The sequence below is a fragment of the Centroberyx gerrardi genome, chromosome 18 (genome assembly GCF_048128805.1).
Source record: "Centroberyx gerrardi isolate f3 chromosome 18, fCenGer3.hap1.cur.20231027, whole genome shotgun sequence".
NCBI classification, from domain to species: domain Eukaryota; kingdom Metazoa; phylum Chordata; class Actinopteri; order Beryciformes; family Berycidae; genus Centroberyx; species Centroberyx gerrardi.
In genome coordinates, this window is record NC_136014.1 from 19584796 (window position 1) to 19728974 (window position 144179).

The 144179-nt window shown below is 41.2% G+C and overlaps 8 protein-coding genes and 1 non-coding gene across 12 annotated transcripts; 3 read left to right on the forward strand and 6 right to left on the reverse strand.

Annotated features, from left to right (window-relative positions):
* Positions 1-205: 205 nt before the first annotated feature.
* Positions 206-6197, reverse strand: clmnb (calmin b). 2 transcript variants are annotated; one of them, XM_071920052.2, is made up of 10 exons: positions 6000-6197; positions 5422-5483; positions 5205-5300; positions 4820-4903; positions 4590-4682; positions 4225-4451; positions 3728-3921; positions 3272-3354; positions 1437-3100; positions 206-1049 (listed from the first exon to the last, which is right to left on the reverse strand). In XM_071920052.2, the coding sequence occupies exons 1-10, from the start codon at positions 6082-6084 to the stop codon at positions 923-925; spliced, it is 2715 nt and encodes a 904-aa protein (XP_071776153.2). In that variant the 5' UTR covers positions 6085-6197; the 3' UTR covers positions 206-922. The 2 variants fall into 2 exon arrangements, with proteins under 2 accessions (XP_071776153.2, XP_071776152.2); XM_071920051.2 differs by having other exon boundaries at positions 1428-3100.
* Positions 6198-7171: 974 nt separating this feature from the next.
* prkrip1 (PRKR interacting protein 1) lies at positions 7172-9762 on the reverse strand. Its single transcript, XM_071920038.2, has one exon. It carries the CDS (start codon positions 9739-9741, stop codon positions 9184-9186), a length of 558 nt encoding a protein of 185 aa, XP_071776139.1. The 5' UTR covers positions 9742-9762; the 3' UTR covers positions 7172-9183.
* Positions 8087-8359, reverse strand: LOC139927776 (small Cajal body-specific RNA 13). Its single transcript, XR_011785358.1, has one exon.
* Positions 9763-10079: 317 nt separating the features above from the next.
* glrx5 (glutaredoxin 5 homolog (S. cerevisiae)) lies at positions 10080-13236 on the forward strand. The gene is made up of 2 exons (XM_071920029.2): positions 10080-10495; positions 11717-13236. Exons 1-2 carry the CDS (start codon positions 10198-10200, stop codon positions 11887-11889), a joined length of 471 nt encoding a protein of 156 aa, XP_071776130.1. The 5' UTR covers positions 10080-10197; the 3' UTR covers positions 11890-13236.
* A 1491-nt stretch (positions 13237-14727) lies between these two features.
* Positions 14728-26196, reverse strand: ints9 (integrator complex subunit 9). 2 transcript variants are annotated; one of them, XR_013507441.1, is made up of 18 exons: positions 26103-26196; positions 25573-25700; positions 25290-25350; positions 25103-25165; positions 24623-24762; positions 23879-23965; positions 23400-23520; positions 22584-22718; positions 22163-22274; positions 21380-21560; positions 20649-20709; positions 19910-20081; positions 18784-18908; positions 17104-17271; positions 16708-16806; positions 16360-16497; positions 15349-15596; positions 14728-15318 (listed from the first exon to the last, which is right to left on the reverse strand). XR_013507441.1 is itself a non-coding variant. In XM_078289891.1 (17 exons), the coding sequence occupies exons 1-17, from the start codon at positions 26109-26111 to the stop codon at positions 15420-15422; spliced, it is 1977 nt and encodes a 658-aa protein (XP_078146017.1). In that variant the 5' UTR covers positions 26112-26196; the 3' UTR covers positions 14728-15419. The 2 variants fall into 2 exon arrangements, 1 of the variants encoding a protein (XP_078146017.1); XM_078289891.1 differs by having other exon boundaries at positions 14728-15596.
* A 306-nt stretch (positions 26197-26502) lies between these two features.
* Positions 26503-36133, forward strand: pla2g7 (phospholipase A2, group VII (platelet-activating factor acetylhydrolase, plasma)). 2 transcript variants are annotated; one of them, XM_071920030.2, is made up of 11 exons: positions 26503-26803; positions 27752-27879; positions 28771-28921; positions 29034-29127; positions 29590-29658; positions 31082-31253; positions 32124-32237; positions 32983-33074; positions 33655-33825; positions 34673-34821; positions 35028-36133. In XM_071920030.2, the coding sequence occupies exons 1-11, from the start codon at positions 26740-26742 to the stop codon at positions 35126-35128; spliced, it is 1305 nt and encodes a 434-aa protein (XP_071776131.2). In that variant the 5' UTR covers positions 26503-26739; the 3' UTR covers positions 35129-36133. The 2 variants fall into 2 exon arrangements, with proteins under 2 accessions (XP_071776131.2, XP_071776132.2); XM_071920031.2 differs by having other exon boundaries at positions 26503-26646; positions 35028-36127.
* Positions 36134-36626: 493 nt separating this feature from the next.
* On the reverse strand, positions 36627-48408 carry tdrd6a (tudor domain containing 6a). Its single transcript, XM_078290095.1, has 16 exons — positions 44065-48408; positions 43222-44004; positions 42489-42654; positions 41952-42073; positions 41373-41453; positions 41217-41277; positions 40636-40715; positions 40298-40378; positions 40026-40080; positions 39482-39561; positions 39263-39317; positions 38916-38983; positions 38760-38823; positions 38335-38480; positions 37815-37869; positions 36627-37348 (listed from the first exon to the last, which is right to left on the reverse strand). The coding sequence occupies exons 1-16, from the start codon at positions 48406-48408 to the stop codon at positions 37251-37253; spliced, it is 6339 nt and encodes a 2112-aa protein (XP_078146221.1). The 3' UTR covers positions 36627-37250.
* An 8469-nt stretch (positions 48409-56877) lies between these two features.
* Positions 56878-59870, forward strand: sf3b6 (splicing factor 3b, subunit 6). Its single transcript, XM_071920039.2, has 4 exons — positions 56878-56990; positions 57762-57880; positions 58597-58735; positions 59159-59870. Exons 1-4 carry the CDS (start codon positions 56961-56963, stop codon positions 59246-59248), a joined length of 378 nt encoding a protein of 125 aa, XP_071776140.1. The 5' UTR covers positions 56878-56960; the 3' UTR covers positions 59249-59870.
* Positions 59871-63305: 3435 nt separating this feature from the next.
* On the reverse strand, positions 63306-96118 carry vsnl1a (visinin-like 1a). Its single transcript, XM_071920015.2, has 4 exons — positions 96014-96118; positions 88271-88437; positions 65563-65778; positions 63306-63623 (listed from the first exon to the last, which is right to left on the reverse strand). The coding sequence occupies exons 2-4, from the start codon at positions 88430-88432 to the stop codon at positions 63426-63428; spliced, it is 576 nt and encodes a 191-aa protein (XP_071776116.1). The 5' UTR covers positions 88433-88437; positions 96014-96118; the 3' UTR covers positions 63306-63425.
* Between the last annotated feature and the right edge of the window lie 48061 nt (positions 96119-144179).

Below are 144179 nucleotides of genomic sequence, written 5' to 3' on the forward strand. Positions count from 1 at the left end.
CAACATGAATTCTGAACGCTTATGTAACTGATGCATTCTTAAATAGCGCTCTAGTTTCACTGTGCACATTTTGGTATATTCTATCCTATTTGCAATTCTAACATTTTAAAACTGGTCTAATCTTACAAAGACAATATGCACATGCCTGCCTACAAATACAGAATTCACATGCCTGATGCTATTTTGTGGAAAGGATATTGTGTCTTTATTATTCATATTTCACAGTCATAAAAAAGATGTCATGGGGGAAAAAAGCTTAACCTTTATCTACCTGAGATGAAAACAATGAAATAGTATAGTTTCTGAGCCACAAGTGATGGCATGATAGCGGTGTGAAATGTCAAAGTGTTCATTAAACATTATCAGTTTAATCTCACCATGCCAATACAGCTTAATTAAACAGCAGGTCATGTGGGATTCTCAACAGTCAGCAGAACGCCATATAGACAGCCAGCAGCCTGTACTGCATGTAAAACAGTTGCTGCAGTGATGCTGTGATGCCACCATGTGGTTAATATGTTAAGTCACGTTTGAAAAGTTGTAAAGTGGTAATTTTGCCTGACCCACATCAAAAAGAATACGAATAAGCAGAGCATTTTGCACATGCATTCAGCAAAAACTCCAGTCAGACGCTATGTGAAACTGTAAGAGCAATCACTTTTCCGCAGCAGAGCCCAATACCAACTCAAAATGTGTTTAACATGGGAATAATAGCATTATGTGTTTATCTGAAACTATAGCCCAACTGACAAATCATTTCCGCCGGCAGCTAGAAGCAAACATAATCATTAATTGTTGCCTTGGGGGAAATTTAGTGACATAGATAAAGAGTGAGTCAAGCCCGAGGTATCCCTGTTTGGCTCATTAGTGGAAACTGGGCTAATGAGCATATCTTATTAAGAAGGGAGCAGCGGAGGGAGACTCAAAGGTTCATTTGAGGTAAGATGAAGTAGCAGTAGAGCAGGATCCACAGGAGCAGCAGCAACTCCAGCTCTAATGGGGTTACTTCACAAGAGGCTGCCGAAGTTTGAAGAACCGCACCTCCCTCGCTGTTGGAAAATAGATAAAACACAAGAGTATTGGATTAAGACTAAAATGGGCCACATTACACACATATGAAGAAACATAAATTACACAAATAGGATGAAACCACACACAGACGAATTACAAATCTACAGATACCTATTATAAGTTCAACACAGATATATAAAGGATTTTAACTAAAATACGACACATTACATAAATATAATGAAACCAAACCCTGACAGAACAAAAGGCTAGATTTGCGTATGATAAATTCAGCATATATGAGTTTTTTACATGGCAAACTATTATCTCTAGAATCTCTGTGGATGAATTAAAGGCTTATTTCTTTAAGACAGGTATTATTTGTATTTACAGTCCAGAAAGAGATGATGATAGCCTACCTGAATGACTGAGAGGTGGCAGAGGTCCGATGTGGATTATTTTTGCCATCATTATGGAGATTAACACCTGTCTCAGTGTCATTTTCCAGGGTAATTTCAGTGGGATGTCCTATTCTTGTTGCCTTCTCCTCAGTCAGAGTGTTGTGTTTCTTATCCTCCTGTTCCCCGTCCTCCTCCTCTGCTGTGATAACTTCCTCAAAATCCTTTACATTCATAACTTCATTATTGTCATCTTTGTTACCCTCCTTTTCCTCCACCATGGACACATCTTCCTCTTTGGCAACACTGTCTTTCCTGTCCTCTTCCTCTTCTGTGTTAACTCTAACTGTCCTTCTGACTTCACACACCGCCTCATCTTCCACCTTAAAACTTTCAAAATTCACAACCCTGCGCTCTTCTGCCTCCTCTTCCTTCTTTACATCATCTTCTAACTTCTCTTCTTGTTCCCCTGCCCTTCTCTCCTCCCCTTTCTCTACCTTCAACAAATGTTCTTCCTCTCCTTCTTCCTCTACTAACCTCTTGTCCCTCACTTGTCCAAATTTTTCAAAAGACTCAGCATCAGTCTCTTCCTCGACCTCTCTCTCCCACCCCGCAATTTCAAAAAGCTTTGCATTCTCTGCTTCATCTACCGGTGTCTCTCTTTCACCATAAACCTGCCTCACAAATCTAACATTTTCTCTCTTGTCCTTCTCCTTCTCTTCCTCTTCATCATCCCCATCATCCTGTTCCCTCACGACTCTTTCTCTCTCCTCCTCAAGCTCTTCTTTGCCTCTGCCTTCGTCCTCTGCCTCCTCTTCCATATCAAGCACCTCTCCGTTGTTTACCGTCTCTCTGAATCTATTGCCGCCTCTAATGTCCCGCTGCTCATCCCCAACACTGCTTCCACTTTCCTCCACGTCAATGCTCCCCTGATCCATTGACTGCTCTCTGTCCTCAGATTCCCTCCCAAAGTCACCATTCTGTGTGAGTAAACTTTCCTCATGTTGGGAGTAACATTCAGATCCATTGTCAAGTGACACCTCTGATAGTTTCAGACGTTTTGACTCCGCCGTCAGCTCTCCGTTTGAGATAATTTCTTCTGCTGTTTCCTCTTCAACCATCGGCGCTTGTCCATTGAGCGGATTATAAGATTGGAAAACGTCTTTGTTCAGATCCAGGATGTAGCTGTAGGCGTCTTCCTCATCCGAGTCCAGCGCTGACAAGTTGTAGATCCCTTCCTCGGAGCTCAGGGAAAAATTACCCTCACCCACTCTCCCTTTGCTGTGGTGCTGATCCATGGCGGCTTTCTCCATCCACGACCGGATCTTCTGGTCAACGTTGCCTGCGTCCAACGGACTGATCGGCTGAAAGACACCAGGAGACTTCCCTTTGTTGAGCTGTGAGGTGGTGGCATCGCCCACAGTTTCTTCAATGCTGCTTTGGGGACTGTAGAATGAAAAGATGTTGTTGGTAACCGGCCTGTTCAGGTGGCGCGAGGCGGCATGGCGCTCTGCTGAGGATCTTCTGGACCATCGTTTCCACAGAAGCTGCTCGTCGGTCTTCTCCTGGCTCTTCAGCAAGGCTTGGGCTTCTGGGTCAGGAGCAAGCGGCTCTCCAAAGCTGATCGACTCAAGCGATGCAAACCTCGGGATCTCGGGAATGTTTACTCTCATTCCACAGTCTGTTGTATGATCCTGTAATTTAGGGTATATTAGTATATGGAGTCAAGTTTTTTGTGTGCTTGTTTGTGTTTTTTGCAGGTAAACGGAATACTGGCCAGAAACAAAATGAAGGTCCTTTGGATAGTAGTATTTATAAATGCAATTGTCTCTGCTGTTAAGATGCATAGGAAGAAGCCTACTGACCTCATCCAAGCCTGAATAATGCTCCAGGAACATAGACACGTAGGTAATGACGGACCGCTCATCTGGTGAAGTGCATGTTACGTCTGCAGAAAGAAGGATACACACTTTTTACACAGCAGCAGGCTGGGTAGGGAACAGAGAGACCGTCCTTCAAGCGGAGGACCTGGGTTCCCCCGTGTATTATTTAAGACATAGAGAGATTAGCGCTATTACTTACTTACTTATCTCATTTAAAGGGAGATCAAGTTCTAAATTGATCTGCAATGGGATCAGTGCTTCTGATTCACTCCTAATCTTTTGAGAGGTGGCATCATTACGGCGTGCTGCTGGTTAGTACAGACACAATCGCAGCACTATCTGGCTGAAGGCGACTGATTTCTTGCAGAAAGACACGTTTGTCTTTGTGAAGGAAAACAGATCAATGTGCAGCACTTTTTTATTGAGTAACCTTCTCACCTTCAGGCTCCAGCAGAGGCGGTATGCCCAGGCTGTGCTGGGCGATCATGAAGGCCTCCTGAATGTTCTCCCTGGGCGCTCTGGACAGGCTGTCCCTCAGGTCCACCAAGCCAGGGTCGATGGACTTTATCATGGCTAGGAAGGCCAGTCCGCTCCTCCAGCTCTTCCCAAAGTCATGCACCTCCACCCCAAACCTGCGGATTTGAAGATAATCCAATAGATAATCAAAACAAAAGCAAAAAATAAGAAATCAGTGCGGGCCTAGAGTTCAAATTGACTCCCTTGTCCAGATCCTATGAGGTTTTAGACTCTTTTCAAGATATCAAATCCAACCTGTGCTATCTATGCATTCACCTGATCAATGAACTAAATCTTATGTTTTTGTTTTACTTACCACTCATGTTCTACCCTGGCTAACATGAATTTGCTGACAAAGACCATAGGGAAATGTTTAAACCAAGGTATTTTTCTCCTAATTTCTACTATTTCAAACTCACTTTGATGTGCACCTTTGGACCCAGTGCAGGAGTGTCTTGATCGTTTTCCCATGGTACTTTGGTGTCCTGGCGGCCCTCCTGCCTTTGGATGGCAAAGTGCTGCTGGAGCAGCTGCTGATGCTACTGGCCGGGGGTGAGAGGTCACTGGAGGAGGGATAACTGCTCATAGATAAGGAGGAGAGGCTGGAAGAAATTCGCCTCTGGAGGCCTGCCGTCACCTCCCTTATCTGCGGGGGAGAGAGAGAGAGAGAGAGGTACTTATGTAAGGTCTGTCATTATGAGAGAGACATGGGCAAGGAGAGATAGATGAGGAAGAAATGACAGAGAGAGGATGTGAGAGTTATAGATGGTGAGAAACTCCCTACCTGGAAATATAGGATAATGCTCCAGACAAGGTTCAGAACAACAGAAGGGTTGCCATCTGCAATACCAGAGGCATCAATGCCAAGCAGCTTCACCTGAGAGACAACAGGGAGGAGGCATCATCTGAAATTACTAGTTTTTCTGGATCTAAATGCACCGAGAGCTAAATGCAAAACACGAATTATCAAGCGTCACTGGAACTACTATTAAAGCTTTAGGCTACCACACTCACATGGCGATCATCCAGGAATGCCAGGGCTTTGGCGATGTTGTTCAGCCTGAAAATGCGGTGAGAAGACGGCCTAAACCTGTAAACCTGCGATGAGAAATTACTGAAGAAACACTGCTAATCGATGCCAGATCAAAACCTGATATCTCCAAAACGTTTTCAGGATTTAAGAAAAGGATTCTTATTTACTCATTGATAGTAATCTACTTTTGAAACAACAATGTCTTTTGAATGGATTTTATAGCTCTTGGGGTAATAAACAAAGCTGCAAAGTTGATAAACTGAACTGAACTGGGCCTGAGTTAATTAAGGAATAAAATAGATATTATATTACATTATATTCTCTGTTTCTGGATTCCATTAAATAGCCGTATAGCTTGACTCTTACTAGTTTGCACCCGGACAGTTCCTCCAGCAAGGCCATCAACACCCTGCCATCCTGGATGTCTGTGAACAAGTCGTGCATCTCAACCGGAGGCTCACACTGGAAAATAACAAAACATAAACCTTACCGGTGATTGCATTTGTGAGGTGAAGTGTGGAGAAAATGAGATCCGTTATTCCGTTAAGTATCACAGTATAATACCAGACTGGTTGTGCCTTACTCTCTGCAGGAAGACATTCATCCACCTGGTGAAAGTTCTCTTCTGTGCAGCTTCCCTTTCACCTGGGGAACAGAAGACAAGGCCTGGTGAAATACACAGGTAACAGTGCAACTTTCCAGCAGAATACTCCATCAGTGTTTTCAAAAGGCTGCTTTAGATGTAATATAGCAGACAGGTGGTGAATATTGCAAGCAGGTAAGAACAGGACTGTCAGAGCCTGGGGTAACAAATGTGCTTCCCCCCCAGAAGAATGCAAAATTGTATGACATGTGACTTTGAGTCCCACTAAAAAGTGTTTTAGAAGATATCATGTGTGGTTCCACAAGCACAATATCAACAAGTTAAAATATAGTTAATGATTGGGCAATCAGATGCCACAATTACCTGGAAAATGAAAGTATGGAAGGCTAAGGAGGAGCAGGGAAACAGAATAGATATTCTGTTTTCAAAAGTACAATCTGCACACTTGAAATCATTCTGTCTCATCTGTATCTTATTCACACAGTAGGCCATGGCAGTAGTAATAATCACCTGCATCAGAATACAGATCCTCAGCATTGATCTTGATATTACTATACCTTGAGGCCACAGTGCTTCTTGTTCACTGATCTCTCCCAATGATTTCCCCTGTCCATCCCAGCTGGCCTTGTCCTGCGTTGCCATGGAATCACCGGAAAGAGCGTGACTGTTTCACACTTCTTCTCAACACTTCTGCTTATATTCCATTGTGGGCATAGGAAGGGAAAACGGTTCAAAGTGTAATGCAGTTGTAGTAATTTAAGGTTCATTACAGACGTGAGATGAGGAAATGGCAGCGGGAGGCTGAGAGTGTTGTGCCCGAACACGCTGAGTCCTCCCTCTGAGGTGTTGATCAACTCTCGCACCACTCCCCCATGGCCTGGAACCAACTCAGCCTGAATCCTAACGGCAGGCTGTGATTGGTAATATTCTCACCATGTAATGTGCTGGCAGTGTTGGATTTCACAACACGTTTGAATGAAGAAATCAGCTGGGATCATAGCGGTAGGTTGCAGGTTGTTTCATGGAGAAGACTCCCACTCTGGGCCACATGTGGTGAATTTCCTTTGACTTTTCATTACGACAGAGCGAATCAGTGAACTAAAAATCTGAATTCCTTCTGAGTATGTTTGTGCACCTTTTAAGCTTGGAAGGGTTAGCTCTAAAAGGATAAATAGTTTGGCTTTCACAACAGGGTCAAGCAGGGGGAGTCGGGGCTGATATATTAAGTTACGCAACTGTAATCCCTCCAAAAAAAACACAACAAAATATGAGTTATCTGCAGAAATGGTTTATGAGCAGAGCTTTATTTCAAGTGTTTTCAACCCTGTGTTTTGAGTTAAACCTGGCACTGATAAACTCAACTTGGCCTTACAGTACATCTACGCCTTATCACAGATGATAACACCATCCAATGCAATGAATGTGTGTGAAACAAACTGTAAAATGCACTCCATGATTTGTGGAAAGTACCCTATTTTTTTTTTTTTATAATTCTCTGGTATTCCTGACATCACTTCACCAGGGAACTTAAACTCCCCAACTTAATCACTTAATAAACGTACATTAGTGCATAATATATACGTATATCGACAACTTTGTTCATGTGTAGGGATCTACTTGAATCAATCTAGAAAATAGTTCCATTTTGATCATAGTTGTTGGCTACAGTTTGTAACATGGGGCGGTTCATTCATAAATCACAACAGAATAAACAAAGCTACAATACACCCAAGTAATAAAACTACTTTATTTTTCCAACAGAGCAGAAATTTGTAGTTGCAGATTCCACATTACTGTTAAATAAAATGGATGATTCTACTAATCTGAAACATCAGCACATAACTAAAGACTGTGAAAGAGTGTTGAAACAAAAATAACTGGACAAAAGTCTCAGCCGGTCTGCAAACAGACCTCCAAGTAGCATCCGTACTGTTCAGTGTTCACCAGCTGAGTTTCAGGACATTTGCGACAGGATACTCTGAGCTACATCTGTGAAAGACGAGATAAATGAGCAGAAAGTGACAAATGCATTGCCTATTAGTTCTGATCATACCCTTGAACTGGTCCTCCGCCCATTCATTTCCATAAGCTACTTCTCCATCGAGCCTTTCAATGTTAAAAAGAAACAGAGAATGGCACAAATTGATCAGAGGTGTGTAATCAGTCAGAAGCATTATTTTCCCTCCTTTGGTTAAAAACACAAGTTACTGAATGAAAACAAAAGGAGAGTTTAGCTAGTAAAAATATTAAAGACAGGAACAAAAAAGAAAAGAAGATATTCATAGGGCCTGAGGTGTAGCTTATAACCATGAGTTAGCTGTTAGGGATCGCTGCCAAGCTGCCTGTACAGCAGGATGGGTGGGTTTGAACTTGAGGGAAAATCCAATACACTTACTGTAGCAAGTTAATCAATGACAGAAAATCATGAAAGGTTCTCAAAGCTGGCAGCCTCCTGGATTGATGTTGCTTGGTCCTCCCAGTGCAACACACACCGAGTGTTTCTGACATGAGCAATGTTAGGATGCTTTGCCTGAGGGGAGTAACTGTGTCAAACCAGGAGGTCGCCATCTTTATTCACCTGCTTCACTGAGTGGATTTTAACTGGTGATTCAAGGCAGGAGTTTGTGGGAAAAATCACAGAATGGAGTGTGACAGTGGAAAGTGTTTGGCAGGAAAAGCTCCCCCTGATCCAAACAATATCTGGCTGCCAGTATTGCTCTACCTGCCTCAAGAAAGGTGATGGTTACAGAGCGAGACCATCACCACCGTGGAAAGCAGGCTTGTCCAAGGAACATCGCACGTGAAACTCCTGAGCCTCCAGAAGTCACGCCTTTTCATTCTTTGTGTTGTTCTCTGCAACCTTGTTGGGCCACACAAGCAATCCTCCATGCAAGGGGCAGCTTCACAAGGCTGCAATGAATGACAACAGCACAGTGATGGGAAACTGGATGATAGAGAAAAGTACTCACTTGCATTTGTAATCTAAGACCTGATAATATCTCTTATCAAACACTGACTGGAACAGAATAGGGAAATTTAAATGTAATGAACTTGCATAACTCTTGCATGTCCACGTGTTTTCACATTTTTATTAAAACATTTACAATATTACATTAAAAAATAGAAAATGCCAAGTTTAACAATCCAAAAAAATCCAGGATTGTGGTTTTTCAAGCTCAAATTCAGAAAAGTTTATCATAAATTTTAGCTAATTCAAGACGCCCCTGGAGACTGAATACCTGGCCTGCTAGCTGAAACAGAATAACAAATACTTAACAAAGAGTGTTGATCTGTATTAACTATTAAAGTACAACAAAGAACCAGTGTTGCTGAAGATGTCTCGACTTGCCTAATTACAGACTGGGACATAGACCAATATTTCCCTGTAATCATGCGGTCAGGGTTTTCCCTGCCTATTAAACTAGGCAGTCCATCCAAGTTTTTCTGGCTGTTAAAAACAAAAATACAAAAAAAAAACCCACCCAAATGCATTTTTCATCTTTGCAGTCCTAAGGACTAACGAATGAGTTCTACTAATGTCTTTTCCTTGCACAGGACTCTTGAACCAGGTCCAAATGTTTAATTACTCCTTCTGGATGGCTTTATGTGAATGTTTATGTGGTTTTGGTGTCTTCAATCTTCCGAGCCCTGCGTGAAACATCATCCAAATCACAACTTCACCACCACCAAAGCCAGAAAACAGTCCAGAAAACAGTCCTGGCAGTCCGTATCCATCATGCGTCATTTCTTCCCCATGATGAAGCTGGGCACCTCGGCATCATCATCAGCTTCTCTCTCCTGCTCCTCATCCTCACTGCTGGACGAGCTCTCGTCGGAGTCTTCTTTCTTGTTGGCGTCTTGTTTTGCTTTCTTGGCCATTAGCTTCTTCTGTTTTAGCTTGTCCCTCTTCTTTCTGCGCTTTGCCGTCCTGTCCTCGGCCGCCTGTTTGTTGTCCTCGATCTTGTCCAGATAATCCAGGTCCTTCTTTTGCTTCTCTGACATCTTGTCCAAGAAGTCCTGCCTCTGGTACTCTCTGCGGCGAAGGTGCCTGTAAACATGGAACTCCCCGCTGCCGGCGCCGGCACTGGAGCCCATCACATCCCGCACAAACTCCGGGGGAGCCCGCGGGTTCCACTCTTTCGGTCGGTCGGGGATGGGAGCGGGTTTATCCGGGTTACGCATCAGCCTCTCCAACTTTAGACGTTGCTCCTCTGCCGGAGTTTTGGCGATTATCAACGGTTGAGCCTCCTTTCCTCCGGGTTTCCCTGCTTTCCCATTTTTCTCCGTGGGCGCCGCCATCTTTCAAAGCGTCTTCTTCTTCTTCCCTTTCGCGCAAGTCACACCGGAAGCTATTAAAAGCTGCTGCGACCCGGAAAGGATTGCGTAACTTGTAAGTATTTGTTGCTTCAAAACATATTATGATTGAGTGATTAAGTATGTAACATATCGGCTGTCGTAGTACTTACTTAATCCAGTATAACTTCATTAAAATGTCTCTTTTGAATTATATTCCTTGTGTAACCGACGTGATTGACGTGGTGCTTAGCCAATGGCAAATGAAGTAAGATTTTCGTTGGGCACAGCTGTCCAATCAGCGTTCTAGTTCCGCCCATCTAGCTAGTCATCCTAAATGTATATTGTCATCGTGAGTGTGTGAAGTGTTGTGACTTAACTCTCAGGCTTGCGTAGAAGCAAAGCAGTCCATTTCTACGACATTTCTTCGCCGACTACTAACGATATAACCGACCGAAGACCATGAACAGTCTAATTAGGTCAACGGCGAGGTGTCTACGGGCCGGCGCCGCGGTCTATCTGCCCAGGCAAGCCGACGGACATGTGTCGCTGGCCTCGGCCCGGCACCTGTGCGCCGCGGCGGACGTACTGAAAGACCTTGGTGAGATGGTGAAGAAGGACAAAGTGGTCGTGTTTATCAAGGGGACGCCGGCTCAGCCTATGTGTGGCTTCAGCAACGCCGTGGTTCAGATCCTCAGGATGCACGGAGTGGACGAATATGCTGCGTACAACGTGTTGGACGATCAGGACCTCAGACAAGGTCAGTCAGTCAGTGAGATAACAAACCTGGATGACAGCAACAAGTAGCTCTCAGTTTAACTAGAGCCTAGATGTCACTGCTGTCTTTGGCTGGATCTCTCCATAACGGACCAGTAGACTTGTCACATAAAATGAAATGCTCTTAATTGCTCTAACTAATGTTTAGGTCTTCATTGCCTCATTTCAACACCATTCTTTATTATTTGCCCTATTGGCACATTCAAGCCAAGCATATCAACTGTTTTTATGAACAAAAAGTTCTAGCTACCTAGTTTTCTCAAATGTACCACAGCAGATGAAGTTTTTATCAGCACTGTGCAGCAGGACTGAAGGGTGTGGTGCTCCAAGTCAAACGTTAGACGATGAATGTTGATATGCTGTTTAGGCTGTTTTACACCTATTCTAGGCAACCGTATTATATTTTGCCACGACCATAACCTTTTCTAAATGTCAGCAGGTAACGTTATGTATGTATGAGGAAGAAGGAAATGTTTTTCTAGTTGCATCACAGCTGCACATTAATGGGACTTGGGTCAATTGAGGCTTATCTTGCAACAGCAGTGCAACACCAACTCGTCACACACAGATGAGACAAACTCTGACTCACTCTGAAACACTTAATCCTGATTAGGAAATTGTTCCCAAACTCCATTTGAGTGATTTGGGATTTAAATTAGGGTAAAACATGATGTTTAATATGTTGTGAAAGAACACTATTTTGCAAAGGCTGCAATATAGTCATTGTATTATAATTTAATTTTTAGATTAAATGTAGGCCTAATCAGTGACAGAAGTAGTTAGAAACTGAGAATGAAATTAGTCTGGCAGGAATTCTTCTCCCAAGCCCAGAAACACTAAATAATCTGAGATTGATCATCGATGGGAAGTCCAGTGGGTGATTTTCCCACGATATGCTAGTGAAAAGTGCAACTGAAAGTGCTTGGTAGACTTAAAACCATAAAGCTAGACTGAGAAACGTGTGTGTTGCAGACTTGATCTGTAACTTCCCAAATGATACAACATCAGGAGCCATTTGGATCTCATCGGACCCCCTTTATTTCACAGGAAAACTGGGAACTAGGAACATTTATTTATATGAAAATGTCACAGATTATTACTTTTAAGTACTTGGGGAAATTCTCTCCTGATTCTCCCGGCCTGACATTTGGTACCGCATCAGTTTCAGTGCATCTCTAATTCCAACCTTATCTGGCCTCCACAGGAGTGAAGGACTTCTCCAACTGGCCCACAATCCCTCAGGTTTACTTCAACGGTGAGTTTGTTGGAGGCTGCGACATCCTGCTGCAGATGCACCAGAACGGAGATCTGGTGGAGGAGCTGAAGAAGCTGGGCATCCACTCTGCGCTGATGGACGCCGAGAAGGAGTCCAAGTAGAGGAAGGGGATGAACCTCAGGCAGTTGACGAGAGGTTAAATTTAAAAGTTTGAATCCCCCCCCCCCCACGGCTGGCCGCAGACAAATTGACTTTCCTGCCAGCCACTCACAAAATTGACTCACCCTTCTGACCTACGAGGCACACCGAGAGCGCAGATCTGAGTGGAGCTGATAGGTATAAGCAGTTTTGGTGAAAGCCCTGTGTCCCGTGTCATGAGCTTTCGTGCCCTACAGTGTTTACAGTACACATATTAACAGCTGGGGGAGAGATATGGAGCTCTTACTGCACTGCTTACACTTAAGTCCTACCAGATTTGCACAAATTAAGTGCCTGGGAGATGAGAACTTGAGATTTGTGGCATAGGAACTGTTGGCTAGGTATCTCTTTTACAACATAGCACCTTTTTAATAAGGTATGCACCAGCACCTAGAAGGAAAAATAAGAGGAGTGGACAGTGTCATCACAGGGATCCAGGATTGGGAGTTGCAAAGGTTTTACCCAAACTTTTATCCCCCTTTTCTATCTACTAGTCAATTTTTTCAAATTTAATAAAAGGGAGGATGGTGGGAATGTGAAGCTGTTTACTGCTGTTTACCTATAGCCCTTTAATACCCCATTTTAAAGTCATAGTTAACAAAGGGGAGGCAAGTTGTAATTTATCTACACAAGGACGCTGGCATCTCCTCTCATCCTGCCCTCAAAAAACGCCCTGCTACCTCTACTGTCCACTTCTCTTTTCTTTTTCTTTCTAAGCCACAACCTGTTCCAAGACCAAATCACCCTCCGGTGGCACCAGGAAGCGATGTCATCATCATCACCAGAAACCCTCCAAATGCACTGCCTGTATCTCTACCAGGAGCAAGAACGAGGAGGGGACAATACTGTCACGGCTAGTAAGAGTTGAGGGTACAATGCAATTACCTGGTCATCACAGATTTACCCCATATTAAGGTAGAAGGAGTGTGCACAAATCAAGGATAAATAATGCTGATATGGACACATATTAACAAAGAGGTTTAATTTCAAGTTTTATATGTGTGTCCAGGTCTGTGGTATTTGTAACTTTGTCCAGGAAGGGAAGGGAGGACATTTTTTGCCTTTTGTAGAAGTGATTCGTAACCAAAGATGTAGATCACACTTTGGGTGCAGGCAAGATGTCACATTTTTGCCCTACATGGATGTTTTACCCCGATTCCAACTGGCTGTGACAGTACTGTCTCCCATTTGTTCTTCCTCCTAGTAGCCATGGTGTCGTCTACTGTTGAAGTTCACGTACAAAAACACTGACCCTCACTTTTAATGTATACACCCGCTCAAACGCAACAATACACTGTCCTGCTACCTTCTCTCCTTTTTGTTCCTGAAGATGACAGATTTACAATATATTTGGATAGATGAGAGCAGTTAACTTTCAGGTTTGAAGTGTCTGTCCAGGTCTGTGGTATTTGTGAATTTGTCAACGAAGGAAAGGGAGCTTTTTTTTTTCTTTCCCTTTGCTTGTTTTTGTTTTGAGTTTTCTGAGCCAAATCCCTGACACTTATCAATCATCGTAGTTCCTTCTGCTGCACACAGTCGTATTATCTAAGCAATGCTCACGTAGTACACTGTAAGATATTGTACATTGAAAGCATATTATTAAATGTATTTTAGCTGCATGTAAACTATGTACCAATTAAATATTTTGCAACACAAATAACCAGTGACCTGGAATCTTTTTTTATATGAAATCTAACTTAAGTGATCATACTTTACCTTGTCAAAATCCAAAAAAAGTAATGAAATGACAACATAAAGAAGAAGAACATTAAGAAGACAGAATACAGAAGCTGTGCTCTTATTCAAAGCTGGTTTGTTGGCACGCTGAAGTTGGTCTGCATTAACTGTTGGGACTTTAATCTCCACCTTATCTGTTCTCATTGAATGGAGGCCAAACTAGCACCTTAGGCACACTTACATATTTAGTGCCATTTTCTATCACACAAGCTCTAATGTAACTATCGGACTGGGGTGAGAAGCAGGATGTCCTCGGGTTACTGTGGGCTTTACCAACCACAAATGTTTTGAATTAGAATTAAGGCCATTTTAGCTCCAGAAGGCTTAAATAGGAAAGAGATACTCAAAGAGGCTTAAAAGAAATTCCTGCATCGCAAAACCACTCAGCATCCATCAGACCTGATAATCTACACTATGCTGACACCGCTCCAACACTCAGGCTTACATATAGCCCACATCTTATCCCATAATTTACAGGCTCAACATTAGTCTTGCTCAGTAGTTCAGAAGCCACACTATTAGCAAGCTATAGACGACTACAATTAGGACTGCAGATGTTGTGTGATTATCTACTTTTCTCTCTACTGTCATCTGCCCTCATTGGAGAACCGCCAAGCTGGCACCATATGCACACTTAGGGTATTAGTGGGGTACAGCAGAAGAATTACTTGTTAAACAGGTAACTCTAGAAATTCAAATTACATTGAAATAAAGTGTTGATCATAAGTTCATCAGCTGGTATGGCAGACAGTATGGAATGAAACATTTGTCAAATTTGACAAATCTGTTTCATTCCAAAACCAAAATAAACACCATTAGAAAAATGTGACTACTCTTATAAAATGATCAACAACACAATGATGTTACCTTCTAAAAGATAGTAAATAACTTAAATCCTTAGTTGATAAAAGTATAACGCTTGACAGACTGGATCACCTGTATTTTAGAAATATTGAATGATAAACCCGTTAATGATTCTTTTTCTTACCCAAAATGGACATGACGCATTTAGAATATCACTATTCAATAATAATCACAACATACAAATAGAAATGTAGTGTTCTATTTGTGATGCATATAGGCCTGTTGAGTAGGTAATGTAGTGGTAGTTGAGTTTTTTTTTCAATTTAGAGCACAGTGCTTATTCTCAAGCATTACATCTGAAAACCTCTAACATCTTGAGTTGTAATGAAAACCACTTCACAAATGCAAATTGACGTGTGGATTAAACTTGCAAATGTCATTAGCATACACTCATTTAAACTTGCAAACTTGTAATTAATCGATAACCCAAAGGACCTCAAAACTTTGAGATGTCTCTCTGTTGAAGTAAAGGGACCTTTCTTCTTTACTTCCTCCTTTGGGAAACCAAGCAGCTCATGATTGACGGTCTGTCTGCCAACAGACATTTCACTCCTTAATGAGGACTCGTCGTTAGTGATGCATTCACTGTGACATGTTCTTAAAAAGCATTTTCTCAATTGTGTTTTAATACAAAATACTATTTTACAAAATATAATCTGACTTTACAGTAACACTACTGTAAACATGACAGAGTTTTAAAAAATATGACTCAGGTGGGGGCACTCCCACATTTCACTTGAGACATTTTGAGTTTTGACTCCAGTCCACAAATCTTTTCTGTCATGCCCTTCCTCGCGCCCATCTTTTCTGTCACCATCCACAGTCCGATGAAGTAGAAACACCGTTAGAAAAGTAACAATAATCAAAGAGGACACATGAAGAGGATTCAAGTTCAGAGTTTCTGCAGGAAGCGGAGCACCAGGTCTCGCAGGGTGGTGCGCAGCGGCTCGTTGTTGTCACAGACGATGTGTGTCCCATCCTCCTCCAGCTGGATCAGTGTGTCCTCCGCCTGCAGGTGCAGGATGTGTCCGTCCGCCGTCTCCTCCACCTTCACCTCTGTAATACCATGCTGCAGGGGGGGGAAGGACATAAATGCACAATCAACTTTCCATATCAGATGTGTTTTACTGTATGTTCTTTCTGACCATCATTTAGGAATGCTGGATTTTTAAGTATACCAGCACCAGGGAGAGAAGTTACCACCAGCTAAATCCTGGGAATTTCTGATTTGAATGTATAATAGTTAGATACTTTATTGATCCATATATCATCCATTTATTGATGCCAACACAGGGGCTTGAACCTCAACCCATCACTGAAGGACAGCCTCTCTAACCCCTAGGCAGCCCTTTATGTTTGTGTTAAACAGTAACTTCAGGTAAGCATTCATCAATTTGAGGTTATTTTCTATTCTAAGAAGTAAATGAGCTGGTAAAACGGTGAAGGTGGTGGGGAATTTTGAAATCCTTGATCCTTGGTGATTCCTTGAAGGTCTGATGTTCATAGTAATTACTAGAGCATGCCCCATGCATTTAATCCCATCTAAAATGGCCGTGTCAGTGTTTTTACTGCTGGTGCGGTAAAGATTCTGTCATAAAGTCACTTGTACTTTCCAACAATCTTATGCATTAGGAGATTGTCATTCCAGATGGGATAAAAGGGATAAAACTCGAGGCTTAGTTTCCGATCTGCAATCACCAGACATTGCTTTGGAATACTAATGCCACAGAAAGTGACTGACGCTCAATAGAAAGAACAGGGGGGATGAATGCAAGTGAATTCAAACTACTGGCTGTTCTGAACACGATATTCAGGTTCAGCAGATCTCTGACCTTGTGCAATGTGGCCAGGAAAGCTTCCAGGGGCACAGCTCCGCTCAGCAGGGGTTTGGGGGCCAGCACCTCTGGGGGCTCCTCAATCACACGCTTCCTCTTCTTACTGGGTGGGGCTGGAGGGGGTTTAGGCACCGACTGGCAACACACAAGAGAAAACTGTCAGTTGGCTGTGTACAGATAATACAACTTGAATCTATCTTTGTTTATGTTGGTGACTTTTCTTATGTTTGAAGTTATGTATGGATGCCCACATTCACACATTCATAAACCTACATTGTCACACAAATTCATGAGACAGACACCAGAAACACCAACAGACACACACACACACACACACATACACACCTGTAGCGTGTGCTTGTTATCCTTGGACTGCATCACTGCAGACACAGTCGCCACAGAGACGCCCGGTTTAACCTCGGAGGGAACCAGAGAGTTGGCCAGCTGTGAACAGGAGAATCACACATGATGTTTTTTAGACATTTAGACAAATTAACCACCTGTTGTTTGACAGGAGTTGAATATTTTCATCATTTATTTCCATCTTTATTTCAGAAAGCTTTACTAGCACCAAAATGCACCAAATGCCATTGTCTCCCAGCAACATATTCAGTTAATAAACACATTAGATGAGTGCATTCACTGTCTGCTTTCCACAAGGATTGAGCAAGAAGTTTAGCAAGAACATATTCTTGCCCACAGGAATGAAGGTGCACCGGTTGCAGCTCTGTTGCGTCTCACCTCGGGCAGCAGGTGGATGCGTTCGTAGCGGCGTCTGAAGGGCAGGCTGAGGACAGAGCAGCGGCGGTACGGCATGGGAGGAGGCTGCAGCTCCAGCATCAGATCGGAGCGGTGGGACTGGGACGCCGGAGGCTGGGTGTACTGCTCCGGACACACCACATGGACGGGCTGCAGGAGGGAGAGCCAGGGACAAACATGAACTCCTGTAGGCTAAACTAAAATGGCCTTTTAAGATGGACTGGATGGAAATCAAGCAGCTTTTACAGATATTTTGTGAGCTTTGAATTATAAAGGTTCTGTCTGGGTGGAGTTCTGAAATATTTGGCATCAAAGATTTGACATACCAGCTGGCAAAACAATTACATACTTTCTATCGTTTAAATATTTAACTTTTTAATTATTAAATAACACCACCCAAGCATAAAGTAACATTCAAAGATCAGGACATTCAAAGATCTGACATTTTTGAAAAAAGTCAGACAGAACTTTAGGCTACACTTTATACAAGACTTGTTAAAATAGTCCTAGATTGAGCATATTCTGACTTTGATTAAATTGCACAGGCAATCATAAGAGATACACCAGGACTAAATTAAGTTTTAAATTGTTTTCCTTGACACATTCAAAATGTACACTTTGACCAGGTTTGGCATAGAGGCATCTAATTTGTTTCAACGTCCATATTTGTATTACTTTCATATCATGTTTGATAAGCCCCCCCCCCCCCCCCCCCCCAACTCCATTTCCACTGAAACAACACAAAACAAGCATGTCTGATGCCACTTCAGAGTTTAGAGGAAACTATTATTATATGCCTATTATTAGTCCTTGATTATCCAATCAGATTGCAGAGTCCAGAAGTGGCTAAGCCATATTTGATCCATGTTTATGAAAGCCAAAAAAGCATTCTTAGTTAATCCAAATGTAGATTTCTGGTTTAATCTAAGCATCTAAGAAAAGGTGTATAAGACTGGTAAAGGAATGAGCAGCGACAGTTTTTTAAATAATCAACAGAACAACTATTATTATCATCAAGTGTTTTTGTGTTCACTTGCACACACACTTATTAGATCCATCCATTTGCTGCTACAGTGGACTGATGATTTGCATTCTGATGCTTTTCTGCTCTGCACCGAATGCTGTTCTACCATGGTACTGTTATTCTGTTTGTGGTCTGCCTGTTAGTTTGCAAAATTGTTTCCGTTCTTCAACCTCTGTCATTAATGAGCCGGTTTCACCCACAGGACTGCTGCTGACTGAATGATTTCTGTTTGTAGCACAATGCTCCTCTTGCCAGTAATGTGCAGAGAAACCCATGAGGGCAGCCATTTCTGAGATAAACAATCAAGGCATCTTTCAAACCGCTTAGGTTCACTCTTTTCGGTAACTGAATTCGGTAACTGAATCACTATATGACTGTCCATCTATTAGCTCCAGTCCCTGTGTGTAAGAAAGATTCATTTTCTAGCTTTTATAAGCTGTGGTCATTAATGGAGTCAGCACTGTAAGGTTTCACTCTATTACAGTGGATTGCTGCTACAGTTGCTGCTTGTTTTGTTCCTTTTATCTTAATTCGGTCTAGGAAAGTGCTGTACAAACAATACATTTATTATTTTTCTGTACTCAAACTGGCTGCTGAGTGTTTCCTATCAGTTACATGTAAGTGTGGACACATCATACCTGGACCTCCTTGAGCAGCTTGGACACCTGGTGGAAGTTGAGCCGTGTGTCTATGGGACAGTAGACACACTTCATGGCCAGCGGCTGGTAGGGAGCCAGGGCATCCAGGTAGGAGAAGTCCGGCTCTGGGGGGGGGAGAGGGGAAAATCAGAGGCTTTTATAAACATAGTACCCATTTCATAATTACAGCATCACGTCTTTTGTTGAAATCTCTATGTAAATAAAGCCAGTAGTAGGGCCAATAGTGGCTGTTTACATAGAGATTTATTGGACTACAGATATTTTTTTTAAATCTTAAATTTACTGTGTAAGGCTCTGATACAGGCACTGGCAGTATGTGATAACTTAATATTTTTACATATTTTGAGGGTGTGAAAGTTTTATTTTAACATTTTAAATGTCCCTGGACACTGGAGCAAAGCGGACCTGTATTTTGAGTTATGCGAGGCTAACAAAGTTAAAATCCTCAAGAACATATGCAAAGATACCCAAAATTTAGAAGGCCATATAAATTCCAGGTTATATCCATTTATTTGCATAAATAAATAAAAAAAATCACAATCACTTTTAAGTCTTTATTGGATTGGGGCCAATTCGTTTACTCTTTATTTATTTTCTATTGCCATAAAAGACAGATGCAGCCATTTTTTTGTTTGTTTTTAATAAAAATGTAGATTAAAAACAAGAGGCGACGAGGTTTTTGCTTACAGAGCTCCTAGACTTTGGAAAAACCTGCCTGAGGATCTCAGGCTGGCTTAACCCTAACCATCTTTTAAATCACTTGTTAAAAAACATTTTTCTAGACTTGCTTTTATATGATGACCTTTTATTATTGTTTTTGACCTCCCTTTTATGACTCTTGTCTTGTTTTTATAACTTTTTCTGTTGATTTTATGTTTTTTTTTTATCCTTTGTATCTGTGTTTTGACCACAAACACTTCCAGTAGTAGCTAATCACAAATGGCAATTTGTCATTAAACAGCTAATCAAGGGCCAATTTCAAATGGCCACTATAAGAATAAGCATATATGGGAAGATCAAAAAGCTTTTCCATGAGAACAGACCCATGCACAACGCAAGACATAGAGGCGACTGGAAAACGGTTCTAGTGTGCTTCACTCCTCACCAGTGAAGATGATGGTGTTGAGGCTGGACTTGCCCCACAGCTCCATGAAGTGAACCACGTCCCCGAAGCGCAGAGAGGGATGACCGGTGAACACCACACACGGCTGGCGGAACTCACTGCTGAAGTCTCCGTGAATACTGGGGTAGTGCTTCAGCTTGTTGGTTTGGATCAGCTGAAGCAAGAAGACACAGGAGGTGTAAGAAACAAGCCTACATCAGTGTTTCCTCTGTATTCACTCAACCAAATACAAACAAGAAGACCAGCGTTTAGAATAGACATTTGTTGTGTAGAAAGTATCCAAATGAACCATTTTAACACTAAGGCAAAGTTATGAGAATGATGTTTGGCAATATTAGCCATCTAGTTAGCATGGAATATTGGCAACTTTAAGTGCAATTTTACATTTCAAATTTATATGCTTAACAATGTTTTGTGATGGATTTAAGGTCACGTAATGCTGGAAATGGAATTTAAGTATATTTAGAAGATTATAAACATGTTTAAAGTAATGGTGTGTAGTGTTTACAGTGTAGGCTGCCATGTTGATGTGACGTCAGATAACTGCATCTCAGACAACTCAGGGTTGAGAAATCTTAACCCAAGTTTCTTACTTGGAATTCCAGCTTTAAGGGTTTCCATTGCATGTTTCCTAGTAGGAAGTCAGAATTTCCGACTATCTGACATGTCTGGAACGCAGCATTAGTTTATCCCTGGTAAACAACACAGCAAAAGCACTTACCTCTGCGTGGGGGAATGGAGGCTCTGGAAGGTAGACCTTTGACTGCTTGTTGTGGCAAAGCCTGGAGGAATGACAAAAAAAATCATCATAAATCTATTCATAGTAAGATGATCACATCACTAACCTGTAAGGAAAAGAACAGATGATTGTGATCAAATATCAGCTGACTGTAATCAACAGTCAACAACAGCCAATGAGCATTGTTTATAGCAGTGTTTCCTCCTGGTTTTTTCTTGGCTGTGTGGAAATGCCTATGAAACAACATTAAGATCATGTGAAAACTCAGCTATTCCACAGTAGCGACATTGTTGTCACACCATATTGGCAGAAAACGCAGACAACATCCTAAGAATGCACTGATTACCAAAAGTTACCATCACTTATTGATTCTAAAATCAATGCCATGGTGCAAAAAAAAAAGGACAGCAAATATTATGTGAAGTACTGTGAAAGAGACCGTTCTGCAGAATGTTTCTGAAATTAAGGTACCAAGATACTATCCCAGTACACTATGAAACAGGAATATAAATATGGACACATATGTTTTACCCGGGTCTAGCAAGAAAACAAAATCCTACCGGTGTTATATGTCGATGTTTGATTTTGTCTTATTCCATCATTGTATTTGTACCATTTATTTTCTTTCATTACTTCTTTCTTTCCAATCCACCATCCCGGCCCATGTAAATGTAGTGGGAGATATAATGAAAATCTGATCAGCAGCTCCTCACCACTCAGCGAAAATCTGTGAGAACTCCAGCGAGCTGTTGGCGACAGGAGAGATGAAGTAGAAGGGCGTGGTCCCCAGGTTGGCGCTCTCGATGAACTGGTACAGACACTCCAGCAGGTCGTATATCACTCCTGAGGAGTAGCACGGCACCAGCACGTTGCCTCCCGCACGAATCGTCATGGCTACAGGCACAAATGAATGGTAACAGTTTGACATTAACACTCAAAATCAACTACGACAACACAGACAATATCATTCCTCATAAATTGTAATGCCTGTTTTATCTTAACAGGCATTAATGGCCGACTAAACGCATGCATCTAGGGCTGCATAATTATGGCTAAAATGATAATCTAGATTATTTTGCTATATTCTGTTATCAGGATTTTTAACTGTAATTATTAATTTTGATAATCTCAGGAACAAAATTGTTTTACTGCAGTTTTCGGACTGTTTTCAATTACAGTAAATACTAATTAAATGTGTCAACATTGCTGATACTGCCGATACTATACAGTGATTAATAGTGGAAACTAATATTGCAATATATGATTAATGCTGAAGCCCTACATGCATCCTTGTGCAACCTAGGGGCATAAAGGGACGTGACTAAGCACTAGAGTTGAAGTAAATTTTCTTTCACTACAAAATGTAAGTTGAACTGAATTGCCCAATAACTACTGATAAAGCATTCAACCTTAATAATAACTCGAGGGTTATCTTTTTAATGAATTGGCTGAATTTGCCCAATTCAACCTGGCACCCTGGTACATCCAACACCTACCCAGGTTGCTGCAGAATTCTCCCAGCATGCCGTCTGGGTTGGCGGTGGGCATCTGGGTGAGGCCTGTCAAAATCAGAACGTCACTGTTCTTCAGGGAGCTTTGGTCCATCGGCTGGGAAACAGAGGAGGAAGAAAATTAATTAATTAACACCAGACCTATGAAAAAGTAGCCTCGCAAGCCACACTTATCTAGTGAGTCGATCATAGCACGAGACACATCTGGTCCCTTCCAGTTCTCCCTCAGAAAAGCACGTCCAAAGATCAGCCTCCGAAATCAAGTGTACTTTACATAGATCTAACATTTGACTGAAACCATTTTCAACTAGGACCGATTAAAACATTAGCATTACATTCTGGTGGATTACAGTTTTTCCACTAGCCCCATGTATATTTTCATCCATTGTTAGGCCTCCTGTCCCACCTGTGGATGTGTGGTGAGGAGGGACGAGCCAGACACATAGGCGACTTTCTCATGATGAGACTGGATGATCCAGTTGGAGCTGCCCAACGAGTAGCCAGAGCTTAGGGGGGAGACCTGTACAGCTCCAAACAACTCCTGGAGAACAAGATATGAGGAAACAGAAAGACATTTAACAAAGACAGGATGGATACAAAGATTTAAGCAATCTACACAAAGACATAATTAAACCTGTGTTCGTAGCCTGACAAAAGGTCCCGCGTGTTTTTTCCAGTGTCCAATAAAATGAATACTGAGCATAGTGCTATACTCTTCCCCCTTTGTTTTTTTTTGATGATTTGATTTAGAGTTTGTCTTAGAAGAGCAGCACCGACACAATTTATTAGTGGTGGTACAGAGTGACTCTTATTTTGGAAAATGTGATACTGATTCCAACTAGTCAGATTCCAACTCAGGCATTTACCTGAGGCTCTTATCCAGACCAACTTACATTGAGTACAACTTCAGTTCCTATTTCACCAACATTACAAGAAACCAGTAGTAAAGAGTGCAAGGCTCAGAGGCAAATTGTGCATATCAAACTTCAGTTAGTTTTACAAAACAGCAAACACAGAGACGCCTACTTTGGTGGCCTTGAGCAAAAGAAATTGATCTAAAATCAATTTTTCTCCACTAGAGATAACAACATTAACAACATTGTATGTGTGAAATAGCTCTTGGTGTTTGATTTCACTGATATGATACTTTATTTTAGCCTGGCGTCTGCCTCAGTATCAATATATCCCTATTCAGAGCATAGGGGGGGAAAAAAGTTCTTACCACTTTCTGTGAATAGCCCACAAGCTGCACTTTGCTGAGGGCAGAGTTGACCTCTTGCATACTGTAGGACCGCTTCCACGTCCAAACCTCCACTGCATCCTTCAGTGGGCCGGGGAGCAGCCTAATATAATGAAATAATAATAAACTTAATTTTTATAGCACTTACAAAAAACTGTTTACAAAGTGTTCAACAATCAAATAAAAGCAAACAGCATTATCATAAAATAAGGTAAAACAAGTAAAAGCAAGGCACCACAAGATAAAAGGTAAGAACACAAAATAATGATAGGGTAGAAAAGCAAGTATTTTATCATAAATATAAAACACACAGGTCTATTTAGAAATACAAGCATCATGCAGTTATACAACTGCAATATCATTTGTCAAATTTAATGGATATTTTAAACTTAAAAGACATCCAAGAACCACCCACAGATTATTTTGTACTTAAGTCTTCTTTTCAACACATCAGTTCCTACCTTTGTATTTCCTTGTTCTTCCAGCAGGTGGCAGACTGGGCTTTGGGTACTCGCTCCATGAAGTTGACGAGCTCTTCCATCAGCAGCCTGAGGAAACAGCAGCACAAACCGTTTTATTACATATGGCACCCCAGACTCTTTCTTTTGGATCACTACATGACATGAGTGAGAGTTTGTTTTCCTGAGCGTGGGTCCCCGAGCAAAACATTATTCCTCAAACTGAAGAACCAGCACAGAATTAAATAATAACTAAATCGTTTGGGACCCTGGCTGAATTTTTTTTAAAACCCCTGGTGCAACCAATATGCTTTAACAATACATAACAAATTGATTTTAATCTCCCTTTACTAAACCATAATGAAAACAGTGTTTCAATGTCATACACTTTTCTCTCTAAATGAATACTTTTGCATTCCTATAAATTGCAAGAATTTATAACATTATGTAATCACATAATTCACACAGCAATCCACTGTTTAAAAATCCACCAGGGTGTAATATAAGGTTTTAGGTTTAATAAGGACATGTTTTATATGTTTTAAAAGGTGCATGGACGGTCCACTCATTTTATAGTTCTATTCTTTGTTTAGACAGTGGGAAAGTAGCAGGAGAGACAGAGAAGAGGAGGTACAGTCGAGAAGCTCTGGTGGGATTCAACCAGGCCAGCGGGGGCACATATGTGGTTCCAGAGGCAGAGGGAGTGTAATCACTCGACTTCTAGAAAGACACCATCAGACTCCCTACCTGCCTATCTGCAGAGTGGGCTCTGTGGCGTACACCGTCCCAGTGAAGCCTGTGTGCTCAGTGATGTAGGGCAGTGCCATCATACAGTGGTAGTTGGAGATCAGGATGACATCAATGGTAGACAGATCCAGCAGTTCTCTCTGTGGCAGATATGAAAGGGAAGGATAGTTTGTATAAATCAAAGATGTATTATTATTTCCTGCAGTGGATTTATTGTAATTCTCATTATTATTATTAGTAGTACAATTGATATTCATAGTAGCAGTAGCAATAGTACTTCATTGACCATAGTAATGGAAGGAGTCAACAGTGGAAAACTATCAAGAGCCATTAGCCAAATTCTGGAAAATTTGAGCTGGTAAGTTTGTCTAATCTTGCATTTCCTGCAATAGAATCATTGATTGCCATGCATTTGATTGATTGCCTAAGCAAGAGAGATGTACTTTAGCTAAATATATGTAGTGTAGTTTGGTTTATTACCTCAGGGAGACAGAATTCTGGCTGTGAATCCACAAACACTCTTCCTGCACACTCCTTCAGCTCCTGGAAAGATGGGAATGAAGAAAATTAGATATGACATAATACAGGTTAAGGGTGTAGCAAGTCCAGAAATAGTCCACAGATAAAAGCTCCACAAATCAGATTGGCCACAAATGGCTTCTCATACCTTCTCCAAGTTTATTGTTCCATCCTTAGAGACCCAACTAGGTAGCTTGGAGAGTCTTGGACTGGAAAAAGGACAAAAACAAAACTCTTCATGATGCAGAACAGTAAGAAGTCTACTAAAGTCTATCATTCTGATTTATATCATTAAAATTTGAGAAATCCAGTTGTTGAAGACATGACAACACATGTGTATGCTGCTTTGAGCAAGTTGACAGTTTTTATGTATGCATGCTATTTAGAAGGTAATAGCTTTGAGGCACTGCCACTGATTGCCACTGACTCACCTGTGCACCAGAGGCAGGGGCAAGAAGTTGAGGACAGAGGTGGTGTCCAGTCCACAGTCCAGCATAATGGTGGTGGATTTGAATTTGAGCACATTGCAAGGCAATGTAGGGTGACCGGACAGACAGTACTGTAAGACATGGATGGTAAGTCATTATAAGACACACACAACACTGAGGGAAAAGTATGACTGTGCACACAATACAGTACAGGACTGACACACTAGGTGCAGGACCTCACATGCAGTGCAGACAAGACATGCTGTCTGTCAGTCTGTTTGAAGGCTGGTGCATACGGACGCACGCACACACAGAGCAGTAATCTGATTACAAGAGAGAGCCTCCATTGATCAACATCAGTCAGTTTGCATTGTTTTGGCTCAGTAACAATGACTGCCTAGCTTTGCTAGGTTGTTAGCTGCTAAACTAGCAGACACTGACATATAAAGGTGGCTTGCACGATTTGCTAACCAAATATTGCAGCCAACTGGAGTTACTTTAACAATACTTCTCCAAACGACTTGTTTACTCACCAGTTTCATTTTTGACACCAAGTAATAATGGATAAATCTGGTTTAGCTAGTTGCCTTTGCTAGCATTGCATCCTTCTGAAGTGTTTCCCCACCGGTCTCCACTCGCTGTTTCTGACTTTTGTCATTTACTGCCCCCTACAGTGGTGGAGTGTAACGTTACTGATATGGAATATATTACGCCGAATACTGAACAAAACACCAACTGTTTGCCTGTCTATAAGTACACAGAGAAGAGCAGGTCACATCACAGCAAAACGTCGGTCAAAGCGTTGATGATTTTTGTCAACAAATGCCAGTCAGAGCTAGCTCGGCTGCTACAGACAGTTGCAGTGACCAAACTCTCTCTATCATTGGCTCTGGTTTTGCCCATGTTTATGCTACTAGCTAGCTGACGGTAATGGGTTAGCGACCTGTCAAACCACTCCCGAGTGACTCATACCGGTACATTTATCACTAACGTTAGATAGATAAATCACCTGGTAATGTTACGAAACTGATAACAAGTTAACGTTAACGTTAGCACCAACACGCTTCTCTTCCTCCGGTAGGCCTTGGTTTTCTATTTTTATTAGATTTTTTAGCTAACAGCTAGAAGATATCTAACTAGGTTAGCTTGCTGGTCAAGCTGTCGAGGTCGATGTTTTCTAATGGAGGATTCGTACAGTTGTTAGCCAAGAAGATTTACGCGTGGTCAAGGACAGGTATGGGTTGAATTGTAACTACCGTCACCTACCTGAAAATGTCATACATTTACAGCCAAATAAACTCACTTCTTATTTTCAGTCATTGTAGGAGATAACAACAACAGCTGTAAGTTGTTAAGTTGAATCAAGAATTGTCAGTCAGTTATCCATGACATTACTATAGATGATTTAGTCTGGCTAGTTATTGCCTGTGTTGTAATAACTGACAGTATTTTGGTTTTAAAGTTTGAATAACACAGCATGTTGTATAAATCTAAAATTGAAGATGCTGTGTTGTTAACACAACTATCTAGCACAGAGGGAAGGATTAAACTTTCAGGAAGCATCTATGGAAATAGGTAAAAAAAAAAAAAAGCAGCAGTCTTCACCCAAGTTACACCATTTAATTTGTGGCCATCCAGAGAAAAAAGATAATACAGACTGACAAACAACTAACAGACAAGAAAGTATAGACTGGACAAGGATCTCTGTTACTGCTAATGAATATTGGGTCAAAACCAGGCTAAAATAGGTAAATTGGTAAATCCAGTATCAAGAGCAACCTAAACATCAGAAACGTCAGAAATCAAGTAACTTTATTTTCTGCCTTTTCATATGTAGAATTAATTTAGATATCACTTATGGTATGGAAATGTAAAAAAAATGGATTTTTTTCTAATGATCCCCAACTAATGATCTATGTCATATTGTTCAATTTAAAAAATGGATAAAATCAGTATTCAGTATCAGCTGACATTTAAAATGCACTACCTGGAGTCAGTGTTAGTAGGGCAAAAGTTATATCAGTGTTATCTCTGTCATAAAAGTTGTGTTGTCTCTGTCATAAAAGTCGTGTTGTCTCTGTCATAACTGTCACCCTTGTCCTCCCTGCCAAGTTGCAGTGGTGTGAACACTGTCTTCACCCTCTACATGTCACATACTGTAAGTGTCTTCTTCACTGGACAGATCAGTGGAGGTGCCAGCTCAGTTTCTTCACCATGGGGAACACCTGCAGTAATAACCTGGGGATCCCTCCAGCCAAAGGCCCCAACGCTGTGGGATGCACTGACTTCATGATGGATCACACCGCACAGGTATATCCATTCAAAGAGGACATTGCTGCTTCCCCCTTTTTAGTGTTAGATCTCAAGATCTCTGTGATTTAACTGGAATACCCCTGAATTTCAGCATGGGGTTAAAGCCTAAAGCCGCTGTACACACAATAGGATTTAAATAGAAAGAGAGGGCAAGGCTGAGTGTAACATTGCAATCTCCTTGGTCACAGCAAAAATGGCTACCATAGAATTTGCTTAGTCACTTGATTGTCTACAGCAACTAAAAAAACAATACTCATTTCCTTTACAGCATCATCTGTTCACTCTGGCAGCAAGGCCCAACAAAGACAATTTAATAGTACGGTTATCTTGGCCAAAATGATCTCGATATACAATATTATCTTGATAATTATTAAAAGATGAGAACTTTAAAAACAGTACTGTAATATGCTTCAAATACTTAAAAAAATGTATCATATCAATCACAAGACATTTGACTTTTTTAAATAGCTTTTCAACTTTTAAATAACAGCATCTACACTAAATAAAGTCAAATAAAGTGCTACTTTAACTCAGTCAGTAACATGAATATAACAATTTATTAGAGGGCTTCCCATTTTGGGGAAAATAAAGCATCATGGTTATCACTGTGGTCACGGTAATAAAAAATTGTTGGAGGTGTTGTAACCATTATAGTTTTTACCGCAATATACTGTATAGGAATACTGGTTATTGTCCCATGCCTAGACAAGAGTTTCAAAGTTCAGCATGAGCTGAGACAGGATCCGTACCCAAAAACTGCATTCACAACTTTTTATTTCACCAGCCTATTTGGGCTATACCACTGCTAGTCATATCACAGTGAACAGTACATGTACATGAACACCATGTGCTTGACTGTGTCAACTCCCTTATCTGTCGTATCTACAGGGCAGCTTCTTCCGGCTTTACTATCCTTGCCAAGAGTCAGAGAAAGCAGAAAAACCAGACTGGATCCCGTGCAAAGAGTATTTCAACGGTCTGGCGGACTTCATGAAAATAAACAGAACCCTCAGTGAAAAGATTTTCAACTACCTCTTTGGTGAATATCTAACACATCTAACATCATAGAACATCTAACACATTTTTTAGGCAAGTGTCTGTTGTTGAAACTGGTCTTTAACAAGCTCTTTGTTTGTTTGTGTTTGTTTAAGGATCCTTTAAGATCCCAGCCTACTTGGACGCTCCATTCAAACAGAGTGGAAAATGCCCTGTAGTGATCTTCTCGCACGGCCTGGGAGCCTTCAGGTACACACAACACACTTATATTACAATAACAATAATAATAATGATAATTATAAACTTTATTTATATAGCACCTTTCAAAACAATTGTTACAAAGTGCTTAACAACAAACAAAAACATAGAGTAAAAATATAAAGAAAGTAGTACCAATAAAAACACAACTACAGGAACAATGAAGTAAAATATAGAACTGCAAAACAAGGAATAGAAAACAAGGAACAGAAAACAAGGAATAGAAAAATTCCTATTAAAAAAAGCCTCTACAAGACCTTGATAAAAACCTTGATAAAAACACAACTACAGCAACAGGCAACAATGAAGTAAAAATACAACAACAACTATAAATACAACAACTAGGAAACGAGGACCATTATGACGCTGCTATGGCACTTATTCATTGTGACAAGTTGAGCTCAGTTATTGTCTTTCCAGAATGCTCTCATTGAAATCTCCTTGGTTTTCCAGGACTTTGTATTCAGCTATATGTGCAGAACTGGCGTCTCATGGATTCATTGTGGCATCGGTGGAACACAGGTATTTATACATCCATTACATTAAATGTATGTTGAGGTAAAATGTGGCTTCATGTCGGTGTAATGATTCATTGGGGTGTTTTTCAGTGTAAAAATCAAAGTGGATTCTTGTTGGTACACAAATGAAGATGGGATCAGTCTGTGTCGTAATAATAATAAATATGTGAGACAGCTGTAAAAGTGCCAAGGTAATAGTTTACAGTATAAGCAGATGCAATATAATGACTATATATATAATATATAATATATATATATAATGTATAGGATATAGTTAAAACATTATCTGTGCCAAAATCTTTAACTACTTGAGCTATATTGAAACTACAGGCGTATATACACTCAAACTTTCAAACTAGCACTCGGTGTCAGTCGGAGGAAGCTCTAGTTGGATGTGACCCAAGCGAACAATAACAGAGGACTCTCTCCATACACATGCGTTAGTCGCCCCCCTCTATTAGCGGCTATCTGTTTATCTGTTGAGTAGGAGTGGAAAGGGTGTGCAGACAATAGTACGAACCAGGTCATCACATTTCTTTTCAGTAAAGGGTGCAGGGGACAGTATGGAGATGAACATAATGGCCTGCCCACAGCTAGTCAGTTGATTGAGGTGGAATACCTCTGTACTGCAGCAGCAGGTTAAAGCCCAAAGCCATAGAATATGAATGTATAGAAAGGAAATGCCCTAGTTTATCGTGGTAATCTCCTTGGTTACAGCTAGAATGGCTGCCCTAGTGTTTTAACAATGTTGTCATGGAAACAGCCATTGTTCCACATGCTTCACATAATTCCAGTGGTGCCCTTGTCACGCTGCCAAATTAGCTTGCTTAGTCTCTAGTAGAAAAAAAAAGAAAAGAAAAAGAAAAAAGGCAAGAAAAAAACAAAGGCTAATTTCCAATTCAACATCACGTTTACTGTGAACTACTGCAACCCCTGTTCACTCTGGCAACAAGTCCCAACAAGGACAAGAGTTTCAAAGTTCAGCATCTGTTCAGACAAACTGAACTGTGTGTGTGTGTGTGTGTGAGAGAGAGAGAGAGAGAGAGAGAGAGAGAGTGTAAGACTAATGATTAATGCACAGATCATACACTCATTTATCAGATTCTTGAAGTAGGACTTTGAAACTTTGCAATTTTCTTATTCACTTGTAACTCAAGATACAGGTCTATCTTAGTCCAGTATTTACAAATAACATAAAGGACAGAATGTTAAGTTTCATCTTACCTTTTCCTTTTATATCTTTAGACTCAGTTTTGTAGAAAGGGAAAAAATAAGACAGCATCAACATTCAAAATCTGATAAGCTGTTGCATGCTTTTGGTTCAAGGTATGCTAAATAAATCTGAAAAAAAAAACAAAAAAAACAACTATCATTTTTGCATATTTGGACATTCATAATTGTCTTTTTCTTTTTTTTTTTTTATGCAGAGATCAGTCTGCCTCAGCTACGTATTATTACCGTGAAAAGCCCGAGTCCGAGAAGAGAGATGAGGCTTTGCCTAAAACACCAGCTTTGACCCCAGACGGCCTGGAGGAGGTGTGGATGTACTACAGAGCTCTGCAGCATGGAGAGAGCGAGTTCACCCTCAGAAACAAACAAGTAAAACAAAACAAAAAAGAAATAAACAAGTATAGATAAAGTGTTTCATAACAAAACATCTATCCACTTTGGGAGGAAAACTACTTTCCCAGTTTTCATGAATCAGTAATTCAAAAATATCTTCAAGTCCCTCCTGAACAAAATGTTGCTATGTTGCAAGCAAAAGTAAAGATAGCGAGTTACTTTTAATAATATTCCATAATGTATTTTACTTTCCGCTTTTAGATTACATCTTTAGGTTTACGTAGGCATTCAGCTCTTATGCAGAGCAACATGCCATGAGTGCAACAGTAGAATAAGCTTCAATTCCCACATCATCATAGATATTTAACTTCATTTTAGAGGGAGAGGAAGTGGATGATATGGGAGAGGTGATATCATTCATTGGGGAGAGGATGATGTGACGCGCCTACTCCTTGAAGAGATGAGTTTTCAACCTGTGACGCTAGCAGCCATTGTGTAAGAGTACAGGTGGGGAAATGACTCCTGACTCCGTCACAGAAAGAGAGTTTAGAATCACTGCCAGCTGGATTGCACAACATCTGAACCTTATTCATACTAAGCAGTGGAAAATGTGCAGCAGTGCATTGTGATGTTATTAAATTCAAACCACATCCTCCTTTCTTTGGTATTTTATCTGATCTGTCTGCTGCCTCTTTCATTAAAAATACAACCTAGCATTTAATTTACTTTTCAGCTTTTTCATTTCCTTTCGTTATGGACATTCATTCTTGCCATTTTGTAGTATTTTGAAATATTTCTCTATGTTGAGTTTGTCAAAACTGAGGAAATTAGTGAGAATGTGATAATATTTGTTGTTTTTTTCCCCCTTCCCCTGTGACCTATGCTGTGTTTTCTTGTCATTTACAGGTGAAACAGAGAGCAGACGAATGCATTCATGCCTTGGATAAACTCATTGAAATCAACTCAGGGATTTCAGTGCAAAACGTGTTGCGAACACAGTTCGACTGGACGACATTGGAGGTAACAGATTTTCATGGTTACTATTATATTTTAATGTAATGTTTATTTGTTAAGTCTAGTCTTGGAGAGGTCAATAATCTGATTTTTGCAATGGAAAACTGGCCAAGACAGAAGCAGCATATTTAGTTACAAACAAAACCACAATAAAAATATATAAGTACATTTTTGCACTCTTATGACACGTTTAGTTTAATTTAGTATAGCTTAACTTGTAATTCATCCATGAAAAGGGACGTATCAGCAGGCACCCTTAGGAGAAGACTGCAGGCAAAAGGCAAATTGAAAAAAGCAGGGGAAAAAAAATCAATATTAGCACTGGTAAACAAAATTACAGGAACAATTTAAAAATTCTAATTCATTTACATTGCTGCTTTTTCCTCAGTGGATGGGCCTAAAGGGACATTCTCCTTCTTGATTAGATGAGATTTGATAAGGAAACTTAAATGCCATCAATGAATCAGTTTGCATTAAAGAAAAACACTTACAACAGTCAGTTTCCATTCTAGTAACCGACCCACATCACATAAGCAAAGCATCAGTAAGATAAAGTACCAGACTGTACGATACAGCATCAGAAGTAAACTTCATAGTATTATAGTAATGTGTGATGGTCATACATCTTTTGATCAGCTAAGTGACCAGATAGCAGAAACTCAAACTGATCAAGTTAGTCAATTCCAAGTAATAATAACTTTCCATCATGCTGTTACTCATTATCCCTTTCTCCTTGTCCCCTGGCCGACAGAACTCCATGGACCTGTGTAGGATAGCTGCAATGGGCCATTCCTTCGGGGGAGCAACAGTGATCGAAGCGCTGTGCAAAGAGGTTAAATTCAAGTATGTGCATTTGAAACATCATCCTTTTCAGTAGCTGAGGTCTCTTTGATCCATCATGTCTCCTTGTCATGGAGAAGATGCAGTTCAGGGGAAGAACATCAAATCACATCAGGAACTTCAAAAAGTCACTGAAAACAGTGATAAAACGTAGTGATTAAACAGTGATAGAGATGCAGTCAATCGGTGCAGGAGATTAAAAAAAAAAAAAACAAGGGGCAAATAAAAACTGCATCACACTGCATCTCGAATTGCATGCATTAATAAATGTCATAGTGATAGATATTTGGGCTAGGCGAAAAAAGAAAATGTATAACAGGACATAGACTTAATATTAATCTATGTATTTGTTAAGTCTATGGAAAACATGCTTAAAAACAAACTTCAATCAGCACGATCAGGACTAGCCCACTACAGACTATTGTATTCTAGGGTACAACATAGCTCTACATACTGATTGGTCTTGTCTGTATCACTGAAAAGAGTTACAAGTGCTTTGGTAAAAAAAAAAAAATATATATTGACAAATGATGTCTACACTGTAGCTTTTTTCAGGATTTAAACTGTCATGCTCTGTGACTAGGTGCGGCGTAGCCCTGGATGCTTGGATGTTCCCTCTGGATGAAGAGATCTTCCCCCGGGTGAAGCAGCCCATCTTCTTCATCAACTCGGAGAAGTTCCAGTGGGCAGGAAACATCAGCCGCATGAGGAAGCTGGACTCGGCCCTCATACAGAGGAAAATGATCACTATCAGGTACGACAGGCACAACAATAACAGGTTTAGACGTAATAGAGCTTGATGTCAAACTGTGTTGGGAATTTTAATAGTTTGCAATTTCACAGCTGGTACTTCTCAGCTCGGGCTAATGCCGCTTCTGTCCTCATTCAGAATTTGACTGTGTTATAGTGTTGGGGAGTAGTTTCACTACATGTAATTAATCTAGTAGTTTAAGTACATTTTGTGGTAGCTTGGTGGTAAATTCAAATTTGGATAGTGTTTTTAGCAGTTTAGTTATTTTGAGGCGTAGCTAACTACTGCAACTACCAACTATTTTTGGCTATAAAAATGAACAAGTCAGATGTTACAAAGACCCTGTTATTTATCTTAAGTTTACATCCAACAGAAAGTTAACATTGTGATGAAGGATTATTTGGTTTTGACAGTAGCAGCTGTTAGAAATAGTCCTTCACTAGTCCTTCATTTCAAATAAAAGTTCTTAAAATCTAATCAGTGGTATTTATTATTTATTAGTCATGTGCTTTTGTATTATGTTACATTGCAGATGTAGATATGATTTTTTTTTTTTTTACAAAATAGTTTGAACTAAATTTCCTGAGTAACTTAAGTTAACCAAACTATATTTCTCTTGAGGGTAGCTTTACTGTAGTTCAGTTTCTTTCAGTGTGAATTAATTGGTAGCTTGTAAAGTTATGCTTTCAGAGTAACTTCCCCAACACTGGTATTCTAATGGAAATAGTATGGGGTTGTCAACCAAGTAATCTCTGATCTCTAGATGTAATAAGTGTCGTCTCATGGTAAAATCATAGTATTTTCACTGACTATGTGGTAATGTTTGCGTTCCTCTGTGTTCCTTCATCAGAGGAACAGTCCACCAGAGTTTCCCAGACTTCACCTTCCTCACCGGCAACTGGATCGGAAAGCTGATGAAGCTGAAGGGAGAGATCGACCCAGAGATCGCCATAGACCTCTCCAACAAAGCAACACTAGCCTTTCTGCAACGCCACCTCGGTAAGGAAAATGGATCAGTTAACATTCAACCTCACGTCTCAGCAGGCAGGGACACATTCCAGATGCACCATGCCACTCTACGTCCCACCTTTCTTGTCACTCAGCGTCGCTTATTTTAAAGCAGAAGTGCTATAACAAATTGATTTTAAAATTCTGCATAACGTTGACATTAAGAATTGTGTTGAAAACCTCCTTGAATTTTGCAGGTCTGGAGAAGGACTTCAATCGATGGGACCCTCTGATTGACGGGAAGGATGAAAACCTCATTTCAGGAACCAATGTTACTGTGCTCCAGTCTTCCATCTGAACCACCGTTCTGCCTCACACACGCTGCTGAAATACCAGTGACTGCCTGGCCTGTGGTCGAACGATCTTGCCTTGCGCATGGGAGTCAATGGAATGGTCCTACAATGTCCAGCCTGGCATTTCAAGCAGACAAATATATTTCAAAGAAGGAAAGCTTCGGGCTAGGAAAGCTGATCCCGGCCTGGTCAGCAGTAAAGAGTGACTTCACCTTCGGAGTATTTGTTTTTTCCTGTGAGAATCCGTTAACTGCAGAAAATACCACCTCACTCAATGTACCAATATTTGTTTCACCGGGCCTTGAATGAATGTTGCGCAGGAACAGAAGCGCAAATGTGAACTATGTTGAATCATTACCAGTAATTTCTCAGACAAATGTTTCCGAACATGATACAAGTTTTAGTCTCCTAGAATGTATATAAAAAGCCAACCTTGAAATACTTAGGCTTATCAATCATTATTTTACCAGAATATGAATGACTCTTTTGACATGATACCAGTTCCATCAGAGACAAGCTACACTATGGTTGCAGTGTGGTTGTGATACACCCCCTTAAAGAAATACTAACCCAACCAATGTGTTACGGTTGGGTATGGTTTAAAAAAAAAACTTTATTTTATATATGATCTTAGACTAGTAATTTGATTATATACTCAATATTTACCTAGTCATAGTAATAAAAATTTATTTATCCATCATGTTTCCACAGAATACAACTATACAATTATATCATCAAGCTGATCAAAATGATACCAACACTAAAATTCAGGAAAAAGTATAGAGCGAGATGTTTCCTGAGCCTAACAGATACATGATGATACCATGTGCCTTAACTCACAGTACTGTTCATCCTGGGTTATTGAAATGTAACAGCCTCTCTACTTTTATACACTGTCTGAAATATCTGCATTTGTACACTACTGAAATCCAATAAATTTGGTTTGTATACAAATATGAAATACAGTGCTTTGTTCCATGTTAAATCCTAATAGTGTCATCATACTGAAATGGTTTCAGGGTTCAAATCAGACTGAAATCAGCACATTCTGTCACTCAAGTTTATTAGCCAACTCCTTAACCAATATCTTCACTGCCATAAGGGAGCAATGGGATTTAAGGGTAAAAAAAAAAACCATTCATTTACTTGCCCAGTATCTCGCTTGTTGAATTTATATTAAGTGACTGAAGTGCCTGCATGTATGAAAAAAAATGTCCAAAAATCACTTTTTCAGAAAAAGAGGAGCGTAATCAATTGTGAATGGGCTTTCTCATCTTTAAAGTCATTAAAAACTGCTCAGAACACAAACCATCAACACAAGCGAACACATGGAAATAACCAAAATTGGAGTTACAGGTTTTCACGCAACGGCAGCCACATCCACACTCATACTTTTGCAATACAGTCTGTACGGTGGTTTAGTGTCCAGCCATTCCAAAGAAATGGGAAGGGGGTGAAAGGAAACCATGACTCATATGTATGGAACTGCAATTATATTTATTGTGCCAACATAAATTTCTCTTAAACATCTGCACATTTCCACACCTAATGCAGGATCAGCTTCTTCTGGCATTCTTGAAAATTAAATTCTGTAGAATTTCACCTGGCTCAACAATTCAGATCAGTCATTAGTATTCAACACAACATTCAATACTCAAAATTATTTTTCAAAGACTTATTTGGCAATATACCAAACAGAGCAACTCTATCAAACACTCAACAGATTGATATTACAATGCTCCGATTAGCATATTGGGCAAGCACAAAAATACTGAGGATGAATTCAATGCTTCACAAAACTAAGGTTTTCACAACCATTGCAATGCGTTTTACCAAAACATTTTTACCAAGTGGTCACAGTATTTCAATAGGAACAATGAATTAGCCCAAAGACCAGAGGACACGCTAAGTCAACCAATGTATTTAAGACTTTGGCATGAAGCATTGTATGAGTACAAACAAAACAAGGTAAACTGAACTTGAACCTGAACATATTTTGAACTTAACAGAACATAAGCAGTTGATAAACTTCCATCTGATGTGTCTGGTAAGGACGTGTGGAGGGAATGTGGTTCTGACCACAAGACCGCCTCCTAATTCCAGTATTGCCAGTCACAAGTCTTCTTGCTACTGAGGCGGCTCAGTCTCCCTCACGAATATGACGCTGTCATCAGAACTGTCCTCGATTACCAGAGAAAGATGAGTCACCATTGACAACTGGGCCTCTTCAAGGGGAAAAATTGAAGGGATTACTTGGTATTTTTGACACCAGAACTCAACACACTTCAAAGCCTAAAAGTTGGTGGTGGTCAAAGTTGATGTAATTCCTGCCATGGAAATGTATTATTGAATTGGGAACTGAGGACGTGATGAAAACAAATAGAATGGACAAGATGAGACAAATGAGCAATGGTGTGGTGTGTGAGTCTGAGCAGATGTGTTATGGAAAAAGGCGTTCACTGAACATCACAGTGGCAGTTGTGTTGAATTATTAAGCTTTTTGAGTCTCACAGCCTTGTGGATGAGCTGAAATTCTTATTTATATCCTGTTCTTCTTTGATGGATCCCATTACTACTTGCTGCTGCAACAGCCCAATTTCCTCATGGGGACTCATTAAAGTTTCATCTAATCCAAAGCATTCTAAAATCAGATGTAAAAAAAAAACATCATGGTACCATGCGATCACTTACCAAGACTGTCGACGGCAGAACAGGACATTTCTTCCACAAACACATCCTTTAAATCCTGGAAAACCATTAGAAAAAATTCAGACCACAAAGCTGTTCTATGGACAGCAGTGTGAATCCTTGTTCCTAAACATTTTCCATTTCAACATTCAATACTCACGCAGACTTTAATGACTAGATTTGTACAGATTTGTTTGGATGGTAATTATGATGAATGGCGATAATGGCTTGGCAATATGATATATCACTGTATAGCTGATGCTAATTAAAAAAAAAAAAAACTCACAATGTGAAATGACAGTGAGTCTACAACCACATAAAACCCATGATACACATACTGTACAACCAAGGCCTTTTGTCCAATTGGCAAACTGTGTAAGACCTGGAAAATATAAACTGAATTTTCCTTACTTATTCAGACCTAGTGTAAGAACCCTGTGTCCTTTGGCAGTTTGTATTAGAAAGGAACAGTATTAAAATGTTAGCACTATGTCCTAGAACAGTTTGGTCTCTCTTCTCATTTGTATGTGGCTCTGAATAAAAGCATCAAACAGCATCTTATATTTTTTGCCATGACAGTGAATTCTGTTACCGTATTTTGTGTGGGGGTTGTGTGCGCAGGGAGCTCACTGGACACTGTTTCAGCTTCACGTGCCACATCTGGAAGCACTAGGGGATATCAGAGGAAGATCAGGCTTACAAAACAGCAGGACAATATCTGCATTCAAATAATGAAGATATGCTTGCTGTCAAAGAACTAGGTCTTTTCGAAAAATCAAGATCAATGTCACAAAAAGCAAACAAGATGAGATGTGGATTTCTTGTTTGGACATTAATAGTAGAGTTCAATGGACAATAACTGAATCAAAGAGATAAAAACAGTAATCACAAGGTGTGTCTGACGCATTGTTTTTGTTCATTCTGTAAGCACAAAATATGGTCCCATACCAATGCAGACATCTGCAGAACAGGCCTCTTCAATAAGGCAGGTCACCTCTCCAACCAGATTATCCTAAACAAACAGCAACAGGGAGAACACACACTTGTCAGAAGTAAGTACTTTTGCAGTTTTGTTTTAGGATTTTGTTGATTGAATTCCATTACCGTATTCTGAGAGGGAACTGTGTCCGTGTGAGGCTCACTAGCTGCTGGTTCAGTGTCAGCTAGCAGGGCTGCAGAGACAAAGGCAGATAAGTAGATACAGAAGTACAATGATGTCTATGTTTTCGTTTCCATTAAGTATAACTGTCACAATAGTCACTTTTTTACAACAAGATCAAGTAGGCATGCCAGAGCCAACTGAAAATGTTAAAATCAATTATCTCTGTTGGCAAAAAAAAAACATGTCAGTGTGTACATGCACATAGATGCGGTGGAGGAATGGAAAAGGGCCGGAAATGTGTTCAGCGATTGTATTTGGCATACTAAGAATCAAGATGATCACAACAAACCAGAATCTTTATCCTCATGATGAGCCGGTGTCTCTTCTTCAATCATCAAGTTGTTCTAAAATGGAACAGATCATTGATCACTGTGTGTAATACAGACCATGTCAATGGTCACTTTCAATATTAGTAAGGTACTTTCATAAATTCAAAAATGGTTCTCATATACAGTCAACAAAGTGTACAGGTACACTTCTACAAACCACTGCAGTTCCGTTCCATTACCTTGTTATGCGTGGGAGCACATGGTGCCTCCTCCTGTAGGGCATTGTCTCCAGTTTCAACTTCCTGTTCTGTACAAACATCTGTGAAGACAGTCACAATCACACACAAATATTCACAATCAATCTGTGAACACAAACAGTACTTTACTTTTTGCCTCAGCGAACCACATTTGCAAAATGCTTCTAGACCCAAACTGATGTTGTAGGCTAATGTGAAAGCTTGCCTCACAAACTGTACCCTAAGCCTACAGTATATACAATTCCAATTTCCCATTTGGCAGACGCTTTTATCCAAAGCGACATACACATTTTAATACAACACAAGCAAGGATCTAGTCAGGAGAGAACGAGTGTAAGTGCCATAAAGCTAAATTCTAGTCCGACAGGACATAGGTGCCACAAGGCAGTGCATAGAGCGCATAGAGGCAGATAAAGAATTATAAAGATCTGAGATTATATATATATATATATATATATATATATATATATATATATATATATATATATAAGAAATATAGATCTGATAGAGCTTGTGATTCACACACCAATAAATTGTTGCACAGGAAGCACACAGGAAGACAGCAGTGATGCATTCTGCACCTACAATGTAAGAGAACACACCAAACAAAATCACAGTCACAGTCAAAATCAACAGAAAAAGGAGTACTATATTTGTCCTTGCAAGTATTTCCATTCAGTATTACAATTCATGTAAATGTAACAAAAATTACCATACACACAACATTAAAATGGAAATTAAAAGTTGTTATGGCAAGGGTTATGTTAGTGTGTATGGTGATACAAATAACTTTTATACCTGCTTTGATTCTTCAGAGATCAGATCAAATGTTTTGTGCAGGTCAACATATGCCTTGGGACCAACCTCCTCCTGGGGAGCCTTTAGAAAAAAATATGAAGTAACCACAACTCTAATTATAACGCAGACAATGTGTAATTACATCCAAATGACGCCAATGTCCATTTACCCCTATGTACTGTACATTAAACACATTCAACTCTTATGAGCATCACACGTTTCATGTACAGGCTTTTCCACTGCTGTGTCTAACCCACCCTGAACTTCAACTACGTCACTCAACTTAAAATCCAATGGAAAATAGTTGGAAATTGAAATGTCATTGTCATACAAATTACCATTTCCTCTGTTGCCATAGTGTTAACAGGATCATCACTTGCAATGATGTCCTCACTGTCATCTCCTTGCTCATGTGGGTCTGCAAATAAAAAGGAAAAAAGCAACACATTAATATGGAGCAGTGCCATAAACACAGCTCATTGACTATAGCTGTTGTTTGATGACCGTCATCTGTTGCTTGCCTACCAAGATGGCTGTGTGGTAAAACAACACAAATGCTTTAGATAGCCCAAGTAAAAGAAATATCAGTATGGTAACGGTTAAAAGATTTGCATTAAAAATTCTAATAAAGTTAACATATTTAAGGATTTGCCATTATATGTATGCAAGCATCAGAAGTTCAAGTAATTCAAAGAAACTAGCATCTGCAAGGGTTACATATATGCAGTAGAGTAAAAAGAAGCGTTTTTCGTTTTGAAAAGAAGTGGATTCTAGTATAAAGTAGCAAGAAAGTATAAAGAAATATGAGGAGTATAAAGCCTCCTAGTTTCCATCTCTGGGAATACAATCAGTGCTGTCAGTTGTTGTCCCGAAAATGTCACAAGAATCCAGTCGTAGTCCAAGCATGCAGCCAACTTACCAGCCTGAGACTCTGTATGAGATAAGGCCCTATCGTGGTCAGTACTGTCATCATTATCACACTGAAAACAAGCAGACAGACAAGAAGACAGTGGTTAAATGAAGTAAATGAGAAGGAACGCTGCAGATAACATGCTGGTTGCATTATTTCACTGACCTGCTCAGGCTCTGGTAACACTATCTCAAAGACACTGTCATGGTTAACTATCATCTCAGTGTCACAATCAACCAGCAGAACCTAGAAATGAGGGGACAACATACAAGCAGGTCAAGGTTGAAAAACAAAACAGATGTAGTTAATATCTTCATCTTGACACAACACAATATAGACAAAGGATTCAAAGCTAAAGTGAAAAACTCCACATAATATATGTTGCTGTAACTGCACACTCAAGGCCCAAGACTATGGATTGAACACCAAAAAACAGGATCTTTACTGAAGACCACCAAGACAAAGCGATGTTGACTATATAGAGTGATTTTAAACTTTTTTAAAAATATTTCTTCCTTGCAGCATAACCAATATTTGCTAATTTGTGCAGGCTTATAAAAAAATATATAGCCTACCCATACCCCTTATGCTACAAACCTTTCAGCTGACTTTGAAAGGACACACAAGGGCTTTTACAAAATAACATGGCAAATAACTCAATATTAAATCTCATCTTAATGACCTTTGTGTGCCAACCCAGACTTTAAAAATGACTAAACATTAATGAATACTTGAGGTCCTTACCAGTGTGCAGTCCCTTAAATTCTTCAAGACCCTTGCTTTGCACCATGACTTGACAGCAGGTGACCAGACCACACAGGTAGAACCAATGGGGAGAAATTCAGCAGCTCTCAGTTGACCAAACTCTATAAACACATAAAATATGAGGGAAAGGGGGAACATGCTAAATTAAATCCTGTTTTATATGAAAAGTTGCTGTGTTAAAAGTCTGTTTATGTACAGTACACCTAACAGTTACCACTACTGATACCAACCATACTGTACTGCATATAGCACGTGAAAAATAAACAACATGCTACGAGACAATTTCAAGATGCTGCATTATGTTGTTAATTTCAAAATCACTCATGCCATACAGCATTATGGGTTTGAATTTTCTTTAACTCTGCTGCTTTCGAGTTTAACATCATTTCGATATACTGATTCATTCACACCTGTTTAATCAATTTCAAATTCAATATTATGAAATAGCCTACTGATATACATATTGTGTAGAATTCAGAGACAAGGACCATTGGACAAATGAATTGTGCAACTTACCAGAATCTTTCATGATGTCAGAGTTGTCTTCCACATCATCGGTAACCAGCGCTTGAGGCAGAGACTCCAGCTCAGCAACCACAGTCTCAGACTCTTCCTCATCCATGTGACAGTACTCCTCCTGGGTTATCAACTTGTCTGTAGTGGCGGGAGCAGACTCTGTACTCTGAGGAACAGCCTCAGTGCAAATCTTATTGCATATTTTCTGAATTTCCTTGGCATCTTGAGCCATAGCCTCCCCGAGGTTCTCATATAAGGATGGAGAAGAATTTAAGTCATCTGGGCCAACAGCTTGGTCCATCACTGATGCAGCCTCCTTTTCAAAGTCTTTGTCAGTTTCCACCACATTCGTGTCAGAGCTCAAGGTCAAAGTATCATGTTCATGTTCACCATCTTCATCAGGCAGAGGTAACATGGTTTGATCTTTGCCGATACAATATGACAAAAGCTCATCGTTGGGTTCTGCTTCAGATATCACAATAGTAGGGACTGTCGTCACCACTTGGTTGGAAACCATTTCACTCAGGCTCTCTCTCTTTGTCACTGGAGAAGATTCGACAGTCGCATTGTATTCTGAAGAAATCTGATCCATCTCTTCCTTTTGGGCATCAGTATAAGACTCAGATCGAACAGAACCCTCAGAGCAATCACTGTTCTTGAGACTACTTGCTAGCTCTGAGGCCTCACTTGTTACACAAGGGATAACAAGCTCTGTGTGCTGCCCAAAACAAACATTAGTGCATTGCTCCTCTTTGTGGTCTCCCTGAGCGTCAGACATTGCTGTCTCTTTCATAGCTGAATCACATGGTAGTTGTGGTGTTTTGTATGAAGTGGACAGTCCAATGGCATCAGGTTTGTTTTCTGTTGGGGAGCTCTTCCAGTGAGCTTTCATTGTCTCATTTATCTCCTTGCCCTCACATTCTATCTTGACAGAGCATCTGATCTGGCCTTGTTCTCCTCTTGTTACTTTAAGAACAGTCAGCTGTAATAACTTGTCTGTTATGAGCTCTGTTAACTCATCTATTGCCCCATCGTCCCAGGAGCCATGTGAAGGATCAAAGCCTTCAAGCTCACAGAGAAACGCCTGTGCCGGAGTTTCAACCAGTTCAGGTGGCATTTCCCTCACGTTCCTCACATTGACTTGGGACTTATTTCCATAGTCCACAAAGAGAACTGACAGCGTGTCTTCATCTTTGCTGATGACCTCTGCACGATACCACAGATCATCATCTACATAAAGGGCAATGCATGGTCTGCCAGGGTAGAGAGAGTTTGTATCAACAGGCTTGTGATGTGCTGCATTCCCTACTTCTGAGACACTTAGTGTCATCTCATCAAGTTCTTCTGAGTCAGCAGACTGACACCAAAAGGACTGAGCACCATTTATAGTTGTGACGTAAGCCTCCAACTTCTGTCCCTCAACGAAGTCATGTTTGAGGTAGCACAGAGGACAGGAGTTCAATCTAGATTTCTCAGGTGCCATCTCTCTGCTGGCAGAGCTCTGGACAGACTTTTCCTCCACTTGTCCATGTTTCTCAGTTGGACCTTTACTAGGTAAATTACACATGACATTCACACCACTTTCCTCAAGGCTGACTTCCCACACAGATCCTGACTGCCTGATAAACCGGCACTTCAGCTCCTTGTCTCCGTTACCCCCAATGTCTTTTTTGAAAGTTGACACAACTTCTGGATCCAGCACTACCTCTTTTCCAAGAGCTGCAGCTTCACTCAGCATACAGTGTGTGCTGTATGTAGGAAGTTGCAAGAAGGGTTTGTGTAGCCTGTACATCTTGGAAATTGGCATCACTGCTGTATTTCCATAGTCAACGAACTCAACAAGAGCCATTGTGTTTCCATGGATTTCTCTTACAACTGCACGATACCATGAAGAATCATCTGGGAACTCTGCCTGAACAAGGTCACCTGGATGCACATCTTTAATGTCGATGGCTTTGGTGGTTGACTGACAATCATTGAGTTTTTCCACAATTGAGAATATGTCATCCTCCTCTTTGACAAATTGTACATAGAAACTCAGTGGGTTGTTGCAGTGTGAGACAAAGACATCTGCTTCCATACCTGACGTTATGGATTTTGAGGGCAGGTCTGTGAGTTTAGGGAGGGCTTCAATCTCGAGTTCTGGGGCCACATAGTTTTTCATGTAAGATTCTGTGCCAGGTAATGTGGACTTGATGAACTGTTCGGGAGCTGTAGGAAGACTTTGTTTTATTGGTTTGGTATGGGCCTCCGCTGGGTCAGAGCCATTTCCCATACTGCTTGGTGTCCTGCCAGATAACCGCCTTTGGTGTGGAGGTCTGTACAGCTCTAATGACCGAGCTCTGGCTTTCTGACTGTTTTCTCCAATACGGTGTAAAGGCTTTGGAGCATTGACTTTGGAAGATTTTGTCTCATCTTCCATTTGATGTACTGGTTTTGGGGCAGACCCCTGGTTTGTCTTTGGGATTTGTGTATCATCTTCCATTTTTGTAGCTTGTTTTAGGACAGCTTTAGGAGTCTTTTGTGCATGATCTGCAGAGACCTCAAGTGCTCTCCTACCCTGGTAGACAATCTTCTCTTCTCTGTGCATCTCAATCTGAAACTGCTTCTTGATCTTGGAATTGACTTGAGTGCTTCCATAATACAGCTCAACCAGCAGTTTACCATCAGGTTCTTTGGCCACCACTAGCGCTCTGAATGTCCGTTCTGTCGCATGACTCTCAAACCAGCTATTCACCTCACTTGGAACATTGGCAGGGATATCGGAGAGACTACACTCAACAGCTTGCACAGGCACAGACATGATGTCACTAGCCTCCCTGGGAACTGGAAGCAAGTCAGATTTGTCCACCTCAAGGGTGTCACCATAATCCACAAAGTGAACCAGGATTGATGGCTGTGTGGCCTTGATCCGTCCCCTATACCACTGCCCATCAGTGTATTTCGCAAAGCACACAGTTCCAAAGACTGTTGGGAGCTTTGCGTTCTTAAGATGGCGACACAGATTGCTTAATTTCACCATGAGATCTTCCACCACATCAGCATTCCTCTGGAGCTGGCAGTAGAACTGATTGACACCATTCACACATGTCACTGTGACCATTTCTTCTGTCCCTGTTTTAATGTTGTGTGCTGAATAGTAGTATGTGTTCAGACGGACAGAGGACCCAGAGGCTTTCTTGGGAGGTGTGCTGTTGACAAGATTGACCATATGGGTGCAGACACTTTCAAAGGGAGTTTCTAGATCCACAATGTTGAAAACAACTTTCTGCTCATTGTACATGACGGCATATATGGTGCACTTTAAAATCACATGGTTGGACGTAGCAGCATCCACAAATTCCTGGAAAAGAGCCATTGCTTCCTCACCCCAGTCATTCATGGTTGATGTGGGGTCAACAGGGTTGTACAGGCTGCATCGAAAAGCTTGACCTTTCAAATTCAGGAATGCTGGGCATATTCTCCTTAGGTCATAGAGGGAGACTGTCTTCATCTGGCCATAGTCAACGAACAGCACATCTGCATGGGGCGTCACATGTTTGTGAATTATAAGGGCTCTGTACCACATTCCATTATCTGGATGGCGAGCAACACAATCCGTTTCCACAAAAGGCTGAAACTGACTACTTGCGTAGTGAGTCTGCATGTCTTGCATAAGCAATTTCAAGTGCCCTGCATTTTGTACTAGTTGGCACCAGAAGTCATTTGGGCTTTCAGTGTAAGACACAATGACGTCAAGGGCACTTCCTATGGGAAACATGTGCTCCTTAAAGGTAGTATTTCTGCTTTCATTGCTGGTGGGGCCAACAGTGTTTTGGATTTGGAAAGAAATCCCACTGTTCCTGCATATTTCAGAAGGTTTGGCACCTGGATTCAGTGCTGCAGGGAGAATAGCAGGTCGCATGGTCATCTTGGCTTTGGGTTGTTTCTGTGCCTCATCCTTCTCAGCAAAGCCAGAACTGCACATCATCTTACTGACATTTCGCTCTCCATGTGCTGCAGAATCTGTCATATGAACAACATAAGCACCATCATATTTTGCTGTCACATGTACATTTAGGACTTTATCTGTGACTGCTTTGGTGAAAAAGTCAGTGGCACTCTGGCTCCATCTCTCATCTTTTGGCTTGACAGCAGCCAGCCTACATTTCAGTGCCAGGTGGGGCAGCTTTTTGAGCTTGTCGGGAAGGGTCCTGATGCTACTCCTATCAATCACTTCAGTGTTTCCATAATCAACAAAGAACATCTTGATTTGTGTCTCACCCACTTCAGACACAGTTGCTCTGTAGAAATCACCGTCTTCTGCCTTGGCAGCACAGTAGAGGCCAACTGTTGGATTTCTCACCACATCTTCATTGACTGAATCCCTGTACAGATCAGAGATGCTACCCATCAGTTTATCAAACTCATTTGCATACTTCTGTGTTTGAATCCAAAACTCTGATGGACTGGACACATGCTGTACAACTGCCATGTGGGAGGAGTTAAGAGGGAGGTCTTCAACTGGCAACTTTTTGCCCTCTGTTCCCTTCACAGCCTGCGCAGAAGTTAATATACTTCCTTGACTTTCTTGTCGAACCTGATGCTGCCCTCTGTATTTAGTGCTGTGGACGGCATAATCGCCAAGTGATTTTTCACACTCCAGCAAACACCTATCCTTAGAGCCAAACAAGTTGTTAATATTTGTGTTTTCATCTCCATAGAGCGTAACATAGTGAACCCCCTCTGAGAGGCTTTGGTACTCAAATTTGGCGATCACCGTCTTGTACAGGAGTAGGGTCTTGAGATAGTCAATATGGGTCGCTGTCCATCCCACACCTTTGTCAGTGATTCCGTGGAGGGAACAGATGTAAGTCACAACAGGCATCCTGAAGAACTCTGCAGCCAGTGGTCTTACATGCTCCACTTGAACAAATTGTTTTGTTCCATAGTCAACATTTAGTACTTCCACCACCTTGTTTGTCGGGAATACCTGCTGTAAAACAGACCGGTACCACCTACCATCACTTCCTCTTGCAGCACATGGGGACCCAAGCATATCAACACTTACAATGCAAGTGGCCAGTCTGCCCTCATAGTGCTGGGTGATCTGCTCTGTGAGTTTCTTCAGCTCTTGTGAGAAAACCTTCAACTGGCAGAAAACCCGCTGTGGATTTGTCACTTCTGTGATGATTACAGTCTCTACAGTTCCTGTCGGCAGCTCTGGGTACATGAAAAGCTGTTGCTTGTGCATTCGCTCACCTGATCCCACAGGTTCATTTCTCATGGAGTTCTGCTGAGTCTCTGGGGACACTGCAGCTCCACTGTGGGACTGCAGTGACCCAAATACAAAGTCCTTGAAGCTTTCTGCAGACAACTTCTTGGCAAATCCCATCTCATACATTTGTTTAGATATGCAGGGGATGTGCAGGATGAATGTTCTGTGGGGCACCAGTACATCTTGGACACATGCCTTCATAGATTTCCCACAGAGAGATTTCAGAAACTCCAAAGCCACTGGAGACCAGTAGTTCTCAGGTGACAGTGGTAACACATTAGCCAGCACGCAGAATTCCACTTCAGGTGGCAGGTAGAAGTACTCTTTCTTACCCCACGCCAGCATGCTTGTGGTGGCGCTATGCGTCCACCCTTTGTCAATAAGGAACACACTGTAATTCGAGCCATTTCTTGAGACTATGTGGGACCTGTACCAAGTATAATCCACCTGAACCAAGCACTGGTCACCAGGATTTCCTTCAAACTCATGAAATACTTTTCCAGGAGACTGAATATCTTTTGCTAAGTACTGGTAGTCTGCTTTCTTTTCCTGGCTAAAGTTGCCCCAGAGCTCCACAAGCACACAATGAGGACTCAAGTTGACCCTGGTTATGAGAATTGTTACATCTGATCCTGGTGTAGGGAGTCCAGGGATTGAAGACATTTTGGTGCTTTCAAGAATTCCAGTTTTCCATCAGTTGTTGGCCTCATCAACACAGCTTACATGTCAGCACTGAGTGTATCTGGAAAACATGCATGCACACCCCACACACAGACACACAGTATGGAATAGACATGGTTAATTTCTGTGCTGTCTTTGACTAGGAACTCATTTCACCACTGATACACCTGATCAATTTTGTGTTTCCATAATGTTGGCTTTTTAGATAGCTCACCACAGTATTTTGTAAGATAAGTATCACTCTCTTGTTAACACATCTGATTTGCTCAGTAGCTAATGTTACATAGCTAGAAGCTAGCATTAGTAGTGGCCACTTGTTGTGGCGTGTTAACCACAGAACTTGAATGGATAGAACAGTCCTGCCACTGTTTGTCATGGTAATTCGGCTAGTACAGCATAAAATGAGATTATGGAATTGTAAGGGAGTTGCTATGGTGACAACGCAAGTCTGGGCATTAAAGCTGTTAAGTGTGTCACACTTACTTGAGAGCTGTACAGATGTGTCTGTTGCACAACTAGCAAACTGTCTAAACTCAACTGAAAGCATTATCAAAGATAGTTCTTCTCTCGTTACTTCTCGTCAAAATCAGCATATTAGCATCATCAAACATGTACCTGTAACTTAATATAGCCCCTTAAATGCTATGAAGTAACGTAGCTTAGCCTGCCTTTAGTGGAGAAAAAAAGTTAGCATTCGCTAACTTCAAAAGGACATCGGCTGAAACATTAACTCAACTATTACCACTTTAACTATGTGCACAGATGTCAAAACCTTTGAGCTTCTTAAAAAGACAGCAGCAACTGGTAAAATACTATCACCTAGTGGTGGCATGAGTGACAACTTAATTTAGCTGCAATGGCAGTTTTACACTGCTTTGGTCCTTGCTGCAAAATCTCTCCTCTCAGCGACTTGCCATAAGTCAGTTTATGTGGAAGCTAGGTAAAAACAAAATTTGTAGGCTATAGTATGCATTACAGACATTTTTTTAATTTAATAGGTCAACAAAAGTTGTCAGCCATACAGATAACACATCAGATGTATTGAGTGTTAAAAACATAACACTCAGAGATAAAGATAATCGATTTTTATTGGGGTTTTTTTAATGTATCTATCAATTAACCAATAATAATTAACCATTGAATGAGTCTGTACTAGTTTTAGTGTAATAGAACTAGTACAGACTAGTTCTAGAACTAGACTGTAATAAAGTGGCACATTAAGAGCTTTATAGAAAACATAAGCAGACCTGAACTTGTGTTATGGAATTGGCAATGAGGAACTGCATTTGGGTCATTCCGTGTCAACTCAACCAGAGCTCCCCGGCTCAAACTTTTGATTTTGATCATTTTTTTCCTGGTGGAAGATATACATAAATGATAAAGAAAGCCCAAATATTAAAGCTCACAGACCATTATTTACCGAGTTTTCCCCAATTTTGTAGCAGGGGGATCAAAATGACAATTTTCGCCTAGGATTTGGACCAAGTTTAGGGGTCTAAAAGCGACACTGAGAAAGTTATCAGCTCCACTGTTTTTCTTCCACAGAAAGGCTTGTAGGTAGACTACAAGATTCTGGCAGTTTCAGCACTTGATTTTGTGATGTATGCCTATGGCAGTAGCCAAAAAACAGAAAAATCACCAGTGATATTTTTTAAAGTTTAAATATTAATCATTCCAAAAGTATCAAAGATACCTCAATATCCTTTTACTTCCTGGTTTAAAATAAAAATATCTTGGTGTCTGTCTATGCATTTGCAAGACCCTGGGGGGTTTATTCTCTGAGATAATAGCCTGTGAATATGACTTCAGAATGAAATTGTCAAATCTGACATGTTTTCAAAGGCCAAAAACCAACTGTGTGACACATGGTAGGAAGCTAGTCTTTTGTGTCCATAAAGAAGAGGTTCTTAAGTAAAAATAATATAAAATTTGGAAATGTACAAGGTTTCCCATTAATGTATTAAACTGTGGCGCACTGCCACAGTTCAATTTCTGCCGCCACAGTTTCACGTCGCTGAGAAAGAAATGTTGCCATTATTATTATTAGTTTTATTATCGTTTTTGTGGTCTTTGCCTTCATAAAACTCAGTCTCCTCTCAAAGGGCTGTCCCTCCTCCCTGCTTTGGCAGGTGCTAAACACACCCCCATCCCAATATGTGTGAGATGAGACACAAACACACTACGTGATACTGCGGACGTCTCTCATTGAGGAACGAAGCACAAGCCACGACCTGGAACGCATTTGTAGCAGGCCCATTCACACAGAGCGACAACTATAAAGATAACTATAAACTATAATTATATGCTGTTGCTCAAGCGTTCACACTACAACGATATTGGCGCCAAATATTTAGAGAAAACAATTGAGCTTTATCAACGTGCTTTTATTTTACACGCTCTCTAAAGTAAATAACGACAGAGCCGATGGATTTGGGTTCATGAATTGCCGCAAGAGAGAGGAGCTAACAAAATATAATGCTCTTTTACGGTGCTTTCATTACATTATTGTGCTTTGTTTATATGAGAGCTAATTGTACTAATGGCCACCAAGTGAAGCTATTCATTTTTTTACCAGTAGGAGACTCTACACACCACATCTACTGTGAATGAAAGAGTCAAGTCCCCTGTGGCCCATGTTGAGAGAAACACCTGTAACTTCACCGTGGCTAGACGGGTTTCAACAGGCTACTGGAGGGACACATGTTGTTACCTCCCGGCCATATTAAAAACATAGGATAATAGCGCATTTGCGGTCAGGTTGGCCAAGACATGGTGCTATTTTGTTAGTTAGCTAGCAAAAGTTAGCGAGTTAACTAGCTTCCAGGTCAGTAAACAGCCTTACCGCTAATCCCAAGAGCTCTTCCGATCCCGACCGGTATGTCACATTTCTTTTCAACATTTTTAGAGGCGATGGTCTTTGTCAAATAGCGCCGGGTTCCTCTGGACTTCTGTCATCAGTTCCTCAGCAGCAGCGAACTAATGAATTCTTCCAACCTGTCCTTCGTAGAACTCTACTTTGATTGGTTGAAAAAGTTTTAAGTGTTGTATCACCTAAGGCAGGGGCTGGAGAGGATATCGCTGTAGCAGAGGGTATGCAACCTCAGGTAGGAACGGCATGCAATAGCAGTTCATCAGTGCAAAGCAGCAGACTAGCCACAGCCCCCACTGACAGAGGGACAGCTTCATTTATTTATTTAGGCAAGTGTGTCTTAAATGTATAGTTTTGCTAAAACCAAATCGCAGTATGAGTGAAAAGTCAACATGTCTGTATCCCAACGTTAATTCAATTCAACCATTATTTTTAGCTGCATGCTTACACCCTATTTTTTGCTGTATCTTTACACCCTTTACTTAAACAAAACAGGAGATGATGAGAAACAACCAATATCAGAGGTAGCATGGTAATAATAGAACAAGAGCTCATTTTTAGGAAAAATATAACTCCACAACATAAATATATGCATTAATCAATAACATAGGCTTGTTTGTATGTATAATATGCAGTCATGACTGCATTGCTTACAAAAGCACAAAATTACTAAAAACAGTGGAGCTGCTATCTTTCTCAGTGTCGCTTTTAGACCCCGAAACTTGGTCCAAATCCTAGGCGAAAATTGTCATTTTTATCCCCTTGCTACAAAATTGGGGGAAACAGTAAATAATGATCAAATGATTACCCATTTTACAGTTGAACACACTAGGTTCACATCCTGAGACTTGCTTAGTAAACAAATTTAATAATATTGGCAAACTTGTACACAAAATTCACGTCCAATTTGCAATTTTTCACCTACCTGAATTGATTTGCCTTCATACACCTCCAGCCAAACTCACCGGTCCTGGGAGGCAAGTCACTCTGTAAGCAAAATGGACGAGATTTTGATTCGAATCAATCGGGATGACGGACAATGGTGCGAAAATGGGGCCATTGACTAAAACAACCGGTATTATCCTTTAAGTGAAGTTGTGAGTCAGCGCAGGATAGCTGCTTTCCTACTACTCCCAGATAGCTAAGTTAGCTAAGTTACCTTAGCTAGTTAACGAAGTTACCTTCGTTTTATTTTAGCTAACGTTAGGCCACAAACGTTTTGTCTCATTTGTAACATAATGCGGGTTTTACTATTTTACTAATAACATAGAGGTGGATTTTTACAGCAAAATAATCCCAAAATACAGCGTTTACATCACGATTTGTGACAATATTAATGTGGGTTTTTGAACGGCAATTAACGTTATCGTCAGGTGCTAGCTAACTAACGTTAGCGTTTCCTCGACACTTCAGTCGGTTGGGTCAAATGATGAAAGCGTTGCGCCGAGTGGCAGCAACAGATGCCAAGCCAACTGTGGGCAGATAAGGCTGTTTGTCTTAACGTTAATTATTTACATAAAGTACACAGTAACTCACCCGTTTTATTCCCGCGGTCTTGTCCAGTCTTTTTGAATATGGTGGTGGATGTATGGTGGTCGGCTCGATGATGGTGGTTGAAACTCGATAGACACACTTGGCGAAATTAACCCAACAAATCCACACAGCCGTGGCGGCGCCAGGCCGCCGAAATTTTCCAGATTTAGTTAAATTCCAGTCACCTTTTGTTCTGTACTAGACGGATAAATCAAAATCAATCGTTTGATGTGCTTCCGAAAATATTTTTAGTGCAAATATCGGCAAACTCCACTGCAAACTGACGTTAACGGTTAGCAAAGTGTTTGAAGTTAACTAAGGTTACCCAAAGAGCACGCGGCGTGCTGTGTTTTGAACATGACGGTGGGGTTTTTTTTTCCGACCCGGAACTGTGGCCTTTCTTTTCCTACCTGTCAGAAATAAAGTTTCACAGTTTGCTGAATGCATTGCTTATAATTAACACCAACAACTTTGATATTTCATTTTATTTTTCGAATATGGACTCTGATTATCAATTGTTAGTGGGTGAAATTTTTCGTCCACAAAACAAAGGCAAAAACAAAACAAAAAAAATAATAATATAAAATGTCATCACATTATAATGTGATGTGTATGGATAAAAAAAAGAATAGTTTCACAATTTGATAGTCACCCTGGATTTTTAATTGCTTTTACACATTACTATTTTATCTTATGGCCTGTTCATTGATTCGGCTTCCCAGTGAAGTTGCTTGGCAGAAATGACACAACAGCTCAGCTCAGTAGTTTGAACATGTTGTTGCCTACTTACGACATTTAAGTCCCAATCCAGATTCAGCTAAATTTCACTCTATGGAATGAAAGATGTTTAACCAGGCTACTCCAGCAGTGGCTTCTACTTTTTCTACCCACCAACCTCCTCTGCAAACAGTGACAGTTACACTCTTTAGTGTGACTTGGAGGATTGTTTTTCCCATGGAAGATTTGGCAGAGTACCTAAATGGCTTGGTGGACTTGAAGGGGAATACCACTGCATTTTAGTACAGTTAAGCCTGTGATACTGGTCTGTAACACCCAGTCCACAACAACAACACGAGTCCTTTCACACTGCAGCTAATGGAGACTTCTGTCAAGATAAACTGAGGTATATCGACTGTCCTCTTTTGATTTTTAGAGGCCAACAAGCCCAAGAAGAAGGGTGGCCGATGCCTCCTCTGTACGCTGGTGTGGTGTGTCAAAATAATAAATTCAGTGTAAAATAGTACAAATAGTAGCCCTACATTGTATTTACATTAAAAATAAATTCCATTTAAACCAAGTAAGAAATAAAATGTTGCAGAGGACACAAATTGAGGCAATATAAAATGTATAAATCAAAAGATATGAGTTACACATTGCTGACATATAGAAATAGTCTTTCTAACTCACCCTCTCTCTCTCTCTCTCTCTCTCGCTCTCGCTCTGTCTCACACACACACACACACACTCTCTCACAGAACATAGTTACTGGCAGGATTGACATAGACGCATACCTCCCAACATGAGAACATTTCTCTTTTCCCCTGCACTAGATTTTACACCAGATACTGTGTATTGGAAATATCTATCAAGAGTATAATGTAAGATGGTATCGTAAATATTCTTGTGTCCACATAGACACAAACAGTGTCTTTTTGGTGCAGACCCACACTTATGCCATGCATCCAAATAGTGATCACCTCATAAGTTTGATGATAAATCAGATAGATAGAAAACATTAGCATGCATACAATGTGAGTGTGAACAGATAAGTGTTATTATCTATGAATATAAACTTGCAGGCAAACAGGCATGTGATAAGAGGATGAATGTCTACAAAGTTTTGTATAAACAGGAAATTAGACACAGATCAGAAGATTTAGTTGAGTTGGGGGTTGGGTGAATAGGATCAGTTTAAGCGTCAAAAGGGATTGTATCTAAATAGGAAGTCACTCTTTAAGCTCTGAATATAGATGAATGCCCAGTGTGTTGCTCAAGTTGTATATGTTTTGGTTTGAAGAAACGGTTTAGAAGTGGTTATGAGGAAAGTGTTGCCTCAGAATTATGTCACCCGTGCCTTCCTCTACATAGACACAGAAAAAAACATCACTTTCTGCAGTCACTTACTGGAGTTTACATGAGCATGACTCTGTATCATGGGCATAATACATAATACTAATACTACTAGAATATTTTGTGCAGTTAAAGTTGATTTTGAATCCATCATGGCCCCTGTAATCACGGTTGAACAATACACAAGTTGCCTTTTTAAGGTTATTCCATCATTGCTGTGCATAACCGCTTCACCAACTCTTTTGACAGAAGTAGTGCTATCATTGGTCATCTGTGTACTTGCGACCTGACACACGCTCACATTTGTTCTGCTTTTTAATGATTGTTCCCAGCCAAAAGAATGAACATCCCTTTTCTTATTTATTAGTCGATATGCTCACATTTAAAGCCTAACAGCAACATGTGATGTGATGCCTACCTATGATGCAAAGGCCCTAATAAAGATATTAGTAAGAACTGCTCTCAGCTGTAGAAATAACAAGGGACACAGGGGGACAAGGGGTTAAAATACAGAGGAAATTGAAGAAAAAACAAGCCTAGGCTGTAGCAAGTATGATAAGAAGACAAGCACTGAAATATTTTACTCAAGTAAGAGCAGCTAGGCCTATCAGCCACCTACATAAGTTACATTTTCCCTTACTGCTTTTAAAAGTCTTAACAGTATCTCTACAGCAGCAACAACAAAAACAGCAACTACTACTGCTACTACTAAGTTTTTCATATGCTTATTGGTTCATTATGACTGACTGGAATGAGTTCAAAAGTTCTTAAATTTTTGTTTTGTTTTTTGTGAACATTAGGGAAGTGATCCCTCATATTCATCAGCAGCTACCTAATACAACCTCAGTCTTTACTGCTGATCTTGTGGCAGTTAGGCACTAGGTGGGTGGGGGAAGTAAAACCAGAGGAGGTGGTGGTGTGGTCAGATTCAGCTGCAGCCTTTGTTGCTCTAAAGAAAGGGAAATCTAAAGCCAGGCCTGATAGTATAAATACTAACGGTGCTATATAGAATACATCAAGTAGGGTGCAGGGTAGGGTTTCTTTGTGTACCAGCTCATATCCAGACGAAGGAGTGAATGTGCTAGTAGCATTATCATATGGAAGATCAGAGTGCCATAGCCTAAAAAAGCATGGGATAATGTAAGCTTGGCAAGTTTGGGAAAGTGTGCTGGTTTTGGTCGGAAAACATCCAGATGGAATGTGTGAAGCAGAGAATTGTGTACACTGAAACATGCCTCTACCTGACCACGCTTGGAGTAACAGTGTAGGCTACACATTGAAAACAAATACTCTGCATGGATGACTGGGGAATAACAAAGGATGATCTTGGATGGTCTTCCTCCACAGCACTAGTGTGTATCTGCAGGTACAAGTTAGAGCAGTGATTCTCAACCTTTTTCATATCAAGGACCCCTAGTCCACAGACCCCCATTTGATGAGATTTTGTCTCTCGGACCCAAATCTGAGATATTTTTTTATTGTTAGATATGATTTTGTCCAGAATTCCATGACTATCTGAACTGTAGGTAGAGAGATAACAGTGAAACTATGACCAAAATAGTAATTCTTCTACATTCTCTAACTGTGTTAATAACCTCTTGTTAATGAAATAATGGTGAAGTTTATCAGTTCATCAATTTGCTGTGGACCCCCTTGAACCCCCTCAAGGACCCCTGGTGGTCCCCGGACCCCACGTTGAGAACCACTGAGTTAGAGAATGAGGTCGACAGTCAACCTGCAGGGGGCAGCAACACGCCGTCGTTGCGTCAAAACCAAGAAGAAGAAGAAGATCTCTCTATTTCTCTCTTTTTTTTTTTTTTTACAACATTTTATTTACTAAATTGCAAACAAGCACACATACACCACAAACACAAATAAGTGACAGTGTTGTTTCAGGATAAATAAAGTGATCTCTATCTGTGTTCGCTCGAGAAGCGGAAGTTCGTCACCACCTCGCGACCTGCGTTTACTGCGTAACTAGCTGCCATTTTGACGTGAAGCGCTGGAAAGCTGTGTGTGTTTATTGTTCAGTGTCCTTATTTACACATAAAATTATCTCATCATGGCTATGCAAGCAGCGAAACGAGCTAATGTAAGTACATACAAGTCGACCGTTGTTCAGAAACGGTGATCAAACGGACAGATATGTTTCGCGATGGACATAATTTTGATGTCAGCTTGGTTAGGCTAGCTAGGAAGCTAACGTGCCACAACGTTAGCTAGATGGCTAACGTACTGAAAACATCACTCTGACGAAATTAAAACTTGATACACACTTGCGCTGTGTTAAAGCGGTTAAAACCGACAAAAATATTCTGACAACGTAATTTAGAACCACATAGAGGCTGGAATCTGGTTTTTTAGAAATGCGTTGAAAGTGTAACTGCAGTGTAATGAGGAGTTAACCTAGCAATATAATGTTGCCATTTTATTTGGAGGCAGTTCGTATAGGATCTTAACTTTTATTTAGGCCAGTTAACTTTACTGCAAATCTGTTTGGGAATTTCTGTTTGAGGGTTCAGACTACTACAAAACAAATACTCCATTGCATCTGGTAACATAGATATAAACAAATGTGGAAATATTGTAGTAATAAGGTAATCCAGAGCTATATAGTTCTGTCTATGCAAATATACATTCGCACTACATAACAAAAACATCCCAGGACTATTTCATCACGTAATTTGACATGAACATCAGTCTAATGGAATTATACAGCTTCAGCATAGTGTAGGAGAGAGCATATATAGAAATTTGTTGCCTTCAGTTGGTTACCCAAGGTTTATATTTTATCGTCCTTGACTCCTCCAGTCTGGTTTAAATGTGTTTAACTCATCTGTTGTTTTTTTCCTGTCCGCTGCAGATACGATTACCTCCCGAGGTCAACAGAATCCTGTACATTAGGAACCTTCCTTACAAGATCACAGCTGAGGAAATGTATGATATCTTTGGGAAATATGGACCAATACGTCAAATCAGAACGTAAGTACTTGTTGGTTGCAGGAGTGTTGACATAGACACAGACCCTGCTATTTATGAAGCTGCAAAGATTTTTCTATACCGCTGTGATGCTTGACTTGAGACTAAAATAATACACATTGATACTTTTCAGCCCTGATTGAAATTGAAGCACATTTCATCATGCAATAGAGGTTCATGTTTTAGCCTACACACTACCTTTCTATTTCTAGATTAATTAGTTAGTCGGGTAGGTTAATCAGCACCGAAATCAGTCATAGTTCCCATCCCTTAGGAGGAGTAGATAGTTTTGGATGGATTTGTATTGGATAGTTAGGAAACGCCACTGAAAAATCATTCAGAATATAGTTATTAATGGTGCTCTTGAAATAATTAGTCACCAGAACTAGTCAGATAATATTTATGCTGTCTGGAGAAGGTTTTGCCATAATGATTTGTGAGAATTGTCAGAAAGGGAAGGCCGGTTCAGATTTCAAAACAGATTGTATCAGCTGTGACAGATGCTGCAAACCCACATGGATCCAAAAGCACCAATATCTGTGTTTCCCATACATACATTTATTTGTAGCATTCCACCTTAAAATATGTCTTCTAAACTGCTTCAACAACACTAAAAGCTCTTGTTGTGTTGTTGCATGCACACAGTCTGATCCTCTGCTGGGGACCTGTAGGAAACTGCAGTATTGGTCTTGTAATAATTTCCCTTTCCTTTTTCTCAGAGGGAACACACCAGAAACAAGAGGGACAGCCTATGTGGTGTATGAGGACATCTTTGATGCCAAGAACGCCTGTGACCACCTCTCGGGCTTCAATGTCTGCAACCGTTACCTGGTCGTCCTCTACTACAACGCCAACAGAGTATGTATGACTGTGACAGCATCTGTAGGCATGGTCAGGTCAAAGGGCAATCATCAGGTTCCCACGCCTTGTGGAAACGCTCTGCATTTAAATGCTAGTTTTTCAGTCACATATGGAAAAATGAGTAAATAAATGCCACAAAAAAATCAAGATTGTCCTCGAAAATTACAGTTCTACATTCACTAGAAATAAGTCTTTAGAAGCTATTTCTTAACACGTGTCCCCATGCAATCATTTCACTTTGATTGGAGATCTTCAGGAAGATAATGTCCTTTTAAAATACAGACTGCAGTATTTGTGCCCCACTAGTTGGCTGGTGATGCACTTAGATTTACATTTATATGCTGGAAGATATCAATCTGTAGATGGAAAAAATATTACCTGATCTAATTCTTTTTCTCTCTTTTACTTAATCTTCTGCAGGCTTTCCAGAAAATGGACACAAAGAAGAAAGAGGAACAGTTGAAGCTTCTAAAAGAGAAATACGGCATCAACACAGACCCTCCGAAGTAGCCGCCTGGAAAACACGTCTGTTCCCCTCTCACCTCCATGTCCAGAATGTGCGTTTTTCCATCTGTACAAATTCAAATCTTGCCTGTTTTTATGCCAATGATGTTTACGATTTTGTCAGACAAATTTTCAGTTAGACCAATTTTTGTTTTATTATTTCCATCAGTCATCCAATATGTGTGACAATTTTGGATAGATTTGCTGTATGTGACTGCTGCAAGTCAAAATTCACCTACCAACTGTAGAATATGGCTTCAAAATGGTGGTTGCTTACCTGTCAAAGTGGTTGACAGATCAGACAGACTTCTTCTTTTTGTCTTTAACGGTGGTTGGCAACCAGCGTTCCAGACAGACTTGCCAACAGCAAACAAGTTTTACCAATATTTGGTTGGTGGCTGGTTGTAGTTTGCCACCATGGTTAACGTACTAAAATCTGGCAGAGTTCATTGTTTCACAGTCTTTTTGTTTGGCCCGTTTGAATTTGTCACTTCTCCCATACTCTACAATCTTTTAATTTAAAGCCAACCATGGTCCGCAATGAGTGGTATGAAATCATCAGTTGATTAGGGCTGAGTTTGTAAAGTTTATCTTCTCTGTAAAATAAATGTTCCTTTTATAAAAGCTTTTTCTGCTGTCCTTCTGTGAAAGTACTGAAGTGGAAACACTGTCCTCTATGTGAACCCTTTTAGATCAATAGACAGTAGGCATTTTCCCCATTTATGCAGGGCGGCGGGTCGCCATATTCTTATTTTGCCTGAAGCTTCAAATCGCATGGTATGTGTTATGATGCAGTCCCTGGAGTTTCATCTGTTGCAGTGCTGTGCGTGTTTTCACGGTAGTTCTGTGAGAGCATCAGCCTCTTCATGAACCCTATATATAATCAATGAGTCCAGGTTTGGTGCCAAAGGGTTATGGGTAAACATGGCTGGCTGTGTCACGCTCATTTCCCCTGCAGCATTTCTCTGTAGATCTGAAGATGGACTGAATTGTCACCAGGAGGTCACTTGCCATGTATTACAACTCCATCTGAAATGCAACTGCTTAACATGGTTTTGTGCTATATGCCTAGGTGTGATGAACAACTTTTCACTAAAGTTGTGTATTATATCTACAAACTTGCCTGTGAAGTATTTTTCCAGCAGTGACATCTGGTGGTTGAACAGAGTACAGCATTCTACTAAAACATACTACAACATAGGGTGCATCAGTACAACTTTTTCATTGCCAATACTGATTGTGAGTATTAAACATTCAAGTATTGGACAAATTGACTATTTATTTGGGGCAGAGGAACAATGATTGAAACTAACATCTATTTTTTCCCAGTTAAGAGATGCAACATGCTTCCATGAGTGAAAAGGGGCAGAAAATAAAGTTACTTTGCTTCTGTTAAATGTGGCTCTAAATATCAGATTTCAATATAACATTAAATCTCTGATGCTGCGACCCTGTTTTAGCCTGGTATCGACCTGCTATCTGATTCCAGCAGATTTTAGACTGTAAGACAATGCAGAGCTGTGAGGTATGAGCCATGGCTAGACCCGCTGTGTGGTTATGAATCACAACTACATGAGCAGCCGTACTCTCTGTGTGGCTCAGTGCAGCGGCTCACAAAGTGGTGTCCTGGGACCCCTAAGGTGTCCTTGGTGAGATTTCCCAGTGAAATAAGTAATATATAAGACAGTTGTGGAGGTCTGGACTAAATGACGTCTAACCACAAGTCCTCTCAGATGGGAAAATGTCTGTTTATTGGGTCCTTGACATGAAAAATGTAGGAATCTCTGACTCTCTAGGTACCCATTATCAGCAAATGAATGCCTGATGTGTATCAACACTTTCTACCTAAAGTCCAGATGGAAAACTACAGCAAGAGCTTCAGCAGATGATTCCTATTTGTTGAGTTGAGTTACCAGACCAGACAGCGGCCCATAGAGTTCCTTTTATTAGATTAAATCACAACACAGGGAGTAGTGCAGCCATGTCATCGGGGACACAATACATGCTACAAAAGAATCCTTGTACACGGTTGCCAATGCTTACATTTGGTATCTTGATCGTAATAGCAATAGTAATAACAGAGTTGTAATTAGAAACATTTTCTGGCCAAAGATGTTCATGTAAAGAAGTTCAGATTACAAACTGACTGGGAGAAGCCTCGCTGTTGACAGATGTCAATGGACTGGTATGCTAGTATTGGCTTTATTGCAGTGCGGTATATTATGAATATGATGACTCATATAGCCTCCCAAGTATGCAAACGGCTCATAAAACAATGGGCATAGTCGTTTATCAACCTGCAGGAGTGTTTCTACAGGTGGGAAAGGGTCTGTGGCACTACTAATTATCTCATTAACTATTTCCAGACACAACTGGGCTTACAGGCTATTTCCAAATCATTTCAGGAGGGTACCACAATTGAAAGGAAACACTGAACTTCTCTACATTTTAGTATGCATCAGTACGTGTACAATATGTGAGAGAAGGGAGTAAAAAAGTACAAAAAGATTGACTGATCGGTAAGAGGAGCGAGAGAGAAATACTTGAAGGGGTTGGGAGGGCGAATTGTCCAACCTACTAAACACATGGCTTTAAGGGCTGTCGTCTAGTTACAGTGTGTAATGAAATGCCATCCACTGCTTCTCTCACTATACGTTGCTCTTAGCACTCATTTACTTCCATTGAAAAAGACAAACAAGAGTGAGCTAGTGTTTGATGTCTACCACAAAATGTTGCACTGGCTTTATTCCTGCTCTTCCTTTTTTTACGCTCAAAGAGTGTAAAAAAAAAAAAAAAAAATCCCCTCTGAATTCAGCTTATTGATATGCAACCTGTATGCTCGCTGGAAAACGTGCGTGTGACGGTGACATAGGTTAAAACTAACTTTGATAACATTTTCTTAAAATCTCTCCACTGTAGATGACTTTTTTTCTTGTCTTTCTAAACTAATTTAAGCCATTCACTACCTCTGGTCGGGAGGCATCCATTCATTTCTCCAAGGAATCCTGATTTAATCGTTTGATCTCACTTGCTTCCAATCAAATTTCATCGGTTTAAAAAAATGTGTTAATTAATTTAGTTCTCCTTATCTCTGACTGTGGTTCAGAATGATGGATTCATCAGATCCTCCACATTCAACATCTACTCATTCAATAACAGATTCATGAGTTAGTGTATTTATATGCACGGGGGCAGGGAATTAGTTCTTAGCAACATATACTACAGCTAATCTACAAGGAAACATGCTCCCACAGTTATAGCAGTCAAAATAAAATGTCTTGACGGATCACAAAAATTACATCCCATACGACAATACTTGTAGAAGGACCTACTGCAATGTGATTTTTTTTCCCTATTCAGTAAAAATCCTTTCTCGCGGTGTTTAAAGTGGCACCGCATCTCTTTGATAAGGCTTTCCGTCTTCGATTAATCTTACGGGATGCAAAATGAGGAGATTTTAAGGCAGAACCTAAAGGCATGCAAATTAACTACATTTACAGTTTTACCGACAGTACAGGCATGTTTTGTAAGGAAAAGTTGGACAAACGCCAATCCATCTCTCCGTCTGTCCAGAGCTAATTTTTTTAGAAGAATGGATTGAGAGTTTTATTGGAGGCAGATACATTATCATAGGAATTTGGTTCGGTTGACATTACTCAATATTATGAAACACGTATAGCTAGCATCAGTAAACTTGGAACAATAAATAGAGTAGCGGCAAATTCAACGTAGCACATCACTGATGCGCAAGCTCCAGTAGAATGAAACTGTATGGAAAATACTTTGCACACTTCACATTTTGGCAGTTGATCTTTAAATAATTTAAATATATATATTCATATTTATATATCTATATATATATATTTGTGCGAGGTGTAAATATGTAGTGAGATGTGTGTGTCTGTGTGTGTGTGTGCACATACTGTGTGTGTGTGTGTGTCTGTAGTGTGAGTGTGCACCCGCACTCTTGCACTCGCACACTGTTTATATGTTATGTGTAGATCTTTTTATAGCAAATAACATTCTCATGCACACGAGTGTTGCAAACACAAGAAGCGGATCCATTGAAAGGTAGTCCAAGCATTTTTTTTTTCAGTGGAAATTAGCTGCAAACTGAATGGAACATGAAATTCTTTCTGTGCAGTCCGTGGCGGCTGGCGGAGCGCTCGTCTCGCCCTCCCGCCTATTTCTGGAGGTCGCACTGCAGGAGTAGTACGATGGAGGGGTCGCTCTTGGCCGCCTCTTTGAACTCCTCCAGCGAGATCTGGTCGTCGTTGTTCTTATCCATCTTGGAGAAGATCTTGTCCACCCTCTGCTCGGGCGTCAGGCCGTCCTCGTTCATCTTCATCATGATCACCGTGCCCACCATCTTGTAGATCGCCTGCGGGGAGGAGGAGGAGGAGGAGGGAGGGAGGGAGGGAGGGTTGAGCTTTGATCAGCGAGCAGAAAAAGAGATGAGAGAGAGGCAGAGAGGAGCGCACACACTAACAAACGCCAGAAAAACACCCCGAGACAGGCATCTAATACCGGCTAGGGGGCAATTTGTGTGTGTGTGTGTGTGTGTGTGTGTGTGTGTCTCACTAGTTTAAGCAACATAAATGCCACAAATTCTTCTTGAGTAAATTCTGCTGTAAGAAACTGAAACAAGAAAACTCCAGAAAAACAAACATCTGAAAAGGACGGCGACAGAATTTGTGTGTGTGTGTGTGTGTGTGTGTGTGTGTCACTCCCTCATTCAACATAAATTCCCCAATCTGTACTTGAGTAAAATCTAATTAACGTCTGCTGTAAGAAACTCAAGCAAGAAAACTCCAGCAAGACAGACATAAAAGGACTACGACAGAATTTGAGTGTGTGTGTGTGTGTGTGTGTATCACTCCCTCATTTAACATAAATTCCCCAAATTGAAAAAATCGAATGAATGTGTGCTGTAAGAAACTCAAGCAAGAAAACGGCAGAAAAGCAAACATCTAAGAAGGACGGCGGCAGAATTTGAGTGTGTGTGTGTGTGTGTGTTTGTGTGTGTGTGTGTGTGAGTGTGTGTATCACTCCCTCATTCAACATAAATTCCCCAAATTGTACTTGAGTAAAATCTAATGAATGTCTGCTGTAAGAAACTCAAGCAAAATACCAGAAAAGCAAACATCTAAAAAGGACTACGACAGAATTTGAGTGTTTGTGTGTGTGTGTGAGTGTGTGTGTGAATGAGTGTGTGTATCACTCCCTCATTCAACATAAATTTCCCAAACTCTACTTGAGTAAAATTAATAAATTGAACAAATGTTTGCTGTAAGAAACTCAAGCAAGAAAACTCTTTGAGTGTGTGTGTGTGTGTGTTTGTGTGTGTGTGTGTGTGCAGGTTGTCTCACTTCCTCATGCAATTGAAATTCCTCATAATTCTAGATGAGTCTGCTGTAAGCTCGCAGTTTTGCTTCTCATTGCAGATGTTTGTTTTTGTATGATTTGTGTTTATGAATAATCAGTCATGTCGGCCCATGCAGGCTCAGCACTCCGCCCTCTGGTCTGTGACCTTTAACTAGAGTCAAAAATTCAAATCGGCTGCACCCTGGTGACTCAGCAGGTTAAGCGGCACGCAGTGTGCTTGTGACGGCTCGTGACCCGCATCATGACATCCCGCTGTATGCTGTCTAATAAGGCAGAGGAGCCTTCAAAATAATATTAAATATCACAAACTAAAATAATATGGTCAAGGAATGCACTGATATTTCAAAAGTTAAATATCGAGCTGGAAAATATGAACTTGACCATAAGTTGACTGAGAACAAAAATATTGATTTAATCCATTTATCTCCATTAGAGAAATTTAACATCTTGTATATGTGAAAAAGACAGAAAATCGACACTGTTTTCTGTTATGTTTTGTAATCTATTTTAAACATTATTGATATTCTCTGATACCGATACTGACTTTTTTTAGAATAAACCTGATATCTAGAACCTGTGCTGCTATTATTGGTACACTTTTAACCCCTTACACCCTGAGTTTCCCCTTAGATTTCCTCTTAAGTAGCTTCAAAGTTATAAAAAAATATTCAAAACCCAAGACGCCATTTTTTTTATGGCTGCACCATTACATCAAATGGAAAAATCTAGATGTCTTGTGCATCATTTTATACACATTTCCCTGTAATTCAGCATGACATGTTTGGTATCTTTGGAAAGCTTGAGGTCTTGACTAGAATTTAAAGTAAAGTTCTGTGGGCTTGAACAAAGCTTGGCAGCGAAACACGTGCTTGTGATGACGATCTTAGGGTAGAAGTGTCTAATCTAGATGAACCACTGCTCTTCCACTCTGATACCTCGATGATCTCCAGCATCTCCACCCGTGTGATCTTGCCGTCTCCGTCCAGGTCGTACATGTTGAAGGCCCAGTTGAGTTTCTGCTCGAAGCTGCCTCGTGACGTGATGGAGAGCGCGCAGATGAACTCTCTGAAGTCGATGGTGCCGTCGCCGTTCTTGTCGAAGGTCCTGAAGGCGTGCTGGGCGAACTTGGACGCGTCGCCGTAGGGGAAGAACTGGAGGGAAGGAAGGAGGAAGAGGAGGATCAGTATGGTTTTTTCATGATTAACGTTGCCTCTTTTTTTCACAAAACTCCAAACATTATCATAACCATTGGGATCTATTTTGTTAAAGGGGAATGCCACCCATTTTAAGAATTCACACATGTTATTTCTTTGCCCCAGGACAGTTCAGTCCATGTTTGTGAACTTGCACCAGTCTTTCCTAAAGCTGGAAATCAGAGAGGGAACCCTTGAATTTGTGATGCCGCTGGGATGTAAAATCAAGTGCCAACAGGTATGAACCAGAATTTAATCCTCATTTGGGTGCAAGAACTCACACAAAAATCTTATGGGTCAACAAAGTCAGCGCCCCATTCACTGTTTATGGAGCAGAGCCAGATTTTACATCACAAATTCAAGGGTTACTTCTCCAGTTTACAGCTTTTGGAAAGAGTGATGCGTGTTTATTCCCCTTTAACAGATCTTTCACTTTCTTGATGTGTTTACTGCTGTAACGTTTCCTAGGCCAACTTTTTCTTAAGTTCGCTGCCAACTGTTTGCTGCTCTGCTGCAAACATATTTTTTAATCCCACCACTAACCCAGTATAAACCTGTGGGCTCTGCTGCCTCTGTGTGGTTACTTGAAACTGATCAGTCCCTGCTCTTGAAGTGGCTGCCGTTAAATTAAGCTGAGCAGGGAACAATATACAGCAGGAACTTGGTGCCAAAATAAACTACATTCGTCTTTTTTTCCTCCAAAAAATCAGTATTATCTGTTCTGATTGAACTCTGGCTTAAGTTTCATGAGTAGAACTGCAGCAAATGAGTTGGTTCAGTGTGAGATTTCGATAGACCATGTGGCAGTTTGCAGTGAAGCAGCAGTATAATGAGAATAGAGGGGGTTTATTCAGGGGCATAATCATGTAGGATGATTTGCATTTTAAATCAATAGACATTCATTACCAGTACTAAGTGAACTTTGATTTTCTGCTCTCACACAATGCTTTTAAGCTCTCCCTGTGCAAATGTGATTGTTGCTCTGTGTGTGTGTGTGTGTGTGTGTGTGCATGACACACTATATATGTTGTCAGGAAAGCTCTTAGCATTGTTTTTTTCAACTTCAGGATAGTATTTTATCGCGCTGAAGCTGCTATGGATTTACACCCACTGGAAAAAATTACACCTATAGTCAGGTAAGAAATTTGTTCAAAAGTAACATCTTGCAGATTTAACCTAAAATCTAGTTACCAAAGGATTATCTATTTAAAATTTTTTGCAAATTCTCACTGCACATCATCACTCTCCCTCACCTCAGATTGCCCCCTGCCTACAGTCTTTCCCTGAGCTTAGAGATGCAGATGAAACTCTCCTCCAGAAATAGACAACAACAACAACGATAATGCGATCTTTATTGATCCCTGAGGGGAAATTCTCTTTTCTCTTGCTGTCCTTCACCGGCAGGTCAGGGTCAAATACAGAGCAGCGGCACCTGGAGCCGGTGGTGATTCAGTGTCTTGCTCAAGGACACTTCAGCAGGGCGGAGGCCGGCTGTCACACGGGCTTGAACCCGGGTCCCTACTGTACGTCACCATGCTGCACCCGTCTGTGTTTTTCTAAGTCTACGTAGACCTCAAGCGTTATGACCCTACCGCCCGTGAAAAACATTCACAACGTGTTCTGCATCTTGAAAAATACACGGGGGTCAACTTGAGGCTGAACAAACTCCAACCTCAAACGGAGAAATTCAGCTTAGATGGGCCCTCCGAGGCTCAGCACCCCAAGACTCAAACCATATCCTCGCTGCGCTAGGATAGATTTCGATCCTGGCTCAGGACCTATATCACCTCTCCTCTCTGTCTTCTTTCTCTCTTTTCAAAAGTAAAGTAGTGATGAACAAATACAATGTTACTGAGGAAAGCTTTGGAAAGATGCCATCTTCAGTTAGGAGAGGGAATGTGCCCATATACACCTTTAACTGGTTAACGCCTGAAGAAATGCACTCTACTAGATTATCTACCCATGGCATGTGCACAAGTAAGTGGCACATTCTGACTAAAAAAGAAAGAAGTTGTTCTTAAACGATCATCTGGATTTGTTGTTTGTTTGTTGTTTTCTAGTCTTATATAAGTCCATCAATCAATCAAACCATCTCTGTTATTTGATGAGGACATGTCAGTGTATAAATATACTTGCAGATTATTATTCACAGTTACTGCGAGGGAAAGCGTTCACTCACACCATCTGCTGGTTTAGCCTCAAACCCAAAAAAACAGAAAAAAACAAATCACCACTTCTCTACATCTTCCCAAGTTTCACTCATCATCTCATCAGTGATTACACTTTTTTTTTCACTGATGAGATGATGAGTGAAACTTGGAAGGATGGTATTTTTGGATGGATGGATGAAATAAACAATGTTTGTAAGTTCAAATAAGCCTACAGTTCACGGAGAGGGATTGCACACTGAGACACAGAGGTAACACTGTGGTGTGAAGGAACAATTCTTGTTCAAGTGATGCATTGATGCAGGAACTGGACCTCAGGCCAATACCAGGATAAAACTGGGTATCAGAAGTGGAGAATTTCAGCGACAATTAAATCAAAAATCAAAACTGTCAGAGATGAAAGCAACACGACTTGATTTTCTTCCCTTTCCACACGTAGAGGGATGTTGCATGTCAAACTTTTTTGTCCATCAGTAAATGCTATGGATCGGATTGGTTCTCAGTATAGCTCCTCCGGTTATCGGCGGTATAAATCATCCGTGTCATCGTTGCTTCCCTAAGCCGGCCGCGTACACAAGGTCAAAGGTTAATGCAGGAACTCTGTGGATGAGCTAGCTGAGCCCCTGCTCGGCTCGTCATCTCGCCCAGAAACCCCCGTGGGTGGCCGGGAGAAGCCGAGCGATTCATTAGATACAACCTTCCACTTGACCTCTGGTAGGAACACTAAAAGCTGATGGGTAATCCAAGCCGAGCTGGGCTGCTCTCTCTGAGGATTGGTATAAACAAAGCAGGGCTGGGGATACAGTAATAGGAAAGTGGAACAAACTGGAATGAATTCTGTTCTGTTCTGTTCTACAGTTTTGCTGCTGCTTCTAGAGAAATAATTCTGTTGTGACTACATATATAAATCTGTAAACTTGAATGACGTTTTCAAGTAAGACAGGCAAAGCAATGAAGCAAATGAATCACATAAAAGAGAGAGACAGATGCTCTCGTCTATCAGGTTTTGTCGGCTGGGTGAAATTCTGCTCAGATTCAGTGAACGCTGCAATTATGAATCAGTAAAGTCAAGGCAAGTCAACTCGGAAGAAATTAAGTAGCCTCACTGTTTGAATATTTTATCTTTGAGTGACTAACTGCAGCAAATGTCAACTGATCTTGCACCCACTGACATTTACAAGTCTAAATGATGAGAAGTGAGTGGCTGAAGAACCACAGCTACTTCAGGAGGGACTTTGAATTTGATCAATTATAGTTAGAAAGGCTTTGAAGAAAAGGTTGGACACCCCTGGTGTAGTGAATGATGATTGATGACTGAGCATTATTTAAAAAGTATGAATAAATGTCAACAAAATGCATAAAAGGTGGCAGAACTTTACCAGTATACTTGTAAAGTTCTGTTATCTTTTATCTTCTTTTCCCACAAATCTGCTGCGGTTTCACGCAACAAGCAAGCGGAGGCATGAATACTTTTGTTTCAAGACTGTTCTACATTGCGGCCTTGCCAGTCTTGTCATACACAAAAAAAACAAAAAAACTAAACAAAACCCAGGACGCTGCCCTGCACCTTTCATAAGACTAATAACCCCGGCACGCACAAACTGTCTGGAGTCACGACGGGGAGGAAGGAGAGGCCGTGAATCCTAACGGCAAAAGGCGAGAGCGCAACGGAGGAGAGACAAAAGCCAGAGATGAAAGAGAGAGAAGAGGTGAGAGGGAGAGATACAAAAAAAAAGACAGAGCGAAAAACCGAGAGAGAGAGAGAGAGAGGGGAGAAGAAAGAGACGGAGAGACAGGGTCAGACAGCGAGAGTCAGCTTGGATCGTGAAGCTGCCCATCTGCAATAAGGTCCCACCCATGAAAATTCTGCTGCAGTAGCAAACCGATCAGACTGCAGTGAGAAGTTAACAGAGAGAACAGATAGAAGGGGAGAGAGGGAGAGAGAGAGAGTGAGAGAGTGAGAGAGAGAGAGAGAGAGAGAGGGAGAGAGGGAGGAACGACGACAAGCAGAGAGATAAGGAGAAACAGGAAAATGAAAACAGAAAAAGAAAGACGCAGGAGGAGATGGAAATGAATGTGACAGAATAGAAGGGGGCAGATTGAGAAAGTGTGTGTGTGAGAGAAAGAGAGAGAGAGAGAGAGAGAGAAAGACAGAGAGAGAGAGAGAGGGAGTGTGACAGAGATAGAGCTCGGTCCCCGATCCAGGTCCCTTCTGCCCTTCTGCTCCAGAGAAGCCAAACTAATTTGAGGGAGGAAGCCCCTCGGGACGCGGCTGGCGCGAAGCTGCCAGGATGCGCAGGACGCTGCCTGATGTTTTCTGCACAAATGCGACGTGGCTCCTTCCCACGAGGACCGCCTCCCGCCCCCGCACGGCCCCGCCGCGGCTCATCTGCCCCTCCTGAAGGAACAGGAGGCACGTGGACGGGACGGGATACGGAAAAAAAACAACAAAAGTTGACATGAAAAGCGAGAGGGAAGAAGAGGAAGAGGGAGGGAAGGGTTCCAGGAAGGAGATGAAGGGGAGGAGATGGGAGAGTGGCAGAGAGGGAGGGAGAGGAAGAATGAAAGAAGGGGGCGAGGGGGTTTGATGCGGGCGAGATGGTTAATAGAGAGGGAGAGGGGAAAGGAAAGAGGAGGAGGAGGAGGAGGAGGGAGAGAGAGCCACTGCGGCTCCTTGACAATCTGGCAAGTTATGAAACGCTTTGTTATGTAAAAACCGAGAGAAGAAGAGAAAGAAAGTGGGACAGGGTGATGAGACTGTGAAATTCCTCCTATATGAGTTTCCTTTGCTGTCTCTGTCAGATGTGAGAGCGGTGCATTGTTGGAGGAATAGATGGCGAGAGACAGGAGAGATGGGACCTGGCTTCATGAATACGGCACTCTGGAGAAAAACAAAACCTTCGCTGGATGGCGCACAATTACCATTTAACAACCAAATGACCTAGTCAGGACTTAGAGCGACAGTTCCCTCGCCTCTGCAGCTACGGGTATTACGCTGTTAACATTTCCATTAAGTCTTATTCCTCTCCTGATTTAGGTCCCATTTGCAGTTATGCTTGTTTGATATGGCTATTTGGAGTTGGCCATCAAAGGACAGGCTGAATGCCAGACAGTTTTTGTCCACTTGAGGAAGGGCCAGGCAGGCGGTCAGGCACAGCTGGCCTAATAAAGGCTGATGTTAGTGTGTGTGTGTGTGTGTGTGTGTGTGTGGGTGGGTGGAGGGTTCAGGAGGGGGGTGGATGAGGGGCAGCAACGGTGATGCTCTTCTGTCTCCAGCCAAAAGACACACATACACACAGCCCAAACCATCCTGCTGTTAAGTGGAACATAAAAGCTTCCATAATCAGCGAGCAAGCTGCCACTGGTACTGATCCAAAAACTGAAAAGAGAGAGGGACAGACAGAGAGATAGAGAGAGAGACAGGCAGAGGGGAGGAGAGGAGAGAGGGGTAGAAAGAAAGGAAAAGGAAGGCAGAGTGTGAGGAGAGAGGGACATTGGGAGAAGGAGTGAAAGAGAGAGTGAGACAGATTTTTTGGAGAGAGAGACAGTGAACCATGCAGTCACACTTTAATGGAGGCCATTTCACACTAACAGAATAGCACTGATTGGGTTGTAGGATGGAGACTCCGCAGCAAAACTCAGATGAGAGGCTCTTCAGTAAAAGAAACAAACGACGACTTAGGAACTGCTGTGTTGCTGGCAAACACTTTTCTTTCAAGGTTAGGTAACAGCAGCGTTCAGCGACGCTCTATCCAGACTTGTATTTTGTATTTTGCGCTGCCAACTCTTCAGATAACAGTTAAGCTGGACAGACATCTTGCAGCTTAAAAGCTTCCAGTGACGAGCTCACAAGGGTCAGGATTTAAATGCAGCGAAGATTTATTTAGTACATGCACATTCTGTTGCAGTTGGTGGAGTTACAGATTGCATGTAACTGGATTACCGTTATCTGATTACCAAGAAATAAAAAATGGTAACTGTAATCCTTTACAGAAACTGTAAATAGAAGTGATTTGAAGCAGCCGACGGTTTGTGAGAGCGAATAGCAAGTGATTTTGGGGTCTTTGTGGCTCTCTGCAGCGTCCTGATAAATGTAGTTTGTTTTTTCATCATTTATTGAATAGACCGATGAAAAGAATTTCAGCATATAGACTTCATAGCCTATGAGTCAAGATATATCAGGTTTAATTATTTAGTGCTTTTGACAAACAAGATAGTCAAGTGCTTCACAGAAAACCAAGGACACACATACAGATAAAAAGAATTTTAAAAAAAAAGTGCGTTACAAATCATCTCTGCATGATATGCATGCCCTCTGATGTGTAGCTTGATGGGTTGGTTTTTAAAAAATTTTTCAAGACATACTGACACTGGTGTGATTATACTGTGACCGTTGTGTTTTGCAAAACAACGTTTATCATAGTTTTTAAAGACTGTCGCGTATGCCCCTAGGTTTCTATTGCAGTAGAGTAGGAGGGGGCAGCTGGTTGTTACCGGACGGGCGGAGCAGGCGGCTAGCCAAGTTATGGTTTCTACTAATAGGGATCATGACGGAAAACATGTTATTTGGGCCCAGGGTTCAAAATACTGAACTATTCCTTTAATTTCCTACCAGGGAAGTGTGGGCACTCCTGGCACTGAAAGTTGTACCTTTCCCACCTATTCCTGTCTTATTGTAAGTCTTATACAGCCCAATAAATAAAGATAATCTGATACTTTCTTGATCTCAGTAGGGAAATTCTTCTTGCCCTCCCTCCACAGGGAGGTCAGAGGTCAGGAGCTGATAGGGATTCAGAGTCTTGCTCACAGACACTTCAGCAGGGTGGCTCCTTGCCGACATGGGACTAAAACTTGGGTGCTCCAGTTGAGGGACAGTCTCCCTACTCGCTAAGACACCCTGCTGTCATACAACAATATGAATCAGACCACTGTACCACTGATGTTGACCCGCACCTGGCTGCCATCCAGGCGGCGACAGAGCCGTCCCTCTGTACGCCTGCTGTCAATACACAGACCTGACAAGCCCAACAGACAGGAAAGCTGACATGCCCAAACAGATACCCTGCCCCCCACACAAGCATGATAATACACACGCTCATCATCCCATAATGCCTGGCCTGGACCGCTGCCATAACGATGCTATACTCTGTCATGCACACCTATATTTTCCACTGGCAGTGTCACATTCCTACTCCCATCCCATCCTTCTCCATATCTTTCTCTCTGTCCTCCCCCCTGTTCCCATAGCCCGCAGACACATATGCTAAAAGCATTAGCGTACTACACACACACACACACACACACCCTCACACACACACGCACACACTTTTGGGAGCCACAGAGCTCATTTGTGCCTGAGTTCCCTCTCTCTAAGCAATATGGATGGTTCAATATCATTTTGCCCCATGGATGAATGTTATCATTACCTGCAGGACCAGAGACAAAAGAAAAATGGTTTCATTGTCCTCATTGTTCAGTAACCACCAAACAGACTGGAACAGAATTGAATAGAATAGAACAGAATAGAACAGAAAATTGACACAAAAAAGGCTATGCCGATCAAACAGGTTATTTTGAGAAGCAAAATGTGGAGGGGGGGAGGAATGCATAAACATTCAGCCAATAGTTATTACAAAATAAAATACGTATTAAACAGCTTGAAATTGAGCTGTATATCTATTCAGAATTTGCAAGCTCAAACTGAATAATGACACTCCCACCCAGCTTTCATGAAGCCCACAGGCTCATCTATCCTCAGTTATGGACCCTGCAGGACACTGTGCACTCTCTCTGCTGTTATCATCAATGGGAGGCAGATTTTCCTCAAAGCACAGAAAGTAACTGTGATTTACGCTTCAAAACGCTCTATGTCTCCTACTGATAGACACAAAATTGGGGCTTTAAGTCTGACTTGTTTATTACCGTTTTTCCCATTCCTCTAGGACACCGCTGCTGTGTCAATAATGCCTTATGGTTCATGCGTTCTTTCCCTAACAATGTCAGATGCAGTCGGGCCTATTCTGAGAAACACAGCAGGGAGACGTTGGGTTGACAACACTGTCGCTGCGTACGCCTGCTGACGCTGCTTCGCCAAAGCATCGCTTAGATGCTAAGGAACGGCTTGAGAGAGAGGGAATACATGCATAATCCATCACTGGGGTATTTACAGTGTGTGTGTCTGTGTGTGTGTGTGTGTGTGTGTGCATGAGAGAGACAGAGTCTGTGTGCTCTTACATAAACCCTCAGTGACATGCCAGGCATCCAGAGAAACCCAGCCAGCACACTGCTGTTGCTGCTACTGCTTCCAAGCCTCCAGGGTCTACACGATTATAACACACACACACACACACACACACACACACTCTAGCCACTCTGCTCTGTAAAGTGGATTTTTTAATCATCGTCTTATTACTCTCAGATGGGTGTCTGCTGGGATATCAATGTCACCAAAGCTAAACAACTTAGTGGTTATTGGTCCCTGAATGTTTTTTGACAATAAAGGCTAAAAGGAGAACTTCACTTACTGCAAATGACTGAAGTCTAGGTAGTTATTTATAACCTTGACTAGTCTCACATAAGCATATTGAGGTAGATAACCAATATTGCTTTCAACATGGAGATGAGGGACAAACTGCAAATGGGACAAAATCTGTATGAATTACAACAAGGCCAGCAAGGAGCCGAAACAGTACTGAAAAACAACAATGTAATGAAAAATGCTGTTGATCATAACTGTTTACATTTCCTACCGGTGTTGTCTCCCTGTCATGACTTCAAAAACTGCGTGCTGAATGTAAATTGCCTTGGTGAGTGACTTCCATTTGATCCTGTTATCGTCAGATAAGGTGAACAGCGGGTCTAAGCTCTTCCATTACGGCTGCACATCACAACCGAAGATACTAGAGCGAGACGAGCGCCGCAGGTATCTATCTCTGGCTATTACAGTGTAATCAGACCGCATTAATACATGTGTGACCTTTGTTTATGGTCAAGGTCTATAGGATTGCTTTGGTCTTGAGGGATGAGCCTGTGATTCGGCCTGACAATAGGCTTTCGAGAAGAGGGCCTGCTTAATGGAAACATACACCAACGCCTATCAGAGTAACTAACGACTGCTCCCCATGTAGACTGACAGCAGTGTTCATCTCCTCCATGCAATGATGCCCGGCAGCGTTGTAGGTGTATATCAGTGTGTGACAAAGTGTGCTAGTGTGTGTGTACATGACTGTGTGTTTGGAGGTACCGAGGGGATGTTCGGGGCATTTGGCAGGGTGGGATTCCCCTTGTCAACACTAAAAATATATCGCATCCCTCCTATTAACCATAGATTTCAAGGAAAATGTCAGCCAAATAATGTTCAACCAGCCCTCGTTGTTAATCACAGTCCTCCGCGACAGGCTCGATCACAGATTCCTGGACTACACAGAAAACATTCAGCTTCTGATTTAAGAGGAATTTGCAGCGGCCCTGTCCCTGACCCTGGTTTATCTGTGGTTACAAAACGCCCATCTGGCAGCACTAACTCTGCACAATGAGTCTAAATGACAACAGCAGATGGCACCATTGAGTGTGGAAACATATTTCATGCCCCAGAGGACAGTGAGGAGGATCGTTACTGGCAGTGTGCAAGAGAGAGAGAGAGAGAGGGAAGGCTGCCACGGAAAAGTACATACAGTATACTACCTACACAGCAATTTTCAGAGTGTTAATAAGTGTTGATTGAACTTATATAACACATTGGTAATGTTGATTTTAACTCTTTCAGAGTTAAATTAACACTGACAGCAGAATGCGCAAAAACCACCAATAACCAGGATCTGATGTAACCATCCCTTGTGCTACTGACTCATTTTTGTGGCATTTTAATGGTGATGCTAATCTAAATCAGATAGGGAAACACAGCCAGGCAGGCAAGGGAGGAGAGTGTGACTCACTGCTGGCTGCCAGGTTTGCCAGGTAGACCCGAGGGTTACCCTGCGCTCCTTGTGACGCAAGCCAAACCGAGGCAAAATAACAGAGAAAAGGAGGACCGCTCGCTTTATCTTATCTTGCCAGTGGTGTGTCCAAAATGGATAGACTCTAAGTGCTTGGCGAGATAAATCCAGCACAATGTGTGCATTTGAAATAGTTGAAGCCATCTTTTAAAACCCGATAATCAGCCTGCAAGCTTTCCACTTAGCCAGAAAAAGGAGAGGAAAGGACGGATAGAGCGAGATGGTGACAATGTGAGGTGTGTGTGCGTGCGTGTAAGAGAGAGATAGAGAGAAAGAGAGAGAGAGACAGAAAAAAACCAAGAAAGAAACAGAGCAAGAGAACAAAACATAACACACAACCTCCTTTCCATTTCCCCTGGATGTCTACAGTATGGCTTCATTATTTACACTGTGCCTACATTCGACACGACTCATCAACCCTCCTTTGCTATTGCTCCTCAAGCATAGCCTCAATATTTATGTCTCTATTTTATGAGGGGTTTTCATGTCTGAGTGTTTTATGCATGTGCTTTTGTACTCATGTGTGTGTGTGTATGCGTGTGTGTATATGAAAAAGCATGTACTTCTGAATCTGCATGCAAACATGCAGTCTCTCCTGTCACAATGCTGTTTCCATCCTACTCACTAGCAGCATTGAAGTGACTTGCAGAGAGCCTTAGCTGATTTGCTAAACCACCCACAAGAAGTCTAGATGGTTTCTATCATCTCTCATGTCTGTAAGTCCATTTTTTTTCAGCTGAGGACCTAAATGGAGTAAATTTATTCTAACCCCAGGCTGCTTTAAAACATAGAGCTGGTTGTATCCTCATGATGTGGGGACCCAGCGGAAACAGACAGGTCTGCAGACCCATTTTAGTCCTGAGTTAGAGTATAAATGCGCCTGCTCTAACCCTGTTTAGGAAAACACTTTGTAGTTTTACCAACTGACAGGTTGAAATAATTAGCGGTGCTCTGGCTTTGTTATGTAGTGTATTAATGCCTTGAGTTCAGATGAACAGGTCCAACTTCTTTCTGTCTCGCTGTCTCTCTATCCCCTCCTCCAGGTATCGGGCATTTCACCCTCAACCAGTGATTGATGGAGTTTGCCTGAGGGGTAATTGGGCTGGTTGGCATGAAACTCTCTTTCTCTTTTCCCTCTCTCTCTCTCTCTCTCTCTCTCTGTCTCTCTCTCTGCAGCTTGGGTTCCAGAGACAGATGTTTACAAATGTTTTTACGCTTGTGTTAACACACGTTTGACAGCAAAATATATTAACGGCTTACTTCTGAAATATTCATAACCGAGACAGTGATTTGGCAAATGCCGACTCAACTCACAACATTAAAAAGTGCATTGGGTTTTGATTCAATCATTGTGATTGGGTTAGGATTAGCCTACACAATGGAATGCTTTTGATCCATTTTAACTGACAAAGCTGAAAAAAATAAAAGCTTCCACAAGCCACATTATCTAACACATTGCACCCTAGGGTATGAAATTCAGATGTTGCTGATTAAGAGCTGCTCTCAACAAAACCACAAATTGATTTACACAACTTTGCTAATGTATTTACCCAACAGTTTAAATGAAATAAATGTAATCACGACACCATCTGAACCATGAAGATGAGCTGTAATGTTGTTGATATAATTTTGTGACAGAACAAAGCCTTTGGCTCTGTTGGCTCTGATGTGGTTTTGCTTCCATATCTGCCCTGCTTTCTGGTCCCAGTTTTGCCTCTACTGCAGGCTGCAGCACGGTCTAAAACATTTTATTTGAATTAATTTTTTATGATAAGGGCACCACCTCTACACATTAGTTGCTTATTTGTTCATGGTTTTGGGGGAATTTGGCAAAAATACAATTCCTTTAGTTCTACATTTTGTCAAGGGTGGGGGGTCGGGGGGGGGGGGGGGGGGGGATGGGTACAGCTATTGATTTTAAGCGAGAGGTCCGATAAGTGAGTTCTTTGCTGCTCAGGGTCTGATGTGAAGAAAGTTGTTTGTCATCCCTATTTTTAGAGATAAGATACAAGATTCAAGTTTTTTAGATATGTTATTTTATTGCTATGTAAAGTTTTGAAGAGAAGTGAAAGAAATGAAAGAGAATTCACCATTCACATAAAATATTACCAAGGTGAGGCATGTAAGTGGGGAATAAGTGTGGACCTAGAGCTGAACCCTGGGGAACACCAAAATAGAACAGGCAGAGGCATCAATATCTAGCATACCTAATTGGGATGTATTGGTGGGCCATATATATATAATAAAAAAAATAAAGTGTTATCATTTTGTTAAACAAGGACTCAAGTTATTTATTATCCCTTAAGAATGACCATAATCTGTGAATGATTAATGCCTCATTTTGGAACAAAACACTTGAGACCCCAAAGGGAGTTTTGGAGTTTTACAAGATCTTACATATTCAGTGACTGATTGCAAAATACGCACATTTTTTAAGATCCCAGATAAATGATCAATGAAATTAATCCAATCCTTTTTCATTGCCATCAGTGTCTGATTCCTATTAGAGCTCTCCTCTCAGTTAAGACACTTGATACAGTGTCTTAACTGAGAGGAGAGCTCTAATAGGAATCATCTAAAGCAGAATTTCTCCGGCTATTTAGCCTTGTTAGCTCATCTTATCTCAGAGAGAGAGAGATAGAAAGAGAGAGAGAGAGAGAGAGGAGAGAGAGAGGCGAGGAGGAAGAGACAAAGCAAAGGCTGAGAGCAACAAGAGAGATAGAAAGAACATAAGAATAGCAAGAGAAAATGAAATAAGTACAAGAGAGAGAATGGGAGAACAAGAGAGCGAGAGAGAGAGAGAGAGAGAGAGAGAGAGAGAGAGAGAGAGAGAGAGAGAAGGGGAAAGCCGAGGCTCCTAACCTAATAAAGGCCAACTCCAAAGCACGGTGAGCTGGGAAGGAGATGGCCACTCTATTGATTACCAAGGAACGATTTATTCCCTTTGACAAAGACAAGACAACCTTGCTTGACTTTGAGCGCATATTTTAAAACACACAACAATTATTTTCTCAAGTATTCCAATTTGAGTTTATAACAAACTGGATCAACTCTTTTCACGATTATGGAAAACCTGAGCTGGAATACACCATTATTTGCTGTGATGTTGAAGTATGTAGAGACGTTAATCCTGTTTGTAGCTTGTTTTGTTGCCTGTGTTAGCTCAGTCTCCACTGTAATATATGGAATATTCTTTCAATTCCTACATAATCCGCCCACTTTTCAGATTTTGTCGAGCAATTCAGAGAGTCTGGTGTTGCTCTAGTCAACGGCTTGTTCTCCCTCGGAGAAACAATCGAGCCAATCAGCCCCTTTGTGGGCGGGCAAGTTTAAACCGTTCGTGCAACAGTTTTTCACTGGCATCTCGGGAGAATAGATTTGTTGAAATCACCCTAACGTATTGTCTTTGCAAAAGATATATTTTTGTCAAAATCGACCGTCACTCTTGGTAGAGTTTGTAAATACACTGGCTAACCATGGATGTAGCGGCTAACTGAGGTTTCAATTGAAGTAACGTCAGAGCGTCAGTCACTAGTGACTGGTTAGGAGAAAATCAACCCCCCCCACACAGAAAACAGCTAACAAGGAGGCAATCTCAGGCTGAATAATGGAGTGGTAACAAAATGGCCACTCAGTGAATATCAGGCTAGGACACTTAAGTAAGGCGGATTTCCTGCTGACATGGGGGCTTGAATCCTTGTTCTCCAGTTGAAGAAAGTTCTCCATACTCACTACGCCACCCCGCTGCCCAAAATGTACCATCACTGTTGTCAGGATTAAAACCTGCATGGGTAAACCCCCGATAGATTTCTAGCCCATTGCCTTAACCGCTCAACCATGACAGCTACCCACTCTCCATGCAGGGATATGATGATAGATATTTACAGCTCAAGCCGAATTAGACTCCCCCCCCCCCCAGGATATGCCCGATCATCTTACTTTGTGCTCTCACTAACTTCCCCTTTCCTCTTCTCACTCTGCAGCAGCAGCGGTGAGACTCGCTGAGCCAATAATTCAATTAGAGCTGCAGGGTCCGAAGTTATTCTGCAGACATCGCAGAGAGGCCAGAGAGCAGCCACTGGCCGATAGGTCAACAGCCATCCATCAGTATTAGTCCATCCATCCATCCATCCATTGATCCATCTATCTGTCTGTCAGTCTATCCATCTATTTTTCTGTCTGTCTATCTATCTATCTATCTATCTTTCAGTGTGTTTTTTCTCTAACACAGCCCACATGTCAGACTCGCTGACAAACGCTGACACACCGAGACAGAGGGAAATTAACACCAATGTCTGTTCTGAAAGATTGGAGAAAATTCGCTGAGCAAAAAAAAAACACAGTTTGTCTTTTTCTGTCTGCTAATTCGATGTCAGATTTCCCAGTGAGGACCTGAGTGAGATCGCCCATGTCAATGCGCTAGTGGTTCCCAAACATCGCAAACTACTCGATATCTTAATTAGTGAGTCTCAGCCTTTCTATTATGATTCATTTGACTCGAGCCTTGGGGGAGTCGATGTAATACACAGCAGAGCATGTGATATCCGATAAGCTCATAAACTTCTAATAGGAAAAAAACAGTCAGTAACGTTTCTATATTTGAACACAGTGCAACTCACAAATAGAAGTTTGCAATTGAACGCAAGGTGTTTGATGTTACTGAAGTAAACCGCACACACACACACACACATACACACACACACACTTTCTTGTCTCTCAGGACTCATCATGTGCCTTGTTCAGTTGTGTGTGTGTGTGTGTGTGTGTGTGTATGTGTGTTGTGACAACGATGGAGAATGGCATGAGAGCTTCTGAAATGACAGAAACTATTTTTAGTGCGTGGCAGCCACAACCCCACTTGGACAGAGAGGAAGGGAGATGAGAATTAGTGTGTGTATGTGTGTGTGTGTGTGTGGGAGGGGGGGTGGAGACAGAGAGAGAGAGAGAGAGAGAGAGAGAGAGAGAGAGCGAGAGGAGTGGAAGAGAGTGAGATATAGTAGAGGGAGAGGGAAGTGGGGAAGGTTGGTTGATATTATGCACCATTATTAGCGTATTAGAGGGCACACACAAGTTTTGTACAGCACAAACCCCACAACCGCACACACACACACGCACGCACATACATGTGCACACACACACACACCAGTCTGTCACAGCATCTTTCTTCTTCCTAGGTGTGGAGGAGACACCGCAGTATTTTCTGGACCAATTTTTCCAGCTTTAGGTTCATGCTGGGAGACGCTGGGAGAGAAATTAAACCATCAGCGTTTTCTTGAATTAATGTGAGACCGCCTCCTACGAGAGGCTCTCAATCAGGTCAAAATATTGTCGTGTTCATCAAGACTCCATGATTACGGAAGCCTCAAGGTTAGAGAGGTGGGCTTGTGGTCGGAAGTTAGATTCAATTCTTAGACAGGGAGGGGAAAGTGAACGAGTAACGAGTAAAGAGCATGAACAGAGCATGCTCAACAAACTTTCCTTGGATAAATAAAAGTTTGAAAAGTTTGTCATATACCACCGTGCCTCACATCTATCCTAATTATTAGAGCAGAATTTTCCAAACAAGTCCTCCTGGAAATGTGGGACTTTTATAGCTATTATTCCATGCCTGCCTCTCTCTATTTTCTGTCTCTCCTTTGTCTCCTGTGATTAGGCGACATATGTTTCCATCTGGGTCGGTGGCTCACAGGCACAGGCTGCTGGCCAGATGATGTCAGGGTCGGTCTGTCGCTCCGTCTACCTGTCTGTCTGTCTGTCTGTCTGGGGAGGAGATGGGGAGTCTCACAGTTGCTGCTGCTGAATGGTCACTGGCACACACACACACACACACACACACACACACACACACACACACGCACACACACTGCACACTCCACACCCGTCAACAGCAAAAGCCTTGAGGCTATGCAAGCGAGAAGCGCCAGAGTGGAATCTATCCATACATCTATATCCAGGTCAGCATCTGTGTGTGTGTGTTTGTGCGTTGGTGTCAGTGTGTGTGCGTGTGTGCGTGTGTGTGTGTGTGTGTGTGTGTGTGTGTGTGTGTGGGAAAGTGTCCACAATTCAATTTCAATTTCAAAATTCCATACTTTTTTCCAGACTTTAAAAAATGTTGTGTGTATTCATCATGATCTATGCTGATAGTGGCGGGGCAACTTTGACTGTCAGCTTGGCCATTTTTGCTCAATTCCGCAATTTTCAAGGCTTGGAAATAATCATTCAAGCTTTTCTAGGAATCCTGACATTAATCAAAATCAAAATCAATCAATCAAAATTTAAACACAAAACTGTATTTTGCTTGTGTTGCTGTCTGATGCTCCAGGCCCGATGCAAATAAATGTAGCCATTGTAGATGCATAATGGCCATTTGCAATTATGCTGTCACTGTCTTCATCATAGTGTATAAATGGGCTAAATAAACACGCAGTAGAGTATGGGCTTCAGAATGGCCAATTACATTACAGAAGCACCAGATCCATATGTCGCTCTTGTCTCTCTTTCTCTGCATGTGTTCTCCATGCGACCAATTACAGAGTAATGTGAGTGACAGAGAGAGAGAGAGAGAGAGAGAGAGAGAGAGAGAGATGCTGTGTGCAGCAGAAACCATAACTAAGACTACGTCCATTATAATGACGTTACAATACTACCTCATCGCAATAACAACATCAGAACACCAACTGGCAGAAGACCAACAGTGACAGATGCTCATTTGACTTGACTGTCAACACACACATTGACATAGACAGACAGACACACACACACACACACACACACATCCTAGACATGTGTGGTTGTGGACAGACTGTACAATAACATGATATACCTAAGTACTTTCTACAGTCCTCTTTATCCATTATTAATGTATATTAATATTATTGTTTTTTTTATTATTAGTAGTAGTAGTAGTAGTCGCAGCAGCAGTAGTAGTAGTAGTAGTTGTAGTAGTAGTATTAGCAGTAGTAGTAGTAGTAGCAGCAGTAGTAGTAGTGGTAGTAGTAGTAGTAGTAGCAGTAATAGTAGTAGTATTAGCAGTAGTAGTAGTAGTAGTAGTAGTCATAGTAGTAGAAGTAGTAGCAGCAGAAGCCGTAGTAGTAGCAGTGGTAGTAGCAGTAGTAGTAGTAGTAGTAGTAGTAGTAGTAGTAGTATTAGCAGTAGCAGTAGTAGTAGTAGCAGTAGTAGTAGTAGTAGTAGTAGTCACAGTAGTAGAAGTAGTAGCAGCAGAAGCCGTAGTAGTAGCAGTAGTAGCAGTAGTAGTAGTAGTAGTAGTAGTAGTAGTAGTAGTATTAGCAGTAGCAGTAGTAGTAGTAGTAGTAGTAGTATTAGCAGTAGCAGTAGTAGTAGTAGTAGTAGTAGTCACAGTAGTAGAAGTAGTAGCAGCAGAAGCCGTAGTAGTAACAGTGGTAGCAGTAGTAGTAGTAGTAGTAGTAGTAGTAGTAGTAAGTCTGCCGTTTTATTGGTATTTTATTGCTATTGTATTTTGTATTTCATTATCATATGATCTTATGTATTTTATGCCATTTACTTTTAGCACTACAGTGTGTCCCTCCCTGTTCTATAGAGAGGAATGACTGAATGAATCATGTTTAGTGTGTGTTCAATCATTGGCATGCGTGAGTGCCACTGCTGTCTCTGGATGCGTCGGGTGTGTTCACTGGGAAAAATCTAGGGGCAAATCTATCACCTTAGCATTTCAGGCAGTGTCGTTATCCTGTTACAAATGGCTCCCAGAGTGCTTGGCGTGTCAGGGATGAGAAATTTCACACACTGTGGCATGCAAACGCTTGAGTGTGAATTGTCACGGAAACCCCTCTTCCGTTTTTTATATCGCTGTCTGGAATTGGCAATACCACTTAAAGGGAAAATCCAAAAGAGAACAAAACTTATGTCGGTCATTTTTACGATATTGGATAGTTTAGTCAAGATTTGTGAACATTAACAAGTCTGTCGCAAAGCTAAAAATGAGACAGACAAGATACTAATCTTGGAGACATTGTGATAGCACCCAGAGTGATTTTACAAAGACATGGGGATACATTTTCTTGGCATTGCAATGAAGTTAAAGGAATAGTTCACCCAAAAATGAAAATTCTGTCATCATCTACTCACCCTCATGCCAGTTGAAACACAGGTGAAGTTTGTCCATATAACACACAGGGAGGTTGCCAGCACAACTCCATAGCAGCCTTCTCCAAAACCACTGAAGTCAGTGGGGACCAGTTCTTCAGAGATCCAAAAAGACCTACAGTATATTTACACCATCATTTAGTGCAAATCTTAACTACAGCTGATTGATTTGCAACAAATAATGGTGTTTAGGTCTTTCGATTCACAGTGTGATTGTTTGGCTGTTTTTGTTTTGGAACTCTAAAGAACCGGTCCCCATTGACTTCAGTTGTTTTGGAGAAGGCTGCTACGAAGTTGTGCTGGCAACCTCCCTGTGTGTTATATGGACTAACAAATTTCACCTGTGTTTCATTTGGCATGAGGGTGAGTAGATGATGACAGAACTTTAATTTTTGGGTGAACTATTCCTTTAAGCTCATTTGGATGTAAAATATAAAACAAACACTATGACTCCAAAAATCAGCCACATGTTCATTGTCAGTGGAACAGGTGTTGACAACTGATGTGGTTTCTCTATAAAATTATGGATTAGAGCATCAGGTTTTTGCTTCATGATCACAAATGTTGAATGAACTAAGATGAAGGCAACTTTTAACTGACTTCTGTTTTAGGGTGATGAGTTCTGCTTTAAGAAAACCAATGCAACAAATCTCAGAGGCATCGTTTTCATCATTTCTACTTAGATAAATATATCAAGGTGATTTGTATTTATTCAAAAATGAATAAATCCAAATCCAAAAATGGGTTTAATTAGGTTTTTTTCACAAGCAATCAACCAAACAAGCCGCAGTACAGGAATAGAAGTATATTCTATTTCCATCCATCCATCCATCCTACTGACCACAGTGAGGGATTAGGACTGATTACATTACCGTAGAATATGCACTTAAATAAACTTTTATCTGATTTTACATGTTCATTTTGGAATTCATCATATTTAGTGATTTTTTTCCTAATCATATTCCATGTAATTCATCACTCCCCAGCCCCGATCATAGGAAACCATTAAGAGCGGTAATACCGGTTACAGAGCACACAAAGAAAAATAATATAACCTACACCCCAGCAGCAAATATGAATATCACAGACGTGCCCTTAGATATGCACACCCATTATTTCCAACCGACACGCTGCACCCGCTTTCTCTCTCTTTGCCTTTTTTCTTCCTCTCTTTCTGATCTTCAGTGGCCTCTCCCGCTTCCTCTCTCTCTCTCTCAACCTGTCTTCATCGCTTTGTCCCTCTCTCTCTCTTTTCACAGCTTGAGAGATGATTACTCCTACAAAGGCAGTGGGAATTAAAGGAGCGAGAGGCCGAGAAAAAAAAAAAAAAGAGAACAGTGCGTCTGTGTCCTAGTAAAACAGTACATTAACTCCAGGAAGGCAGCCGAGTGGAGGTAATACTGCGTTTAGCACATTGGCAGAAAAGGCATCTGGACAATTGGCACAGGTGCACTAGTGTGTGAATGTGGACCGATCTGAAGGCATGCTGACAAGAGCAGGAGGGTAGAAACTAAAGAGATATGGAGAGAGAGAGGGGGAGGGAGAGAGAGAGAGACAGAGAGAGAGGGAGAGAGGGAGGAGGAGAGAGATAACACAAGCCAGAGATCAACCATCCCCCATCTCAGTGCACAGGTGTAAGGTGAACCGAGCTTATCTCATGCATGCATGCACATGGAGGGACATCCACCCACACACACACACACACACAACTCATATCCCATCACTCCATTGTATGACTGTATTTGAGCTAATGACTAATAAATAATGTAAGCCCACTTTCTTTCGCTCGCTTACTTTTCCTGTCTCTGCCCCTCTCTCTGTTTCTCGCTTTCACCGACGCTTTTCCCTCTCCCTCCCACTAAACATATGACCCCCACCACACACACACACACACACACACACACATGCAGGCACACAAACACACACACACACAGTCACTCTTCACAGGAACAATCTGTCCCGCTAATGTGAGGTCGCGGCAGACCGTTTTCCCACTTATCAGCCCTTTGGATTTAAATAAAGCCCTATCACTGATACACTGTTGCCTGGAAACACAATAGGATGCATCAATAATAGGATTTACCCAGCAGCCTACAAGACCCCTTTGGATCCGAGCTGCGTTGCCCCCTTTGTGCGGCTGCAGATTTTCCTCCCACTGTTGCTCGTGTGCCGTCATATTATATTGTAAAGAGATTTTAGGGGATATTCCATCAGATTTTTATTTTTTTGTGTGCGTGTGTATCCGTTTATCAGAGCTGCCAACTCTCCCTTATTTCCCAGGAGTATAGGTTATTTTTGTAGTTCAATTTTAAAAGGATTTCGATGCTTTTCAGTGTAAGGTTTTACGTAAGACAAATTGGTCCAAATGGAAAATGTCATTTGTGGTGTTGACAGATGTGCTTTATCCCTTTTTTTTTGTTTTGTTTCCTTGGCACCCACTCCTCGACTTCTTTTTTGTTTCCACTGGATTTTTTTTTCCCACTTTCTCCTCCGGTCTCAGCTGAAGCGTGAGCTCCGATGGCATTTAGAAGGAAGCGTGCCCATGACCTCGGTACCCGGGCTCGTCTTATGTAACTGTGCAGCCCCTCTGGTTATGAGGCATTTCCTGGCGCCAATGATAAAAGATTAATGCCGGCTATTCTTACACGACTCAGAAAGCGCAGCTTGTCGTAGCCTCTTGCGAAGTCGGCCTCGTTTAAGGATACAAGGGGATCTGGAGGAGCGAGATGTGGAGATAAGCTTGTTGTAACTCAGTGAGGGACAGATTACAGCCAAGTGTTAAGAGCGTATCAGATTAGCGGCAGATTTTGATTAAAGCAGCCTAACGGCACCTATAATTCACGGGTTTAATTCTATTCATTTCCACTAAGAGTTTGTCGATATCACCATATGGTAATCTGATACACCAAGTACTTTCTACTGTCCTTTTTATTCATTATTTTATACAGTAATTGTTGTAGTAGCAGTAGTAGCAGTAACAGAAGCAGCAGTAGTATGAATATTAGTTAGTATTAGTATTAGTATTAAGTCTATATAAGTCTAATAGCCATTTTATCGCTATACTATCATAATTTCTTTCATTATGAGATGATCATTATTCTATTTCTATCTTTGTGTCCCTCCCTGTTTTGTGTGAATGAATGAATGGATGAATGAATGGATGAATAAATTCACTTAGAAGAAATCCAGCCACAAAGCTCTATCAGAGGTAATGACATACAGTCGGCTGCACATTAGCATGAACAGATAATCATCTGAGAGCTTCTGATATCTGCTTCTCCGTTGGTTTTCTGCCCAGATACAGGAGGGGCGAATGAGAACATGGCAGGATGCCTGCTTAAATCTAGTACCAAATTAATAACCGCAACACAATTTTAGTTCCCCAATGGTTATGGTGCTGATACAGAATATATTCATGTGACCCCCCACCAACCCTGTTAATACAAATTTTGGGAACACCCACTGAGAATGACTTTTGTTGGTCTGCTGACAATTTTGTGTTAATAATAGCTAATATTTGACTTCTGCTAATGATTCTGCTGCTACTACTACAACTACTACTATTATTATTACTGCTGCTACTGCCACTACTACTACTACTACTACTACTATGGCTATGACTAGTACTACTACTAGTACTACGACTACTACTACTACTAAATTTACTAGTGCTGCTACTACGACTAGTACAACAACAACTACCACTACTACTACTAGACTTACTGCTGCTGTTACTACTACTACCACTACTACTACTATCAATTAAACAGAGCTCTATGCAACTTATACTATAACCTTTTCTATTCTAGGCCCACCGAATTCTACTGTACTCAACTCAAATCCACTCTACTCCACTCTGCTCTACTCAACTCCTTGTCACTCTACTCTGATACATGACACTCACTCTCACACTACATTCAATCTCCTCTAATTAAACCTAAACTCACTGTTGGTAATATTTCTTGTGCTCTACTGAACTCTAGTCAACTCCACTCTAAACTCTATACGCTATGTTTACTAAAATAAATGTCTGTGTGTGTGTGTGTGTGGGGCAGGGTTTGGTGTGTGCATACAAATGAGTGAGTGGTATTGCTTGTGTGTGTGTGTGTGCGTGTGGCGCGGCGCCTCCCTCGACGGGCTGACAGCGAGCGTGCGGAGACTCACCTTGACATAGAGCTGCTGGAACTCCTCCAGGTTGAGCCGGCCGGTGGGACAGTCCTTCAGGAAACCCTTGTACCACTGCTTCAGCTCGTGTTCGTTAAATTCCGTACTCTTCACCAGATCCTCCATCACTTCGGGGGTCAGCTTGCTGTTCTGTTTCCCCATTTTGTCTGCCGAAAAGGATGGCACAGGGCACACACACACACACACACACACAGACATGCACACACACACCCCAACATGGCATAAATGCACAAGCGACCACACACACATACACACACACAAAATTAATTATGATGGGCATTTTTTCATTTAACACAGAACATAAAGCTGTGCCTCTTTACAAAATAGGTGTTATGAACCTGAAAGTCTGAAGGCCTTTTTGAAGTGTGACTCATCGGGCCTGAGAAGCTGCAATTTCTAGAGAACAGCAAAACTGCAAGCCAAAGCTTCATCTAAAAATAAGCTTCAAAACAAATGCAGTGTAATATGAGGCGCCAAAAAACTGTCACATCTTGGAAATTAGTCTTGTTCTGTTTTTTTCTTTCTTTGTTCGGGACTTGGTTTAATTGGGTCATATTGTAAGACATTCAATTTCCCTATGTTGTGTTGAGTTTGTTTGAGCAGCTTAATTTAGATTTTTTGTTTGTTTTTTTCATTTTTACAGGAATTTTAAACCCTTGAAATCCTTCCAATCAGTTTACATCATCTCTCTCACGGTCCAGTATTGTGACTATTTTGGGTGTGAAAACGTATTCTTCACGTTCATTCACGAAATATACCATTAACTGTACTGTACTATACTATATTTATTTGAAAAAACACCACGAAGCAACATCATGAAGCTTATTATTTTTTATCCCGAGAGATGACACATTTGAAAAACATGAAATGTGAATAGTACGAACCCTTTCATCACAACAGTCCTGATGTTATCGCACAATGCGGTGTTGCTCACCAGTGTTACATCTTAATGGGTTTAATACAGTCATGTCATAATGGACCGGGGGCATAAAGATGGCGACATTCAGTCTTCCCAGTGCACTGCGCTGTCTGTGCAAAGTTCATCATTCAAAATATGAAAAAATATTTAGGATCCAGCCTATAAAAGTTTTTTTTCAAGCAAGACTTATGCTACCTAGTATCCTTTAAAAAGTACCATTATTTGTTTTAACTTTCCTACTATCAATGCTTTTGCAAGAGAACAGTCATTTTATTCTTTTGAAATGTTGGATCTCATTTTCAACTCTCATGGTCAAATGAAACTCTTTGATTGTTGACGTTTGGACAGTTTGCACAGAGGGAAGGGTGAAGATGACGTCAAACCATGTTGAAGTTGTTAGTCCGCTGTGACTTTTTTGAGAATCCCAAGTGTGTTGTGGCGTTTAATGTCCCTTAACTTCTCCGCTGGCAGCTGCTTACATCCAGCTGTCTCTGTGTCTAGCTGATCTATCTGCACGCTGCACGGTGCTGCTGCTGCTGCTGCTGCTGCTTTACTGGCACTTGGGCCTTGATTAGTTCATTAACCAACCCCTAATTACCATAATTAGAAAAAGATGGTTAGACTTTTAGAACATTTGTACACTTTCTCTCTGCTGAGACGTTTTATGAATCGCATTTTGTGTGAAAAGGCAAAGGGAGCACAAAGGGATGCCAGGCGCTATCAGTGCCAATCTGTCTTGTTTAGGACTGAAGTCTTTGTAATGTGAGGTGGCTGTGAGGCTGCAGAGGGGCGAGGGACAGAGACACAGGCAGCCATGCAACCGTGCTGCTGTGCTGCTGTTGTGTACTCAGGCCCGCGATGCTGGCAGCATCCTCGATGGTTCACTTTCAAGAGTGTTTCTTAAGCCTCCATCCGAATGGGATTCTGCTGGGAATAGGGTTTGTATTGTTTTATTATGAAAGAAGATTGTCTTTTTCCACATGAGCCCCAATCCACAGGCCTGAAATTATTTTGGAAGGTTGTGTGATTGGGGGGGGAGGAGGGGGGCGCTGGGTTGGTGGATCTGTTTTGTCTGAGTGAAACCAGACAGAATAGTCATTCTTACAAATTCATTCATCCTGTTAACTTCAAATAAATGAAAAGTGCAATTAAACTACTCCTCATTTTGCTAGGGCCCCTTGGAACCCTCTCAAGGATCCCAGGGAGGCCCTGGACCCCAGTTTGGGAACCATTTGTCTAAAGTCTTTGTTTTGTATTTATACGCATGCCATTCTTTTCTGAATCCTATCTAATAAAGCAGAAGTCCCATGAAAAAAAAAAGCTTTTGCCCAGACTCATCTACAAGTTCACTAATGGCTTGAGGTTCATGAACGTACAAAACCGAAGGCAAATGATACGATGGGAAAGGCCATATCAATTAATTAGGCCCCCACACTGCCTACAAACAAAATGAGCAACACATAAAAAATAAATTCACTTATTATAATTGAAATCACTGTAGATATGAAGCCTATTCCCACATTGTAATATGACTTCAGGTTATTTAATTTGGTTATGTGAATTTCCAATCACCCACTGCTAAGAGGTAAAGAGAAAAATGATTATTCATCGATGCAACACTGCACCAATTTCAGAAAAAAAACAATCCAATTTCAATTCATTTCATGGCTTATGGAAGGTAGAGATGAAAATCCACACTTCCATAACCAGAGAATGACAGAGACAGAGAGAGAGAGAGAGAGAGAGAGAGAGAGAGAAAAAAAAAAGAGAGAGAGAGAGAGAGAGAGAGAGAGAGAGAGAGAGAGAGAGATCGAAGCAGCCTATCCAATAACCAAAAACCATGAATACAAAGCCATCCAATAAGACTGGCAGCGGCTCAGCGGCTCCCTGGCTGCTCCAGGCCTGAGCCCTGGTTTGGATGTCACTCTGCCTGATGTATGAACTGCGATGGTCGCTCTCTGTCCTTGGAAATGGCCCGTGCGGCCGGACAGCCTCGTCCCCCGGGACCAGGAAACACGCTGGATGGATGCCCTCACTATCAGCTGAGCCCCTCAAGGCTCCCGACCGACTGAGACTGAGCAAAACATATCTCACCGAACAGGTGCTGAGAAATGTCACATCTAGGAACGAACTAAGATGAATTAACAAAGGATTAGTAGCATTTTTGACTGTGTAATTGTGTATGTGTGTGAGTCATCTCATCTACCCCTCATTACATTTCAAAAGGCTATTTTATCACCTCCATTCATACAAATCAAGGCACTATTCTTTTCGCTTTGTACTAAAAAACATCACCAGAAAACTGGAAACCAGACATGTTTGGACAATCCGCTTAGGAAGCCTTGATTACAAAACTACTGTCCACAGAAGTTACAGTGGATATCATGGGAGGTCTGCTAAGAATTATGGGCCGTTTGGTGAGGTAAGACACTTCAGTACATAAAGCCAGATTCATTCATCCAGAGGGTCGGGCCCTTCTCTCACTCAGTGGCCCCTGAATCATTGCCAACTTCTTCCCCTACATCTGCAGCTCCTAATAGATGTAACTGCACTGTAAGTAGGCTGCGTAGTACTATGTTCTATAGATCTGGGTGATACTCTTATCTGCTGGGCATGACACAGATTTAGAGGATCTGAGTCAGCTTGGGAATTCAATCAGCTCGGGTGTACAGAAGTGTTTCCATATATCACTGCTGTCCGGTGAAAACCTTGTATCTCCAAATCATCAACTTGTCAGGGACTAAAAAAAAAACAGCCTCGTGTTTCGCTTGACCACCAAGCATTTTTGACTTCACTCAATTGGTAAATGCCTTCTTTAGTCTTTATCCTTTAGTTTAAAAAAAGAAAATCACCAAAACTGGAGTCAAGAGGTTTTCACCCGACAGCGAGGATATTCAGTTAGCAGCGGTGGATCAGTACAGCAAGAAAACTGACACTACTTCTACAGAAAGTGTGAAATAAATTTGAAAAATCCTTTGTAAATCAGTCAGTTTTTTCGTCAACAAACACAGTCATCTAACATTTAAAATTACTTTTTTTGATATATTAAAGTGCTGCTGCACCCTGCATGAGAGGAACCAAAACAGGGACAGATTCTTGTACATCAGTGCGATTTTCCATTTTTTTGATGGGTGTTTGTAATTTTGTTTTTTGTTCCATGTGTTATAGTGTTGGCTATCATGCTAAAATTGTTGCTATTTGAATACTCTGTCATAATAAAAGCATTGATTTGAAACATTGCCTCTATTCATGTTTGCGTTTGAAGAGCGTGGGGGCAAGTTATAGTGTTCCTTTCATTTTCACCTCTCTTTTAGCTGTGGTAGCAAATTTTCAGCTGTGGTTGCCCACAAAACGGAAACACTCACACACATTACAGAGTAGAGTATGTCCGCTGATGATGACTGCAGAGAGAAATCTTTACGAACAGGCACTTAAATATTCGACAAAGTTTTCCCCTTCCAAGTTTGACCACTATAAACCTAGCTTCTTGGCCTATAAGTGCTCAGCCATCAGGAACACCACCGGTACAGACAGCTGTTGTGTGAGAAGACTCTCTCACTGATGCACCGACACAGTCAGGGGAAGCAATACACTCTGACAGCAAGTTGCTAACACTTTTCTGTTACAATACAAGCTGTCAGTCAAGATGGAATGAGCCTCAAGACAGCAGCTACAGCAGGAGACAGATGTGTCCCAAGAGAGCTGCGAGCACAAGATGCATCACAGTCTTGCCATCCATTTCAGTGTAGGTGCTTGTGCAATGTGCGTGTGTGTGTGTGTGTGTGATAGAAAGAGAGAGAGACTGCATGTGCATTTATTTGTATTGTGAGTGTGTGTATGTTTGTGAATGTGCGTGTGCTGTCTTATGTGCTTGTGAGTGTCCATTGCATGCCAGAACTACAGAAATCATTAAAAATGTACTTAAAGTTTTGCTCATAAAACATTAAAAGGCATCATAAGCACATTGTAAGTACCTTATAACCTCATCACATGATCAAACATGCTATCATGCACACAATGTACAAAACCTATGTATAATGTAGAAAGGGACTAAATACTTCCTGGGGCAACTGTATAACTGAAACTGTCTCATAACATAATCACACACGATTCATAATTTTTTTATGAAGCATGCAAACGTCTGATGTGGTAATAAAAGTAAGAATTGTGCACATTCACTTATATTTACAATGTGCATATGATGCCTCACAATGCATCATAATGCAAGCGTTACTCATTACTCAATCTGCCTTCATTCATACAACGGGCAGCAGAGCTGAATGCTGAGACGTTCGCCTACACCTGGATCTGTATTCTGTCTGTGTGCTGCAGGTTTTTAAAATGGTAATCGTCTTCAGGGGCAACCTGGCTTAAAGTCGCAATGGAACACAAAATGACTTTATTCATATTGTTAGCTAATTCTCCATTTCGTAACGTAGTTTTTGTTGCATTTTTATATCATAATGCCATTGCTTTTACTTCCTGGAAAACAGCATATTTGAAGTAGTTTCTTCCTGGCATACCAGTAGGTGTACATAACCCCCCCCCCATAGCTGCCATCATATAAAACCTGCAACTTCACAACTTTCAAATAGACATGAGTGACAACATAGCAGGTGGTGCTTTTTTGGGTGTTCACTAGTGAAAACCCTATTTCCTTTTCCTAAACTTGGTCCTGGTAGGGACTCAGTGTCTTGCTCAAGGAAACTCCAGCAGGGAGGATGTTTGCCAACATGGGGTCTTGAGCCCGGGTCGCCTGGTTGAAGGAGGGTCTCTCTAGCGACTTGCCATCATAGGTTTGAAATGTCATCTCCCTACACATTCTCCAGCTCAAATTTCCATACTTTTTCCAGACCTTCGCACATTTTGGCCTGCGTTCAACCTGATACCCACTGATACGAGCTGAGTGATATGATAGGCCACTACACTCTATAGCTGAACATAATGCTTCACAACAACAAATATCACTATATGTGTATCGGAGCTGAGCAACACATATTTTTAAATACTTTTTTGTGCAATTTCCCAAATTTTCAAGACCTGGAAATGATCAAATGCCTCTTCCATACTTTTCATTCCCGTGCCAATACCACACTTTCCACATTTTCAATTCCTGTCATTCGCTCATCCCTCCTGTCACTCTCCACCATTAACTATCTAATAATCAGAAATGCAATAAAAACAATCTTTGTGACTGTGAACAAAACCTCTGTGTGCTCCCAGTAGCCATCAATGAGTGCTGGATAGTCAGGCCAGAGGCGATAATGGTGAAATCCCTTCCCCATTCTCCAGCTTACTCAGGTACATTTTCATACAGATAGAGGGGAAAGTGCACTACTAGTAAAAGGTGAATGAATGAGAAGAATTATGTTGTAATTCATTGCAAAACAGGACAATATACAAGAAAACTGTGTGATTTGAGGGGGATGCAGAGGGAAGACACCCTCCTTAGCACAAAAATATTGTTCATTCTTGATTTTATGCATCAGTTACTCATATCTCCTAAAAACAGACCAGCATTACATAATCAGCTAATGCCAGTGCTTTATTATAGCTTGAGAGAGATGAGCACCATCACATAGCACCCGGTCTGGGACAGCATGCACTGGGTCTGTCTGCAGTGCATTGCAGAGCACCATGCTGACTTCAGACCTGAGTCATAGCCCTTTGTCTTGTAGTCCAGTGGGGCCACACCAGTGCAAAATAACACCACTCACAGCTACTGTTGCGTATCAGCGCCGTGGTATCGACTGTCAGAGACGCAAAGGTATATTGTCAAATGAGTAATTTTACAGTCCTGTGAACAACCAGCAGATCTGCCCCTGAGCCAGGCGTATTACGTAACACTCTGTCCCTTTGCCATCGTTTTCCAACAGGGGGATGACCTTGAGAGGCAGGCAGAGCCCGAGCACGACACCACCAGAGAGGGAAAAATGGTGCAATTTAAGGGTTTGATTCAATGCTGTGGCATATCTGGTGGCTTGTCAGTGTAATTCTGCTGTCCAAAAAATCTGAGGGGGGTGTAGGGAGGGAGGGGGGTGGGGGGTACTAAAAGCACAGAGAGCTGGATAAGATGTGGTCATGCCTTCATTTGCAAAAAGTAACCCATTGGTGGCAATAATGTGCTTCCCAGTGAGGATGCTGTAGGTTGAGGAGACCCCTGCCCACCCCCCACCCCACTCTCCACTGCCCCCACCCCACTCTCCACTCCCCCCGCCCCCCCTCTCTCCCCTGCCTCCAACATCAGCACCACGGACCAGCAGCGCCAAACTACTAGGATGTATCACACCACATCGTGTCATATCGTGCCACATCGTGCCAAACACACCCACCCACGCAATATCCAAACGCCTAACCTAGAAACTGCATTGATCATCACACAATGAATGAGCCAATCGCCACCGATGACCAATCGATCCGTCTCGGTCTCTTCACTTTTGTCACTGCATCGAAAGCCTCATACATGTGGAAGCAATGAGACAAGACCCTGTTTATTTATTGCTAATTAACTGTAATTTTGCGTGCAAAACATGCAAATGTAGTGGGGTAACGCTAACAGAGCTGCAAAGGCGATATTGATCTATGATATATTTCATTACTTTAATTTAGTTATCACTAATACGGACCTCATCCCGCCAATAAATCCATAAATTGATCTTTTGAAAGTAAATGGACGCATGCACCATGTTGCATCATGAAGAACCCATAGGCTACATAAAACAACCTGATAAGTCCATGCGTAAAAGATGTATATTTTTTTGTTTCCATGCATAAAATGAATCCTAAAACACAGAGCATCCTACCTTGCGAGAGTGCGAAGTCAACGGGAGAAGTCCGGTCTGTTGTTTGGAGTGGATAAAGCCTGCGAGGACGGAAAAAGACGCAATTCAAACGCTTGAAGCTGCTCTTCTGTCGACCCTCTTGGATCTTGAGATGTTAGTTTTCTTCCTTCTTATTTTTTCTTTTCTTCTTTGGAGGAGAAAAGTCAGCCTGCACGAAAGTCACCGGTGCCGTCCGTAGGATGCTGCAAAACACACTGCTGCTGATACTAAGTAGTCCAGAGAGGAGTGTGCATCTCTCTCTCTCTCTCTCTCTCTCTCTCTCTCTCTCTCTCTCTCTCTCTCTCTCTCTCTCTCTCACTCACTCACTCACTCTCTCTCTCTGTATTGCATGGCAAGGCAAGAGGATCCGTGTTTTAGTGGAGTGAAGCACTATAGGACAAGAATGATATGGACACAAACACTACTACATCCATAACACTGCTGTGCCAATTTCTGCTGAAAACACGGCCAATTATGCATTTTTTTAAATCCATTTTAGCACAGAGCCAAATATACTCATCTTCTAAACCAATAATTATAATGAGAATCCATCAGGATCAGGAATAAACAACAGGCAAAGTGGATGCTGCGGCCTGACAGCTCTATAATTTCGCGCCAGTTAGTTTCACACCGCAGGTAGCAGAACTAGCTAGCTGAACTGATAGCTGTCATAAACTGGCTAGTAGTTTGATAGCTTTAATAGCTGACCACGCTTAATTTAAAAGGTGAGTAGTAGGAATGATAAATAAAGAATTAATATAGACATAAAGGAGTACTTTTTAAAAGCTGGCTCATTAGCTAATTTCAGAGTATTTAATGGAAGGTAAACCCACCTGAACTCAGTTTACCTAGCGACCTTTTTATTGCAGAATTGAGCTTTCTTACCGTTTTTTTTTTTTTTTTTAGGTATCGGTAGATATAAGTTAATAGTATTCTTCATAGTACGTATGATCAATTTGAGGTAAGTTATATGAAAGTAGTGTCTTTTAAGGGGAAAACGAGTAAATTAATGCCTTTCCGAGTTATAACCGATTTGTGTTTATGTTGGTGATTTAGCTAACAGACCACAGCTAGCATGTCATGTTTACACCAGCAAAGCTAACGAATAACTTAAGAAATGCTTAAAGTACACTTTCACAAACCAGGAAACTGCACATTTCAACTGTAGGTTGAAGGTAGACTGTAGGTTTGTTTAGCTACTTGCAGATACTAAATATTCTCTGTGAACTTACTTTTTCTTAACAAGCTAGCATAGTTTAACTAGGTAAATGAGACAGATAAGCCGGTCAGGTGACACAACACACAAGCTTTATCTTGTCCATAAAGCAGTTTAAAGTCAGATTTACTCTAACATTTACTAGGAATTTCCCTTGGTGAGTTGATACACTTAATAAATACGAGGGAAAATATAGAGGGATAATTTATGAAGTAGAGGCTGTCAACAGGAGACTAGTAAAAGGAGAAGACAAGGTAATATAGCAGTAGTTAGACTCAGTATATTGTACACAATATACACAGATACAATATTACAATTTAAACAATAACCCACGTGGAAATACAGGTTTGTTTTGCTTAAACATTTAAAACATGCCCAGTGTGTGACACCAAGAGTGGCCTAGTGATTAGAGAGTCTTCCCAGTAACAGAAAGGTCACATCCCATCAACACCCGTGTGTCCTGAAGCCCTACCTGCTCACTTATTTTAAGTCACTGGATATGAGCATCAGCTAAATACCTAAAATGTAAACAAACCTTTTACACCCTCAAAATATATGGAATTCTCACTTTTAGCTGTCACATACTGTATCGAAAAGTATGTGAAGCATGAGAGTTGTCTTCAGTCCAAGCAAAGTGTGGTGGAAATATTTCATGAGGGACTACTCTTTGTACTACAGTCACAAAGTGAGGAAGTAATGCAGAAGTGGCTGATGGGTGACAGTGCAAGTCTGCAGTGTGTCTTGTAATCTCCTATTCTGCCGGCTAGTGTCATCCTGGCATCCTGAATATTGAATAGACTTCATGCTGTGTAACGTTCTGTTCAGGTGTAGTAAATCTGCTAACTGAATATTATGCTGTTGGGTCCCATTTTCCCTTTGAAGGTTCGCCGTGGGATTCCTTTCATGTGTTGGAGACTCAGCTTTGGTCTCAGGTGAGTTACTGTAGCCATAATGGACTCATACAACAAAGCACGTGTCCCTGTTAATGCATATGGAAATATAGATTGTAGCACAGACTGAAGTTTACAAGATTTTCATCTTAATGCTTAGGCACCATACTGTAATAATCATATTAAAAGAAGCAACATCCATTACACTTTTTCCTTTGAATCAGTATTAGATTTAGACATTATTTCTAGTTTGAAATGTAGTCTATTTCTTTTAACATGGCCTAGGTTTTTCTAAAAATGTAAATTTGACTTGAAACAGTGTTATTTAGCAAAAACAAAGCTATGCATTTGAGAGTGGCAGTTCTTGACGTGATTGTGTTTTTTTATATGAATAACTCTTCTTGATCTGAGCAGCATGGCCTTCAGATGCAGTGTTCACACTCGGGCTGTTTTGATTTTAGGTTTAGCAGATAGAAGAGAATGGATAAAATCACACAAGAAGTTATCAGCCCGCAAACTGAGAGCGAGCCTACCTCACCACTCTCTCCCAAACGACCAAGGACAGATTGCATGATGACAAACCACCACAGTGGAAAAATCAGTTTTGAGTTTCCAGAGCTTCTGACGTTTCGGAAAACTGAAGGCTCCGCATCATCGCCGAATACTTTCCAGAAGAATACAGGCCTAATATGCACAGCAGAATGTGGGCGTGAGGATATACAGCATGAAAAACATCAACGTGACGACACTAAATTGAATGTCACCCCCATGACTAAGGTGACTACTTCACACCCTGACGATAATACACACACAGGATCGTCTGAAGTCTGTTTTATCACAGCTGAGAGACACTTCCTACATCTGGGGAAAGATGAGGAGCTTCCAGTTATTGAAACTGACAAGCTCAACTCATACCCGGGAGATGATGCAGGAGGTGTGTTAGCAGAGTTTCACACTTCAAATGACACAAGAGCTGATACTTCCACTTGCCATGATTGCGAACGGCTGGGGAAATCACTTGAACACGAGCCCCCTGGTGGTGGCAGCCTTCCTTCTGGATATGATGAAGATAGAAGGCAGGGGCAAAATTATGCCAGTCAAATCCAAGCAATCACCCTTGGTTTAAGTGAGCATGAGGAGGTCAGATGTCCAACTGATTGTGACTATGAAGATGCGCTACATGACGTAGATATTTATAATGCAACGGGCAAATCTGCTGAAGTTGAAGCGAGTAATCAGAAGCAGGATGAGCAAGGATTTGGTGAGAATATCTTCCTCAACAAGGAAGAAGAAGAGGCCAGGATCCACACATCTCCCAGTGATTATGGAGGCTCTAAATCATCCCACTCTCACGCTGAAGCGAGCCCCTCTGGGAACTTGGCAGAAGCAAGAAAAACTGACCAAGAAAATTTAGCAAGATGGGAGAGTGATGTAAAAGAAAATGTAGCTGTCTGTGATGGGGAAACAAAAGGCCAAGTTAATGAGACTGGCATGAGCAGTAACTCCAACCCTGGTGCTGCTGAATGTGCTGAGGGATCAATTGTTTCTTGTGATGTGGTATTAGCCAGAAATATTACGGGTTATGGGACTGAGACCAGTGCGAGTCTTGAAACTGATTACCTCTGTGGTGCAAGAGGGGGGCATGCTGCTGGCAAGATGATAGCTGAAGCTTGGAGTGAAACGGCTGATCACACAACAGAGACTCCAATGCCTGCAAGAATCAGTCAAGAGCCTGTTGAAGGAGATAATGATGCAGGCGCTTTCAGTGTAATTGACCCAGCAATCTGGAGTGAAACTGACAGGGAGGCTGAAGAGAAACACTGTAACTCGGAGAGCGCTGCAGGTGCAGAATTATCTCCATCAATAAGAGACTCCACTGTACAAACTCCTCTTCCACTGTATTCTAATGTCAGTCCACCTGAAAACAACACAAAGGAGCTTTCAGCTTCTGACCTGAACGGACATTTTAATAACCGCAGCGGAGCGCAGCAGTGCAAAGGTGAAAAAGAGGACACATGTCAGTCATGCACAGAACCGCAGCCTTGCTCCATCCCCACCAATGAGACACATGACAAGACAGGCAAGGAGGGGATCTGTCATTGGAAATCCAGTCCCAGCAGCAGTCCATGCAGTCCCACAAAGCCTTTTACCACTGGGGACGAAAGAAAAGAAAGCCCACCTGATACCATGGGACACCTTTGGGAAGAGCAGTATCAAGCTGGCTGCTTTCCCATCAGCCTAGACAACCTGAAGACACAGGAGGTGGAATATTCACAGACTGAAATTGCAACGATGGATGAGACAACAGAGGGAAAGGCAAGAAAAGAAGTGAGAAGTTTTGGAGGAGAAATGAAAACTGATGCACATGTTAACTTGGTGAAATCAGAGGATGGACTGCTGCAACAAAATAAACAACACAAAGCAGACATGACTGAAATCTCAACTGGCAATTGCATCAGCGACTGGACGGAGGGTAAAATGATTAAATGTGGCAGCAAATCAACACTGCCTATTGAAGATGAACTAGGCATCCTGCTCAGTTGTTTCCCTGATTACCGACACAGAGCTGAGACGTTCATGGTTGAAAATAAAGATGAACCTTTTTCCTCCCTCACTTCTCTTCCACCGAGTGATGCAGTTGTGCCCGGTCTACACGATTTAAGCCATGGATGCTACTCACAAAATGCTGATAACCCCACAGCTCAGCACTGTACTGACAGATTTTCCCCAGTGCCATCTGCCTTCGCTCTCCCTGACCGTGTGCCTGGGGGTTTTGACACTTTCGAAAAGGTCCAGCTCCTGCCAGATGATGATGCTGATGGCCTGGGCCACAGCCCTCTCCTCACCAGCTTGTCCGGGCAGCTGTTGAAAACATCCCAGCGACAACTCCACCACTCCATGCCAGGGGCAGAGAGCGATGACCATAAGGAGATATCAGAAGAGGAGGAGGGAGAGGAAGAAGAGGAGGTGGAAAAAATTGAGGGCCAAGCTGAGAATATGGGAAATGGAAGTTTTAACAGCGGAACCAGGTCCAATGAAGACCCCGATTTTATCTGGACAACACATATCCCAGCTCTAACAAGGCCAGAGCAACAGCCTGGTAGTCAATCAGCCCCTGATTTCTGTGGACACTTCCAGGGTGACTTAAACCCTCAGTTGATGCACTCCACTGTTTCCACTGAGAGACACAATCCAATCTCTGAGGCGAACGACTACCCTAAGTTTGAGATGAAGGAACACTTCGACATGGTCTTAGAAGAGCTGAACTTGTATTTTGAGATCAGTACAAACAATCTTTCAGAAGACAGGGTGTCATCACCCGAACAATGCAGTGTTATAACTGATCCCCAGGAGGAGGGTAACACATCAAACTGCAGAGAGTGCCTCAGCAGCCCAGCAGAGAAACGCCACAGAGACGCATCATCAGGTAGCTGTGCAACAATATACATACAGCATTTACTTTTCAATGCACAATGGGTAAATTCAGCCACTTAATCTGATTGACTCCAACTGTGCTGATAATTCAGCTATAGCAGGAAACACAGTTGGAACAAATCTTTGACCAATCAGAGTACTTACCTACCCATGCTTCATGGATTGGTATGCCATATGTCTTCTCAACATGTTTTCTAACGTTTTTTATTATTATGTATGTACCATAGACTGTAAGGTATGTACACTACTTTTATGAAAACCCTTCAGATGGTACACACTATGTTGGCAACCATTGTATAAAAGCCGTAATGCCCTTTAGGACAGTCTTTTATATGGTATTGGTACTTGGTTGTGCTGACTAGTCTATAACCATCATACCCATAGTCACAGTAAAGAACATCAACTCAGATAATTGCTATGTTCAGCAGCAATTTCCCTTCCCTGCTAGAAAAATGTAGTGTCAAGGCAAATAAAGATTCATCATCTAGCCTTATTACTCATAACAAATAGGATAGGATAATTCCAGTACAATATACTCTATCATACTGCATGTATCCATATAACAGCCATTTTCAGTACCACAGTACAGCAGGTACTGAAATTGACAGCGGAAATAGGTCTGGGAGCAAATCCTACGTTGAGCAATGTATAGTAAATTATCTGCACACCCCGCTGCTCCCAAACATTTTAGAGAGAACACTGTGCTCATGTCACTGAGGCAGGGTGCAGTGCGCTTTCAACTCAGCCAATTTAGGAAAAAGATTTTTCTTCAAAAATTCAAATATTGCAAAACCTTATGGGCATGAGAGAGTTATCATACATAGTTCAGAGGGAATATCTTTAGAAATTGAACTCCTCTTTACATTTTGAATCAAATGAACTGAAAGTCAAGCCATCACCTTTTGATTCAGTATACAACACTCTGTTTACAATATATTGGCCTGCTAAAGTTAGTCTCTTTTGCCCTTGACTGATTCACAGTGTAATATGGATTTCACATTAAAAGATGACGCAAAAGAATAGGCTGTCAGGTTTTTGATTGCTCATCTTTATTAATACCATGCTTGACCACATTCAAACAATGACACCAGCAAAAAGAAAAGACCAAACTCAGCTCTCTGTCCTAATAACTTTTGACTGCATTGTGTGACGATATGTTGTTGCATGCCTATCATTTAGATGACGATGATGATGACAATGAAGACCGTGGCCTGGAAATGTGTGGAGCTGATCCAGTGGTTTCATGTACTGCTTTGGGCTGTGACCGCGAACAAGAAGTGCCCCTTGACTGCAGCCACCAGTGCCAGGAAGCATCCATGTACTCTTCAGAGAAACACAAAGGTTCAGTTTCTTCAATAAAAAAAATTCTGCCACTGTTAAAAAATGTGACAGACAAAAAACAAACATAATTTAGCTTAATATCTCCTCCAAAAAACAAACAAGTATAGGGCCAATGCTTAGAAATAGCACAGTTATTATGATAAAGTACCCAAAGGAGAATGGTTTCAGGAATGAAAGCTGCACTGGATCTAAAACTGGTTCCAAAACACGGACAGATGTAGAACCAAAACCAGAATGAGGGGGGCAAGAGAAAAGAGAATTTCCCTATGGGGATCAACAAAGTTTCACAATAACCACTATTGAAAAAGGGAGACAAAAAGAGTAAAAACTAAACTTAGAATAAAGGAATGGCAACCTGAAAACTTTTCAAGGGATGAGGTGTCAACTCATAAACACAAAAGGAAAGTTTCAACCCTTTAAAATGACCAGTCTGCATTGTGATGAAAAACATGTCCATTATTTTAACCAGACTAACTGTTCTTTTGTTCTAGTTGGTGCTTTTTGTCTTCCTGCTGCATGACTAACACTGTTTTTGCAGAAATGCTTGATGATAGACTTTAAAAGGTCAAGTGGGCTAATTCAGTAAGGAAATACAATTACTTTTATTGATTTTTCTTTTCAAATTGACACTGCTTCTTCTCATGAATGTGCAAATATCCATTCAGCTACCTCAATAAGCTGCAGCTGAACGATAACGCCGCTATGAATGCAAAAATGTTGTTTAAGGGTAAACAGAGCAACAAATAAGATAGAATTATCCCGTCTTTCCTGACTGTCACTGACTGTCAATATGTGCCTTTCAGAGTCCAGGGAGATGGAGCAGAAAAGCGAAATATGGGCCCCCTCCTTCACATTTCAACCATTCCTGGAGCAACTGAGCCATAGTAAGTTTCATATTGTGGGGGCAGACAAGAGACTAGAATGCTACTGAGCTTCTTATTGATGAAAATAACAGGGTTGGGTGCTCTTTGGATAAAAAGTATCTTCTGTTTTCAAGAGAAAAAAAGACGGGCCTCTCCAAAATCATTTGAAGGGTCTTTAATCTCTTGATATATTGTAATGAAAGACTTGTAATGGTCTTTTTTTTTTGTACTGAGTTGACAATTATCAACTACAGCATCACATCAGTGCAATTATATCATAAATCTAAATCTAATCATGGCAAACCCATTCGGTTGTGTAATCACTCTGTACTTTGTCATTTCTACATCCATTTGTAGCACAAGATACAACGTATCGTAGTAGGGTATGAGTCACTCATTTCGGCTTTATTTGGTAGTATATAGTAGACAGTGACAGGAAAGTATCTATAAGGCTGGAGACATCAGAGAGAGACAGATAGATTCATGTGTGAGAACAGCTAAAGAGATTAAACTGTAGTACAAGCATAGTAGTAAAGTAACTACATGTTTTTTTTTTTAAGAATACAGTAGAAATTCTAAATGGTGGTTGGTTACCAGCCAAAGTAGCTGGTTAAGTAGACAGAGAGACAAGGAAGGATCTCTGCACACTAAATAGCCTATATAAGTTCACAAAATATTTAGTAGTCAAATTTACCAGCCACAGACAAAATTTACCACCATTTGTCTTGTTGGTAGCTAGTCGTAATTTCTCACAGTGGTTAAAAGTACAATGTGTGGTCTTCTCTTGCTGCATCCAGTTTCATAATTCTCTTCTCTTCATTCTTCTGGTCTCTAAAGCAAAGTGTGTCATTAGTAAAGCAAGCTGGCCACAGAATAGAATAGGAGAGGAGAGTCAGTCTAATAGTGTTGTTACGTCCCGCAAACCTGGAGATGCAATGTGTTCACCGTGTCAGTTTGGGTAAATAGTCAGTCTAATAGCATGGTTACGTGCTGCGTACCTTGAGAAGCATTGTGTTCATGTTGTCAGTTTGGGTAAATTGCCTAAAAGCGTGGTTACATCCTGCCTATCAGGAAAGGCATTATGTCAATTTGTGGGTCTTCACCAATGTATCCTCACAACCATTCAAGATATAGCAGAAAACAAAACCCAGCTCAGCGGGGCTTTGTGCCAAAAACAAATCCATACCCTGCAGAGTAGTGATGCGCGGGTCAATCCGAAACCCGCAGGTCCCGCGGGTTTATCCGCGGATGGGGCGGGTTAGGGTTGAATGATGATGATATTGAGATCGGGTCGGGTGGGTGCGGGTCAAATGGGCTACACACAGTACACACACACAATGTAATTCTAGACTAAATTTCAATGGTTTTTAAATTTAATTAGAGTAAACTTCTCCAATCTCCAGCTGGTTTATCCCGCCATCCATACATTATATTCTGCTCAGTGCACACACTGCACAGTGCAGCACTGTATTACCTTAGTGACACGAGTCTTTGGAAAATTACCTAGGTTCCTGATCATCTTTTTTTTTTTTTCGGGTTGCGGATCGGGTTCGGGTCGTTGTTTTATGTGTATGAAAATGGGTCGGGCGGGTTCGGATACATTTATGTGTCGGGTCGGGCGCATCTGCCCCGGCATCACTACTGCAGAGGCTGAAGTCTCTAAGAGGGAGTATATAATATAATATAGTATATAATATATATGAGTTAAAAGGGGTTAGGCGTTGGCAGGCATGCAGGGATGTTACATGCTGCCTTATATTTTTGCGTTGCTGTGTTCTTGCGTGCAGGACAGCCGGAGCAGGCCAGGAGACTGGAGCCTCTGAGAACCTGCACACGGCCCATCAGGCTTGGACTCTCAAGGAGGGCCAAGACCAAACACCTGCACCGTCCCCATCCCTACAAATGAACAGGAGGGTGCTGGAGCATCAGAAGCACAGTCAAGGTGCTGTGCGTATGAATGAAAATGAAGCTCAAGGTAAAACTTTTTATTTTGCTTTATGAATTTTTTCCCTTCTAGAATTTCAGGCTTTTCACATGTTTCTACTCTTTCTTGTTTTTTTGTGTATTGTTCTGGTTCCTATTCATTTTTTAAAACCTCTATTTATCCGCCTGGTTCACCTTCACATATTCACATCGTTACATCATTACTCATTGCATCATACATTCACACGTGGGAGCAATCCAGTACAACCAGAGTTTTCTACTGTTGCCCACTGAGCAGCTGTACTGCAGTTGGGGTTTAAGTGCCTTGCTCAAGAACACTTCAACAATAGCTGTTGAGGGAGGGGAGATTGTTTCTCATTTGCTTTTCGTATCTAAATTTCCCCAGCTGGGATTCAAACCAGTGACCCTCTGCTGTCTCTAGGCTAAGATTCTGGTTTTACTACATTTCCCCCCCATTATTTCTTGTTTTTTTTATATGTCCTGATCACATCCCTGGCTGGAAAAGCACATTGGGATAACAGTGCATATGAATATATATTAAATATTTCACAGCAAGCAGGCACAATGTTTGCTGCCACATTCATTCAAACTCTGTTACAAATATTTATACAATACTGTTGGTTGCCGTTTTAGACTATTTATACCTTACTCTTAGAACTAGTTTAACAAATTTTACACTATTTATAATATACAGAATATTTAATTTTGATTGTTGTTTGTTAGTTTTGATTCATTCTTATGTGTTGGGTGTATTCATACAGTATGCTACTCGCTCGTGTTGTGTGTGGGAGTATGCAGTCAGGGTAAATGATTTGAGATTGTTATGTTGTGTGTTCTGTTCTTACCATTAAATGGTCTGATATGTATGCAACATATCCTCGAGCAGTTCTGTGGGAGGCTTCAGAGTTGAATTTCAAAAAGGCATGTTCCCCAGAGAATAAAATATGAATTGCACATCTAACATTTGTTTTTCATACAGATACAGTACATGACTCCTATCTTGAGGCAAAACTTAAATACATGTTCGTTGTTGTGACAAACGGTGAGCGTTTACTTACTGTTAAGATGTTGCATCATTCAGTAAAAGCAATGATACTCAACAAAAACTAATTTGTCTAATTTATGTTTGTCGGCTGTGGGCCATATGTGCCTGTCATGTGTTTCTGAACAAAACGTGTTTATCCATTGTTTATTCTGTTAAAGATATACTATGTAAGAGTTATGTAAAATAGCACCCCCTGCAGGTGCAAAGATGATGATGGAAGAAGATGATGAATCTAAATCAAAACAAAGACAAAACCTGCCTCCACCCCCTTTTCCAAGCAACACTGACAACACAAATCAGTGAGGATTAGTATATTTTCGATAGGACCAACCAGCTGTGCTTTTCCTTTATCAGGCTCAGCCCTGCACAGCTCAGCATGGCCTGGTTGTAAATATTGTAAATAGACTAGGCCTAGACTAGTTTCCCTAATAGCAATACTCCAGATGACAAATGTACCAGTCTAGGACAAAAAAAGGCCAATTCAGCATCAGTTTTAATTTCTTCGGTCTGTCTCAGCTTCCTCGTTCTTTCAATAGCAATACTAATGTTTATTCTTGTTTTGACCTTGCTCTATTAAAGGTGCCCTGGTGGCTCACTGAGTAGAGCGTGTACCATAAGGCTAGTCCTTCCTGCAGCGACCTGGGTTCGAATCCGGCCCGTAGTCATTTGCTGCATGTCCTCCCCTCTCTCTCTCCCATACCTTCCTGTCTCTCTCTCACTATATATATCTGTCAATAAAGCATGAAAAATCCCTAAAAAAAAAGGCAATTTAGGATGCATACCAGAGTTTTTGGTCTTAGGACTGGCTGCTCCACCATATTTTACAATACGCACCTGTCACTGGGGAGGCGGAGCTGGTTGAGCCGAGGGAGGAGGGGCTCCAGCTATTGGGGAGGAGCTTTTACGGAGGCCGTAAAAAATATATTGAACTGAATACAGGGGACAACAACAAACCCGATGGAGACTGGAAATTGGCTAGATAAAAGTGAAAATCTTACATAGACTGCCTTTAACATATGCCCACATCGCCATAGAAACGCAGTACCTCACTGAATGCTTGGCTCTCTTCCGAATACAACAGGTTGACAGCCACATATTGATTTTAGCCTCGACTCAACGCTCGCTCCTGAGACAAACTTCTCTCAGTGCAAAGACTTTTAGATGTGTAGCCCTCTACTTTGGGTGGTTTTACTAGTATTAGCAGTAGACACTGGAGTAGACGCTTCAGGTCAAGTGATAAAGATGGCATTAAAAGTAGCGGTTGGGAATGTTTACCTGCGATACACAGCTCCTTAAACGTGAACTGAATAGATGTCCTTTTATTCTTAACTCAGGCTGTATTTTCCAGAACACAGATCCGATGGACAGAATTGAGGAAAGTCAACATTATGATGTATTTTGATTTAAAGCTACAATAAGCAACTTTTTGACATTACAATAACAATAAATAAATAGGAAATATCATACCTTATCAATCTGGGTCTGTGTGTGACCGTGTGTGTACTTGCATAAATCCGTTTGACTGAAATTGGCTTTTCAATGATGTTTGGGACATTTTGGGGCTCATACCATTTGCTGTGGGCGTGGCAAACGGCAAGCTCCAAATGGCAGCGAGAGGTAACTGTTAAACTGAAAAATATGAACTTCAACACCCAGAAATCATATAGCATGACGTAAACTGCGCACAGCACGCACATGTTTACCAATCCAGCTGGTCTTGATCACTGTACACGAAATGATACCGAAGGGACGAGAGATCCAGCTTTCTCTGGATAGAGTGCTCACTGCTGTTTGGAAGTCAGTTTGTAGTTTGCTCTTAAGTTTTGATTTGTCACCTCCTGTGGGCGGAGAAGTGTCTAAACCCGATGCCAGAATTTCATTTGGGCAAATAGGGCAAATCTACAGGGTCTCAGTTTGGGGGATGGGACGCTCCTCTCTGTGATTGAAGCTGATAAGACAGGTGCATTTTTACATTAAAATCTTGCCTAGTGTAGTTTTAAAATAATATTTTTTGAATGTTAGAAGCATTGCCTAATCATAAAATGTGAAGAATAACAGATTATACAAGCAAATTGATTGGTCAAACACATGTTCCAACCGTGGGTGGTGAACAGGCTTTTTCCTGTTTTACCTGTTGTTATTGTTTATGTGCATTACTTTCCAGAAAACTTCTCAGTCAGTGAACATGCATTAGAAACCATTGTATAAAATCCATAATGCCCTTGAGGCTGCACATCATACTCATGTTGAGAAAAAAAACCCTCTCATTATCAGATATTACTGCTGTAATCAAGCCATGAGGACCATCCAATGTACTTGCAGTATTGTGTATTCCAACACCTATCTTGACTGGTTGTCATTCCCTGGCTCTCTCCACTGTGTGCCATCTAATAAAGCACCAATGGCTTAAAAATAATTGTTAAAAAGGAATTAAGTACATGGAAAGGTGCCTTAGGCTTAACTTGCCAATAGCCTGCCAGCTAAGCCCATCCTCTGAACTATTTATATGACACAATACTCTTATTTGGTCCATTGCCTTGAAAGTCCCCTTTGTGAAAGCAGCAGAGTGAAAAAGGCTACAGTATAAGGCTACAGTTGTATAAAGTATACAACTCACAATTCACAATGAGAGTCCCTACTTTAAAAGGAGAGGCTGGAATGGGCCTTTTTATAAAATGATGTCAGTGTTATTCCTTCAGTCATGTTTAGAGTCAAGATGGGCCTCTAATTATTTGAAAAAGTACACAATTTCACAAATATTTGGGATAGAGATTCCTCTAATGGAAGGATAACACATTTTTTGTTTAATAAAGCCTAGTCAGGACTCTTCTTTTTAATGTTTCCAATGTTTTCTTCACTGATGTTTTTTCAGGCTTTTGGGAACCACTTGGAAGGCATTTTATGTCGTTCTGATCGCGTCTCTGATTTACAGTGGAAGCTTGTCTAAGTGAAGCAAAGGGCGATGTGAACACCGAAAGCTGCTTGTTTTGGGAGTGTTTTGTTTCACTGGGGAAAGTGTCTCAGCTGGCAGACAGGCTCCAGCCATGAGTGCAAATCAAAAAGAAACGACACCAGGCATGGCTTTCCAAAATTAAATTGGATTCACAGGCTACACATTCAATCTGCTTTTTTAATCAGGCAGTCTGTGAAGGCAAGGGAGTTGAATTTGATGCATCTTTTGAAGTCATACAGACCTATATTATATTGGGGATAGCTAGTCTCACTTTTGGGAATCAGAGATTTTTTTTTTTGTTTGCTAATTACTTTGTCAGTGCTAAATATGGCGGAGCGATGTTTGCTCAGTTTGTTTGCAGATTTGTTGCAGGGCCTAATCTTCACTTGGATATGGATATTTTCACTCCTTTTAGCAGAAAACTTATTCTCTTGGTAGTGGGATCTGAATGTGAAACATCTCATTAATGCTAATGACAGCTTTGCATTCCTCCAAACCACGAGCTCAGAGAAAGCAGAACTAATCAGACTAACAATCTCCTTAAATATATTATCCAAATAACAATTTCAATCATTCTAACAACTTAATGGTCAATTCATTAAATGAGAGCAAATCCCCATCTCCTCCACCAGTTGCTGGAACGACACTTCATCTATTTGGTATTTGTTATGCCTCATCACACACAGACCAGTAATCTGCAGGTTTCGGTAACGCTTCACTTGAAGTGCAGTGAGGCAGCATAAACACATTTTAAGACTATATGCACTATTTTTACATTATCACATATCATAAAATTACATGCTTAATGGCACATTATAATAATTAAAAAAATAAAAATGAATAGCAGCCACCAGCCAAATTGTGGTACATTTTCACCAAGGCTGGTAAGTTTTTTCTCTGCTCTACCAGCCACTTTGACAATTAACCAACTAGTATTTGGAGGTTGTTTTCTGTTGTAAAGATCAGTTTGCCTCGTAAAGTAGAACTGTATGTAACTTTAATATTTTCTTCCTTTTTTCTTTTTCTTCTCTTTTTAAGAAAAGCCTAACTAGGGACAGAAGTTGGAAACTATAGCAACAGCAATAATCTCTGAATGCAGAACATCAGTTGCATGAACTGGTTTGTAACCAGTTGCATTGTCCCTGTCAAATAAACTAATAAATAAATCAATAAATATGTAGTGAGAGTGGCGGGTGAATTTGGGAATCCACCAACCACTGTGGCTACTGGATGAAAAAAATAGTTTATAGTATAATACATTATAAATCTGGCACAGCCTTTTTTATGAAATTAGCTATACAGTTGCCTCAGAAAGTATTCAGAGTTATTGGACATTATGTGTATTTTCTGATTGCAGTGATTATAATGTGCTTGTAATATGCTTATGATGCCTTCCAGTGCCTAATGAGCAGTACTTCAAGTGTCTTAATTTCCTTGATACGATCCTTATTACATTAGAGGTGATTTTAGGTTCCCTTAAACTTGAATCTGCTGCTCGTCCGTGTTACATGAAAGAGATATTAATGCTATGGAAGGAGCGAGGAGACTTCAAAGGCTCCCGTGGAGCCAGAAGGTATCTCTGTTTTTTTTGAAGTTCTTAGAAAATTACTCCTCCCCATTCTCACAAAAGCTCCGCTGTATAATTCACTTACCACAAATTATGAGCTCCTAGCATAACCAGGGGATCCAAGATTCAAAACAATACCAGAAATGAAAACTGGCAGTGATTTAAATTTTCTTGTTTTTAATTTCCTCTCCCCCCCAAAAAAAAAATTAAAAGGATTAGGCATGCACACATTTGTTTATTTTCATTAGGTGGAATGGAAAACGGGCATCATCCCAGCGTGAGAGTCCAAGTAGCACGATTACGCTTGTGGAGAGACCTTGAAGATGTAGAACACACTCTTCCTCCTTTTTGCTCCTTGAATCACTTACATGGTTCCACTGTGTAGGAAGTGTAGGAAGAACCATCGAGTCCTATACTTAGAAAGCTTATTACTGGATAGCTAGAGGATAATTAATGGGCATCAGCCGATATGCCTTCAATATTTCAACGGCAAACCAAGAGCAATTATTACACAGCTTTGCATTTCTGTTTCTTCTCAGGCCTTGTGCCTCCTGCAGATAGATGTCAGCTAAAGCCAGGGAATAAAGATAAAATGTGACCAATACACAGGTCAATGAATAAAAAGTGTCTATCATACTCTGAACCTCTGATAGATTACAGCTTGTTTTCTCTGTGTAGGGAAAAACTCACACAGCATTCCTTTTTTATTGTGCATTATTATCGTCATCATTTCTGCCCCCCGCCCCTCTCTCTCTCTCTCTCTCTCTCGCTCTCTCTCTCTCTCTCTCTCTCTCTCTCTCTCTCTCTCTCTCCTCTCTCTCGCTGTCTCTGTTTACCCCGTTTTATCACATACAAACTGGAGCCCTTAAGGTATCTGTCTCTATGAAACGGGTGTTTACATTGTTGACAGTGTTTTCAGTACAGTAGCTGATGCATCCTTTCATTATCATCAAAGGGAAAAATGTGGCATCAAAATGTCTGCAGTAGACTATAGCATCTTTGTAAAGCAAACAAGCTAAGAGTTGGTGTTTCGCACACATTACAGCACTGTATGTATACTCACTCACACACACGCGGCTTAGCCTGCACGTATTTGCTGCCTTTTTCAGATCAATAGCAATCACTGGGCCACAGTGCCAGAATCAGATGATCGACTTTGAGCCTAAAAATACACTGGAGTATCCATCCCATCAGCACACTGTTGAGTTCACTCTTGGGCAATTTACAACAATGCAACAAAAGTGACCAGAACTAAAGATTCTTGATTACATTTAACAAACATCATTTAGTGGATACTCTTATCTCTAGTGTATTACAGTACCATACACTATATGAACAGTTGAACAGTTTTGGCAAAGAGAGCTTGTAGTGGACCTGGGAAAAAAAAAATACATTGTTCAGTCGGGTTTCAGATATTTTAAGTTGTTGAATCGCACTTGATTTATCTCACCTGACATTTAAGTGGCTTCAAAAGTGGACCATTTGCGAACACTCAAAATATATCCCACTACTGTTTAACCCAGGTCTGCGTGCACAGTAATGTCCGTGCTACTTTGTTATCGAGCAGCATGAAGGGTAGCAGGCCGAGAAAACGGACAATAAGAGGATTTCACAGTGGAGTGCTGTGACGTAACACTGCGTTCTCGGTTTGCTGGGCTTCTGAAAAGCTCTAATTAAATTGGGGTTGACTGGACGGTAGAGCACAACAAACAGAAAAGGTTGGTCGAATAAACAGGACCCTTGCTGAGTCATGACAGACTCTGGATCAGGTGCAGAGTCACCGGTGGGGGGGTGGGATGAGGTGGCAACCAAGACAGCTGTCATGAGCTTTTATTAAAGAACCGCGCACAGAATGGTAAACAATACTGCCCTACAAAAGCCATCGGTATTCGGTATAAAACAAAGTCTAACTTGCCCAGAATAGAAACGTAGTCAAACACGCCGACGCATACAAATTTGTGTATACACTTCGTATTGTTTGTTTGTTGACACACCGTGCCAGTGGGGGTGCATGAAGACAGTAACCTGGGGAAACCAGAAATAGAGAGAACAACAATGGCTGTGATCGGCCATAAAGATGCAGATATCCTCTAACAGCGAGCCGAGCCTCCAAATGATTCATTTCATAAGAGTTGACCACAAGATGTGAGCAGGGAGATATAAACAAAGGCAATGAACAGGGAAAAGATCTTTTCCACAAGGCAATACAACCAATCACATGATACTTTAGACCAATTGCAGACGCTCACACAGCGGCTGCTGGTTCGCAAAGCATTCGACTAGTTTGGCCAGAAAGCCTGTGTAAACTGCGGAGTCTGAAGCCAATGTGTTGCTTTGTTTTCTCTGCAAAAGTGTTCTTTTGTCCGTACAAATCTGCCGAAATTCGTGTCCATAGCAGGTATACCGCCCCCTTCAGGCAAACAGCAAAAACGAACTCTAGGAGTCTTTTAAGGTCATGACTAGTGTTAAGGTCAGCTGAAATGATATAAATTCTATAAATGCTACTTAACAATGTACTACACTTCTGAACCAAAGATCATTTTGGCAAGACAGGAGATGTTTTTTCTCAGTTTCACTACCCACACAATTACTGCTCTTTGGCTTTGTAGAGTAAAATAGGACAGCTACTGCCATACAGTATATCATCATTAGGGTCCATAACATCAAAATGTGCTGTTGAGTGATGAGATGGATGGTTATATCAGTGCCTCAAAGTCCAGATGAGTCTATGGAACCTGAATCAGGTCCAGAGCTATCAGCAAAAAGAACGTAGGTTGAACCATTTAGTAATTGCCTGAATTACCAAGTGCCAGAATCTCTCATAATTCCATTATGATACTTCATTACGTACATGCTGCTGTACCGTTTTAATCCACCCACACACTGAACATTGCCCCTTTGTATCCCAGCTGTCTTTAAAGTTCATGTTTGAAGCTAATAATGAGTAGAAAGTACTGCATGTGCTATTTCTGATATGCAAAATGTGGAAAAAAGAATCATGCTGTTATAAATTAGAGTTTGTGAAGAATCAAGAAAGATTTAGTGCCCTTGAAACCCCTGGAACAAGACTGTCACACTTAACTCAGATTGTACAACATGTTCACAGTGGACTGATTAAACAAGAAGATATTCAAAGTGTATGTTACTGTTAAAGTAGAGCCACTGAGTTGACAGCAAAATGAGCTGCTGTCATAAATTCACCGCTCCCAGTGACTAATCGCTGTCTGCCTCTCAGCTAACCCCACAGGCATGATGGGAAAGGGCATTAATCTGCAGAAGACTAGCTGGGGAATTTGTTCCTTCAGCCTAGATGACTGTAGTTTGTGTCGTTAATCTGTTTAAAAACAGCAACTACAGGGCAGAGGGAGACTTTAGTGCTTTTGTGAGCGGCTAATATTAAGTGATATTCAAGGAACAGTCGCATAGAATTAAAATGGGTGGGAAGGGCACATCCTGGAGAGTCATGGTAATCTCCTTTAGGACAGCTCCTATATGGACTGGCTGCCGTAGAAATTAGATCATATTGTCATGGGAACGAGCTTTGCTGCGTGTGGGGAAACTGCATGACAAAGCAAGACTGTTCAACACAACTGTGACTGGATTGGACAGAAAATGTATGCCTTTTTCCAGAGGAATACATCGGCTTTCTGAACCACTGTAGCAATGAACATTTCCAAGACAATATTATCAAATAGCCAAATGACGATTTAGCCCATATCTATCTACTGTAATTCCGTGATACACCATAGACTTGGTTCTGCAGCAGTTATGTGCTAGGAAAAGATAGGAAAAGATAGAAGATATATTATGTTGTTTCCTTTCAGCATTTCACCGGTCCATTTGTCAGTATCCAATAAAGCGGTGACTCAGGACTCATTTGTCCAACACATTGCCATTGCCTTAAAATGGTTTGGCACCCAAAATAGCCAAATTTTTCTGTCTAGCTGTCTTACAGCCTCATAAGTATGCTGGACATGCTCGTCATTTATGGTGAAAGATGCTTGACTTTTTGTTTGTGACCCCAACAACACTTAACTCTGTGTGCTGTGATGATTCCTTGACTGGCGTCTTTGAACGCGAGAAGGTATTTGGTCTGAACTCAACCTTTAATGATGCTTGTGGGTAAATTGGGTCATTGCAGCAGCAACTAGTAATAGGATTCAGCAGGGAGACAAATAGAATATAAAAATATGCAATACAAAACAGTACAAAAAGAAACCTAATAAAAACAATAAAGCAGTATAATAGAATGTAAGCAATTTAGCTCCAGCAGCAGCACCAACAGGACTCTATTGTTGGTATTCAGCATCCACACTGTCACACAGTTGTTAAATACTCATCTCTGCTCTGTATAGTTATATATTTATAGCTATTTATACTCTGGATCTAGTGCAATATTCCCTAGACCTGTATATACTCCTTCTTACTATTATTATTTTTATTCTCTACCACTGACTTCAATAGCTTCCCACCATGGCAATTAGTCAGGTTCCTACAGAGAACCAATGTATAGATACATTACAACCCATATGTACCTATATGTGTCATATGCTTTGCCTTAGTCAGTTAATGCATAACCAAAATCCGCACAATATCTAGCCATAAACAGGCATAATTTCACATTAAAAGAGAAGCGATTTTACATAATATACACAAAATATATGCTGTACACACAGATTGAATTGAACAAAAACTTTGCAACTTTGCCGACAGGATAGAAACTGTAGCTTTCAGAGGTACAGTGCAAATATGAAAGCAGCTAAATCAGTTAAATAAATAACTAGAAGGGCACTCGGAGAGCGCAGACCTCCGCCAAGGCCAATAGTCCAGTCTTCTATGATATGCAAATGTACAAGCGCAACCAATATACGGATCCGCTCCAAAATTTAATGGGTTCTTCCTTGGCCCATGCTACACCCTTCCACGAAGTTTCACGAAAATCGGGCCAGTAGTTTTTCCGTAATCCTGCTGACAAACAGACAAACAAACAAACAGCACCGAATACATAACCTCCTTGGCGGAGGTAATAACTGTGAACCTTGAGGGCCAGACTTAACTTGAACAGGTATTAGAGAGCTGATTGACTGTGAAAGTGTTTGATAATCATTCTAGATGAGGCCTCTGCTGACAGGCTCACAGGATGTGCTGCTTGTAGTTCGCAGTAGAACCAGACCTCAGATTTTCTATTGAGTTATACCGCCATCATTGTCATTGCAGGAATCACATCAAAGAAAAATTACCTTGGCTGATTATCAGTCAGAGTCAACGTCAATCTCACCAATCGCTCCAAAGTTGCTGAGGCGGCGCACAAGAAAGTTATTGAGCTCAATCAATACTATTTGATTTTTCAAACCTACAGTATATCTATTGCTCTGTTTTAATTTGTCTGCCAGGGGGTTTTGGAGTCAGCATTCCCGGTGGTATTTAATTAGGTGTATTTATTTCAGCCCTGGGAGAGAGAGAGAGGGAGGGAGGCGCCTGACGGGGAGGAGGCAGGGTGTTGTCAGTGAAATTGTTTATAGTACATTGATTCTCCAGACTAATTCTCATTCCACACAAACCCCCTGATTCATTGCGTGACGCTGATTCCCTCATTGATCTCCAGGGTGCCATTCGACAACAGTCAGTGGCGTGACGAGATAGACCCGGACACCGCCGCAGTCGTCGCTGCTGCTGCCTGCTCTTTGTAGATGTGATATCACACAGAAATGATGGATATATATTGCGGTGTTTCCCATAAATTCTCAGGTGATTTGTGGTGCTGGCAAGCAGGGACAGATGAGATATAGAGTGGAGCGGTGGAAATGACTGATTGTGTGCAAGAAAAGAAACATTGTTGGTGTGTTATTGTGTCAGTTTGGGAAATCTGTTCGTAGTGAGGAGTTTGGAAATTGTGGTGGGCCAAAACAAATACATCTGCGTATGCGTTTGTGTGGATTATTTTTTCTTTTAACATTTAAAGTTTACATTTTAGGCATTTAATGGACGTGGGTTGCTCAAAGACACATGGCTGTTGATGGACACATATTGGCTGTTGTGGGGATTGACGCTGTAACCTTTCAGTTCAGGGACAGACTCTCTCGGCGACCCTAATGGGAAACACTGTATTGATACATAAGCAGGCAATTTCACTAAAATCCCAAAGGTCTAAGCTGTTCTGAACAGTCCGACCCAGTCTCTCTCTCTCTCTCTCTCTCTCTCTGTCTCTCTTGTCACCACTTAATGACAAAGCACTTTGCAGCATTATGACAGTCCAGAGCCACCGTCAAGACATCTACGCCATTAATTCAGAGACTGAGGCTTTTTAAGCATTTAAAGTGAAAGGGGGGTCCAGTGTACAGTGTGAAAGCCTTTTCTCTTTGGCTCATTATTTCTGCAGGTTTATAAGCATCAAATAAATGTCTGTTTCTTTTGATTTATAGTGAATGCCATGGTGCAAAACGGTCACTCATTTTTGCCGCAGCAAAGCTCAGGAAAATAAGAGAAACTTTAATGATCCCCGTGGAGATATTAGGTCGTTGCAGCAGCAAATAGTAATAGGATTCAGCAGGGAGACAAATAGAATATAAAAATAAGCAATAAAAACACCTAGAAAAGCTAATAAAAACAATAAAGCAATTAAATAGGGTGTAAACAATTGTGGGGTTCTATAAATGTATGCTGGTGTCAAGTTAAACACACGTTATGTACTGTAGACTGAATTGGTTGGAAATATGGATTAAGAGTCTGGATTACTAACATATATGGATTAAGTTACAATTGTTTCTGCAGTTACTTACTAGGTTGGTACATACAGATGTTAGTAGCAGTCATGACAGCTTACTTTAATATGTAAATATGCTAATGTGTTAAATCAAGAAATATTAGTATATACGCTATGTATACAGTGTGAAATAGTGTAACCATTATGAATATGCAGATAACCATTAATATATGCAGAATATAACAATTCCAAATGTATTCCAAATCTTTAAAATTCAATCAACGAGCCTATTGGCTATTGCAACTAGAGGTCTCATGCATGCATTAAATTAGATACAAGCAGTCGTATATTTGTTAATTAATACAGGGTGGGATTGTAAAACAGAAAACAGAATTTCTCTCTCAACATTTGATGGGTCTCATCTCATTCTTTGTGTTAACAAGGGGCATGGCATCTCTACTCCACCACTCAGTGCAAGCAACATGAAGAGTAAGCTGTATTCCCTTTTGGTTTCGCGGTGCTCCTTGTTGTTCCCATGGTCCACTGCAGGGCTTCCTGTCATTACGACTGTATTAGTGTGAAAAGGTTTGACCTCTGGAGGAAGGCTTGTCGATACTCTGACCCAGGATCACGCCTCCTCACTCAGCCGTCTCACACATCCCTATTGGGATTATGTGATTTATCACAGAAAAAAGAGAGGATTGGTGAATCCGTCTAAATCATCAAAATGCAGGCGACCCCTTCCACAGTATAATATTGATATTTTTTGGAATTGATGTCTATTTTGGCGCAGGGGCTAATAAATTGTCTTGATCTGGTCAGAGAAAATGAAATGCCAGGGGAAAATAGGGGTATTAGGCCTATTGATGAAATAATGTGGTCAATTGGGGGATATATAAATGAAAATATGATGGATTGGGAGGATAGGTGGATATGAGGGAAGGTGGAGAATGAGCAGCAAAACAGCCTCTTTTGCAACTCAAGGCACCGCATAAAACACTGGGAAAATAACAACTCTCATCTTAACATTTCTAGTTATTCAGAATGAGAACAACAGATCAATCCAGCATAGAGAGCAATGTGTTAGAGCGGTGTGTGGTTTTATTCGAGGAGTTGAACTGAGATTTACACTGCCATGTTTTTTTGTTTTTTTTTTAATTCTCCCTCCTTCCCAGAGAGAGGGCCATGAGGGAACCAATGCTGCAATGCAGCAAAACAAATCGCGAGAATCTGTTAAGTGTTCCTGATTGCAAGACGGAGCCTCTCTCATGTTTTTCTTTCTCGTTTTCATTTGTTTTGTTTTGTTTCCACTCTGATCGGCTCTGCGTGGTCAAACATTAAATAAGTAGACACTGTGATACTACATAATGAGATCAGTAGATAAATTGGAAACAATGGGTATTTTGGGAGTGGGGGACTTCTGTGTAGATTGTGGTGAATAAAACAGCTCAGAAATTAAACTAAAAAAAAACGTCTTTCTATTTCTCTCTTCCTTGATAATCTTTCATTACACAAAATCAGTGTTACAATGTTATCACCTAGACATCACTAACAGATCGCTGCACTGTTGCACTGACGTACAACCTGAACTCCAGTATGACTGTCAAGGTTTACCCTTTGTTACCTTCAAGGTTCATGTGTGATAGCGCACTTTTACCTCCGCTACCTTTTCATTTCCAAATGTATCACACAACCATACTTCTCCAAAACAAAATATACTGTGAAAACAAATTATACATACTTCTAAATTCCTTCAAACAAGCATACAAGACTTCTCCAAAGCTCAGAATAGTTTACTCACTTTTTTAGGCTGATTTCATGATGTAAATTCGAACTGTGTAAGTTATATTGTAGTAAGACCGAAGTAAGTTATATAATGTAATAATAATAATAATAAACTTTATTTATAGAGCACGTTTCAAAACCAAAGTTACAAAGTGCTTCACAACAAGGAACAAGTGTAAGGAATAAATGGTGCAAATAAAACATAAGGCACTGTAAAAACAGCATAGCGGAGAGATAAAACCCAAACAAATAAACCAAAATATATGAGGATTGGGACTTTTAAGCACTAAAAAAGTAAAAGGATTAATGCTTTTCTGAAAAATATAACAGATTTTTGCTTATATTTGTGGTTGTTTCACTAACGATGATCACATAGCTGCATAGCTGAGCATAGCTTACCTACTTTTAATTTACCACCTCGTCGCTGCCTAAGCCCTGCCAATATACAGCTGTTTCATAAAGTAACATAATCTCTATAATACATGTCACGCCAGACCAAGGGGATAATCAAACACCCTGACTCAAACAAATGAGAATTCATGTTCTGCTCCTCAACCCTCAATCCGCCAAAACATTTGTGCTTGCTAATGATTCGAAAACAACGTCCCCCTCCTGAACGAGGCTGACATTTCCAGCAGTCGGGAGGGCGGGAGAATTAGGCCGCATGTAAAATCAATCGCTCTTTCCTTGACCCCAGTGAACTGAGGCCGCCGCGCCTACATGTGCCACACAGAGATAGTCGATATTTCTCTCCTCCCGCTCAGCGCTCGCTGGCAGCTCGCTGCGGCCAAAAGCCACATGTCGCATGGCAGAAATCATAAAAACCCTGTGATATGAGATCATTTCTGGCAAAAACATGAGCGTAATAATGAACTTCTGCGTCCCGCTAAAAGAAGGATTCGAAACATGTCAAAGGGCCAAACTGGAGGGATTGTTGGTGCTGTTGGTTTCTCTTCATGTAATGTGATGAAATACTTTTAAGTCTTGAGCAACCTACAGGTTAATGAGTGTTTTTTTATACAGGGGAAGATGCCTTGACTGTTGAAATGTCTTGAAATAGGCTCATCAACAAGAGCTTTGATATGAAATGGACAAGACTGAAGGACCCAGGACTTTTGTGTATTTATCCTTTTGGTGCTACTAGTCCGCCTGTCCGTCTCTCTCTCTCTTTCTGGCTATAGCCACCTGCTGAGGTCTTTCATCTCCTCACCATCAGCATCAATTTTTCACCGCCGTAAATCACAGCCACGAACCTGTCAGACGCATCAGGACATATTACGCAATGAAAATCATGTCAACACGTTCTAACAGTGCCGAAACGAGTTTTCTCCCAAAGACGCAAGATCCATTTTTGTGCCTATGAGCATAAGTTACAGGGGTATGAATATAAATGAGCGCTATGACTAAGCGTTATCTCTGGCTCGCTGTCAGCATAAACAGCAGTTCTCAAAGCATTCTTGTTCTCATTATTTGGCAACATAAATCCGCCGCACAAAGAGGGTGAAAGGTCAAGGATGACAAAGTTGAACAACGGAGAGGAGACACACACACAGAGAGAGAGAGAGAGAAAGAGAGAGAGAATTTCAGACCGAACCATAAGAAAAACTGGTATGAATTTATGTTGTGCAGGTCGACGGGGGACTCATTGCCATGGTAACAGGCCATGCGCCACACCACTTCCCATCTCCTCCTCCCTCCCTCCCTCCCTCTCTTCCTCCATCATCCCCCTCCCCTCCACAGCCATCACTCGTCTGCGGAAGTTGACACCGGTTTATTCTCCCGCTCCCTCTCTTGTCACCGCTGCCGTCTGAGAATTAGCCCTATTGGATGATGAATATTCAAAAGGTGACATAAGTCCACTCACCATCACCCCCTCCCCCCCCTCCTTCCCTCCATCCCCCACCTCCACCCACCACAACAACATCCTGTGGACACGTCACACCCCGTAATTAACAATCTCTCAGTCTCCATCTCCCTCTGTCTCTCTTTTTATCCATCTTTCGCTTGTTATTTAGCATTCTCTCTCTCTCTCTCTCTCTCTCTCTCTCTCTCTCTCTGTCTCCGCAAAAAACACACTACATGTTGACACAGAGAGCGAATGATGGGCTGAGTGGAACCGCAGCCTGGCGGTTGCTTGTTTCCCTGCTGAGTAATTGAACGATCACAGTGTGGTTTGTTGATTATTTAGTCTGTTTGTCTCTGAAGCTGCGATCAAAACCTGCCGGGGGAGCACCTCTCTCTTAATTTCAACAGGGTTAGGAAGCAATAGATGTGATAGAATGGGATTACAGTAATCTAAATGCCAAAAAGACTGTAATTGTTATCCATTAGAGTAACTGAACACAAATAATTTACTGTAGGGCTCCTGGAAAAAATACTTAGTAGCATGTTTCACAGGAACAAAGGCAGTTGATTTTGAATGACTGATTTTATTAGACACAGAAACATTATGCTGTGGCTATTCTAGTCTAGTCTAGTTGTTTACTTATACAGCCATCAGAGTAATCATGATTACATTCAAATTCAAACTGCAGTCTGTAAATAAAAATACTAAATTTAACATATTTTGTCTCTGCTGATCAATGAAAACCAGGCAAGAAGTAAAAAAAAACAAAAACAACCTTATTCTCCGATTGGTGACCACGTATTTTAAATTATGTGATTTGAATTTTGAGTTTCATGGACTATGGGAACTATTAGAACTGCCCATTCTGTAAACACATTCATCTGAAGCAGCGACGGTGTACGGTGTGCTTCTCAACTTCCCTAATGAGTCTTTTCAGCGCTGTGCAAAGGACATTGTAACTCTCTTCTGGATAAGATCGTGACTCTTCAGAAAGTTGTGCTTTAAGTGTGTGACTCATCACATTTTCATTAATAAGAGCACCATGTACCCCCTGCTCTGAATCCTAAGCATATTTCCAAAAATGATCTTTCATCTGTGGTTGCGTTGGGGTCCTTGGGGCAGTGCTTTGACAAAATCTGCCCCCCCGTAACCCAGAACTGCGGACTGATCTATCTAGTGCTGCTGCATGTGTGTGACTTCAAAAGGAAAATACTTTCAATTAAAAGGAGAAATATATGAAGTTGTGGAACTGATGTATGTTTCATCCTTAATAAATTGATGTGCATGATGGCTACAGTAAAAAAGAAAAACTGCACACATAATCTAATGTTACAATCTTTTTTATCATGTTTGCAGCTAAACATAATCATGGAAAGTCTGAAATTATGCGAAGCTATACCTCAAAGGAAAAATACTACCTAAAACACACACACACAAAAAAAAACCCTAACAGAAGTAGAAGGAGACAAGGCAGGTTGAAAGGGAAGTGGATACACCAAAAAAGTAAATTACAACACGTGATCACAAAATAACTCCTGTAATACTTTGAACATCACAGATTAAGGATATACAGTATATAACAGTGTAAGAGCATCTGAGGGTGCATTTTCCTTTCAAATTGATTATTTACTGTATTGCATGGATTCCACATGGCACATTGTCTACCCTTCACCTGCTCTGCTGTTCTCCAATGTCATCCTTATCATTTATACAGTGGGCAATGTCTAATTTCTGGTTAAACATGCATTCATTTCTCCTGTTAATCCTCCTGTCAAATTCCTGGGTCTTTAACATTACAAGCAACCAATAGTGAGGAGTTCAATCAACTAACAATCAGATATCATAAAATACAGATTTGCACTGCTGACTTCATTGACAGCCACCCCACTTTTACAGGTAAAGAATAATAACTTTGAGTCCTTTTGTGTTTCTATCCACACTTAAAAATAGAGCAGTGAATCTCTTGATCCTTTACCGCAGCTTCAAAAGCTGTGAGATAATACTACTTTCAGTAGGGAGAGGTATTTATAACTGGTACAAAATCAATGTGTATGACGAATGCAATCACATGCAATGCCGAACAAATGCATTATAAAAAAAAGTGTTTGCTGTAATCCGCAAAATTGCCCTTATGCTTTGCCTCAAAATAATGCCCTTGTACATCAAAAACAGTGACCACTGTTGACCTTAAAGATATTCTGTGGGTGTAACAAAACCCCATTTGCAGCAATCACATAGGGAGAGGGAGCAATTACATAAATCCTGTTCTACAAATCCAGCCACAAGCAAGTCCAATTGATTCCAGATCGCATTTACAAAAGGATCTTTTCAAGTCCATCGACAGATTGACTCGCTACATACCCACTCACTGCTGGGAAGCTAGAGAGAACGCTACACTGAATACCAGCAGTGAAGCTAATGTTGCCCTCAGTGAAAGTCGTTCGGGATAAAGACATCAGCTAAACGCCTAAAATCTAAAGTGTAAAACATCATCGTAACAAATCATCAAAGCTACCAAATCATAAATAACAGAGATACAGGTATGCGTCCCGGAGTGGGAACGTGTGAATTTCTAGGCAAAGGAATAAAAAGAAAAGTTCCTCCCCTTCCTCTCACCCTCATTCTCTCTCAATTTGCAGTGTAGAGGCAACTGCCTACTTTATGTGTTCCTTCCATTTTTCTCCTGGGTCTTAATGGCATCTCAAATACCAGAAGAGACAGCTATAAGTGAGTAAGTGAGTCCTCTGGCCCATCTACTGAACAACGGGCTCATAGGCAAGGCTCAGGGGGCCTTAATGTTATTTAACAGGCACTCGGCTGGACGAGGGAGGGAGGGCAAGTGGGAGAGAGAGACGGAAAGAGAGAGGAATGGAAAGAGCGATGAAGAGTAAGCGACGGAAAAGAGAGAGTGATAAAGAGAGTCTGAGAGAGTGAAGGAAGAGAGAAAGAGTGAGACAGAGGGGCGTTTGTGATTTCAGTCACCGGTAGCACACAGGCAGGCAGCTTAGAGCTCCCGTCAAGCTTGCTCCGAGACACAATGAAACTTTAATGAAGTTATGCTGCTGCCACATGGTAATGCAGAGTCTCGGGGGCCTGAGAGATAGGGATTGGCTGAAGCGTGCCTGGAGGTGCGTATTTCAACTGTCACTCAGCTAACTTGGAAAAGAAGAAGAAGTGCACCCTGGTCACACGAAGAAAACGCGTTTCCGTTAGCAGCCCACCTACTCCGCACTCTGGCCAAGGTTTTGTTTCCGGGTACGGCCGAAGATGACCAGAGGTGTCATGTCAGATTTGTCCGCTTCCCGATGTAATTGACGAGCCTGCCGGTTGCCAGATAAATAATTCAGTGAAGGAGTGTGAGGAAGGGCAGCGTACGGTTAACCTCTGTCTTATGTAGCTGCTGGTACTCCCTGCGCTGAACCTCTGGCTCTGAGGAAGATGGAAGAGCAGAGAGAGAAAGAGGAGAGGGCTGGAGGGAGATGGAAGTGTGGCGAGATGGAGTCAGAAAGAGAGAGAGGGAAATGTGCGTGATTCAAATGGAAAACAGGGAAACGTGTGCAATCTAAATGCACAAGATGGAGGACAGATGGAGAGAAAGACAGAGAGAGATGGGGGCAGATAGCAAGATAAAGGAAGTGCTCTGGCCAGAGGAGTTAGCAGTATAGAAAAATTAATTCCTCTGATGTATCACCCTCAATGCAGTTGCCACAGGTCAAACCATAGTATCCTGTCCCAGGTTCAAACACTTAAGAGTATGACATGCTTTGCGCTTTGGTTCATTTGCCCTTTCCTCTGCGGATGAGGTCATCTCGACTTACTGGTGAGGTTGCGGAGGACTTCCTTGAACATCATCCTTTATATTATTGCTTCTGTGAAATGAGATCATGGAGAACCCTTGACAAGACCAAAGTATTTCATCCATGCCTTAACCAGGTACTCTTGGGAAGGTTTAAGTGGTTTTATCCCTTGCGCTGTAGGTAAAACGTGTTATTTTAATGGCCAAAGGTCTTCCTGGTACCTTTCTCACCTCCTGTCTCCTCCCCATCACTTTCTCTCTCTCTTTCCCCACTCTTCTTTCTCTCACTTAGCTCTCTCTCTCTCTTCCTCTCCGTTTTCGCTGCAGACGTTTTGTTGGCTTGTCTTCAGAGGTCACCTCTTGATCTGGGTGTTGGGGTCGACTGATCATCGATCTCTCCCGCTTTTCCTCCCTCTCTTCCTCCCTCTCTCCCATCAATCCCTCTGGGCCTGCAAAAGATCATCAGTCAGCTCACAAGCCGTCCTAAAGAAACACAATCGCCTTGAATCTCTAGGTTTTGATCTTCAGCCAGAAGTCGGGGCAAATGAGCTTCTCCACTCAACAGAAATTCTCAGAGGCATCCTTGTATAGGGAAAAGGCACTGATGGTCAGAGAAAAAAAAGCTTCAGAAATAAGAGATTTCCAAAGCTTTTCCGCAGAGATAAGAGTGAAGAGATTTCTGTTACTAGTTTTGTGGACTTCTTACAGTGTATTCAGTAAACAAAGCCTAATTCCTTAGCTTGTTTTAGCTATTGCTGCAATAAGAGGATAAAGTATTGAATTTTTCTTGCAAGAACAGCCTGAGTGACTCATCTGTCCACTGCATCAGCAAATTTGTCCGCATGTGACTTTGAGGCAGGAAGATTATGTCAATATGTCCATACACTATGTTTATAAACCATGGAATATCCTGCGGATGATGCCCCTCTGACAGGATATTAATACGCTTTCATAGCTCATTTATCATTTATATGCTCTTATCCAAAGAGTAAAACAATCAACATTTTAGGTGGCTTATTTCATGGCCAATTTGCTCGTCGTCACCCATTTCTAGCAAACAGCAATTTTGAACTTATTTCACAACCCAGAGACTGGAAACTACTCTCAAAATCATGTGTGAAATTACATTCACTTTACATGCACTCATTGGTGCTTGAAATGTGGAATAAAAGATCAAAAAACACCAGTAAAGGGCCGATTTATCTGACTTGATACACAGAATATTCTATGGCAGGGGTTGCCAAACTGCGGTCTTGAGATGATGGGTTTTTCTGTGTCTACTTCTGGTCTGCAGTGTCGTGCTGTAATGAGAAAATGGCTACTCCGATCATAGATTTCACTCTCCCCCACTGCTGCTATCAGCCTGCCACGCTGTGCTGGGTGAAATCTGAAAAGACCACAATTAACTCAGGTGGGAGTCCCTGGCCAAGATTTTCTCTGTTGGAAGTCCTCGGACAATTTCTTGGTATATGTTTGAGAACTGCTGTTCCAGACTCTGAATAAAATCAAAACAAATGACTTCTCAGCAAGATATCTTTCTCTACAGCTTAACAGCAGCAGCTCTTTAAGGCTTCGCAAAGTTGCTTTCAAAATGCAATCCATTACAGATTACTGATTACTTATTAAAACTGTAATTACTCCCAACTCAATAATGTAATCTGATTACCTTAAATTTCTTTAGGATTTTTTTGCTTCTAAATCTTTAGAATATATATAACATAATGCCAGTTGATGGAAACACCTTGAGTATATACAGTTTTAGTATGGGAGACCCAAGTTGAAATCAAACCTCAAAAGCTGGCAGTGTTTGTACCATGCAATACACAATACACAGTAATATGAAGTTAATAAAATAATCACATTTGTATTTGCAGTATGACCAATCAAGTCACATCAACAGCACTGTTAGTCCTTGTTTGACTCCTTAAAGAGTGTGTAAACACACTGTTTTCATGGTAGTCTCTGCAGAGTATACAATTTTGAAAGATGTGAATAAGTGTGGTGGGGAGCAAGAGCGAATAGGCGTGTGTCTGTGATAACGGATCACTCATAACTACTTAACTGCAAAGCATTTGATGCTGCCAAAGGCGAAATACCTGCCTTGGCATCACTGACTGAGGTGTGGCTAAAAGTGCAACATGGTTGAAAGTTTTAGTCCATACAGAGCAGGGCAGCAACAAGTTTCTGCCCCTGGAAGCGGATGTAGGACTTATTTCGAAAAATGTTCAAATGCAATACAGGATTAATGCTATTCACTATATTGAAGCCATATAACCATGTTTACAGCTCAAAAAAAGTGATTTAGTGCTCTTTAATAATCCATGTTACATAATATTAAATGTGCATGTAAGATGAATTGTAGTTCTTTTATTTCAACAGTTGTGCTGTAAATAGATGGCAACAAGTTGTTTTCCAGATACCATGAAGACTGCAAGAAAAATGGGAGAGAATGGCTTCCTCTGTATTTGCATATTTGCAGCAGTATATTTTGAAGTTGCATCCAGATCCAACAATCTAGCAAATAAATATTCATCCAAGGCCGGAGAAATGACAGGCCTATTGGCAGCAATAGTGTCGGCTGGGCCAAATTCTGTTACATTTTGTTAGTGTCTAATTACACTGTAATGGCGGAAACAGGGAGCTGAGATGAGTAAATCATACCCCAAAAAATACAACAGCATTGAAAAAGGTGGCAGAGCTGTTGCCATGGATCCCACACCCCATCTGGGAACGGCAGTCATTCATCTTGGATGGCTGACAGTTAATTTATTCCTGCAGCTGTTGAGGAGAGCACAGCACAGGCACAAAACAATATACAAGTTTGCACTGTGATTGTATTTGTGATCTCTGTGGACTTTTGCATTTTAAAGATATTCATTTATGATATCCCTGCTTTTTGAGACAGTATATAAGAGTGATAGTAGATGCGATTGAGGTCATGGTTTGGATGCAAATTCATAATGTTGTGTACATGGTGCACACTTTCGCCCACTGAGACACCTGGCTTTTGTATTTTTATGCTCTGTACAAAATGGTTTTGAGAAAGCCTGGGCAGCACTGGCAGGATTGGAATGTGGAGTTTTAAAGATAAAATCAATCCAAAACTCAAATAAATATTTAATTTTATTAGAAGGTTTTCATTTTTTTTTACCACAGGAGCTCAGAGGACTCAAAAACTCAACATTAGCAGCCCTGGGGATCTGCTGTCACCACCGGCATTTAGGCTTTGTTTTTTTCCACCGTTCTCAATATCGATTTGTTTTTTTGCAAGCAGGTAAAATTACTTCTTGGAAAAGCATGATCCTGGACACAGAATGAAGCTTAAATTATCTGGGTCTGCTTTGCAGTGCTTGTATCCGGTGTGTGTTAAAGGCATTATTTTAAGACAAGGTTTCAAAACAAAAGTGAATAATAATGATGATGGGTCCCATGAGCAGCAAATACTGGTAATTCATAAAGATTGCATTGTTGAAAGCGTCACCAATGATATTAGAGTGAAGTCCTCGCCCTTTGACCCTTGCCGTTAGCTCTTATAGGAGAGAAACATAACATATTTTTGATGAGTTTGAGTCACGATGTGGAAGTAAACAACTCATGGGTCCTAATATTTGTTCAGTTCATATGTATTGTTTCTTTCTGTTCTGCTGCCTTGATATTTGAATTGAAACAGTTGGGCTGGTCCCTTGCAAGAGGAACTGTAGTCCCATCGCTGGTCCCATGAGCAATAAATTGTCTCAGTGTGATGATTTACAGTAGTTTCTTAGTTCTTCTGTCTCAGTGGGGGTTTGACAGATGGGGGCGGGGGGGGGCTGTTTCATGTCTCTTTGTGCATTTGTTAATGGTTATTACAACAAATACTGGCCTGACTGACAAATGTTGGGTAAATTATGCATCTTGCATGTACAGCATTACATTTAAAGTCATTCCAACAATAGAGGTGAAGTGGTGAATCGTGACTGTTCGATTTGCGTATCAGTCGAACGTATAAGTCAAATCTGAACTGAATTGAAATTTCAGATCAGTTCGGTGTCTGTACAGTTAAGCGACGTGACGTAATTGTAAACGCAAACCGAGGGTTTGGGACAAAGACAGATGCTATCGGACCCAGGAGACCCAGAGCCCTGCTGGGTTTCATTGTAGCTTTCTAATCAGGGACTACTTTACGTCTGGGATGCAAGGTGAATACAATTAACTGCAATTAAGTACCTGGTAGGATAGAAAACCAGCTGTACTCTGGACCCTGAGAACCTTGAAAGCCACTGGCTTTCAAACCTGTGATCAATCACCCAACAAACTCACACATTTTCAGACTTCTTATGAATTCATTGTCGTCATTACATAACATCCAAACAGCATACTACCTGATAGAGCAAGCGTGATACTGTACGATTTGCTCAGTTTGTTCTGCAGTTCATTTACTAGTATATGGGTTAGGTAGCTCAGTTGCTGAATCGACATCTTTCGCTCAGAGTCAACGAACCATTCAGGTGGGGAGGCAGCGCCACCCTTGGGTCAAAAGACACGGCACAATCGATACAATCGTGATTTGCTTGTTCAGCCCAAAGTGTCCACAGTGGTCCAAAGTACTACTTCCGACCAAACTGTCATTTTTACAAAAGTGAATCAAGTTCTGAATCAGTTCACTACTTTCAGACGGTCCGAAAGAATTTAGTTAGTTATAAGAACAGTGAAGTGACGGCATTTAATTCTTTGTCCTTATCAAGTGCATTATTCTCATATTCTCTCTCTCTCTGTTTGATTAAAATTTCTATAAAACTCAATTTACTCTTCCAAGTATATAAAAAGATTACTAACTTGGCAACTTTATTTTCCCAAATGTATCCCCCACTGAGCCTTTGAGCCATTCATATTTTTCATTTACATTGTTTCATTCAGCTGTAATTAATGCGGCAATGATTCAGTGTCCTGCCGGCTTCACTTGGGGGAAAATTTCACACTCAAAACTGCTGTTGAATCCTAAACCTGAGTTGTCCAAAAGTTGTCCTAAACTGTTTACAGAGTGAGATGACGTTTAAAACTGATCAGCTTTGTACTTTGATGTAGTGGTCATACCTAAGCTGACATTTTATGAAACATTGGTATTTGAATGTTTGCTCTTGTTAACAATTGCCATTTGAAATCACAGTCAAAGTCCTTTTTATTACAGGAAAAATATGTGAACTGCAACAAGGCCGATTGGTAGTATCTGTTATATACTGTATGGCAAAATCAATACTCAAGGGTTAAAGGCCGATAATGTAGAGTACCCGCACCTTTTATAGTGCTGTTTTTTAAGAATTTTAAAGTGTTGTCACTGACTTTTAGGTTTATTTACAATATGAGATGAACATGCCTCACAGTCACGTAGTCAGAGATGCTGTACAGTACTGCAGTACTGCTTTAGGAAAATAATATATAATATAATATAATATACAATACCTTTATAATCCTCTGCAAACTTTGTAATCTTCAGATGAACAAACCTCATTTGAGTGCACTGAAATACAAATAAGAAGAAACAAATAAGAAAAGCAGCACTTCCAAAGTGTATTTTTGCAACAGCTACAGAGATGGGGAGATAAATGAACTCACACAGGCAGACATACACATTTGCACGAGCACGCACACACACAGACCTGCACACACACACGCACACACACACACACACATCACATATAAATATATATATATATATATGTACAGATTTTGTTGCTGAGAAGGGATGGCTCCAAAACAAATTATGAGTCAGCCTGTGTTCACACAGATAGTGAAGATTTATGACAGCCAAGTAGGCAAACTTCTTCCTCGCCTTACATTTTCCTCTCAAAGCATAAAGTCCCTCTTGTCCAAGTTCACATCTTTTGGCAGCAGGTGAACGCGCCCCAGCCAGTGTTTCATCAGATCTTGCGGTGAATGTGCGAGTGCCGTGGGTGGTAGTCTGCTGGTCTGCTGGGCTTAGCAGTTCTTTGAGTTACTGTGCAGAAGTTATATGTGTTTATGGGTGTCTTAGCCCTGCTTAAGGACCAGTGGAAGGGAGCTGGGAGGATTTAAAATGTTAAGACTCCACCTAACAGGATGTAGCTGAGTTTCTCCCATCACCAACTTACACTATGCATCATCACTATATGGTTAGATTTTGACAGATGATATGGTGTACAAAGAATCGTCACATGAAAAGGCACACATTGTAAATTATTTTTTAACTGATCTGGATGAAATCTAAACACAGATCACAAACAGTTTTAATCCCCCATCCCTTGTGTAAATTAGGGCAGTTTCAGGATCAAGAATATCTCCTGTGACCAGTCGATTAAATGTACACTAATGGTAATCAATAGCAAAAGGGGAATTTGTGTGAAGAATCAATTAATCATTGAGACCCTCCCACAAGCCCCCTGTGCCATCACCATCAATGGTTAATGCATGCATACTTTACGACAAACCTCATTAAGAACGAACTCGTCTGCCGCGCTCCCACATTTCCTTTTAGTTACACGCTCACATCCTCGCCTGATGAGCTTTTAATGATCAGTAATGATGTTGCTGGAAATGCCGGCGATGCTAGCGGAAGTCAAACATCCAAACACCGTGTTGGATGCTGATAACTAAAGCTCACATTAGTGTTTGATTTGTGCTTCCCGGTAAAGATGGGTAGTTGGGGAAAAGCACCCGGGATGCCCCCACTAGGGCACGACTTGTGGGTTTTGAAGGCCGATAGGGATACCAATATTTTTAGACTGAAGTTGCCGATAGCCGATATTCAATATCTTTAAATTTGACCATTTGCATGCCAAAAAATTATAAGTGCTTGTTGGAGCCATTTCATATTTATTAACAAAAGGCATTTGAGCTGCCTAATGTCCCGCCATAATCACCATGATATATTAAACATAACCAGTTATGCTAATTAGGTCATTCATGGCACTAATTAATACATTAATGAGCAAATATTTCTATGTCAGCATACTTGTATTCACCTAATACATGCATGGTATTAATATGAACTCTGTATCTTTTAGCATTAATTAGTTCTAGTAGTTTCAAGAAAGTTTTTCTTCAGTAATATCAGGCAAATTTATGCAGCAAGGTTCTCCAACATTTAATCAGATCATCTACTGTATAATTTCTACTATGCGCTGTTCTTGAGTTTTTGTGTTCACACACACACAGACAGACGCCACAATGGCGACATAATGTCCCACTATTTGGTGTCTTGTGCTTTGTTTTGTTTCCCTGTCTTTTATTGTGTTTCAATCACAAAACAAACTGATGCAATACAGTGTGCATCAGTTTGTTTTGTGATTGATTGTTGATTAGTTAGATCTAGGTAAGCTCGCTCTCTTTAAAGTCCTTTGAGACGTGCTTTGTGATGAAAGGGTATATAAATAAACTTGTCTTGACTTGATACATACACATACACACCCACACACACACACTCATACACTTTCAACCTCCATTGGATTCCACTCAAGATCTCTATCCAAGTGCAACAAATTGTGAATAATCAAATATTTATCAAGAAACATAAAGCACATAGACGCTGTCTATAGGCACTGGTGTATAGCTTGTGGCTTATTGAACTTTTAGACAGCCATAGGCCTAACAGTATTCTTGTCAGAGTGGAAAAGCCACCATGGGACACTAAAACTCTCCACTGAAACGCAGCTCTTTAAGGCAAGGTGACCAACGCTATCTATTCAATGGTAGGGGAAACTCCAGGATACATTACTGCCTTTAAATTAAGAATTAATTTACAACAACATAACTGAACAATTAAATGAATAAATAATAATAAATAAATGTGCAAAAAAAAATAGGTTGCAGGTTTTACAGACAGCTGTGGTCAAGAAGGAGCTTCCATCATATCAGCGGTGAACAACATGACAATATCCGATATTTAAGATATATCGATCTAACCCTAGCCCCCACCACTTAGCTTGGTTGGATGCTGCTGAAGTTTCCTTGAGCAAGACACTGAATCCCTACCAGTATCACAGTGCATTTGTATACCAGTGACACTTCAATTTGTTCTGGCATGGTAAACCATCATGCATGGTAGATTTTAAAAAAGTCCCTGCTCCCGTTCCTATAGTAGTATGTCAGTATCCCTCCTGTCTGGCTGCCATTCTGATCACCTCTGGCATTTCCAAGGCTTCTCTTACCATGGCAGCATGACTACAGACTGTATACTGTATAATAGTCTTGAGTTCACTATTTCAGCCCGTTCTCATGTCCTCTTTTCAAGGGGTATTGAACAGGCTTAGCATAATACCTTTACATGGATTCAGCAGTCATTTATATTCTGAGCCGCTTCACTGAATATTACAGCACAAAAGCCAGCTGGGGCCTTTTCTTCTTAAAGAAATCAAGTTAAAGTCCAATAACAGTTCAGGTTTAAAAAGATTTGTAGTCCACTTCCACAATAAAAGTGCAAATTTCATATTTGGCTCCATGACAGCCAACACAAGTCAGCAGCATAATACATAAATAGCATTAAACAGACTTTAGATTGAAACCATGCATCTCCATTAAGGCATATTTTCAAGAATAATTAAAAGAATAGTTTCAATTGCATAATTGAAATAATAAAATGGGTTTTAAAAGGATTTTTTAGGTCCTAACTCATCACATTTTTGCATAATCAACATAAGGGGACCGGATGCTCAAATATATTCAAAAGTGGATAAATGCCACTTCTTGGTGTTTGTGGTGCTGTGTTAATAATAATAATAATAATAATCCAAAATATAAAGTGGCAATACAAAGTTTAATTGCAGTGCTATCTGTGATTCTTAAATATTTCCATTATCTACTAAGGGGAGGGAAGGATGGAGAGGAATAGAATAGAATAGACTAAAATAGAAAGTTATGAGTGTGGGCTCAGTGGACAGGTATCCTCTGACTGCAGTGAATGGAAACATCAAGGCACTTTCTCTCTCTCTCTCTCTCTTCAGAAGTTTGCAGTGAGGCTGCATTTTGGTTATGTTATGATATGGGATCACACACACACACACACACACACTCACACTCACAGCTGTGTACCTCTCTTACTGATAAGGCAGCAAAGTGTACCAGCCAGGTGCTGCAGTAAGAGGACAAGGCTTTCAAGTTAAGTATCTCTCAAGGTATGAAAACGGCTGAGCAGCAGTATGGCTGAGAGTGCTGGTGGAACAGTTTGAACTGAAGAGTGAGAAAGAAGAGTAGACAAGGAATACAGAGAGAGGAAGGATAAGCAAGCAAGTGAGAGAAGAGAGAGAGAGAGAGAGAGCAGCTAGGAGGAAGTAAGAACTAAGAGGAAGGTTTACTGCACATCCCCTTAAAGCTGCTATGTGTCGCATTTTAACATCAATAAATCATTACCTTGTTAATAGTGAGGCGTTAGTATAATTACAGTAAACAAACAAGTGTTTGACAGCCTCTACCATCCTATACACTGCATTTTATGGTGGTTTGATGGCGTAACAAGTGACAGGCTGATGAAAAAATCACTTCCAACAGGTTTAGCGATGCCAGAGAGGGGGAGGGGGGAGTAGCAGCATCCTCTTTGAGACATGAAGCAATAGGGTTTATGGGAAATGTGGTCTTAATCTCACAGTACCACTAGGGTGAGATAGTGGCTACCAGTCGTCTTGACTATGGTCTCATTTGTTAATGGTAATTATACAGAGGTATCACATTTGTCGATGATATATTGATGCAAAATAATGCTATATGTAGCACCTTTAATATCATAACCCAGCAGTGGATCACCATCTCTCTCTTTCTCTTCGCCCAAAACACCAAAGATCATATTTTGAGCATCAAGCAGGACAGGCTGCAGTGACTCAGCATTTTAGGCTGCAATGACTTAGGAGTTTTGCTGAGCTGTGTGGTGTGGTGCAACGTAATTGAATGGATGTTTAATTCCAGCGAGCACATCCTCATGTTAAATTATTCCGGAGATTTGCTATAAAATAACATGATCACGACTCGACACTCGCTGAAATAGGAGATTCCTGGGTGCCAGGGGAAGTCAGCTGTCATCAAGTTGTAATTGCCGGAGTTGGGGAGATGGAGGCCTGACACATTAGTTCAGCATTTCAAATTAAAACGCTGAATTAGAGATGTAGCAAGATATCCAGGGATTAGGTAGATAGTTATCAAGAACATAAAGATTATGTCATGTGAAATGGAGATAGATTGGAGATGTTAACTGGGGCTGCAGAATAGTCTTGTCTTTAATGAGCCACAGTAAAAAGTGATACATAGTAATTATGTGGAAAATTAACAAGGGACTCCATGGTCACTGCTAGAAATTAAAGATATGGTGTTGGTTTTATTGCAGTAATAATACTGTCGAGACATAACCACACACACACACACACACATACACAGGAGCATGCACCATGGAAAGAGACAGAGGAGAAACAGAGTGAAAGACAATAAGAAGGAAACAACAATGAGTAAGAAAGGGAAGGAAAGACTGAGATAAAGAGAGAGAGAGAGAAGTTTGTGTGAGAGAAAAAAGATATTGACGAGAGAGGCAGAAACAATCAGAAAGTCTCCACAAATTGAACGCTCAATATCAAATCACGGCCCCTATGTGTTTTTCTAATGTAGTGTCTTATTGAATTCTCCCCCACCTCTCTCTCTCTCTGCTTTCCGTTCTGTTTGCCCTACGGACACAGACCAGTATCAGGGGTTGAACTAGACGTTACTCCCACTGCTATGAGAACATAAGGCCCGCCGGCTAGAATCATAAAGCACTCACACAGCCAGCAAATATAAATCCAACAGCTCAAAGAGTAACATGGCTGCGGAGCCAAGCTCTTCCATGTAGCCTCTCTGTTGTCCTCGCTCTTTCCCGGCCCATGCTGCGACTTGAGAGGTGTTACGGTAGCTTTCAGAACAAAATCTGCTCACTGCAAGAATGACCAAACACAGCAGCGTCTACCCCCACCGGTGTGTTCATGTTCTTCATGTAAATTCATGATTAGGAGTTATAAAAAAAAAAAAAAAAAAAGCACTCCGGTCAGTGTGTGGCTCTGTTGTGTTTTGCATTTGTGTTCAATGAATATTAATGATCTCCTGGAGATCTCGGTGCGATTGCCGCTGTTATGAAAGGTAATTTCCATCCCCTTGCTACACACCGGCGGCCCCCTCCACCCACCGCCCACCCACACCCCCCAGTTACGGCCGTACAAGTAATAAAAATGAGAGCGCCCTGACAATTACATACAAGGGCATCTTGAAGAAAACAGAAGGGTAAATGCATCAGCAAAACAATGTTTTGTAGAGAGAATGTACCTCTTCAAAGGGGCATTACATCGCCCACCTAGGTGCTACATCAAAAATGCAAGAAAAAAGCCTTGTTTTTTTGTTTTATTTTAGGCAGGGAATGAGCCCCCAGGTTCTTAAAGTGTTTTGGTTTAGGAGGAGGAAAACAAGTGCTTTATTTTGTCCCAGAAGTGCCTTGACTCAAAGTCTATTAGAAAGTGCTGCGGGGGGAATGTATTTGGTTTTCAGTAATCCAAGGAAGTGTGTGTAAGGGGACAAGTCCAGACTCCTGACAGCCGTAATGTATCATAATAATGTTTCAAAGAAAACAGGGCCACACAATCTACTTCAGTACTGCTGGGTCTCTCACCAAATCCTTCAGTTTTTAGACTAGTTTCACAGACATGGATTAAACCAAATCCTCAACCAAGAAATTTTTATTACGTAGATTTACAATGAAATAAGCTTTTCTGCAAAACTGATCCTGTATTCTTTTAATAGCTACTGTATAGATTGCTGCTAGAAACGGAAGATGCATCACTTGTGCACCTGTGCGCCAGAGGATTTTGAAACCAGGTGTTCAGAAAGGCAAATGTAAAAAAGCTTTAAAAATCTTGAATCACTGTTGTGTTCAATCAGCGATAGAGTAACAAAATCGACCTTTATTTTTAAAATCACTTATTGGCATGTTTGCCTTTATTTGATAGCTCACAGTGGAGAGAGACAGGAAAGACCAGGAGAGAGAGTGGAGGATGGCATGAGACCGAGGTACCAAGCTGGATTCAAACCCAGTATGATGCGGTTATATTGTACACGCCTTAGCCAACTGAACCACCAGGACGCCCAGTAGACTTTTATTGATATGACAATGTTGTGGATCATTACTTACAGGTGATGAAAAGGTAAAACACTGTGGAATATGGTGTTAGGGTTAGGGTTAGGTAATCTCGCTCCATTTCCAGGCATACTTGGTATTTTTTAGGATCTGTGCTCCATCATAATGAGCTATGTACTGTAGGTCTTCTTGGTTCATCAGACAGTCCGGAAATGAGAGTGTGACATTTTGAAAAAGTACTGTGGCAAATGGAGCGACAAAGACACACAGGCAGGGAGGGAGAGAGGGGGGGGGGGGGGGGGGGGGGCTGCTCCTGGCTGTTTCCACACAGTTATGAAACATGGCTGAAGCGTAAACGGACGCACAGACAGGCAGACACAGACACAGACAGACGGACAGACAGGCATGCAGGCAGACAGGTATGAGCCTTTCCAGACAACGAGGCAAACAGAGCAAGCAGGAACACAAACAGATATACAGTTCTGCAGACAGTGTATGCAGGCAGACAGACGTACAAACAGACAGATACAGGGCCTGCATGGCTTGGCAAAACAACACAGACAGATAGAGAAGCAGGAGGACAGGCAGACGGACAGTACAGACAGACAGAACAAACAGGCAGAGCATATGGTGGGGATAACTGAGAGAACGCAGCATAAGGTAGAGAAACAGAGAGGGAAGGAATGGGCAGATTACTGCTGGTGTGATGATCTATATAGGAAATGAACTGTGCACGGTACAACACATTCAGCCGGATGTAGATGCTCACACACACATGTACATGTACACACACACACACACACTGATGGATACATTTCACATGCTAAAATGCGTGCACAGGTGCATACCCATCCCCCCATCCATCCACACACACACACACACACACACAACATCATGCATGAGCAGTCAGTCTAAATGACATGTATGTATGATGTATGATGAAGGCCAGAGAGGTGGAAGGAGTGTGATCCTCTAAGCAGCTGGAGTGACACGCAGAACCGAGACACACACAACATTTCCTACTGTGCACACCAGTAGCACTTTACTTGGAGTGCATGGTGAGCATCACAAGCGTATAATCATATCATAATCACCTTATAAACACTTACAGGCTACACTATTGGCCACACTATTATAGGCATTTCAGAAGATTATGTGCATTATCATGTATTCTGACATGCAGCATTATTATTATATCATGAAACTGTTATGACTGTGTTATAAGATTATTATTAGCGATCAAGTTGCCCCTAAAAGTACTCAACCCCATGAGGTTTTGTACATTGTCTCTATTGTATGATGGGTAGTTTCAGTCAAGCAATCTGATTGGTCAAAGACATGATCAAATCATGCTGATAGTTCCTGTCAAGCACAGCTAGTTAGTTGCTATGCTAAGGGACTAGTTGGCAGTCATGTTCCCCCCTGTTTTTATTCTTATGTATGTATCCTACTTTTCAGACCGCATACATACATTGGTAGCTGTTATATAAAAGCCAAAATACCCAAGAGCTTGTTCTTTACTATGAGCGACTGACAGTGTCACAGTTGTGCCCCATAATCACAGTAACGAATGCCCTCTCAGATATTACTCTTATATTGTATCCTGTTCTTATTATACTGATTATAATGCCCTCGTAGTGTGCTTATAATGTGCTTTCACTGACTTATGAGCAAACCAACAGCCAGACAGCTCAGCAGGGAGATTAGCAGAAAGACAGTATAAATAAACTGAACACACAGCAGAGCAGGAGGTAGGACTGACTGAGTAAAGTATTACCTATACGTGACAATATTTGTCAAGGTTTTTAGTGCTGCAACACTTCCCCGGAACTTCAAATTCAGAGACAACACATTATTTACCGTACAAAGTAAATCACGGCAAATTCTTGAGTGCTTGGAAATGTCTGGAAAGATTCTGAACAAGACCTGAACTGCATTATCTTGAAGAGGAAAAAGTGTCATCAAGGGTTTACTAAATTGAATTTAAATGTTACTAACTGTTTTGTGTATTTGCATGACACTGGTTTTCCATTTTCTTTAGAGTAAAATCTGAGCTCTCTCCATGCCACAGTGGCTGATTTCAAGTATACAGTTTAGAGCTGAGGCATCTGTGTATAGATTTTGCAGTGAAATGTCACTTCCAGTATTTCTCTTTGGGTGCTAAAACTATGGGTGCTAAAAACAACCCCCAGAATATCAATAAGATTGTGTTCCTCGCTGACTCATCTATATAAATAATAAGTTAAATCAATTATAAAAGTGCCATCCACCGGTGAGTTGTTTTATCTGTGGTGCCGCCTCGCTGGGTGTCTGCTAGCTCCCCTCCCCTGAGCACTTCCCAAAGACTTTTCAGAAAAAAACACTGTGGATCATTAAAGGGGTCAAATCGATGAGAGCCAATGTGAAGTGTGACTTGTCTGGAGCAGCGCCCCATTGCCTTTAAACTGACAATATTACACCATCATTGCACTGAGCATCTCCCCCTTCTAGAGGTTAGGTGTAATTCCTGGGCATTTTGGACAGGAATGCCAGCAGAGTGATTGGAAGGCTAAAAAAAGCTTATTGCTCATTGATCACAGCCCGCCTTTTCAGATGCTGGTCGACATTTCCCTCTTTATGGCCACCAGAAACATTTCCAAACATTATTGATATTTCCCGAGTTGCAAGCCAACATTTGGCCAACATTAGCTGTTCTGTTGGCCCACCAGACAAAATTACATAGGCCCAGTGGAAAAGCTAACATTGGCCCAGTGCTGACTTGCGACGTTGGCTTGATAATTTTGATTTTTACAGCATCTACGGTATATAATATTTTGCTTTATCAGCTCTGTATCGAACTTGATTTCTCAGCATAATATAATATATCCATCATGGTCAGAAAGTGCTTTTGACCTTTTAAATTTGGCCAAAAACCGATCCCTAATCAGGTCTAAAATTTCACTATTGATCCATCTAGCTGTCTGCTGTTTGATCCTCACTAGTTTTAATGGGTCCCAACCTATCAAGAACAAAGACAAACCTCGCTTTAAAAACCTTTCATGCTGTATCGACATCATCACACTCCACTACTTCAGGCCAGCTTTCATTAGTGTGACTTTATGTGAGGTTCACTTGAATATCTTTCCAAAGATCTAACTTACTTAATAAAAAATCATTACTCAGATTAGGAGGTACTTTGGTTAATTTCCGTGTAAAATAGATCACCTGGTGTCTACTGTCCCACCCCTATACCTCATCCAATGCTCTGTCTCCTCTATCCAAGTCCACTCCTTCCCTATGTGTCTTCCTGGGAGCCTATGGCCCCCAAATTGTCACCCAGTGTCCTTCCTACTGGTCCCTAGACCTGCTGTACCACCCACCTGCTCCCCCTGGCTTCACATCCACTGTTTGTCCTGACGGTCCTGCTCTACGTTTCTCTTCTTACATCCCCTCCACTGGTTCTGTTCTGGTTCTTATCTTCCCTGCCAGCAGAAGTGCCTCAACTTACTAATTAAAGTCTTTTCATCCTCATTGTCTAGCAGACCCCAATTTCTTTTAGGGTTGCGTTAATAAGCCAGTACATGAGTTGACTTTAGACAGTTCTGGACATTTCACAACACCCTGACCCATATGTATTCTCTCTCTCAATCTCTCTCTCTCTCCATCTCCCCCTCTCTTTCACACACCACAAACACACGCACACACACACTTTATGTTGGTCAGACAGCGCCCTGCATGTTGAGGAGGCCAGGCATCACCCCGATTGGTCCTGACAGCTGTAGTGTGCGGAGCGCCACACCGCCACGTTGCCAGATCTAATCACACATGAGGCTAATTTGATGAGGAAATGTGAATGAGGGCTCTCACGAGAGCCAATCCACCGGAGGAACTGCTGCTGCGGCGCTCCATAATTACGACCAGACAAAGCGAGAGACGGAGAGGAAGAGCTGTCAAATGTAGACTTCCTGACGGGACGGCCACAGGTTGTCAAGGTTGTCAGCCACACCGACTGCGCATGGGTGACGAGCGTGAGGGCGCACAGCGTTGTCTGCTCAGTCCACTACTCTATTCCCGGTTCGCACATGACCGTGTGGCCAAGCCCGACACTTTATCCATCATTCAGTTTGCTGATGACACCCGCCGATATATATAAGAAATAGAGGCAGCTTCGGTTCGTTCCTGCAGCGCAGGCCGGAGCCCGTTTTCATCACTGCTTCCATGTTCTTCTTGCAGCCATTCTAATTTGGGGTGACATTTTGTGTGTGTGAGCCAAGACCCGAGAGTCAAATCAGAGCTAATGTAACTCGAGTGTCAAGCCTGTAGTCCGCCAACAGTAAGAGCGTGGTCAACTGAAATTTTATGAAACAAGCACGATGTTGTAAAATGCAAAATATGTGCGACAAATACATTTTCCCGCCACAAAAAGATTTCATCAAGGCAACATGACAAAAACAGGTAGTAGTCTGACACTGAAAGAGCACAGTGGAAAGTAAGGGTGTTGTGGTCAGGGTGGTGGATGGGTGTATACATTTGCCTTCAACTCCAACGACCTGGGTTCGATTCCTAATTCATATCAAGAAGATTTCTACTATGAAGTTTTAATTTTTAGCTAAAGTTTAAGTTTTTCTTATTTAAGCATGACCAAAGCCTTTCCCTAACCTTAACCAAATTGTTTTAGTTGCCTAAACTTAACCATTAGCTAACCTTTTCACATAACAGGTGAAAATGGTGTGTCCAGTTTGTGCTATTGCCACAAAATCCACTTTGTGGTGGAGGAATGTAATGTCCACAAAATTCCTGTCCACAACATGTAATCTGCGTTTCAGGGTTTGTGCTCATTTAACAAAATGTTATGAGACTGTGTTTAAAGTAATGTCACATGTCAAGCCTCTAGTGCCAAGTCTGTAGTCCACCTATCAGAATGAATGCATTAACACAACAGCCAATCCAAGCTCAGCTGGCTTTTGTCAACAATAACAGTGCAGCAATGGGTTATGGGATAGTATGAATGAAACAAAATGATCAACATTGGATCAACTCTATTATAGCTGAATTTAAAACAAAATTACTAAAACATCAACTCACTAATTTATACTTTAACCAGCATTACATTTGCGTTAGTACTGTATGGTCTGACAATCTAACAGTCTAACAATAGTGATACAACCCGCAGGAAGGTAAGGTAAGACAGCTGGCAGCCTGATGTGAGAACAACAACCTCTTTCTCAATGCCATCAAAACAAAAGAGCTGATTGTTGATTCCAGGAAGCTGGTGGGAGGACACGCCCCTGTCATCATCAGACAGTACATCAACATCAACCACGCTGCAGCTGAGACAGGCAGCAGCTTCAGTTCCCTCAGCATCCTCATTTCACATGGTCACTAAACACTTCAGATCTGAACAGCTACTGGATCTCTTATGAAGACTGGACAAAGTTCCTCTCTAACTTCTTTTTTTAGGAGAAGTGAGTGAGGGGCCAGTCCATTATCCCTAAGCATTTCCTCTTTATGGAGATAGATAATAGCGGATAAGGAGACGGTTCTGGCAGGACCAGACAGTGATCTCTACCTATATACCATCGCTGGGAATTATGCTCCAGTTTCTACAGAGGCACAATGGAGAGAATACTGACTGGTTGCCAGTTTACAGTAGCTGGTGCTGAAGACGGCCCAGTAAAGATTTTCTAATAAAGCTTTTTATACGCTTCACAATAGGGAAGGGGTCAACCCTATAGATAAAACCGGACTGAGGTGCTTTATTAAAGACAAAACCAGGCATCTTCAACCTTAACTGTCTACCAAGAGCGGTTCTTCTAAATCCTGATCAGGGTGTAAACTCTGAAGAAAGAACACATTTGCAAAGGCAAATGCAGTCACTGCAATTTGGAGCTGTCAACGTGCGAAGTTGCAAATCCTCCCTTGTAATTGACTGTTTTGCTGATATGTTTGTTGACTTCCTTTTACTTTACAGCACTTTGTAACTTTGCTGAGAAAGTTGCTATACAGAAATAGTCTGTATAGCAACTAGTATAGTACTAAACTATATTGTTTGTACCTTTGAGAGAGAATTATTTATGGTCACAAATGCTAATCGGGCTTCCTGCTCCATATGAATAACATAATGTATATGGATTCTCAAACTAAATGATATTCCCTTTTTAGGTCTTCCTCATGGGCACTATTAGAAAAAATGCAAACCTTACAGAACTGCCTTGTAGAGAGCCAAACACTGTGCTGCGTCCTTTAATGGATCTAATAGATCACCATAATAATGCAAGACAAAACACAGTCCATCAGAGCTATAGGCTGCAACCCCTCCTCCCTTCTCCTCCCGTCTCTTAAATCCATTAATCTGCCCCCCAGGCCAGTGAGGCATTTATTTTCAACATAGCCATTGTTTGTGTGCATGCAGATACAGTATGTGTGTGTGTGTGTGTGTGTGTGTGTGTGCGTGTGTGTGTGGCTGGCGAGCCTCAGAGGTTACAGTGAAGGAAGAAAGAACGGAGTGCCTACAGTCCAGAACACCAGGGAGTTTCCCCGCCAGCGCTGGAGTTAGATTGCTTGACCTCCACCGCTCCGATGGCGTTTCCGTCCACGACCCCCCCCCCCCCCCTATTAGATCACACAACAAACACACAGATGAGTAGACATGCACAATCTCTCTTTTTCTATACTGTAGAAAAATACTGTCTCT

Coding starts and splice junctions, on each gene's coding strand:
- clmnb (XM_071920051.2), bottom strand. CDS start 6,084: ATGGCAACGCAGGACAAGGCCAGCTGGGATGGACAGGGGAAATCATTG. Junction 4,683..4,819: donor CATTCCTGGATGATCGCCAT/GTGAGTGTGGTA, acceptor GTTGTCTCTCAG/GTGAAGCTGCTTGGCATTGA. Junction 3,922..4,224: donor GTCCAAAGGTGCACATCAAA/GTGAGTTTGAAA, acceptor TCAAATCCGCAG/GTTTGGGGTGGAGGTGCATG.
- prkrip1 (XM_071920038.2), bottom strand. CDS start 9,741: ATGGCGGCGCCCACGGAGAAAAATGGGAAAGCAGGGAAACCCGGAGGA.
- glrx5 (XM_071920029.2), top strand. CDS start 10,198: ATGAACAGTCTAATTAGGTCAACGGCGAGGTGTCTACGGGCCGGCGCC. Junction 10,496..11,716: donor CGATCAGGACCTCAGACAAG/GTCAGTCAGTCA, acceptor TGGCCTCCACAG/GAGTGAAGGACTTCTCCAAC.
- ints9 (XM_078289891.1), bottom strand. Junction 22,275..22,583: donor TCCTCACCACACATCCACAG/GTGGGACAGGAG, acceptor TCTGTTTCCCAG/CCGATGGACCAAAGCTCCCT. Junction 16,807..17,103: donor GCATCCACCTGCTGCCCGAG/GTGAGACGCAAC, acceptor TCCTGTTCACAG/CTGGCCAACTCTCTGGTTCC.
- pla2g7 (XM_071920030.2), top strand. CDS start 26,740: ATGTTTTCTAATGGAGGATTCGTACAGTTGTTAGCCAAGAAGATTTAC. Junction 31,254..32,123: donor TCACCCTCAGAAACAAACAA/GTAAAACAAAAC, acceptor TGTCATTTACAG/GTGAAACAGAGAGCAGACGA. Junction 33,826..34,672: donor AGGAAAATGATCACTATCAG/GTACGACAGGCA, acceptor TTCCTTCATCAG/AGGAACAGTCCACCAGAGTT.
- tdrd6a (XM_078290095.1), bottom strand. CDS start 48,408: ATGTCTTCAATCCCTGGACTCCCTACACCAGGATCAGATGTAACAATT. Junction 41,278..41,372: donor TGTTACCAGAGCCTGAGCAG/GTCAGTGAAATA, acceptor GCTTGTTTTCAG/TGTGATAATGATGACAGTAC. Junction 37,870..38,334: donor TTTTATTCAGAGCCACATAC/AAATGAGAAGAG, acceptor ATGGTTTTCCAG/GATTTAAAGGATGTGTTTGT.
- sf3b6 (XM_071920039.2), top strand. CDS start 56,961: ATGGCTATGCAAGCAGCGAAACGAGCTAAT. Junction 56,991..57,761: donor AAGCAGCGAAACGAGCTAAT/GTAAGTACATAC, acceptor TGTCCGCTGCAG/ATACGATTACCTCCCGAGGT. Junction 58,736..59,158: donor TCTACTACAACGCCAACAGA/GTATGTATGACT, acceptor AATCTTCTGCAG/GCTTTCCAGAAAATGGACAC.
- vsnl1a (XM_071920015.2), bottom strand. CDS start 88,432: ATGGGGAAACAGAACAGCAAGCTGACCCCCGAAGTGATGGAGGATCTG. Junction 65,779..88,270: donor TCCAGCAGCTCTATGTCAAG/GTGAGTCTCCGC, acceptor CCTTCCCTCCAG/TTCTTCCCCTACGGCGACGC. Junction 63,624..65,562: donor AGATGCTGGAGATCATCGAG/GTATCAGAGTGG, acceptor TCCTCCCCGCAG/GCGATCTACAAGATGGTGGG.